Raw genomic sequence first — 144,179 nt, forward strand, 5'->3', positions numbered from 1 at the left:
CTCCACATCCTCGCCAGCATCTGCTGTCACCTGAATTTTTGATCTTAGCCATTCTGACTGTTGTGAGGTGGAATCTCAGGGTTGTTTTGATTTGCATTTCCCTAATGATTAAGGATGTTGAACATTTTTTCAGGTGCTTCTCAGCCATTGCATATTCCGCAGGTGAGAATTCTTTGTTCAGTTCTGAGCCCCACTTTTTAATGGGGTTATTTGATTTTCTGGAGTCCACCTCCTTGAGTTCTTTATATATATTGGATATTAGTCCCCTATCTGATTTAGGATAGGTAAAGATCCTTTCCCAATCTGTTGGTGGTCTTTTTGTCTTATTGACGGTGTCTTTTGCCTTGCAGAATCTTTGCAGTTTCATGAGGTCCCATTTGTCAATTCTTGATCTTACCGTGCAAGCCATTGCTGCTCTGTTCAGGAATTTTTCCCCTGTGCCCATATCTTCAAGGCTTTTCCCCACTTTCTCCTCTATAAGTTTGGGTGTCTCTGATTTTATGTGAAGTTCCTTGATCCACTTAGATTTGGCCTTAGTACAAGGAGATAGAAATGGATCAATTCGCATTCTTCTACACGATAACAACCAATTGTGCCAGCACCATTTGTTGAAAATGCTGTCTTTCTTCCACTGGATGTTTTTAGCTCCCTTGTCGAAGATCAAGTGACTGTAGCTGTGTGGGTTCATTTCTGGGTCTTCAATTCTATTCCATTGGTCTACTTGTCTGTCACTGTACCAGTACCATGCATTTTTTATCACAATTGCTCTGTAGTAAAGCTTTAGGTCCGGCATGGTGATTCCACCAGAGGTTCTTTTATCATTGAGAAGAGTTTTTGCTATCCTAGGTTTTTTGTTATTCCAGATGAATTTGCAGATTGCTCTTTCTAATTTGTTGAAGAATTGAATTGGAATTTTGATGGGGATTGCATTGAATCTGTAGATTGCTTTTGGCAAGATAGCCATCTTTCCAATGTTAATCCTGCCAATCCATGAGCATGGGAGATCTTTGGAAATCTTCTGAGATCTTCTTTAATTTCTTTCTTCAGAGACTTGAAGTTTTTATTATACAGATCTTTCACTTCCTTAGTTAGATTCATGCCAAGATATTTTATATTATTTATGACTATTGAGAAGGGTGTTGTTTCCCTAATTTCTTTCTCAGCCTGTTTATTCTTTGTGTAGAGAAAGGCCATTGACTTGTTTCAGTTAATTTTATATCCAGCTACTTCACCGAAGCTGTTTATCAGGTTTAGGAGTTCTCTGGAGGAATTTTTAGGGTCACTTATATATACTATCATATCATCTGCAAAAAGTGATATTTTGACTTCATCTTTTCCAATTTGTATCCCCTTGATCTCCTTTTGTTGTCGTATTGCTCTGGCTAGGACTTCAAGTACAGTGTTGAATAGGTATGGAGAAAGTGGACAGCCTTGTCTAGTCCCTGATTTTAGAGGGATTGCTTCAAGCTTCTCACCATTTACTTTGATGTTGGCTACTTGTTTGTTGTAGATTGCTTTTATCATGGTTAGGTATGGGCCTTGGATTCCTGATCTTTCCAAGACTTTTATCATGAATGGGTGTTGGATTTTGTCGAATGCTTTTTTCGCATCTAACGAGATGATCATGTGGTTTTTGTCTTTGAGTTTGTTTATATAATGGATTATGTTGATGGATTTCCGTATATTAAACCATCCCTGCTTCCCTGGAATAAAACCTACTTGGTCAGGATGGATGATTGCTTTAATGTGTTCTTGGATTCCGTTAGCAAGAATTTTATTGAGGATTTTTGCATCTATATTCATAAGGGAAATTGGTCTGAAGTTCTCTATCTTTGTTGGGTCTTTTTGTGGTTTAGGTAATCAGAGTAATTGTGGCTTCATAGAATGAGTTGGGCAGAGTACCTTCTACTTATATTTTGTGGAATAGTTTGTGCAGAACTGGGATTAGATCTTCTTTGAAGGTCTGATAGAACTCTGCACTAAACCCATCTGGTCATGGGCTTTTTTTTGACTGGGAGACTATTAATGACTGCTTCTATTTCTTTAGGGGATATGGGACTGTTTAGATCGTTAACTTGATCCTGATTTAACTTTGGTACCTGGTGTCTGTCTAGAAATTTGTCCATTTCGTCCAGGTTTTCCAGTTTTGTTGAGTATAGCCTTTTGTAGAAGGATCTGATGGTGTTTTGGATTTCTTCAGGATCTGTTGTTATGTCTCCCTTTTCATTTCTGATTTTGTTAATTAGGATGTTGTCCCTGTGCCCTCTAGTGAGTCTAGCTAAGGGTTTATCTATCTTGTTGATTTTCTCAAAGAACCAACTCCGAGTTTGGTTAATTCTTTGAATAGTTCTTCTTGTTTCCACTTGGTTGATTTCACCCCTGAGTTTGATTATTTCCTGCCATCTACTCCTCTTGGGTGAATTTTCTTCTTTTTTTTTCTAGAGCTTTTAGATGTGTTGTCAAGCTGCTAGTATGTGCTTTCTCCAGTTTCTTTTTGAAGGCACTCAGAGCTATAAGTTTCCCTCTTAGAAATGCTTTCATTGTGTCCCATAGGTTTGGGTATGTTGTGGCTTCATTTTCATTAAACTCTAAAAAGTCTTTAATTTCTTTCTTTATTCCTTCCTTGACCAAGGTATCATTGAGAAGAGTGTTGTTCGGTTTCCATGCGAATGTTGGCTTTCCATTATTTATGTTGTTATTGAAGATCATTCTTAGTCCATGGTGGTCTGATAGGCTGCATGGGACAATTTCAATATTTTTGTATCTGTTGAGGCCTGTTTTGTGACCAATTATATGGTCAATTTTGAAGAAGGTCCCGTGAGGTGCTGAGAAGAAGGTATATCCTTTTGTTTTAGGATAAAATGTTCTGTAGATATCTGTTAAGTCCATTTGTCTCATAACTTCTGTTAGTTTCACTGTGTCCCTGTTTAGTTTCTGTTTCCATGATCTGTCCATTGGTGAAAGTGGTATGTTGAAGTCTCCCACTATTATTGTGTGAGGTGCAATGTGTGCTTTGAGCTTTACTAAAGTGTCTTTAATGAATGTGGCTGCCCTTGCATTTGGTGCATAGATATTCAGAATTGAGAGTTCCTCTTGAAGGATTCTTTCTTTCTTTCTTTCTTTCTTTCTTTCTTTCTTTCTTTCTTTCTTTCTTTCTTTCTTTCTTTCTTCCTTTCGTATATTAGTAACTATCCTACTTCCCTCTTTTTATAGCTGATTGTAGACTTTCAAGGGCTTTTATCTTTTTAATCATATAGTATGTTATATAATATTTATTTTCTATATTTTACATATATATGCATAGTTATATTAAGAGTATGTGTTTATTTGTCTCATGTTATTGAAGTACAAGATCTTTGTAGGAAAGTAGAATTCTTATTGAGCAGCAGCAATGATGGCTCTAAACCAGTGTGAAAACCACCCAGGTGAACTCTTGCAGTTGATTTATTTGGGCATCTCTACAGCAAATGACAGTTTTTCCTGTGGTCAGTGACATCAATTAATTGAAAAAAAAAAGGACCTGTTTTAATAAGTGAATAAAGTATGGCTTGTGATAGATCTTATTTTGCAAACATTATGTACTCTTCAAAGCAACAGAGAGAGCAAGATTACACTTGAAATGAGCAAGAGGTACTGGAACCAAAAGGGAAGTTTTCAGGTGTTCCTTATTCTTATCCTGTCACAGAAGGATATATATGCATATGTATATGGAAATAATCATACATGGATTTAGTTATTTTGCATTTAGTATTATTTTATTCAGCTTTTAAAATAGGCACAGTATGAGTTCTTTTACATTGTCTTATACTGCTAGAAATTAATTTACCACCTATTTACAGAAAAATGTTCAAACATTTGCCAATATTCTTCTGACCTGTCTGCTACATTTCTTGTAAAGGAATTTTATTCCAGCAACACAGCTGCTCTGAGAACTTGCTGGAATGACTCACCTTTAATCCTTCTGCGTGGAATACAGACACACCCTTAGCATACAGCTTCTATCCCAAACCATATAGGTAAGATTAGTTGGTAGAAAGAAGCAGACATGTTTGAAAGTGATAGTTAATTGAGGGGCATACAAAGTGATGAATCAGAGACAGATTTGACAGAATGAGTCAGAGATAGAATATACTCTACTCCCTGGACAACAGACATGCAGGAGAGGCTACTTACAAGAGCAGTGTAAAAAGAGAGAATAAGTACAGTTGAGAGGCAGTTTTCCCAGGACATTCTTACAGAGTCAGGTTGGAAAGAGAAGAATCTAGACACATGTGATGACAGTACAGGCCAGAGAATATGAAGGAGCCAGAACATTAGAACAAATTACCCGAGTTAGTTTGAGGCCAAGGACAGCAATTCAGTGAGAAGCCAAGAGAAACTGGATTAAATCAGTCAGCTTGGAAAGGAGTTTAATCCAGAACAGCTGAGTTGAACCAGACAGTCAAAGATCAGAAAGAGCTAAAAAGGGTGCACTTTTTCAGCAGTAAGCCTCTGAGACGACAATTACATGTCTAGAATAAATGTTACATTTACAATTTCTAACACAGTCTCAATGAATTCCTGTGCTAACTTGAAAGGTACAAATCCCAAATTTATCAAGTTCTATCCCACCAAACCTAAAGTCTTAATACACTTCTTAATTTCTAAATTTCTTAATACATTGACCAACTAGGCAGTGACCTACATGATATGGTTTAGTCATTGTCAACACTGGTACTTTTATCAGTGGTCAACAAATAAATGGACATGTTTGTACTAATGCTTCTAATTTCCTTCAGTCTATCCGGCAGTTTAGTAAATTCTATGTACTCTATTTCCAAATTTAATCTGCTTTCAAGACACTCACTTTTGTTGTTTGCTCTGTCACTGCTTTAATGTAGATCCTCAAATATTCCAGCATGTAAATGTCTGACATCAATGCCATATGCAACATGAAGCACAGATTTAATGGTATTTGTCACTTGGTTAAAAATATATACCAAAAAAGCCAAATTCTGACTTCTGTAGTCTCTTCACAAATACTGGGTGCAACTCGTTGCATTACTCCTGACACATACATTGAGTCTTTCCCTAAGCCGTATTTTGCTACTGTCATCCATGCCACTGTGCATTTGCTCATACCCAGACCTTCAGTCATACAGTTTCTAATGGAAAATGATTCTTCCTTGTATTCTATATTCTGTTCATACTTAGGTTCCAAATTTGAATATCATCCACAGTATCATGCTTTGGTCTAGCTCTCAACTGTCTTAAGCTCTACTGTAATCATTTAGTCATGTATCTGGCCGAAAGACCTAACATGATCTGGGAATACACACACACACACACACACACACACACACACACACACACACACACACATATTCATGACTTAGCCAAAAGAAAAAGAATAGAGTACAATGCAATTAGATGTCTTACAAACTGAAAAGAATGTGAAAAATCTATGTAATATTTTATATGATATGGATTACAATTTCAAGAAAGCAGTTTTACTGGAAAACAGAATTTTGTAATTTTTAAAATTAAAATATGATTAAATTATTTTGCTCTCTCTTTTAACCCTTTCCCCTGCCATGTGCTACCTTGCTCCCAAATTCCCCAGTTATTGTTGTCATGCATGAGTCTATAAATGCAACTTGTTTAGTGTTGCATATATATAATTTCAGTGTTAACCATTTGTCTTTGGATAGCCAATTGGGGGGGGGAGGGGTCATCCTTCAGAGGGAGAGCAAAAGTTTATCTTTTTCTTAGCAGTTATTAGTTACCTAAAAGGAGCTATATGCTGGAGCCCTCTGCTCCCCTTTACTCTTTCCTTGTACTTTGAAGTCCACGAACCAGGACAGTTTGGGCAAGCTGCAGATTTGCTCTTTCATTTTTCTTTCTTTATTCCCTGGAACAGTTTCCCCCAATGGTTTACATATCTTGAGTGAAGCCCCAAGAACTGTCATGCTCAAGATGAAATAATGCTGACCGTGGGAGGAAAGCATGCTAGCCCCCCTCTGGAAAGATTTTATTTACATCCAAGTGCTCTAGGGAGCTGAGTTCCTTCTCCCTTTGCTGTGTGCTCTCTCTTCTTAGAAAAGGTGGAGTTTGAGAAGAGGAAACAGGCTATTTTGCAGTGCACCTCAGGCCCCACTGTGTCAAGCTCTGTTTTGTGCCCACAGTGTCAGCAACACAGGGAGAACATGCTGCATCTGAATTTTAATTATAATGGCAGTAAATACTCCTTGTGAGCCCAGAAGAAGCCACTCTTCAGGTTTGCTCTCTTTTTGTAGAGAAGTCCTTGACACAATTAGAGGGGAATTATCAAAGAGCATAGCTGAGACCAAGTTCCTATCGCAATCTCAATGTACACTTACATCTAAGAAAGTAGTAATTATAAAAATAATGCTATTAGGCGATGCTCCAGCAGAGGGATTTTCCCCACTTTTAATGCTTGCTCTGGTTGGTTGTGACTGAGTTTCACTCTCCAGCTCTGACTGGTCTTGTTCTTGAAGCAATCACCCTGCTTCTAACTCCCAAATATTGTATGACATAGGCATAAGCAACCATTCCTCTGAACTTTTTTTTAAATTTTTAATATTTTTTATTACGTATTTTCCTCAATTACACTTCCAATGCTATCCCAAAAGCCCCCCATACCCCCCACTTCCCTACCTACCCACTTCTTTCAACTCTATTTTATCTTTAAATCATTACTCTTTATTTTACTTGTATATAAGTTGAAATAAGATACCCTGTGTAGCTATATCTGATTCCAACAAATTCTAATTTTGTAGCTAATCTTATTTATTTAAATCTTATTTCTATACCCCCAGATTATTTTTAAACAAAGTGTACTTTTTTATTAATAATTTGTAAAGATGTATATAGGATTTGTATGGGGAGATTCTAATAAAAGTCAAAAAACAGTTTATTTTCATTAATGAAGTTCATCTTCTACTTGGGAGCTATATTTTGTTACTTCAAAATTTAAAGGGCATGTGGAGTTTTCATTGCATATTGAATTTGTTGGAACTGGATATAGCTACACAGGGCGTCTTATTTTAACTTATATACAAGTAAAATAAAGAGTAAAGATTACATGAACATATGATTACACAAGCTAACACTGTCCTTGTGATTAATCTCTTCTGTACACAGTAGCACCTAGAGTTCAGGAACGCCTCTCTTCTGGTCACCTAGTAACTTTTCACTGGTTAACAACAAGCTGAATAAACTCTTAGGTTGCAAGAGAATGCTCGGCTAGCTTACTTGGATCATACTAGAGACTTTAGAAGAAATAACCATTTCAAAGTTTCAATGTGCTAAACCTTTAGGTCTTGCTGACAGGGGAGAAGTACATTATTATTTTTTTTTTTTGAGCTTAGAAATGGATACAGAAGACATGGGGTCAGGTAAATTAGGTCAAATATTGAGGCAGATTTGGAGACAAAACCAAATGTTAAAGAAGGCACTCCTAGGTGATGATCTCTGTGACGGAGCTGGTGGAGCCACATGGACAGCCACAATGATCTTTTTGGGTCAAAGACTCAATGAAGCTCTTTATCAACTTTTGGAACACACTGCAGGGTCCCTTCGGTCTACCTGCCAACAGCTGTATATACTACTTGACAAGGATAATCAATATATCTGGAGACAAGGCAAGTAGTCTCTTTTGTTTGCTTGGACTTACGTTTTGTTTTAAAATACTCATTTTGGCAGCATGTAAGAAGGGCTATGTATAGAATACAGAGGGAATGTAGAATCTCTTTTTACAAGAAGCTAGCATTGTTACAGGGAAAGTAAGGGAAGACAGTATTCCACAGGGTTTAGAGGTTCCTCCTACTGGGGCACAGATGAGTGCTTTAGGCTTCTTAAGTAGCTGGGATCACATTGTAAGGAAGGGAATTTAGAGCTCCGCTAGGAAATAAGTCCAATATAAACTAATACCTAAACAATGAATCAGAGCCAAGCAACAGGAAATTCAGGTGCTCAAAAAGACTGAAGCCTTAGAGGTAGGAAAGTACAAGACTAATTAAAGCACAGCAAGCAGTTTTTCTGTATTGGAATACCATGTTCTAACTCTAGAGTCATTTGAGCCTAGTCCTATTAATTACAAAAACACTGGAAAGACTGGATGAGCTAGGAGAAGAAACTGGATCCCTAATATACTGAAAGCACAATATAGAATATGACCAGATGGAAGTGTGTGTGCTAAAATGTACAAGTATTGAGAATGTAATATCTACAGAATATGGTCTTAGTAGCAATGCTTTCAGAATTTAGGTGGCATCATGAAATCCAGAGCCCAGACATACAGTGTCAAGGGGAGTGTACAGGTCTATCAGGCAGGAATCCAGAGTAGATAGCACGAAGGAGTTCACGATCAGTGAACATCAGAGAAATGTGTCCCAAAGCTGCATGATCCCAGAATTATCAGCAGGAGCTCAGGACCGGTTAGTCTAAGGAGGGGATTGAAAACAGTCTTAGACAACAAGCCAAGGCAAGTACTCAGCTACCAGAAAGGACCAGTTCAAAACAAACATGGGATCTCAGACAAAAGACAAAGAATAATTTGAACTATAGAGCAAAGGCAAGCCCAGACTAGTGAGAAGATGATCTGGTGACACTGAGATGTGTGGATTCTGGATACAGGTTCCTATTCAGAGCTGAGAGTACAGAAAGGTTCAGCCTGGAGGAACCCTGAGAAGAGAGATGCACAGATGGAAGCCTGGGATGAAATGAGGATGGAGTGAGAAATAGGTTGACTCAGATATTGATGATGCTTATAGCCTTAGAGTAGAGCAGTTTGTTTAGTTGTCATTGATTAACCATTTCAGGATCTAGTCAGAATAATATGGCTAAAATTACTCTTTAAGAGATAAATTTGGCAAATTTTAATGATCACATTCTCAGCATGGGGAGGATCAAATTTCCCACCAAAATTCAGTAAGTGTGTCATAAATAAAACAGTTGTAGCTGTTCTGATATTTTCCTGTCCAGGGGTGTTCAGGTAATCTTACATCTGATATTTAAAATGGGTAATTGATACAGTATAGTATCACCCAAGCCAAAGGAAAAACTCTCAAATATAGCAAATGATTGCGCACTTGTTGACTCCATTCTTATTTGGAAGAAGGTATCATCTCCTTTATTCAAAAAGTTTAAAGCATGCTCATGCATAAAAGGCATCAGTTTCACTTCTTGGCTACTATGTTAAAAGTAGAGTTTTCTTTCATCCTAGTTATGTAAGTGCTAAACAAGGGCAAATTGAGCAGCCTTTGCCTTCATCTACATAGAAGCATAATCTGACTTAGTTTTTATTTCTTTGTGTGTATATATGTGCAGAAATTATCGCTTTCATAGACTGCCTCATGAAAATGAATGAACATTTGGGGAATACTGCTATGCTTCTAAAGAAAGAAGAAAAGGAAATGTGTAATTTATGCAGCATGCATGAGGACCGTACTCCACAGCAGACAATATCAGCCATTCAGGATACCAAAGCAACAGACATTGCTCCAAGAAGGGAACTAAATGTCATGGAAACAGCTACTGTTGCTTCTACAAATGCAGGGGAGAGCCATTCTACCAACCAGGTCCAGTTAACAGAAAATAAAACACAGATAAATTCTGATTTAGGGAAAAAAGAAAACAATGGCCCATTGAGTGGAAATGTAATAGGGCAAGAAGAGTCACAGAGCACAGTGTTCCCAGATAATGCAGAAAATGAAGATGAAAAACAAATAGAACACGTGACTGCTGAGAACATAAATGGTAACAAGAAAGATATTCATGATGCAATCCAGACAACAGCAAGGGAAATTCAAGAGACCTCAGAAAGCCAAAGAGAAAAGATTACCACATCCCCAACAGCATGGGATGTCTCCAGTAAGGACATGAATAATCTTTATGAGTCAGAGAGTCTAAAACAAAAGAGTAACATAATGGAAAAGGAGTAAGTAAAGGAGCTTATATATGCCTACTTATTCGTGCATTCTCTGTAGTCACTAAATGTCTTAATCCTGCTCTTATGATAAACCACCATAAACTGGTTTGTTTTGAATGAAAAAACTTTGATTTCTCACAGTTCTGGAGGCAGAGACAAACAAGGCATAGGAGAGTCAGTGGCTACTGAATGCTTAGTGATACATAGATGGCAGCCCCTTTCCTGCATTCTCAAATGGTATAAGGGTCAAACTAGCTTCAAAGTAGATGTAAATCAGTGATTCAGGTTAAAGTGTCACCAACAGAAATGCTTGTGGTTGCTACTGCAAAAATTATTCTGTTCTTCATAATTTTAGGAAACATGGATATTAAGGAGTACTTTAAAGGAAAAATAGTTAGTAATGAAAGTATTTACAAAAATTGTTCATAAACACTTATATATAGTAAAATTAAATTTTTCATGAAAAATGATTTTAGAATTTTAAAAAAATTAAGAAATTGCTAACAAGACTATATAAATAATAAATTTATATGTAATATATATATAAAGATAATTTTCATCAATCTTTAAATTTTGTCTTCAGAACTCCAGGACACATATGGGTAGGCTTTTTACCGCTTTTAAAGATAAATGTGCTTGTTCACACCTATTTAACTCATAAAATTGTCAGGAATTTTTGTTTTGTTTTTGTTTGTTTTTGTTTATTTGTGTTTTTCAGATTCTCTAAAACACTATGAAATAAAAATAGGGAGAAATACTGATATATTATATGAGCTATATTCCCTCTACAAGGTAGCAATAATTCCTGATTTATATAGCTTGGTATAATCAAACCTTATTTCTCCAGATAAATGCAACATTTTCTTTAGCAATGTGATACAGTAGGAAAATATTTGGGGAACAGGGCAAAATTCATTTTTATTTGCTCTCTTATTATTAACTAATTTATTGACAGTGGGCAACATGCTTCATGCTTTCTGCTTTCTTTTTATTTGTGTGTTTGTTTGGGTATCAGTTATTCTTATTCTATACTTACTCTTATTTTTATTCTTATTCTTTTATTCTTATTCTCTCACTTATTCTTTCAAGTATTTGGTGGCAAATGAGACAGTAACAGAAAGTCCTGGTGTTGGGCTTTTCTGCGAGTGATGACACACAGCTAAATGATAGGGACTTTAACTCTCCTATCTCTCTTCACTGCTGTTCTTCACCGGTATCCATCTCTGCCTAGCAGGTTGATGCTCTACTGTGGAGACACACAATGCAGTTCCTGGGAAAACATCAACAAGTGTTTGTTTTTTACCAAGTATTTTTGCAAGTGCTTTTACTTACATTGATCATGGGACTTCATAAAAATGAAACAAAAAAAGTGATATACCCACAGCAAAGAGAACTTAATGTATTCTATAGAAGAATGTCTCAATGCTTGGAAGACCTCCACGGTTTGAAAGAATTACTGCTCCTGACAAACAACTTCTAAAGGAGCCAAGATGTGGCTTCCTATTTCATTTGAGAAAAACATTGACACTTCATATCTTCCCATTCAGAAATGACTCAAAGAACCAACTAGTGAGTCATTTCGGCACCACTCCCTCTAACACCTCCTCTAGGTGTTCCCTGGTTAGCGACTTCCTCTTTGTGGCATTGAACCAGTTGTGCTTGGCTTGCATATTTACAAAGATGACTCTCCATTGCAGTCCCCCAGGCTAGGAAACCATCAAACCACACAAAAGTATATGTAATAAACAAAACCTTACTTAGAAATTGTTGTGGATCCTCAACCTTAATTTTCCAAAAGGCTCATCTTTTGGGGTTGCTGTACTAGTATGTACACAAAGGGGTAAAATTTAAACTAGTGTGCTCTACTTAATAACAAGACAAGTAATATTTAACTAGTACTATGGAGAGCAGATATATTTACAAATCTCCTGTCTACTTTATTTATCATTTGGGAACCACACCTTGTAGTAGTGGGTACATTGATATGTTTTCCAGGAAACAGAAGAGAGCATTCCTGAAGTTATTTGAATCCAGTTCTCTGAATCACCTGTTCAATAATTTTATCCTTTTTCTGAAAAATCATTATCTCTATAAATAAAAAGTTAAACAGGTCAGCATGTTGAATAACTTTTTAAAGTTCAGAGTTGTATATATAAATAAATGGTCTTTATGAGTTAAACACTTTAATACATTTCTTTATGAAATTATACTTAAAATCTTTTCAACAATAAATGAAAAAGTGCTAGAAGTTAATTAACATATGCAAAAATAGTGCTGTTACACATAGATTACCCTCATTGATCGTCAACATTGCCTTTGTTAAAATTATTTCTCTGCTGTGAAATGAATAGCATCGAAGGGGAATTCCAAGTTATTGGTTTTAACATAGGCATCAAATCATTACTGAACATACAGTTGATTCAGATCCATTACTATTAGAGAGGCTTAACTATTTTATCTCATTCAAACTTCCCATGATCATAGATTAAATCTCAGTTTCAAGTAATAATAGATGGAATGGACATTATTTACAGAAGATTCGAGAAAGGTGTGACAATATTTGAGAACTTTTGCTTCCACACTAAAGGTGCATCAAGTCAACTATTAGTTCTAAAATTGAACATCTATGAGTATCTATGAACATCTTTGTAGCAAGGTAAAATCTCAGACTCAATTTCCCTATCTGTAAAATAGTAGAGACAGCAGGACTTGACACAAAAGCTATTAAAATTCAGCAAAACTCTATAGCCTAAAATCTGACCCACCGAAAGCATTAGCCTATTAACTGGTCTGAGGGGTTATGATACTCATTTAGAAACAAACAGATAGGAAATGCCTGGCTTCAAATTTGAATTCAAATTTATAAGGCTCTAAAAATCTTTGCAAAAATTGTGTTGAAGAGAAATAAAATATTTAAAATAAGAATTTCAGATGATGGTCTCAGGATTAGAAATAGTCTATTCCTATTTAGTAGAATTAGCGCGCGCGCACACACACACACACACACACACACACACACACCCTTCAATAAACATCACAACTTGACCTAGTGTACAATTTCTGTACCTCATATTCATCACTTCCCCTTGAGGGAATAGGCGTCATACAGATCCCTGGCAGGTAGGCAGACAGGCAGGCAAATAAGAGGCTTTAGGTAGATTAATGTACTTCATACCTAAACATTTAAGACAAGCAACTTCCTCATTCTTCTTCCTCTCCAAGTCAAGGGCATGCTGACCTTTTTCTCTCTAGAAGGAAGTGTTCAGAATTTTCAAGTTTTACAAGACAGGTGGAAGGTGGAAACTGAGCTCCTGTGAAAGGGATGAATGAGCATTTCTTCTTTGTAAGAGCAGTCAGTGGCCTGCAATGACCCAAACAAGACATTTCTGAGGGAGAAAAGGAATCCTCTCTACCTCTAACCATATGAAGAGTATGATTACCATTTACTCCTTTTTTTTTCTTTTTCTTTTTCTTTTTCTTTTTTTCTTTCTTTTTTTTTTTTTTTTTTTTTCTTTTTGCTTTTTCAAGACAGGGTTTCTCTGTGTAGCACTGGCTATCCTGGAACTCACTCTGCATACCAGGCTGGCCTCTGAACTCAGAAATCTGCCTGCCTCTGCTAAGATTCTATCTCTTCGTTCTCTCCCTGTATCTCCTCCCACCCTCTGTCTTTTTGGGGAGAGGAGCGCATACGTGTGTGATTTTGCTTTCAAGAAAGATTAATTGAGCCTTTCTTTCCCCTGACATTTCATTTTTAAATCATCACAAAAAAGAATTCATCCTGGTAACCCTAAAGGACCTACCTCACCATTAAACACACCACTCTCCTCACAGTTAAACTATTTAGTTGATTAAAAAAAACATGAATAATCTCTGAATTTTATTATAGGCTGAATAAAAGTGAGGAATAAATGAATCACTTTGATAATGAAGGTAGAAACTACAATTATAGCTCATGTACTTAGCTGACATAACTAACACAGTATAGGTAACCTCCCTATAATGTGAAGGCATAGATGTTTTTAATTATGGTAGAGTTGAACATTTAACTCAAAGCTTTCCTGTGACGTAGATATAATTTTCACCTATAATACAGGAAACTGTGGCATATAGAGATTGAGCATCTTTTTGATTACAGAGTTAATTAATGGGAGAAGTAAAATTCATATCAAAGCAATGTTCCTCATACTTTGTGTCCTTTTGGGTTTGGCTGTACAGTACATGCATACAATAGTTGGAAAATGAGGTTGAGACTCTTTTTCTTTTTCTTTCTTTTTTTTTCTGTAGGTATCTTGCTGTTCTGAGTGATGGGACTGATCCTCAAGTCTCTTGTTACATTACAGCACCATTACACATCCTACAGTGGTTTGACTGCCAGATAACTAATGACATGAGCTCCTTTATAGTGAGTGATAATGAAGAGTTGGTCAGCAATGTCATCACTGTTGAATGCTCAGATAAGGAAAAGAAAATTCCATTCCCAATATGCATTACAATTCCATTCAAGGCATGCTACAAGGGAAATTACAGAGACATCATGGTGAAAATGTCTGACAGAAACTTTCAGTCAAGTTACCTTATCCCAAATTTACTGGAAAGAATGAGAGGAAGTTGTAAGGTTAGTAAAGTCTGGGCTATAACTCTATATGGTGTTTGTCTTTTCTTATATTTTAGAATATGGTGTTGTAGTGTAATAATAATTGTTCTGTTGTACACGTGTGGACCCATTTGTGTTAGCAACTTTTTTGTGGGAGAATATATAAAAGTTGAATACTTCATTTTTGCATGCTTTGATAAATTTCTCAATTGAATTTAGTCTAAATATTGAAAATTCACCTTGTACCTAAATATTATTATCTATACTGAATTATGTTAGCTAAATGCTTTAGCTATAATTTTATGATTTTTTAAAAAATACCATCTATAAAGTTCAAACAGTAGAAATTATCTGCCAAACTTATTATTAGAGAACTTGGGCCTGGGACTCAGCAAATATTACTTTTTTTTTTTTTACTTAAAAAAAGAAAAAACAACATAATAGCTAAATTAACCTCATGGTATAGAATAACTTCATAATAACATGTCTAATATGTCAGACTGCGGCCCACACTGAAGCATTAGAATCTTCAGATGCTATAGTTTTAGTTTTTATTGTTCATAGGGTGGGAGAATTTTACAAATTAAAAACAATATGCATTCACATTCTTTGATAAAATTATCAATTAAATCTAGTCTAAGCATTGTTACCTATCCAGCATTAGTTAGGTTAGCTAAGCTCATAAGCTGTAATTGTTTTTGACTAACTTTATTACCAAAGTGATTGATTTATTCATCACTTTTATTCAGACTAAAATAAAATAAAGTGATTAATCGTATTTTTTTTAAAGTAAAATAAACAGTTGGCTTAACTTTGAGGAAAGTGGTGCCTTTATGGAGAGATCCTTTAGGACTGTGAGGATAGATTCTTTTTCCAGATGACTTAAATATAGAAAGTCAGGAAAAGGAGCGTTTTGGCTAATCTTTGTTGAAAGGGAAAGCACACATGCATGAGCTTGTGCATGTGCCTCTCATCTCAAAGAGAGAGGGACAGGGGAAAGAGAGGGAGAGAACAAAGAGACAGAATCTCTCAATATAGAGTGTAATCAGAATTGTACATTTGGTAGTGAGGCGCTGGACAGTACAGAAAAATACCTCTGGTTCCCATATCTGTATATAGTGTGAAATTAGATGAATCAAAGCACCCCTTTGTGATTTAAAATTTTGATTTAAAAATAATATAATAATGTCTGCCTAATAAGATCACAAAAATTAAGTAAACATACCATTTAAGAACATGGGGGCAAAGCTTTTATATAAGCAAGCTGTTGATAAGTTATCACTATATGAAACAGACTTTATTGTCAAAATATTAAGGATTTCTATGTCACAAGATCAAATGTTCCTGATACAGAATCTAGAATTACAAAATTTAGTATTGTAAAGTTGATGAGGACTCGAGTTAAGGGTTTTCTGTGGGCTACTTCACTTAATTCTAACCAATTAAAATATTTATCTTTTTATATGCAAATATTGCTTATTTGATTAGGACAGAGAAAATTACATGTTGAAATCTTTCTTTGATGACATGCTCTGTCCTTTTGGTTAGGCTACAAATAAAACCGAGGTTATATAGTTGAACAATAAAGCTAAGTCTGTTCTTATTATCCTTATTCATTAATATGGTTTAGAATAGTTCCTATGAATATGAATGTCTGATCAGCATTGCTCTAGAGTAGGCTCCTTAATCTTGGCAAGTCTGCGTGTCCTTTATAACAAGTGCTTTAGAAACTGCTCACAGTACAAGTGCCTTTCCCAGATGAGCTTGACAACGTTTTGTGACAGAATTAGTTGAGACACAAATAAAATTAAGAGGACCATTGTCTACTTAAAAAAACTGTACTTTTCTTTACATTGTAGGCTAGTGATAGTTATCACTGGTTTTAGCTCAAGAACATTTGAGTTCTGGCTACCTTCCAACGTTTTATGTGGGTTCTATGACATTTAAACATTCTAGTTCTCAAAAGCCTTTTTATTTTCCTCCAGTATCCGCCAAGTGTGGTCTCAGTGCCCAGCAACCACTGCTTGTTCCCAGGAGACCTTTTTCTTCTCACTACTTCCCTCTGGCCACTGAAGAGGGATGATTGTGCTCAGAATTTTCCCAATTGTGATATTGTGAAATGTTTCCCTTAGTCAGCTTTCAAATGATAGATTATTTTCCATTGTGAATAGCCCTGAGATGTTTGTGTGTGTGTGTGTGCATGTGCTGTTATCCACTCATGCTGGGTACAGTCTAGCGGCATCTGGGGAAGTGAGAATGGAACACATCGCTTCTTAGACTGCCTCTTGGTTGAAAGTGTTGGTGATTATACACATGGATCATCTTGCTTTCACTTTTGGACTCAGTTCCATTTTGCAAGATTAAAAATTTGAGTATGTGGCTGAATATATGATTATTTATATGAACATAAGTAGATAAGGAAGAAACAGTGTATCACTCTGCAGTTTTCTGTTTCCACCGCAAAAAAATGAAATAGACAATAATTTTTATTATGGCATCTGAAGATGTGATTTGTTAGAAAGAAGAATTTGTCTGACAGTACATATGTACAATGTTAGAGCAAAATGTCCAACTGGTAAGATTCAATTCCTTTAAATTCTGTAAAATAGCACAGAAACTTCTAGATAAGATCAATATATAAAATTCATTCTAGCCAAAAAAAAAAAAAAATTCTACCCAAAGATGGCTAGGAGTGCAGCCAGAAGCAATTAAAATTGTGAAGATAGTATGACTATTTATTATACATGTGTGATGATTTAATTTACGTTACACCATAAATTTACTTCTCACTTCTTTGTTGGGAAGTCCAAGCTTGAGAAACTCTTAACTATCAACTTATCCTTTGTTTCAACCAAGGGCCACCTATGCTCCTTGGATGTGATCTCTCCACACCATAGGTGATTATGGATAGTAGGTCCTTTCTGTTGGTGTTTTGGTTTTGTTTGTTTTGTTTTTGTTTTTGTTTTTTTTTGACAGCCCACAGAGTATGCATGTCATATGTACTTCTCCAAAACAATGCTATTGTTTGCTTCAGCAAATTGTCTTTTACTCCATGCAGGGGACTTGTGCTTCAGTCTATGTTTACAAGTTGGGAATGTTTTCTGTAGTGTCATGTTTAAAAAAACAGTCTTTCACAGTTACAAAGAAGGGGCTCACTTGGAAGTCCAGCATGGATGCCAGGATATCCTTCAGTTATCCTGCAGGAGTTTTCAGTTCGCCAGTGCTTGTACAATTAAAGGTAAAAATTCAAAAGGGAAATTGACTTGATGTTGTGATTCAGAGGATGCAAGCCTTCCATATAGCCATAATGCTAGTCCTCTCTTGGACTTGGAGTAACCTACTGTGAGTTCAGTGATGCAGCAAGCATTTTGTGCACATTCTGAAATATATTATCTGCTTTTTATTTGTAAGACTTTCCTAAATAATCGTTTGCATTACTTGTTTATTTTATTGGAAAAAATGCTGATATCTAGAAGACAATGGATGACAAATTTGGAGTCATTTATATAAATCCAGATTTCCATACAAATTGTTAGAAAGATAAGAAGCTACTGGTCCATTCAATTATTGATTGGCATGACATTTGGATTCTATTTGCTAAAGAAAATTAACCTTCATGTGATAGATATTTAGTGTATAAAAACACTATTTACATAATTTACATCTCAGAAGATTTATTTTCTCCAATAATATTCCTTGTCATCCCAGCCTTGTCTTTCCCATTCTTTCTTTTCTATTTCTTTTTCCATTAAATACATTTTATTCACTTTACAACCCAATATTTGCCATTCTCATTCTCCCAGTACCATCTCATACAATTTTCCCCCATTCCACCTTCTTCTCTTTTGAGAAAGGAAACCCCCTCTAGGTGCCAAACAACAACCCCCACACTCCCTCACACCCCATCCCCACCACCTGACCCCACCCCATCCCACCATACCCCACCTTACCCCACCTTCACACATCAAGTTGTTGCAGAACTAGGCATCCTTTCCCACTGAAGTCAGACAAGGCTGTCCATTTAGAGTGGAGAGATCCACAGGCAGGGAACAGGCTCAAGAACCTGGAACCTCTGTTCCAGTTGTTGGGGAATCTGCATGCAGTAAAGCTGCTCATCTGCTACTTATTTGTAGAGGGGCTTAGGTCCAGCCTGAGCTTTCTCTTTGGTTGGTGATTCAATCTCTGGGAGCCCTCAAGGATCCAGGATATCTGAATCTATTGGTTTTCCTGTGGTGTCCCTGTACTCTTCAGGTCCCTTAATCCTTCTCTTAACTCTTCCTTGAAACTCCCAGAGCTCCATCTAATGTTTGGGTGTGAGTCTCTGCATCTGGTTCCATTTACTTCTTGGTGGAGCCTCTCAAAGGAGAGTCATAGTAGGTTCCTGTCTGCAAGCATAACAGAGTATCATTAATAGGGTCACAAATTGGTTCTTGCCCATGGGAAGGGTCTTAATTTGAGGCAGTTATTGGTTGGTCATGCCCTCAATCCATCCTCTATCTTTGTACCTGCACATCTTGTAGGCAGGATACATTTTGGGTCAAAGTTTTGTGGGTGGGTTGCTGTCCTTATATTTTCCACTGTGAGTCCTGCCTGATTAAAGGAAGTAGCCAGTTAGGATCTATATCCCACACTACTATGAATATCAGCTAGAGTTACCCCCAGAGGCCCTCTGTTTCCTCTCTCCATCCTAGGTCTTTGGCATGTCCTAAAGATTTCTCTCCCCCAAGCTGATCTCCCTTTTCTCTCCCCTACCAGCCTTACATATAATCTCCTCCACCCCCCAATCCTCAATCCCACCTAGTTCCTTCTTTCCATCGACCTCAGATAGATGTTTATTTTGTTTCCCTTTCTGAGAAAGATTCAACCATCCTCTCTTGGACCCTCCTTGTTATTTGGCTTCTTTGGGTATATTTGTGGCTAATATCCACATATAAGCGAGTACATTCCATGCATGTCATTTTGGGTTGGGGTTTCCTCACTCAGGCATTTCTTTAAAGGTGATTATCAGCTGTAGGAGTTCTCTGTTGTAACTTTTGGGGTCACTTATGTATGCTATCATATCATCTGTGAATAGAGATACTTGACTTCTTTTCCAATTATATTCATTTTTCTTTTTCTTTTTCTTTCTTTCTTTTTTTTTTTTTTTTTGGTTGTTTTACTGTTCCAGCTAGAATTTCAAGTACTATGTTGAAGAGATATGGGGAATGTGGACAGCTTGTCTTGTCACTGATTTTAGTGGAAATGCTTTAAATTTCTCTTCATTTAATTTGGTGTTGGCTATTGGTTTGTTGTATATTGCCTTTATTCAGTTTAGGTATCCATTTTGTATCCTTGACCTCTCCAAGACTTTTATCTTGAAGGGGTATTGGAATTTATCAAATGCTTCTTTGATATCAAGTGAAATGGTTATGTGGTTTTTTTTTCTTTCAGTTTGTTTATATGGTGGTTTATGTTGACAGATTTTCATATATTGAACCACCCCTGCATCCATGTGTTGAAGCCTACTTGATCATGGTGGATGATGTCTTTGATTTGGGTTTGTGAGAATTCTATTGAGTGTTTTTGCATCAATCTTCAAGAGGGAAATTTGTCTGAAATTGGATTTAAGATCTTCTTGTGCTTCAGTTTCATTAAGATGTCCTGGGTTTGTTGTAGCAGGATAGCTGGGCTCTGGTGATACCATATTGCCCTGGATGTTATTATTCTAATGTTGCTGGTTGTTGTTGTGTGTGTGCCTGTGTGAGTATATGTGTTTCTCTTCTATTGTTCTAATGATGCGAAATTATTTATTTCTTGTTTTGTATTAAGTATAGTTAACCTCATTTGTTTGGAGTTTTTCTTCTAGTATCCTCTGTAGGGCTATGTTGGTGGAAAGGTACTGTTTGAATTTGGCTTTATCATGGACTATTTTGGTTTCTCCATCTATGTTGATTGAATGTTTTGCTTACTATAGTAGTCTGGACTGACTTTTATGGTATTTTAGAATCTGCAAGATCTCTTCCCAGGCCCTTTTAGCTTTTAGAGTCCCAGATGAGAAACCAAGTATAATTCTGATAGGTATACATTATATGTTACTTAAACTCTTTCCCTTGCTCCTTTTAAAATTCTTTCTCTCTTATGCATAGTGTTTTCATTATTATATCACAGAAGGATTCTCTTTTCTGGTCTAATCTTTTTCATGTTCTGTATGCATCTTGCATGTTTTCAGACACCTAGTATTCCTTTTTTAAGTTAGAGAAATTTTCTTCTAATTTTTGTTGAAAATTTGTTCTTGGCCTTTGAGCTGGGACTCTTCCTCCTCTTCCTCCTCTTCCTCCTCCTCTTTCTTCAGCTATTCCTATTCTTAGGCATGGTCTTTTCATAGTGTTCCAAATTTTCTGGATGTTTTTGTCATGAACTTTTTAGATTTTGCATTTTATTTGACGAATATATTGATTTCTGCTATTGTGTCTGTCTTAGTCAGGGTTTCTATTCCAGCACAAACATCATGACCAAGAAGCAAATTGGGGAGGAAAGGGTTTACTTAGCTTATACTTCCATACTGCTGTTCATCACAAAAGGAAGTCAGGACTGGAACTCAAGCAGGTCAGAAAGCAGGAGCTGATGCAGAGGCCATGGAAGGATGTTCTTTACTGGCTTGCTTCCCCTGGCTTGCTCAGCCTGCTCTCTTATAGAACCCAAGACTACTAGCCCAGAGATGGTCCCACCCACAAGGGGCCTTTCCCCCTTGATTACTAATTGAAAAAATGCCTTACAGTTGGATCTCATGGAGGCATTTCCTCAACTGAAGCGCCTTTCTCTGTGATAACTCCAGCTGTGTCAAGTTGACACAAACCTATCTAGTACAGTATCTTTTACACCTGAGACTCTCTCTTCTATCTTCTGTATTCTGTTGGTGGTGTTTAGGTCTGTAGTTTTTTTGTTCTCTTTCCTAGTTTTTCTTTCTCCAGGATTGCTTCAACTTGTGTTTTCTTTGTTGACTCTATTTCCCTTTTCAGGTCTTGGACAGTTTTATTCATATCCTACACCTGTTTGATTGCATTTTCCTGTATTTGTTTGTATTTATTTCCTTCCCCTTTTAATGTCTCTACCTGTTTGAAAGTATTCTGTTGTATTTCTTCAAGGGATTTACTCATGTCCTATTTAAATCTCTCTGTCATCTTTATAAGAGTGGATTTAAGATCATCTTCTTGTGCTTCAGTTTCATTAAGATATCCAGGGTTTATTGTAGCAGGATATCTGGGCTCTGGTGATGCCATATTGCCCTGGATCTTGTTGAGTGTGTTAATATGCTGTCCTTTAGGCACCTGTTTTTCCCTGGTGTTGGTTGGATGATTCTGATGGCAGTAGGACCTCTCAGGAAGGGGGGGTAGGGGGGACGCCTCTCAGAAAGTTTGTGTGTGTGTGTGTGTGTCGGGAGGGTGCTGTGAGCCAGACAATGGAAGTGAGAGTGCACTACTATCTTGGCTGTGCCTCAGGCAGACCCCATTCTGAAGTCTGTGTCACAGGCATACCCTACTCTGCAGGCTGTGTCTTGGTCATACCCAGCTTTGGTGTCATGCAGATGATCCAAATAGTATGGTGGTCAGGCAGGGTTCCACGCTGCTTAGTTTTGGGGCCTCTGAAGGTTTCCATGAGTAGACAAGGTACTGTTGGCATCTCACAAGGCTCCTCTGGACCAAGGAGCCAGGCCAGAGTTAGACAACTTTTCCCTGTTTTAACTCAAAAGAGAACAGAAAAGAAGCATAATTGTAATAGCTCACTCACAAACATTTTATATAAACTTTGAATTATGTCAGCTTTTTTATTATTTCCATTGTTATGTGAGAAGAACTAAAGTAAATATAATCTTGTTTTTTACCTTAGTGCTTATAATATGATCTAAGAATAATTACATGGTAATTCATGTTTTTTACTATTTTGTTGTTTATACTTTAGATTATTTCTAAAATAAACATGTGCGCACACACACATACACACACACACACAAACACACACACACACAGATGTGTATCTTAAAATATTTTGTTCAGTTATGTACTTTTACATAAACTATTTTCTTTCCAGTCAAGAATGTACAGAGAAACAAAGATATGTTCTCTAAAATTATTTTAGGGGCATATCAATACTTGCAACTTCTGACTGTATTGTGCCTATGTGTGTTTGGGTGTCTATAGATGGACATGGAGATATTTTTCTTTCTTCTTCGTTTAGATCCAGCCAGTTGACCCTTCTCTAGTGTCATATTTAAAAGCACATCAAGATCCTTCCTATTCAGTAATGTCCACCAGTCCACTGATCTGCATCCAGCATCCATCAACTCATCCCTTTCAGAAGCCAGTCACTGTGTTTCTCCCTTGTTCTCCTCTCCCTGAAAAGAAGAACCCTGAGTCTGAGAAAGATCACAGGAGACCAGAGAGTGCAACAGTGCACAGGAGCCTGCCAATACCCTCCTACTTCAACAGGTGAGTTGGAGACATTACTATTGCTAACTGACTTGGTGAGAGAAAAGGAACCTTCTATGATTAACCACAATCAGGTGGTTTGAATTTAAACATCACTAATAGTATGAAGTATGCTTGTATTGTTGACCCACAATAGGAAAGAGTTTGGTTCTAATGGACCCGAAAATGTGCCATGTGAAAAATGGTGATTTCTAGTAATATAGATATAAGAGTAATGCTTTCAGCCAGGCAGTGGTGGCGCATGCCTTTAATCACAGCACTTGGGAGGCAGAGGCAGAGGCAGGCAGATTTCTGAGTTCGAGAACAGCATGGTCCACAGCGTGAGTTCCAGGACAGCCAGGACTACACAGAGAAACCCTGTCTCAAAATAAATAAATAAATAAATAAATAAATAAATAAATAAATAAATAAATAACAAAAAATAATAATGCTTTACAGAATATATGATATTGTTAATTATGAGGATGCAAAATAGTACTTACAATTTCTTCACTCAATGTAAGAAAAGGATTAATTTGATTTTTAAAAATAAAAATAATTCTCATTTACCTATATGTGGATCCCTTCTCTTTGTTTTGAGAAATAAGGCTTGAGTCCTACATACTGTTAGCTGAGAGGTTATTCTGCAGCAGGGTTATTTTGTATATATTTGCTTGTTCTGTCATTTTATCCATGTGAAGACTTGAGCACAGTGCCATTAAGAACCTCTATATGTCTCCTAACATGTGAATGATGCAGTACTGACCTGAGCTCAGACATTTCCTCTCCATTGAGTAGCTAACATTTGTCGGGGTAAAGGGTGAAATCCTCTTTCCTAACATGCTTGCAATGTAAGAAACTTGGAGCAACACTATGCAGATTTGTGGCTGGGGAAAGAAATCAAGATTCTTTACTACAAAATTAATGATAGAGATTCTGGACATAGACATGATCTGGGTGTGCACAACTTTGCTACTTGATGTCACCACCTTAGCCAGTTTCTAACCCATTTTCACACTTCTTCTTTACATATTTCCATCATCATATGTCTATTCCAATCTGCCATATAATTTCTTCACATTCCAGCTCAAAATACCTCAAATGATAAAAAATACTATGACCTCTAAAATTATACTTTAAGACAATATTTGAATCATTGTTTTTAATTTTTTCTCCTCAATGTTCGTGTTTGCGTTTGTCACTTATTAAAAGTTCCTAGATTCCTGATAGTCTCTTGCTGCCTATTAATTTTTGTATCACTGTCTTTGCTTTTTAAAAAATTTTACACATATTTATTTTCATTTTTTGTTTACCAATTCTAATATTCTTAGTCTCAAGAGTTCCTGCTTGTAGCTATTGCTTCTGTTAGGTGTGATTCATGGCTCTATTTCTATATTTGGGAACTTTAAATGCCTGCATGTGTACTATATGATTTCTGATGGCATGAAATGGAGCTGATTTCCTCAGATGATGTTTAGTTCTGTCTCTGTTGAGATCCAGCTGCTACTTCCAAGGGACTGCTCTCAACGGTCTCAATATGCTAAGCCTTCATTTTCACTTTTCCAGGATGACTGTGATTCTAAGGATGGTCAGCTTCATAGACTACTTGATTATGACTTACTTCTTCTAGCTCCTGTTTCTTGGTTATTGGACAGGCATATTTACCCACATGGAAACTCCATTCTGATTGTTCCTTCTGCTGTAACTCTGACCTTACCTTTTTATTTTTATTTTTATTTTTATTTTTATTTTTTTTAATGAAAGCTTTGGAAAATTCTTTTCAGATTCCCATGCTTATGCAAGCCAAAATATTATATAAAATCATATTTATTATCATCTAACTGTTTTACTTTGTGGAGAAAAGGCCCTCAGGTTATTCATTTCCAACTTATTTACCATTCTGTGTTTTATATATTAAATATATACTGTTTTTAGAGAATCAACTGAAGAAAGAGATACGAATGTTATAGATGGTAACATCACACATGATGTATTGTTCCTAGATGCTAGTACTGTCTGGTCCATACAGGAAAGACCAATATATATCAGCATAATAACAGTTTCAATAAAACACTGGTTCAGAGAACTATACAACAAATAAAATATTTCCCATTTGTCAAACTTGACGCTTTCCCTTTGAGAAGTCTTAAAATGTATTATATACTTCTGTATTCAAGAATGTTAAGTTGCTGACGTGTTATAAGTCCTGTTTTAGAAAAGCAAGAGGAAGCCCTCTTGAATATTTCCCAGCAATATATCTTTCTACCCATGGACAAAAGTATTTAAGTGCCAAAAGCGATTTTTTTTCTTCCTTCCTTCCTTCCTTCCTTCCTTCCTTCCTTCCTTCCTTCCTTCCATTTTTCTTTCTTTTATTTTTCATTTATTATCACGGAAAATTCCTTGAATTCCTTTTATGTGGCATTAAGGGAATTATGGACAGGTAGCAAAGGCACAACTATTGGTTGCTGTTAGATCTGTCAATGCAGCCTGGATGGATATTTATCATCCTTTCTCCCTGGAAGATTATCTGAGGGGAGTTAATGTACAGTTCTTAAGATCATCTTTTCTGTCCAGTCGGACTCAGTAGGAGATTTCCATGTTTGTCAGTGGAACTTCTCTAAGGAAACTTTAACCTAAGTGGAATAACTCTATCTCCCGAATACATGGCTGTTTGACATTAGAAGAGATTTGGACTCTAGAAATAGAAGAGCAATTTGTTGGTTTGTTCACATTTTAATATATACAGTAATTTTTTTTTGTGCTTAGAAATAGGTGCTCACTAGTAATATAGAAAAAGAAAGTAATGATGCCAGGAAAATTGTTATGTACACATAATATTTGTCTTCCATATATAGGTCTTCCTCTTTTACTATTTGCTCCATTAACAAACATGCATTATTAAATGTTTCATTTTATACTTGGGAAGGTGAATTTATGTATCTCTTACTTTCCCCAAAAGAGTCTTAATAAATGTTATCTCATTTGTATATTCCCTGGCATTGGACTTTGTTGCCTTCAGAATGGATAGAGATATATTCAAAATAGAAACCAGAGCCTTCTGAATGGAAATTGATTGGACTCGTCACCCTTCTTTTTCTATGAAGTACATTATGTACTTCATAAATAAGAAACATTTTCTTCCTTCCTTCCTTCCTTCCTTCCTTCCTTCCTTCCTTCCTTCCTTCCTTCCTTCCTCCCCTCCTTTCTGAATTTGACAATCTAAACCTGCTGAATGGGCGAAACAAACAAAACAAAACCAGACACAAAGAAGGAAATTTGAACATGTGTGACCTATGCTGATCAGTAACACCATATAGACGGAAATACATGGCAATTCTAGCACTGTTTGTATTTCCACATTTGAAAAAAAATTTTTGTTAGTGCTTAAGGTGCAGTGTCTCTGTGAGCACAATCTCAAGATACAGAAACTGACTTAAATATGAGCTTAACATTGAAGAGTATGCCGATATTTTCAGCAATTACTTTTGGAACAGTGGCATGAGCTGTTGGATGTGCTAATATTGACAGTTTATGTAAGACCCTCAGCTGTCACAAGTAGACACACATCCAAGACACACAGTAGATTAGGTAATGGAGTCTGTGATGAGTGTAATTGGGACTAAGAACAATGTCATTTAAGCAAGACTTCTAAAAGTTTATGACTTGATAATTTTAGCAAGATAGTTGAACCAAGAAAAATACTTTTCTCTGAATGGTTCAGCAGATAAGGACAGTGACTCTTCTTCCTGAGGGCCCAGGTTCAATTCTAATTCTCAGCTCCCACTTGGCATCTCACAACTGTCTGTAACTCCTAGGTCTGACATTTTCACACAGTAACACATACATGCAAAAAACCACTGCATATAAAATAGGAAAAAAAATCATTTGAGTTGAAACCCCAAGGTGATTATATTGGTAACAAACATTATACTTGTACAAACATTATACATTGTACAAAATTTGACCCAGTAAAGAGTCACCAATTTAAAAAAACAAAAACAAACAAAAAAAAACTATGTAGAGAACAGACTACTGGAAATCAGTATGCTATATAGCCTAGCTAGTATGACTATGTATATCTTCCCTGTCCATTAACTTTCTGTCTTAGGGTTTTTATTGTTGAGATGTCCACTGTGAACAAATCAACTAGGGAAGGAAAGGGTATATCTGGCTTATACTTCTACATCACTGTTCATCATTAATGAAGGAAGTCTGGGCAGGAGCTGAAATAGAGACCATGTAGGAATGCCTGATCAGCCTGATTTTTATACAACCCAGGACCATGTACAGAAGGGTGGCACCACTCAAAGTGGCCTGTCCCACATGAACCATGATTCAAGAAAATGCTTTACAGACTTTCCTACAGACAATATGATGAAGCAAATTTCACAACTGAATGAACCATTCTCTTCCTGGGTAACTGTGACATGTATTAAGCTGACAAAAAGCAGGGAGGGAGCACTTCTGTTTGAAACCAGGTCCATCGTCAGCATACATAATTTATAAGCTGAATTGGCTTTGAGTGAAGAAATGCTATGTAAAAACGAGTACTTTAATATAAATTAGTTTTCTGAGAAAAGCTTAATCCTAAGATGTTAAAGACATTCACATTTAAAGTCCTATGTATTATGTATATCACAAAAGGAATGTTCTGAAAGTAAAATGTGCTATGAGAATTTGATGATGTAATTGCTTGAAGCACATTTTTTTTCCTTAGAGATCAATAGCATATTTATTTTAGTGAGCATCATCAAAGAATCTGGTGCTATTTGGGGAGGAAATGAACATTTTTTTAAATAAACAATTTCTATAAAGAAGTACTATATTGCCTTCTGGTTTCCGTCTGATCCCATTCCACCATGCTCTATACCCAAATACTGCCAGGAGAGAGCTGGTCTCCCAGGAGTGTGGACATGCCTGTGAGCACAGGTAAGGCCACTACTTCTGCTCCAAAGGACCCTCCCAGAACCCTCAGGAAACAGGAGCAGCCTGGGACAGGATCCTTCTGATTTCCATCTGCACTCTGGAGCTGACCCTGTGCCACAGCTCTCCATACCCCAAATTCCTCCTGGAGAGAACAGGTCTCCCAGGAGTACTCAGGTGCAGAAGATATCATAGAAAACATTGACACAACAGTCAAAGAAAATACAAAAGGCAAAAGCTCCTAACCCAAAACATCCAGGAAATCCAGGACACAATGAGCAGACCAAACCTAAGGATAATAGGAATAGAAGAGGATGAAGATTCCCAACTTAACAGTGTCAGCAAAAATCTTTACCAGAATTACAAAAGAAAACTCCTTAACCTAAAGAAAGAGATGCCTCTAAACATACAAGTAGCCTACAGAACTCCAAATAGATTGGACCAGAAAAAAAAAATTCTTCCTATCACATAATAATTAAGACACCAAATGCACAAAGCAAAGAAAGAATATTAAAAGCAGTAAGGGAAAATGGTCAAGTAACATATAAATCAGACCTATGAGAATTACACCAGATCTCACCAGAGCCTATGAAAACTAGAAGATTCTGGGTAGATCTCATACAGATCCTAAGAGAACACAAATGCCAGCCCAGGCAAAACTCTCAATTACCATAGGTGGAGAAACAATGAAATCCCATGACAAAAACAAATTTACACAACATCTCTCCAAAAATCCAGCCCTACAAAGGATAACAGATGGAAAATGCCAACACAAGGAGGGAAACTACACCATAGAAAAAACAAGAAAATAATCTTCTTTCAACAAACCCAAAAGCAAGTAGCCACACAAACATAAAAATAACAGGAAGCAACAATCACCATTCCTAAATATCTCTTAACATCAATGGACTCAATTCTCCAATACAAAGACGTAAACTAACAGATTGGATGCTTAAACGGGACCCAGCATTTTGCTGCATACAGGAAATGCACCTTAGTGTCAAAGACAGATACTATCTCAGAGTAAAGGGCTGGAAAACAATTTTCCAAGCAAATAGTCCCAAGAAACAAGCTGGAGTAGCCATTATAAGAACTAATAAAATCAATTTTCAACCGAAGGTTATCAGAAAGGATAAGGAAGGTTACTTCATACTCATCAAAGGAAAAATCTACCAAGAAGAACTCTCAATTCTGATCATCTATACTCCAAATGCAAGGGTACCCACATATATAAAAGGAATTTTACCAAAGCTCCAAGCACACATTGCACCTCACACAATAAGAGTGGGAGACTTCAACAGCCCACTTTAATTAGCGGACAGATCATGGGAACACAAACTAAATACAGACACAGTGAAACTAACAGAAGTTATGGACCAAATGGTTTCAATAGATATGTATAGAACACTTCATTCAAAAACAATATAACTCCTTCACAACACCTTATGAAATTGATCCATTCTTATCTCTCTGTACAAAGCTCAAGACCAAGTGGATGAAGGACTTCCACATAAAACCAGATACGCTGAATTTAATAGAAGAGAAAGTGGGCAAAGCCTCAAACACATGTGCACAGGGGAAATTTTCCTAAACAGAACACCAATGTCTTATGTTCTAAGATAAAAAAAATCAACAAATGGGACTTCATAAAATTGCAAAGTTTCTGTAAAGAAAAGGACACTGTCAGCAGAAAAAACAAACATTAACATCAGATTTGGAAAATATCTTTACCAATCCGAAAGAGGGCTAATACCCAATATATACAAAGAACTCAAGAAGTTAGACTCCAGAGAACCAAATAACCCTATTAAAATATGAGGAACACACTTCTTTGGTGTTCGTTCTTCTTGAGTTTCATGTGTTTTGCAACTTGTATCTTGGGTATTCTAAGTTTCTGGGCTAATATCCACTTATCAGTGAGTACATATTGTGTGAGTTCCTTTGTGATTGGGTTACCTCACTCAGAATGATACGCTCCAGGTCCATCCATTTGCCTAGGAATTTCATAAATTCATTCTTTTTAAGAGCTAAATAGTACTCCATTGTGTAAATGTACCACATTTTCTGTATCCATTCCTCTGTTGAGGGGCATCTGGGTTCTTTCCAGCTTCTAGTTATTATAAATAAGGTTGATATGAACATAGTGGAGCATGTGTCCTTACTTTGCCCCTTCTTAGAATTGGGAACAAAACACCCATGGAAGGAGTTACAGAGACAAAGTTTGGAGCTGAGACAAAAGGATGGACCATCTAGAGACTGCCCCACCAGGGGATCCATCCCATAATCAGCCTCCAAATGCAGACACCATTGCATATGCCAGCAAGATTTTGCTGAAAGGACCCTGATATAGCTGTCTCTTGTGAGGCTATGCCGGTGCCTGGCAAACACAGAAGTGGATGCTCATAGTCAGCTATTGGATGGAACACAAGGCCCCCAATGAAGGACCTAGAGAAAGTACACAAGGAGCTAAAGGGATCTGCAACCCTATTGGAGGAACAACAATATGAACTAACCAGTACACCCAGAGCTCTGTCTCTAGCTGCATATGTAGCAGAAGATGGCCTAGTCCGCCATCATTGGGAAGAGAGACCCCTTGGTCTTGCAAACTTTACATGCCTCAGTACAGGGGAACACCAGGGCCAAGAAGTGGGAGTGGGTGGGTAGGGGAGTTGGGCGGGGAGGGTATGGGGGACTTTTGGGATAGCATTTGAAATGTAAAATAAGAAAATACCTAATTAAAAAAATGAAAGAAAAAATGCAAAAAAAAAAAAGAACTCAAAAAACAAAAACAAACCAAACCAACCAACCAAACAAACAAACAAAAAAAACGAGGAACAGAAATAAACCGAGAATTCTCAACTGAGGAAACTTGAATGGCTGAAGAGCACCTAAAGAAATATGGAACATCCTTAGTTATCAGGGAAATGCAAAACAAAACAACACTGAAATTCCACCTCACACCAGTCAGAATGGCTAAGATCAAAAACTTCGGTGACAGCAGATGCTAGTGAGGATGCAGAGAAAGAGGAACACTCCTCCATTGCTGGTGAGATTGCAAGCTGGTACAATTACTTTAGAAATCAGTCTGGTGGTTTCTCAGAAAACTGGATATAGTACTACCTGAGGATCCAGCTATACCACTCCTGGACATAGACCCAGAAGATGCTCCAACATATAATAAGGATACATGCTCCTTTATGTTCATAGTAGTCATATTTATAATAGCCAGAGGCTGGAAACAACCCAGATGTACCTTATCAGAGGAATGGATACAGAAAATGTAGTACATTTACATAATGAAATACTACTCAGCTATTAAAAACAATGACTTCATGAACTTCACAGCCACATGAATGGAACTTGAAAATATCATGCTGAATGAGGTAACTCAGTCACAAAAGAACACACGTGGTGTGTACTCACTGGTAATTGGATATTAGTCCAAAAATTCAGAATACCCAAGATCCAATTCACAGATCATATGAAGCATAAGAAAAGAAACACCGAAGTGTGGATGCTTCAATGCTTCTTAGAAGAGGGAACAAAATACTCACAGGAGGAAATATGGAGACAATGTTCGGAGCAGAGATCGAAGAAAAGGCCATCCAGAGATTTCCGCACCTTGGGATCCATCCCATATACAGTCATCAAGCCTACTTGGAAGCTATTGTGGATGCTGGGAAATGTTTGCTGACAGGATCCTGACATGGCTGTCTCATGAAAGGCTCTTCCAGAACCTGACAAATACAGAGAGGATGCTTGCAGCCAACCATTGGACTGAGCGTGGGGTCCCAGATGGAAGAGTTGGAGAAGGGACTGAAGGAGCTGAGGGGATTTGCAGACCCATGGAGGGAGCAAAAGTGTCAAACAGTCAGACTCCCTGGAGCTCCCTGGGACTGGATCACCAACCAAAGCGTACACATGGAGGGACCCATGGCTCTGCCTGCAAGTGTGACAGAGGTTGGCCTTGTTGGACATCAGTGGGAGGAGGCCCTTGGGCCTGATAGTGTTCGATGCCCCAGGAGAGGAGAATGCCAGGGCAGGAAGATGGGTTTGGGTGGCTGAGTTCAAAAGCACTCTCATAGAGGCAGGGGGCATACGATAGGAGGTTTCAGAAGGGGAGACCTAGAAAGGGGAAACATTTGAACTGTACATAAAGAAAATATCCAATAAAAATGAAAAATTAAAAATAACACAAGCTATTAATTACATGTAAATAATTATCCTTTAAAGTATGCATTGGAATTCAAACTGTGAGCAATAGTACTTAGTAAAGCTTCAAAAAAATCAAATAAAAAAAGATGTACTATATTTCTTTTATTTTAATTGTTTGTGTGTGCATGTGTGAGAGCCTGCATGCATGTAATCATGTGTGTGGAATAGGGTTTATGTGGAATATCTTCTTCAATCGTGCTTCACCTTATTAAAGTGACAAGGTCTCTCCTGAATGCAGATCAGATGAGTTCAACTCGTCTGCCTACATTTGTTTCAAGGATTTCTCATGTCCATATCCTAACCAGTGGGGTTACAAAAGGGCAGGCACACCTACCCACCTGGCATTTCAATCGTGCTAAGGGTTTGAACTCCTTTTCTCATGCTCCTCCATATCATATTAGATGAAGAGATTCCCAGCCTTGGTCTATCTTACTTTGTATAATTGTCATAACATCAAGATGTTGTCATTTTTAGATATTGACCAGCTACTACTCATTGCTGGGCAACATTATTTGTCAAAGTTCACTAATAGTGCATAAGCATGGCAAAGTCCAGTTAGAGTGCTCTTATTTCCAGGAGATATGGATATCTCATGAGATGATTGGACTTAAAGATAAGTTGTGTCAATTACTGTACATTCTGTTCGATAGTTCAGAACTTTTCTTCTTGTGTTTTGAGATGAACTCTTTATATAGTTCTTCTGGCACCTGCTCAGCCCATGCTGGCCTCACATTCTCAATTCTCCTCCTGTCTCAGTTTCACGTGTGCTAAAATTACAGGCACATGCCTTGATTATTAAGGATAATTTTTAGGTGACAGAAAAGCAAACAAAACCTCTTTAAGCAAAAAGTGCTGTAACTGTGTGTATGTATGTATGTATGTATGTATGTATGTATGTTTTATTTTCTTGAACTAGGAATAAAGCCTAGGGTGGGTTTATGTCTCTGATTTGTGTTCTTCCTTGCATCAATTATATTTGCTGGCATATTTTACCTAATCCAGATGCTATCCACTATGTCTTCATAAATCCGATTTTTAGAGGAAAGTAGGAATACTCCCTTCATTTATACACATAGATGCCTAGAACTGAACTTCCATTCCAAATCTGTCAGAAACTCATAACAGGACCCAGAAGGAATAACAGGACAGATCAGCCTATGTTAAATGAAAAGATAACAAACTCTCAAAACCAAAAGGGTTTATAACAAATTCTTCTACCTTACTTCATGACTATCAAAGGCTACTTCTCACTTCTTGTGTGTGTAGTTAGGAAACAAAACATTTTCTGGTTGCCATCATAGCTGTAGAGCAACTTCAGGTAGACCCAATAGCAATGGCTTTCATGACTTCAAAGTGACAAATCTCTCTTTCATTTCCAATTAATCATGGTCCCACTCAACTACAGTGGGAGAGACATGCAACCTCATTTTATACTCAGAACAAAGGGTTAGCCACTGTTTTAGGTGCCACTGCTCATGGATGCCAGATGCATATTTGGCTGAGTTAAATTATTGTCTGTCTTGAGTTGTGGAGTATGGGTTTCCCTGACATGTCACAACCTCACAGAAAACATTGGCAGAAAAAAGTGAATAGTTACTACCATGGATGGGGTCAGGGAGGATCAACATTATATTTAGAGAAGTTGAATTTTAGTAAATGACCAATATTATGATTCAGTGTGAGTATATCTTCCTGTCTAAATTGCTTTCTAACTTCAGGATTAAAATTTTTACCACATCTGTAACTATAACTTAACATTTAAAAGCTAATTTTCTTAAATCATGCTTTTATTCTCCCCGATTCCATGAAATACCAATAGAAGTTTTCCAAAATAATACTTTAGGTTTAGATAAACTCTATCTAACCCTTCTCCCATCACTCACAAAACATAACACAAATGCATGGATATGAAAAGAAAATGAGAGTGAGACAGACAGAGAGACAGAGAGACAGAGATAGAGAGAGACAGAGAAAGAGACAGAGCTAGATCTTGATTCCCTAGTAGGTAGATCATTTCTGTACCCTAGCAAGTCGCAGGATGTTTTTCCCAAAAGATGTTCAGTATCAAAGGCATTTTGCTCTTGGTTGTGAAGAACAGATGCTACTTAAATGAATCCAAGAAGAAAGCTCACTGAAATACCTCAAATTTAGTCTCCGAAGACTTCATTATCTCTTTCACATTGATTTTTTTCTTTCCCACTTTAAATCTAGATTTTCCTCTTAACTAAGCACACCCTTAATTAATTTCCATAGTCTAAAGCTTTACAAGCAAACAAAAGAGATAAGTCAGTCTTTGAACTCCTACATAACCAAATTCCAAAGAAAATTCCAAAGAATGGAGACCATACTGGTGGGTTCTTAGAAACTCTTCTGTGGAATGAGCTTTAGTAGGCAAACAGCAGTATCACATGGTATATACAGCTCCCAGACTTTGGATTGGACATATAAGCAGGAAAACACAGCATATTTGTTATCTTTTGCCATAAGAATTGGTATGGAAATACTGATACTACTCACACTCTCAATGAATCCTCACACTGTTAACAGACTTAATTCTATAATAAAGGTAATATTATTTTAATGTGATAATCAGTGAAATTGAGATATATAGTAATAAAACACCTAATGCATGGTCACTTGTTTATAAGAGGCAGAAACAGTAAGGAGATAAGATGGTGTTGGTTATAGCTCTACCTAACATTCTGCACCATCTTTCAGGAGTATCCTTAAGGCATCTTTGTATTCATTATGCTTCTGAGTGTTCATTTAAACTTCTTTTTGTCAGGAGTAAAATGTACTTAATTCTTGAAATCTATCCTATTGGTGTTTTTGCTCTGTAAATATCCTTGAGTACTGTTATTGCTTCTAAATCACCTGTTCCATTTAGTACCACCCAGACCACCCCATGCTATAAACAGATATTACTATGATAGTTTGTAGATATTTCTAGAAGCAAAGGCTATAGTAATTTCATCTTTCTATTCTTGATATCAGGGATAATTAGTAATACATTATATAGATATTTATTAGCTTATATATATGATAGCTTATATATATATGATAAATTATTATTGGGTTAGTTATTTCATGAAAAGTTAAATGTGATATTTGCTATGCAAATTTTATCCACTTCTGTTTGATTTTATAGGTCCAAAAGTACATCTCTCAGAAAACCTGGTAACAATGCATGTGAAACTTTAAAATTACTAGGATTCAGGAGCAGAGACAGTTGTTGGTTTGGGATTGATGATGTTGTGGTGAGAACTGTCCAGAATGGCTTGGTATCATTTGAATTATGTGAACACTTAGAGAGGTAAGACCATAGGAAACAATCAGTGGTGATGTCTCTCTTTTACAGCAATGTAATTAATGTGTAGGAACAGAATCATAAGATTATATTTTTATTACTCAGATAGAAATATAAGCTGTTTTAAGGGTGTACTTAGAAATGCAAACCACAATTGACATGGTTCCTCTGATTGCAGGATTGCTCAGGATAGCTTAAGTAGGGCTTTCAAAACACCTTGCAACATCAGTTTATTTTTATAGGTTTCTCTTAACCCCAAAATAGTTTCAGAACAGCACCTTCATTTCTTAAATACTACAGGAGTGTAATTAACTGTTCTTATTATGCTCATCTCATAACTATTTGGATATAAACTGAATTTGTTATTTCAATTCCTTCACTTAATGTCCTCATTTCCATGTTCTCTAGACAGCCCATTAAAGGAGCATGTTGGACAGTTTAAGGGACATGAGATGTAGATACTCGTGAAGAAAGACAATCCCGTGTCTAAAGATAGGCTTCATTTCATAATGACAACCTTCACTCTATGATTTTCCTGAGTCAAATTCTGCACAAACACAGTGTGAGATGAGATGAGAGTGTGAATGAGGGAGGGAGGCCTCTTAGCAAAAAATCCCTTGAGCAAATTAAAGAAGCAGAAGGATCTAGGGAAGACAGTGGAAAAGCTGGTTTCTCTTGGATTTTCCCCAGCCTGGTGCCTCAGGGAAGCTATGGTATACCACAGTAGATGGCTTTGATGGTTCAACCTGGCAGTCCTTGTTTGTAGGAAGACTGCTCTGGATAAGCGAGTCTATTCACTGGAGAATGATCAAGGGTTAACTTGCCCAGTTCTGCAATCTAAGTCTGTATCAGTTTTGTGGAGTGTTGTAACAAAATGTCACAAATTGAGCTATTATCTTACAGTTCTAGAACACTCCTCATACAATGCATGTGCTCCTTTTTATTCCAAATACTCTTTGGAATAACACTAGTGATATTGAATTTGGGTCATCTAGTGACCTAAATTTATATACCTCTGTAGGGACATAAAAGGTAGTATGGGAGGATGGTGTTTAGGGTTGAACAAAATTTAACCCCAAACAAGATCCACTGTAAAATCTCTCATGTCACAGAATGGAGATGAATATTTCATTCCCACTTGTGTTTCATGAATGGATTTTTTGAGCATAGTTTGCTTGTGTTTTATTTTTTTCTCTTATTGTAAATTTTTTTTAATTAGGTATTTTCCTCATTTAAATTTCCAATGCTATCCCAAAAGTACCCCCTACCCTCCCCCCCGACTCCCCTACCCACCCACTCCCACTTTTGGGCCCTGGCGTTCCCCTGTACTGGGGCATATAAAGTTTGCAAGTCCAATGGGCCTCTCTTTCCAGTGATGGCCAACTAGGCCATCTTTTGATACATATGCAGCTAGAGTCAAGAGCTCCAGGGTACTGGTTAGTTCATAATGTTGTTCCACCTATAGGGTTGCAGATCCCTTTAGCTCCTTGGGTACTTTCTCTAGCTCCTCCATTGGGGGCCCTGTGATCCATCCACTAGCTGACTGTGAGCATCCACTTCTGTGTTTGCTAGGCTACGGCCTAGTCTCACAAGAGACAGCTATATCTGGATCCTTTCAGCAAAATCTTGCTAGTGTATGCAATGGTGTCAGCATTTGGAAGCTGATTATGGGATGAATCCCGGGATATGGCAGTCTCTAGATGGTATTTTGAAGCAACACTATTCTACAGCCATACTCTGTTCAATGCTGGAATCACGAAAATTATGAATCTTTGTAAGTGCATAGTCAAGCAAGGAGCATTCCCACACAAACCATTGGGGCATTCCCTGAAAACACCCAAGAGGGTCTGGTTGAAACTTATGGATCTAGGTTCATTTTCAGCAAACTTTTAGCATATGAAACAAACACCATATGAAATTATAACCAGTGTATATAAGCATACAGAAGCTGGTAAACAAAAATATATACCAGCATAGCAAAAATATAGCATCAAATATGTTTTTAAAATATATATCCATAGTGTTCATTTACCAGGAATTGAGTTTGCAGGTTATGGGTAAATTATTGACCGCTGATTCTGAAAGCTTAGGATGTTGCAGTAGATCTCTGTGTAAGCTTTATAAATACCATGTCATTGGTGAGGATGAATTTATTACATCTCCTTCAATCATAAACAACATTGCTTACTATTAGAGTTTCATAAGTCTAAAAATTTTAAATTTTGTAACATTTGTAGCAAAAATTAAAACAGATTTGTTTGGCTATATCAAACTGTTTCCCTTTTCTTTTCTTCTCTATTCTTTTCCTTTTTTTTTCTTTTCTTTCCTTTTCTAAGAATGGAGGGACCTATGAAGTTTAGAAGAGGGTGTGCGATTTCTTAGGGCTGAGGGTATTGGTGGTTTTGAGCAGCCTGACATTGGTGCTAAGGACCTAATTTGGGTCCTCAGCAAAGGAATCCTAACTATAGGAATATTTCAATGCACCCACATTTACATTTATTCTCTGAACATTTTCATTTAAAATTTGTATTAATTTATGTATTTCATATTGTTTGAGACAGGAACTTACAAGATAGCACTGGATATCCTGGAACTTTCTATTTAGACAAGGCTGGCCTGAAGTTCATGGCAATCTTCCTACCACTACCTCCTGAGTCCTAGAGTTATAGATTAAAACTAACCCATGTGAATTAATTTAATTTAATTTTGTAGTTGTTGTTAAAGTCCGAGACCCAAAGCACATTATTCTATGTTCACACACACCAGAATCACAATAATACTTTTACCTTCATACCCACAAGAAGTTCTTTAAGACCAACAACATAGCAGGAACAGTCCTCTTCTATGATTGCAGTGCCTTCTTCTAGATCCCTTCTGCATGGCACACTTATGTTGATGGAGTATTCCCTAAATTAATGATAAAAATACATTGTACTAAATACAAAAGACAGTAACACAGCTGTTTATTGTTATCATCAAGTATCATATAGTGAATATGTGCCATAATTTCATACAGTTGGCAGGGCAGTAGATTTCTCATACCAACATCACTTTAAATGTGTGGATTATATGCTTGTCCTGTGGTGAAGACTACAGCATTATATTCTTATAGGACCACCCACATATATGCTTTCAGTCACTCATTGAAATGCTATGGGGTGCATGATTCTATAATTAAAATATATGGGGCACATTCAGAGTTCAGCTGAGACAGGATGATTACTTTAAGGATATGTTTTAGAAGGAGATTTGGTAGTGCACACTTGTAAGCTCAGGTAGAAGGCTGAGGAAGGACTGTTGTGAGTTCAGGGGAGGCTGGGCTACACAGCAAGGAGAAACCACAAAACAATCACCAAAAGCACGTTTTGGAATTTAACTTGAGACTTAGGGAGAGATCTCAGTCAGTAAAGTCCCTGCCATACAAACAGAGGATCTCAGTTTAGTTCCCCAACATTCAAGAGCCTAAGCATGATGGTTAACATATGCAAGTCCAGTACTGAGAAAAGAGACAGGCAGATCTCTGGAACTCATTGTCCAGCTAGCCTAGGGAACACGATGAACTCTCTAGGTTCATTGAGACATTCTGTCTCAAATAATAAGGAGGAGGAGGATGGAGAGAGCTAACATCTAACATTGATCTCTTTTTTCCCCATGCATGCACACACATGTGCCCACACATTCAAACTTACAGATGTATACACCCACAGAAACATATGCATATAAAACACACAGACAAAAAGACAGATAAAGATAACAAAGGACTTAACTGATCTGAACTGCTTTCTTGACTGCCAAGGTTTTACTAAAGTACTTTATTAATGTAACTAGTTGGCCATCAGAAAGTTTGCTTTAAGTTAAAGTTAATAAAAATACCTTTTTCCTTGGGGCTGTGGTGTTTCAATGCTTTATTCCCTTCCTCTTTCCCTTTGCACAGATTTATAGTACTCCACCTGTCTTCCCCAGTGGACAATAGCCACTTGGTTTCTTTTGTCAAGTCGTTAGAGGAAGCCTCTCTCAGTACCACTGCCTGCATTGTACTGTCACACCAGAAGGACAATCCACATCGGGTGGTTATTTTAGTGGTGCCTTCTAAGGAGTTAAGTCTGGTGTTGAAGAGCTTGCGCTCAGAAGGGTTTGGAGGACTTCCAGAATCATCTAGACAATTCCAAGTAAGAGAAGGAGAACAACTTCTTTTGAGGTTTACTGGAAACATATTTGGTTCAAGTGAGTATGAGGAAATATTCTTACCTATTCTACAGACTTTAAGCCACACATTTTAGTTGCAACACCCCAAACTTGTATTAGTAAAAAAAAATGACTTCCTTAGAATTTAGAGAAACATTCAGAGACTAATCCTTTTAGGCACTTTTCTCTGCACAGGGCTGTGTGTGTTTTTATGCAATGATTTCAGGTGATATTAGTTTGGGACTAGTCTTCTCTATGATTGCTTCCTGAGTTCAGGCTAACATCTCCTCTTCTTCATGACAACCTCTTAGCTTTCCACTCAGTAATATGAATGTGTTTCCACACAATAATAGTAATCACTGGATAAATATATCATGTGACAGATGGCTCCTCACTTATGATGACTTGATATAGAATCGTTGGATTTATGGTATACAAAAGTGGTACACATTCAAGGAGAAGAGGAACATTCTGAGGTTTGATCTTTATTCAGCTTAGTGGTTTCAGGAATGATTCTTTCTGTGATGTCACAGCTCCAAGTTGGCCATCTAGTCTTGAGGGGGAAAGAACCATTATCCTATGGTACATTGGGTTGCTAGGTCATGCTGTTAAGTATGTGAAGTACATTGTGTGTTTCTGACATATTTTTAAAGTTTTATGTTTTTATGAAAGTGATCCCACCCAGTAGCAACTGTTTGTTACTCTTATGATTGAATTATATTACCCTCCATTGTACCTAATACTGACTTCACAGAGTATATCATGGGTCATTGAACTTTCAAGAGATATAATTCGAAGTTTGGCATGTAATTCCTTATTATAAATCACATACACATGCATGTAATTTTACAGTTTTTTTGCTGTTTTGTTCTTTGAGATGGGGATTCTCTGGGTAACAAGTCTGTCCTGAATTGAATTTGTAGACCAGGCTTGCCTTGAACTCACAGAGATCCCCCTGCCTCTGCCTCCTGGGTACTGGGATTAAAGGAGTGGGCCACCATGCTTGGCCTTATTTTACATATCTTTAAGTATATTCTGCATTTGGAAAGTGGTTTGTGGTAAAGAAGAAGCTTAAGGACATTTGTTGTGGGTGATACACCCTGTAGACTTTCCATTCCCACATTTACCCAGTGTTACTTTTGTTCCATTTTAAATGGCATTAAAATGAGAAATTATTGACTTCTAGATTTGAGTTTCAGTCATAATCTCAGGAGAAAGTCTCCACAACAATGAAATTTGATGTGACAATGAGCATGTCTTCATTGCCTGATGTTCTCTGAGCCTGAGAGCTTACAGCTTCCAATGACTGCAGAGTAAATGAATGAGGAATTGGCATGCTGAAGAACAAGGATAGATGGTAGACCTGGAAAGGGTTAGGGATGAGGGAGTAATGAGAGGTAGGGAGTGAAAAAGGTGCATGAGAGTGAAGAAATAGATGAAAAGAATAAAAAAGAAGAGTAAGAGATAGTGAGAGAGTGAGAAAGAACTAAAATTCTTTGGTGGAATTGTTATCTGGACATTCTTTTTCACCAATGACTTCCTACTTCTATTTCCTTCTTCAAGTAAAGTAGAATGTCAAAAGTGTACATATAATGGTGAGGTAAGAGGGAGAATTAAGGGTAGATTTTATGGGGATTTCTGGATCAGGAATATTGCTATGCACTTGACTTGATGTAATACTCTCTGTCTATTTATAAATCAATATGCATATCATTTAATTGCTCATTTAGAAAATGACTCCAAGATTTATATGGTCTTTGTAGTTTCCATATTAAAGGAGATTTGAAGTCAGTCCTGGCCCTTAAAGGGATAAGTGAGATCAATTATTATCCAATATCTTTCAATCTAAAGTGTTTCTTCTACTTTTACATACAGCATCTCAGTCACTGGAGGAGAAGAGAAAGTAAGGGTGGGAAAGTTGTCTTCCTACTTATGTTTTGAAACAGAAACCACAGTGTAAACCCAAGGAAAGCTCTCTCTAGAGAGATAGTCAGAATCTAGATATACTCCTCCCAAATAAATACTACAAATGATTTTCTCATAATACCAAAGTGACAGGTATGCTTACCTACTGTTGTAAACAGGGCTGAGCTGCTGTCCTAATAGGAGGTAGACCTGTTGTCCTTACTGGAGCCCAGTATCATTCGGTAACTTAAGACAGCCTAAAGACTGGCATCATATATGCTGTGTTGTCTATGAGGACTGGAGATGATCTCATCTTTACTCCAGGAAACTGAGACAGGCCAGAGACAAGTGTCAGGATACTACTGGAAGTTTCTAGATCTAGAAGGAATATGAGTCTTACACAAAAGTTTATACATATCACTTCATCAGAACCTAAGCACTTCATAGAAGTAAGTTCAGATATTCTCTGCCTGCTGGACTTATCCCCATCTCGTCCCCATGTTTAATGTCTACTTCTTTATTTCCTTAATGATCACGTTCAAGGAAGTATTCCTCCTCCTCCTCCTCCTCCTCCTCCTCCTCCTCCTCCTCCTCCTCCTTCTTCTTCTTCTTCTCCTCCTCCTCCTCCTCCTCCTCCTCCTTCTTTTTAATGCCAGTCTTTATTTTTATTACCGTCTTATTTTATTTTCACAGATCTTCACCTTTTCTTTTGTATCCCTTGCCACAGATGAAACTTTCTATTTACTGACTTCATGCCTGTTTCTCTATCAAGATTCTCAGTGGAAGTGAGTAGTCTTGTTAGGTGAACCATGCAACAATGTACATAGGATGGTACAGGACAGAGAGCAGAAATTCCATGAGTAGAAATGAAAAGAAAAACCCTAGCACTGTACTAGTAATTGGGATAATTAAATGAATTAATGCTGAATAAATTCATTCATTAATTGTTGAATTTAGACAACTGTCCTTAAAAAATCCCAAAGTCCTTTGACCTAGAGATATGTCACACAAATGACTCTTCTGATAAAGGTTTATAATTCATAATCATTGGTGCTCATCCTGAGATGAAATCAAAGGAATGTTGGTTTATCTTGATCTTTATCATTTATTTGTCATTCTTCAGGACAGAGATAGGATGTGGTTTCATTATAATGCTGTTAGAGATGTCAATACAGCACTTATATATTTTGTTGCATGACCCTTTAGAACCTCTTTTAGGGCAAAGAAAATGCAGAAAGTGCTAACAATTTCTTAAAAATGGTTTTATGTAAATGATACCTTTGTCTTACTCCTCATGTTTAGAAACGCTCTGTTTAAGCCTGTGTGCGTTTAATAGGTTCTCAGTGTCTTATGTCCTCTGGCCTGAGGTAATGATTCTGCTTTGTCCATGGGTAGCATATTAAATTAATTATCCTTTTATCTACTCAGGAAAATATATCCACTATCATGCTTATTGTCATCTAGACACAAGGTAGAATAAGTTACTAAGGGAATATAATGCTTGCTAAAAAGGACACTGCAGAAAGCCAAATCAGGAAACATAAAGATGGGGAAGTGTTATAGTTTTAAACAATAATCACAGAATAGATATTAAGTAGAAGATTCCCTATCCATCTCAGGAAGTATGTCATAGGCATAGGCATTATGAGTTCATGGAAATTTTCTGTTGAGGATCATCAAAAGCTAAGAAAGCAAGACCACAAGGCACATCGAAAGATAGTGTGAGATGAATGGATCAGTCGAGCCATTGCAAAGACTGTGCTTGAGATTTCATTAAAGATGGGTGGTTCATACAGGTGTAACAAGAGTTAAGCTACACTATAACTCAGTAGGGAATAAACTGCAAGGAGAGGGTTGAAGTGAAGAGACCAGGTAAGGAGCTAGTTCGGGAAACTGAGCCATTTCTGTAAGGCCTTGACAGACCTTTGAGGTACAAGTTGCGGATAGCGGGTTAAAGTCCTAGAAATATGCAGAGCCACTGTTTCTCTCAGGATCCTTTGGTTCCTCATAGCTAGTACTTTTGCTTCCTCTTTGCTTTTTCTAGTGAAAGCACTCATTCATGTATGTGTACTTCCTTCCTATGATGTCAATAAAAGAGGCTTAACAATCATTTCTGAGAAAATATGTATTACTGTAAGAAACCTCTGGTTACTCACAAAATATAAATACTTTTTAAAAAGAAATGGCTAGTATTTGTGGAATAGCGATTGTCTTAATTCTCTTCTAGGTACTATGTGTCTTATATTTGAGACTGGGCAAACTTCTCCAAAGGTCAGCAAGCCAATGCTGTCCTTCTCACAGTTAGAAATAAGTCACTTTCAACTTCTCCTTTATATGTGTCAGAGAAGGAAGAAAAAAACAGTGTTATTTCTTTATACTTTTTAATCATTTGTTTCTTTTTATTGTAAAATGGTGACCCTCAAACTATAGTGTTCTATATTAGCAACAATATAAGGCCAACTTTAAAACATAGCATACCAAGCTATAGTTGAGACCATTGATATGTTACTGGTAAATCCTCAAGAATTGTATCCCTATTTTATTTACAGATGTAGCATTAGGGTTCCATTAGTTCCATTACATATACTACTAATGTTTAAAAGGAGTTGCTTGACAATGATAGGTTTACAAATTCTAGATCTGAATTTAACCAATGTAGGGTTATCTCCACAGCTTTGTATCCTGCATATTAATCATCACTTTTCAGTAACTGTAAATATGAAAGGGGAAATAATGTGTTTTAAGGGACAAAAAGGGATTTCTTCAGTGAAAGTCTACTGAGAGCAAAGTTGTGCCATTTCTTCTGATAGTTTTTGGGGTGCAAAACAGAGACCTAAAATGATGTTACTCAAAGGATCTGAAAACTTGAATTTAAAATTTAGGTGACATTTTAATCACTCAATAACATATTAAATAGCTAGTATAAACCCCTTTTAAGAACCCTCCCCAAATAAGTCATTCTTTCTTTAGAAATCTGCTTTGCTCAAGTAGCCAGATTGCCAAGATGCAATCTTACACAACGGAGTCTACTTGAGTCCTTTCTGCAACTGAGAACCATTCTCCTCCTGATTTTAACTGCAGTTTAGAAATTTACCAAAATACCTTTTAGCAGTCACAGAAGAGAAACAGCAATCTCTTCTACATCTTTCACTGAATCCTTCCCTCTGGGTGAAACAGAAAGTATTCATTGTGTGAGAGATAGCTAACTGTCTTCAGCTTTGTGAATTCCTGGAGAGTAGAACTTCAGTTTGAAGTTTCACTGCAAACCTAACTATTTTTGTTTGCATATAGATGCAGTATAGCAATAGAATCCAATTATTTCTTTTCCTTTGCTATTGCACTGTCATTTATTCAGCGTTTGATATATACCATGTCTGTGAACAATTATTTTATTCATATTATATCAGGTCTTTTAAAATGTAATTATGGCAAGCAAGTGATAAATCCCCGGCTTTAAACATGAGGAATAGCAGGGCCTCAAAAAATTTCAAGTGTGAACACTGGAGAGACATCCACCATACTGACAAATGGTGGAGGGTGAAGATGACTCTCGACTTTTACAGTCCAAACATACAAGCTCAGCTGCTCCATCAGAGCTTCCTAAGGCTCTGCTACTGGAAAACAGGCATACAGTGTCAGAGGAAGCAGTAATATCCTTTCTACTATTCAATAGGAGGCTCTACAAACCTACAGAGGTGAAATTCTTGTTCACAGAATTTTGTTATTTTCAACAAGGCTTATCTATGCCTTTGTTTTAAGAGCATCTACCACATTTCCTTAATAATTTCAACAAATCCAGTAACTGTTTCACTTGGAAGTTCTACAATAACACTGTCTTTTTCTATAATTGTGGGAATCTTTTATTTCTGTGCTTTTGACTAAGAAAACCATTAACCAGGCAGTGGTGATATACATCTTTAATAACACATTTAGGAGGCAGAGACAGGGGGATCCCTGTGAGTTCTAGGCAAACCTGGTCTACAGAGTAATTTCCAGGATGTCCAAGGCTACACAGGAAAACCTTGCCTCAAACAAACAAACAAGAAACAAAAAAGAAACTAAGAAAATCATGAGACTTATGTGGGGACTTATGTGCACATCAAGTATGTGCAGAGTGACTGAGATGTTGATTTATTAAACTACATTTAAACCATTTATTGTGTGTGTGTGTGTGTGTGTGTGTGTGTGTGTGTTTGTGCCAGTGAGTTTATGTGGAGATCAGAAGACAACTTGTAGGCATTTGTTCTCTCCTTCTACCATGTGAAATCTGGGGATTAAACTAAAATATTCAGGCTTGGTGGCTAATACCTTTACCTGCTCAGCCATCTAGGAGGCCCAGAAGTTGAATTTTTTTTAATGGTCTTGAATTTAATTTTAATTTCTACTTAAACAACCACATGTCACAGGAGAATGGAGCACTAGAATATCCTCTGTGAGGCCATGGCAGTGCACACTGTGGTAGGAACAGCACAGAGGAAGGGGAAAGATCATTCTTGGAGAGTGAAGCTAACTTTCTAAATACTGGAAAAATGAATATTTTCAAATGTTTTGTGTTAGAAAACCATGAACAGGAAGAATAAAAGGGAAAACTATTAGATGTGGAAGCTTGCAGAAAAAAACTTGGCCCCATGACAGAAGAGGAGTTCTAGTAATATATGGTAACTTGCTAAGGCTGTTAGGTTGTTATATGTTATATGTTCACAAGCAATGATAACACACAAGACACTTTAGCAATATTTGATAAATGATATGTCACGGAGATTTTAGAAAATTAAAGCAAACTAATTATCTTACTGGTGATAAGTGTATCTTCATTTTAGGCAATGGGAAGGATTATGAGAAAGACTACAAGCTCATTTTTCACCTGCAAAGAAAACCCAGGCTGGAACTCCACATCAAAGAGGTGGATGAATTTGGGAATTATAGCTGCCCTCATTATAAAGGTAGCATTACAGTTTACAAAGTACCCAGAGAGAAGATTGTCCCCAACTTGGATCAAACACTTCATGAAACTTTTTATCAGTTTCCAGTTTGCAAATTACCACTGAAATTGCCAAAGGTAAGTTAGTAGACTTTTTATGTAACAGCTTTTGTTGCCTCTTTGTAATTTCCAATTAACAATGAACTCTGCAAATAAATGAATGTAGGATAGAAAACACATTAATAAATTTGATAAAGAAGGGGTAGGTAGGATCAATTCTAGAGTGATAGAATATGTATCAGGGTTTCTGCTATTGTCAATGTTAGATTCTCTAACTAGAGCAATGTGCTTTGAGTTGTTCTTTATAGCATTTTGTTAAAGAATGTGTGCACAATGCCATTCATCTTTGGAGTCATGATCTGAGTTACTGAGACATCATTTATGAAAACACTGAATGCATTTCAGACTGCACTTGAAGGCCCAATCATTCTGAACATGGCAATAGCATCAAAATAATATCAGTAAAACAGTTTCCAGCATGTTTATCTTACAAGTTATTCATATCTACTAATCTGCCTCATGTCAGAAAATCACATTAAATTATTTTCTAGAAAAATCAAACACATAAAATATATACAATTTTTTATTATATAAGTAACTTTTTTCCATGTATGAGTATAGTTAACATATATTAATGATGGAAAATAATGCTGAAATATCATTATTACTGTCTTGCAAGAAAACATTTTTTACTTTTTTTTTTTTTTTTTTTTTTTTTTTTTTTTGGTTTTTCGAGACAGGGTTTCTCTGTATAGCCCTGGCTGTCCTGGAACTCACTTTGTAGACCAGGCTAGCCTCGAACTCAGAAATCCGCCTGCCTCTGCCTCCCGAGTGCTGGGATTAAAGGCGTGCGCCACCACGCCCGGCTCTCATTTTTTACTTTTAAAGAAAGCTAATTTTTTTTCTGTTTTTACCTTTTCTGTTTTCAACTTCAGCAACATGTTTTCCATATACAGATTTTGTATTTTTTTTTATGTGTCTCATGTAGTCTTCATAAATTCCTAGGTAACTGAGGATGACCTTGAACTACAAACCCCTTTGCTTAAATGCCAACTGTTAGGAGTTCAGGTGTGAACCATCGCAACTGCTTTTTGTACTGTCCATAATTAACAAACATAAATTGTACTTCTGAAAAGGAGTGTGATCTGTTGTGTGTTATTCTAAACCCTGAACTGCTGAAATAAAATGTAGTCAGAAACTATGTTGTCAAGAGTAGTGTCTACTATACACACATGGCTAGCTATAAAAGGGAAATCTTACATCACTAAAGATGTATTAATGAATCATAATTTGTTTATGATGATGAAATGATGCATTTGTAATATCTTTTTTGTTTGATCAGTTTAAATAATGTTATACAAATCAATTCTAATATGTATCTGAAATTCTATTTCTGTGGAATAACACTTTCCTAGATGCATGTAACCTAATGGAGTATGTAAAACACACACATAAAACTGCATTATAAGGTTAGACCTGATTAGATAGATAATGGTGAAATAATGCATTAATAGTTGTTCAGAGGTTGAAAATAGCATCTCCGGAAGCTAAAACCAGTAGATATTTCGTGTTGATTACATTACTCTCTTTTTCTGTTCATGGGAATGTAACCATTAGACTTGAAGAGAAATCCGACCTACAGCAAGAAAATGGAATGCATTTTATTGGGGTGAGAGATTTAAATACCTTAGCAGAAATTCACATTTCAATTAAGGCCATTAACATAACGTCCAAAACACAAAAATCTTGTTAAGTGCTTTTACATGCATTGTGTCATTAAATCCTCATAGAAGCCCGTGATGCAATGCCATTGTTCTTATGTTCCCGGGAGTGAAGACAGAGCAGGTCCAGTCATGTTGTCGAGGATTGTAGGGCTAAGTGCAGATGAGGGAATCCCACACAGAGAATTTGTTCCCAGGGTGGATGTTCAGCAACCTCTGCATGGTTGCCTCCTAAGCAGATAAAACTTCGATTCTTAGCCCAGTAAACAGAAGAGATGTGCAGGTATCTAGATTCTCTCTAGAAGTTGTAAATATGGGGAAAAAAAAAAACTTAGAGAAATGACTGGAAAAAGTTAGCGAACAGCACACCCATGGACACCAGCCAAATGAAAGCAGCCTCAGTGCAGAGGAGCAAGCGCTGAGCCTTGGGAGCCTTTGCCTGATGGTTTGAAGGAGGTACTGGGGTTCTGAGTGGGGTTCTGAGCACATGCTGTTCAACAATGGATGGCAAAAATCTGAGCTATGTTCAGGACAGTACAGTCATCTAAAGGAGCATCCACTCCCATTTGTGCATCTGCACTCTTTTCTCTATATTTATTCATGATTTCCTTTCACCCACTATATGTGTGTGTGTGTGTGTCTGTGTGTGTGTGTCTGTGTGTGTGGGTCTCTGGGTGTGTATCTTATGAAAAGCTTCAGAAGTTGGTTCTCCTCATTCTCTACCAAGCAGCAACTCTAGCTCTTATTTTGATGTTAATGGACACCATAATTGTACTTATGTTGTCTGGGATGTAACTGAGTGATAGAGCACGTGTTTATCATGTGTGAGGTTCTGGGTTCACTCACCAACTGCAGTAACCAAGATATACGTATATTTATTAGGTAAATTTTTTATATCTATATAACATGGAATGTTCGAGCTGTTATAATTAGCATAGGCATCACCTCACACATTAACTATTTCAATTGCCTTAAAGGAAAAATTTGAATGGGCTTCTGTAGATGCTTCTCTGACATTCAAGTCTCTGCTCACATGTTATTTGCTCTTCTTATCCCTCCATGTACTAGCCATTGTTTAGCCTATAACCCTCTTTGGGTTTATTTTGTTGTATTTAGATCTAGTCTGTCCTAGCCATGTCCTACCTTAAATGATGAGCCTAGTGCAGACTAGGCACTAAGTATGTCTGACTACATGTGGAGGGTGCTTCATATCCACCTCCAATCAGCTTCCCTGAGACTCACCACTCTGGGCTGAATGGGGCACTGGGATGTTCTCAGACTAATATTTTAGCCTGCAAGTCCTTTCCTGTCAGGCTGAGGAGTTGATCAGGTAAATATATAACGACTTGGATACTCTCTAGGCTGCTTAGTTGAGCACATTTTTTTCCCCCAGAAAGCCGAGTTGCTGTTCTACAGCTTTGGTGTGATTAGGAGGCAAATCAGAGTGCAGTAGATCTTCCTAGCAGAAAGGCCTGAGAGTTTATTTCCATGGTATCAGACAATTGGAAGAGAGATCTTATACACAGGGAAAGGAACTTCATGTTAAAAAAGCACATGACATAGACTCAACCTTCCTTTATCTGTATTTCCTCTGTGGCCTGTATGGTTCATGAAATAAGTAGGTAAATTAGCCAAGCTAGCTAACTTAGGAGTTTATACAGATTTCCTCTGTGAAAGTTTATATCTGATCACCATAATCATGTCCTGAGCTATTTTTCTGCTTTAACTCGGACACACACTCTTCACTAATCTGCCTGTGCCTGTTTGCCACTTCTTGTGTTTCTGCCTCAGTGTGACATCTCCCAGGAAGCTGTCCCAACTTTCCTCTCTATTTCAACCTCAGTGTTCCTGACATGCACAGCCACGGATTGTGCACTTCATCTGCTGTTGTAGCTACCACACTCCATTACAATGCCTTGCTTACTGTTTCTCAACAGATGATTTTAAATACTTTTCAACCCCACTGTTTTTATTACCTTCTGTGGAAATTATTTTGACAATTTATTGAGGGATTACCAATCCCTAAGAAATACTAATACAGATATATTGCATATCTGCTTATGTATTTTGTATGTATGTGTGTGTTTAAATAGGTGAACATTAAAATCTTTTCTAAAATGCTTATATATATATACATATATATATCCATATTACACACACACACACACACACACACACACACACACACACATATATATATATATATATATATATATATATATATATATATACTACACACACACATACATTCACATAACATTTATACCATTTATAATTCTTTCTTTCATTCTTCCTATTATCCTGGTCTACCTCCTTCTTCTTCCTCAAGTGTCTTTTTCTTCTTTCCACATAGTTCTCTGGTGCTTACACCATTAGAGAAAATGATACGGACTCTACTCTAGCAGCTGTTAACAGTATTAGCTCTTTGGGAAGGGACTGGGCCTCATGGGTATCATACCCCTGTATCCATCGTAGAAAGCCAGATAACCCATTCTCAAGCAGGTATTCATAGCTTTTGCTCATGCCTATGACAGTAATGTCAAATCTGTACGGCAGAATCAAATCTGTACTCTTTCCCATCCTCTGTCTCTTAAGTTTTTTTTTTTTTTTTTGACTTCTCACAATTGACAATAGAGATGAACATGTTTTTCTCCTCAACATTGCCGTAAAGTGCCTGATAGAAACACAATTTCAGAAAGTGTTTTATGAATAACTAGATTAATGAGGTCATTTCCGCAAGTCTTAAAAGTATTCAACCTTGAAACTTATCATCTTGAAACTACACCATCACTTTAAAGATAGAACATCTTAAATGTCTGCTGCTTTTTGTAGACAAATTGACTATCAATATGCCATCTGTACTTTCCTTTCTTCCCAGATGGGTTTGTACAGGACTTTCCAGATTCACACTCTTGGCCATAACTTTTACACAAAACTTTTGCAAGTAAGTTCACAGGGCTGAGAAAGAATTTGTGGCTGCGGAAGTGTTTTTCCTCTTTTACAACCAGTGAATACCTAAATGGGAATTGAAACCATGACCTTTGTTTTGTGAGAACAGACTTCTCCACAAAGTTTAGAATTAAAAGCACCAGAGCTCAGCTAAGCAGAATTAAAATGTTTCACTTGCCAGGAAATAGAAGTACCCACAGAAAGCAAATAGTAAATACTTTTCACAAAATAAATGTTGTGGCTTAATTTTCATAAGTACAAGAAGTTAAAAATGTTAAGCACCACTTAGAACAGTTTGAACACCTTCTCCTCTGACATGATCCTAGTTTAAAACATATTAACATTTAACTTTTACAACAAACAAATCTACCCAAGTATGTTGGGAAGGTCTAGAGAGCTAGGTGATCATTACAGGGTTACAGATTGAATATATTTTTAAACCATGAGTTCAATACTTTGAGAATATTTGAATAAGCATCTCAAAGACACAGAGTATCATTAAGCAGTCACTATATGCTCTGTGTGTGTATAGTCACATACATTTGCATACAAGCAATCACAAGGTAAAATGCTAATGTACAGTGTGGTTCCTTAAAAAGTGAAGGTCATCTATAACTTGTACTTGTTTGCTTCCTGTTCGTGAGAATACCTTGCACCCTCCAACCTCCATATTTTGCTCATTCATATATTAACTCTTTAAAAAACTATGTTTGGTATGTCAAGGGCCTAATGTACAATAATGTTCCTATATAAAGTGCATAATATGTACTTTTCTCATCACTGTGAACTTATGAGAAACAAGCTAAGGAAGGAAGAACTTATTCTGGTTCAGACAGAGGTGAGAGTCTGTCAGGACAGGAAGGCTTGGTGACAAGGGTGGCTCATTGGTATAGCACTGGGGTGTTCTCCTATTGATATATTTCAGAAATCTGTGATAAACTAATATTAGGTCCAGCATATTTTTACTTTTTACATTTTAATTCAGTCTGGACTCTATCCCATGGGATTTTGCAGCCCACATTCAGAGTGAGTCTTTCATTCTCAGTCTAATTTCAATGTACAGACACCAGAGGTGTGTTTCTCAACAATCACAAATCCATCTAAGATGTCGGCAAAGAATAACAATCACAGTCTGAAGCTTGTCTTGCTCTTCTATGCTCATCCTTCATTAAAGCAACAGTTCTCAACCTGTCAGTCATGATACCTTTGAGAGCTGAACAACCTTTTCACAGGGGTCACATATTCATGACAGTATCAAAATTATAGTTATGAAGTAGCAGCAAAAATGGAAAATAATTTTATGGTTTGGGGTCACCACAACATGAAGAAATGTATTCAAAGGTTGCAGCATTAGGAAGATTGAGAACCACTGATTTAGAGGGCAAAGTATCTTTCAAAACATCATTCAGGTCACATGTCTACTCCATACACTTCAATGATTCTCTCAGAGCAAGGGCTCCATTCTGAGCAGGAAATATATTCCGAGTGTGATGGCTATATCCTGGTTGTCAATTTGACTGTACATAGAATGAACTATAATTCAGAAATGAAGGGCACACCTGTGATCCAGATCTTGAAGATGGAAGACTCAGGCTTCTGACCCAGATCTTAACATGAAGAACTTGAGACACAGTGTCTATGAAAAGTTTAGGCCAAAGCAAGGTGGTACATGGCTTCAATCCCAGGAGACAAAGACAAGAAGATCTCTGAATTCGAGGCCAGCCTGAGACCAAGCAAGTCCCAAATCTAGGCATGGTGGTACACACCTCTAATCTAGGGCACACCTTCTGCTGGGGGTCTACATAATGACACTGGAAGAAAGAAGGATCACTCTTCTTCATCTGCTTGCACTAAATTGCCAGCACATCTGTTGGGACCTACTTCTTCAGGATTCAAGCTTATACAAAAGACCATTTCAAACACCCAGTCCTGAGGGACTGAGCAGCTACTAGATTCTTGGACTTCCCATTTACAGCTGGGCCTTGTTGGGTTAGTTGGACTACAGACTATATAAGTCATTACAATAAATTCCCTTAACATATAGAACCATTCCATAAGTTCTGTGACTCCAGAGAACCCCGACTAATACAATCATGAAAGCCAAAAATTACTTTGTAGCTATTTCCCTAAGTTAGAAATTGGATTACATGTATTCACAGCTAGCAAATTCCTATATTCATTTTGAATCTATAAAGTGAAGGCTGCTAAGAGAAGACTAGCTCTCACTTGGTTAGGAGGCTGGTCTCATTGTCCATCCCCACAGTGACACACTTCCACCAACAAGGCCTTACCTCCTAATAGTGTGGGCTGAGCATGTTCAAACCACCACACCATGATTCCCAGTGCATGCTAGAAGTTATTGAAACCTAAGTGAATAACATTTTTAATGTATATACAGCTATGATAAAGTTTAGTTTATAAATTAGACAGGTTAATGTGTAAATAAGCACAACTAACAATAAAATGGAACAATTGATAATTTACTATTAAAAAGTTCTATAAGATTTATCAATTTTTTATCTCTGGTATTCCTAATAAATAATTGTATCCACAATTGACCATGATACCATGGAGGCTGAAGGATACTGAGTTCAGAAAATACACAGCAATCATAAGGGACAGCTACTGTAAATTCTATACATGGCCTTCTTGGCTATTGATTCCAAGCTTTTGTATCCCATCTCCTTCCCTTGTTCACCTGCAATCCCACAGTTAGCCTGTCCCTACTTCTAGGTTACTCTACCCTGTCTTCTGATTTAAATATGTGTTAATGATTTCTCTGTCCTGAATGGTCCTCCTAATATCTACCTATATGTCAATGCGTCAATAGTCATCTCATGGTCAAGTTTCACATTCTTTCTAAAGCCTTCTCTGAATCTATTTAATAGCAAATATATTTCTGGATTCATAACCCAACACTCTAGAGCCTTCTTACTTGATTTAACTGTGTTTCTCTCTAAAGCACTTGAGCCTCATGTGTTAGCTATATTGAAGAAAGATTGACATAGCAAGGATTTAAGTAAGCCCTATGACTTCAGGGGAACTTTGTTCTGTTCCTTTATTATTCATTGTTCAACAAGGATAAAGAACAATGCTTGGCACAGTTAGATGTAACCAATGCTTGCTGCATAAATGCCTTAATGAATACAGCTTATACTATAGGTGGTAAAATAAGAGAAAATGAGACATGTTAAGGAAAGAAACAAATAAGCATCAAAGAATAAACAAAATTGGTAAAATGTGTTAAAATAGGACAGTTACAGAAGACCAATAGTGAGTTACCTTCTGGGCAGAGAAGAAACACAAGACAAGAAGCCTCTTTGCCTACAGTCTTGGGAAAGCATCAGCCAGAGTAAGGAAAATTGTAAATATCTAGCCTCCATGATGTCTTCAAGGAAAAACGTCATGGATACTATTCATATGGTGGCTAAGAAGTTGAGCTGAGGTCTGAAAAATGATCTAACTGGTCTTAGTGGTCCTCGGTAATCAAGATGCCCTTATGAAATTGACCATGTCAGCAATACAAGTGAAAATTTGAGGCCTCATAATACAATCATTTCCAGTAAATCATTTCTAAGTTGTGCCTGAAGCAACTCATTTCAGAAATGTTCCAGAACATTTTGTTGACATTACATGCCATTGTACACTGGAAGAAGGAAAGCACCTTTAAAAAATGGAGTTAAAAAATTAAGTGGAAGGAAGTGGTTAGACTGTTTGGTGCCGGAACACACACTTCTGAAGTCACCCAGATGGCTGTCTATATGACATTTGCTTGTTTTTCATCAGCTTGGGTTGTGACAACCTTGTACTTCTCCCACCTGTTTGGTGGTTTTGCTTTGAATAGAGTCGGGCAGGGCTCCAGACACAAAGCTGGAGTCTACCTGAGGCTGGAGCTCTGAGTAATACCTTGGTGGCAGCCTTACATAAGCAATCCGGACCTAACTTCTGCTGAGACTGAACTTCCCTTAGAAAAACAAACAAAATGACCCTGTGAACTCATGACATATTGTCATGCCATTGCTAGTTTAAAAAAAAAAAAAAAAGGTGTCACAACATTTGCTCTTCCACCACATTAAATAGGTTAAAGGAAGGAACTGTGAATGTGCTATTGCAAGAGCTTGCAATCAAAAGCATCACTTTCTCTCGGTTTCAGACTTTCATTGCCCACTCCCTACCATGCTGAAAATGATTTTCAAAACGTAATTTGTTTCTAAGAACCCGAACTGCTAAAAGAATCTTCACTAAGTAAATTAGAAGATTCTGAGATGGGAGAAATTTTATCATGGTCACAAGAACCTTAGCATTGCTTACAGTTTTCAGGTGTAGTTATTTTATGTAATTATATTAAGATTAAAAATGAAACTGTCACTATCACATGTGGGTAGCACTAGATGTACTCAGTGGGTTGTAAATAGAAAATTAATTGGAAGGAAAATGTGTTGGGAGAACAAGGAGAAGTTAGAGTGTGTGTATGGGGGGGGGGTGAAAGATACAGATATGATTTAGATATATTCTATACTATGTGTAAAATTTTCAGAATAAATATAATTACTATTTTAAAAAGCACAATTCATTACCCTGTTGATGGATAGTAAAAAACAATTTCAGAAAAATATATACATATAGTACATATGAATTATATATATATATATATATATTTAATACACACATATACATATATGTGTGTATGTATGTATGTATGTATTAAACCCTATCAGAAAAAAAAACAGAGTAATTTGAGTTTTTTTTTTCAGAAACATTGAACTTAACAACAGTTTTAGAGTTTGTTAGAACTTAGTTCCATGCTTTCTATATTAAAGTCAATTTTAGCAACATCTGTATTGCTTTATGGTCCATCCTCTGTCAGTCAGATAATGAGTTCAACTAAGAAATATTATGTTAAATTATGCAGAGACTGAGAGACCTTGGGACACTCAGTCCTTCTTAAATGAGATGTCTCCAACAAATCCCTCCCCTCACAACTTGGGGGAACCCCAGGAAGAGGAGGCAGAGAGAATTTAAGAATCAGAAGGGATGAAGGACACCAAGAAAAGAATGCTCTGTAAATCTATGTGAGCATAGCTTATATGAGCTCACTGAGACTGAAGTAGCATGCACATTGCTTCAATGGGTCCACACCAGGTCCACAGTGAGTATAATATGGCTTCCAGTTTAGTGTTTTCATGGGACTCTTGAGTGTGTGATTGAGTGGATGTTTATTCAAGTGTCTTCTCTTGGTCTTTTTTTCCTTCTGTTGGCTTGACTTGATCAACTTCAGTGTGATAGTTTTTATTTTATCTTATTATATTTATTTCATTGTTCTTTTTTATAAAGAAATGAATGGAAATCTAGACATTAAGCTAAATGTCTAAATACCTTCTGGAAGAGTGAAAATCAGTTTTCTCCAGTAGACTGACACTGGGTATATCAACCACTCCAGGACAGGTCTTGTGTTCAGGAATAGTTGACCAATATACAATTAGACTGCACAGTTTGTTTGTGTGTGCATTTATTTGGTACTTTGTGGGATTTTTCCCCCCTCTTTTTCGATGTAGTCTAATGGTTTCTTATTTTGGGAGAGTTTTGCTATATTGTATATTTGTTTCCTTTTTAAGAAAGAACTTAAAATTGAGAGGGAGAAATAGAGGATCTGGAGGGATTTGTGGAAGAGAGAAAATCTGATGTTTTGGTTTTAATAATGAAAATATAATAATAAAAAATAAAATGTTTTATTATAATGTTAAATATTCTGATAATAAAGATCAGTAACTTGTCTTTTAAGAAAATTCAATTTTTTAAAAGTCACGGCATGAATTTTTATTTGCAGGATTATTCAAAAGTAGAAGCATTTTCCCAAAGAAACATGATAGCAAAAAAATTGTACTTTCTCTTAACAACCAACCATGAAATTGTATTTGAATGACAAAAATTACTTATGTCTTTAGGAACCTACAGGAACATTGAAACACTTTAACATAACAAGGAAGTACAAGGTTTACAAGCAGAATATAATTCAGACAAATAATCACTAATTATAGGTTTACTAATTGCATTATTGTTGGAACCAAATTTTAAAGAGTTGCAAAACCATTATATAAGAAATATATAAGATATGTCTTGTACTCATGTTATAAATTTTTGCATTAACATCTATGTTTTGTTTTTTTATTTTGTTTTTGTTTTTTGCTTTTTTGTTTTGTTTTTTTTGTGTTTTGTTTTGTTTTGATTTTCAAGACAGGGTTTCTCTGTGTAGCCCTGGCTATCCTGGAACTCACTTTGTAGTCCACACTGGCCTCGAACTCAGAAATCTGCCTGCCTCTACCTCCCAAGTGCTGGGATTAAAGGAGTGCACCACCATGCCCAGCCCATCTTCTATGTTTATATGACAGATACTAGTGAAACAAAATAAAATCAGCCAATTTCTCAGATTTCAGGTAAAATTATAGACAATAAAGAATATTTAATATTTTCTGAAGAGTTGGTTAAAAATTAGAGTTAAACTCAATGCAGATATTGAGAAACTAATGGGTAAGGTTTGTCAGAGTGACATGATGCAGAAGTAAGATCATCAGGCAAAATAAAGGATGATAGAGTTGGTCACATGAAATAGAGTTTATAAAAATTATACCCATAATTAAGGTTAAAAAAATAAGACTCACCCCCCCAAATTCCCATACAGAATATACATATACATTTGATTAGCTTTAAATTTAGTTTTATATAGAAAAATATAATATCCCATGAAAATGTAAAACAATAAATTAAACCACCCATTTACCATAATGTTTTGGAATATAAATTAATGGTAACCCTTATTCTAAACGTTCTTAAGCAAACAGTTTTTGAACAAGCTAGTCTTAGTGAGTAATGGTTCCAATGGTTCCCAACACTGAAGAATAAGGAGGATAGATCCAAGACCCCAGAGACTATAACTTTTGTTGGTACCAATTGGAGCACCAGATGCATTCATGCATTATGACAAATGCTTGAAGCTAAGTAATGTGAGCAACTAGTTTCACCCTGAGTGTGAAACATGAGTCTCAAACACTGTAGCATAATCAGACTTTACAGAGAATAATATTTTGATATTGTTTCTCAGCCTTGTGTATTTTCAGAAGTAAAGCAAAATAAAATATTCTGAAAAGAAACAAATTCTTTCCAATCTAGGCTTCTAGGTTACTTCACAAATGCCAAGATTCTTGACAAAAAAATGAGGGGTTCCTGTAGTTGTCTGGCACCTTGGGTGAGCACAGGTTTAAAAACGACTTGGTGTTCTTTAATGAGGATAATCATTTAAATACACATAGTATTTGAGAAATTAACTGAAAGGTTTAAAAAATCATAGAAGGAAATATCTACACAGAAAACTATATCTGAGGTAAGTTAAAATTTGACAAGAGTGACAGATATAAAGGGACAGAGACTCCAAAACATCTAGACAAGATAGAAGGCTATATGGGGCATGAAAGAGATGGTAAACATTAGATGGAAAAATAGAGAGAATAGTGTTATCATTTTTTAAATTAATTTTCCATATGGAAGGAGTCCAGGAGATTTTAGGAAAGAAGTACTAATCAAACATCAAATCTCTGAAGTTTTACTGATAAATGAAGGAATACCAAAGAAAAGAAAAAGTTCATTAAAATCATGTAGGACACATTCAAGGAGAGAACAATTAGGCTGATAGCTGAGTAATTTCCGTATATATCAAGATCCACACAGAGGGCAGTACTGTAATGACTTAATCTCCTGTGGGAAAACAGTCATCAACAAAATTAAGATTCAAATCAATATTGAGCTTTAAATATCCTGGTATCTAAAACTAAATGTTTATCATCAACATTTCTTCATTAACAGAAATTATGAAAGATGTAGTTTATAAAAAGGAAAAGGTAATTATCCCAGAATGCAGTTTAAAAAGTTTCAAACAATTTTTTTCTTTAAAAAAGTCAAATAGATTTGTTTTTCATTCAATATATTCTAGTTATAGTTTAACCCCTTCATCTCCTACAAGGTCCTCCCCACCTCCCCATTGACCTAAATCGACTCCATTCTGGCTTGCTCCTATTAGAAAACAAAGAGACATTTAGAAATATTAAATAAAATAAAACAAAAATGAACCAGAAGAGAACAAAACAAACAGGAAAAACAAGACCAAAGAGAAAGCACAAGAAACACACATAAAGACACACAATTTTATGAACAGAAACGCCATAAAAGCAAAACTGAAAACCATAATATAAGTAAATGATATATAGGAAAAAGAAAAGCCCAAAGAATTATGAGAAAAAAATAAACACACACACACACAAACAAACAAACAAAAAATCAAAGCCCTCCAAATATATGATTGAGCTCATTTTGTGTTGCCCATAACCTGCTGGATATTGAGCCTGTCCTTAAGTGTGGCTTATGTACCCAGTGAGATTTTTTTCCCTTCACATGCAGTAATCAACTGAAGATAACTTCTGGGTTAGTTCTAAGTGCTGTGTCCACATCCCCTCTCAAAACTTAGGTTTGGCTTAGATGTACGCAGATCCTGTTCAGGTTGCCAGAGCCTCTGTAAGTTCCTATGTGCATCAGTCCTGCTGTATCTACAAGGCCTTCTTTCCTTGTTGCCCTGCATACACACAGGCTATTTCAATCTTTCACCGACTTCTCTAGGCCCTGAGGGGAGGGATTTGATGAATATACCCTATTTAGAAATGAGTGTTCCAAGATTTCTCACTCTTTGTACATTATCCTATTGTGGTTTTCTATATTTGTTCCCATCTACTGAAGAAGGAAGTTTCCATGATGAATGAGACACCGATTTATGAGTACAACAGACATTATATTGTTATGTTTCTTTATTAGAACATAACATTTTGTTTTTTCTGGGTCACTGGCCTATATAGTCTCAGATTCTGGGACATCTGAACAGTGTCCTCTATGAATTCCATCTCATGGCAGGGGTCTTAAATCCAATTCAATAGTGGCTGGTTATTCCTACAGCTTTTGTGCCACTTTTGTATCAGTCTATCTTGTAGGCAGGCTTCCATTTTAAATATCAGTTTTGTAGTTGGGTATGTGTTTACCTTTCTCCTTTGGTAGAATTCTGAGGGCTCTGTAGGGCCACGAACACTAGCTAATAGAGATGAAGTTTCTAGATAGGCAGAAGGTTAGCTTCTCTGTGTTAAATGAGGTGTGTAGATGTTATCTTCAGCAATAGGGACTTACTATCAATTTGTGGGGAGCAAACAATAGCTTTAGCAGTAGCCTGGATTGTAAGGGGGTTCCATGAAGTCCCTTTTGCCAACAAGTAAATTGTATATAACCCATTCCCTGGCAATGGAGTTTTATTTGGTGGTGAGAGATGTCTCATTGGAGCTTTATCTCCCTAATTATTTGGTGATTCTGTTTAGATTCTTTTCATTCACACACACACACACACACACACACACACACCTTCTATTGCTTTCATTTTCTTTAAAATTCTTTCAGTGGCCTTTAGTTTTAACTATGCCTTTTTGCTTCAAACTCCCTTCTAGTCCACTGATTAAAGGTAGGGGAAAAATGATTAATAGGACGTGGGGGTTGGATGTGAACCTGTTTAGAAGTAGTTCTTTGGGGAGATACAAATCTTCATTGTCAAGATATCAGTAGTCTAGTCAAAAACATCAAACAAGAATCAGCAGCAGTGACTCAATAGAGAAGAAACTGCCAGGCTCTGCCTAATTGGCACAAGTCTGTGGACAGGGCAAGAAGCAGCTGGAATACCACAAGAAATTCTTTGTTGCATTTCTCTCTACAAAGTAATTTCAAGACAAAATCAGGAAAGACCAGTGAAAAGCTGCAAGGCAACCAATGCAAGAACATCCGCTCACTCTCTGTGAGGTTTTATTTATATTCTCTTTAAACATCACATATTCTCTTAAGCATCCACACTGGCATTATGCCCTTTCTCAAGACAGCTTCCAGAAACATACCACATATCTGTTCTCAGCAAAATATCCTTTCATGGGGTTGGCTTCAGCAAATCATCATTTCATAAGACACTTTCAAGAAATGTATCACATGACACAACTGAGTCTCCAAAGAAACCAGAAATTGCCACTTCAAAGTCTCCTCTATTTCCTCCTTCCTAATGTTTTTCCCTCCCCTTCCCATTTGGTTGTACTATTCCTGGTTTTTCTCCATCTATCCATCCATCCAAACTATCTATTCTATTTCTGCTTCCTTGAGATTTCTCTACTCCCCAGTTCCTTAATTACATCTAGCCTTTATGGTTAGACAGATTATAGTCTGCTTATTGAAGAGTTAACTATATCCACATATAAGCAAATGCATATCATATTTGTCTTTTTGAGTATTACCTGTATTACCTGCTTCAGGATTATTTTTTTTCTAGCTCCATCTATTTGAATTTTATGCTGTGAATCTTATGATTTTATTTTTGCTTGTTGTTTGTTTGTTTTAAACAGTCCAGTAATAGCCTTTGTGAAGATGTACAGTTTCTTTATCCACTGAGAGGCTGTTTCCCATTTCTGACTATTTGAATGAAGTAGTAATGAACATGGTTAAACAAGTGTCTCTGTAATAGGAGGAGTTGTCTTTTGGGTATATGCCTACTTGGGTGTCTAACTGAATCTGAAGTTACCTCTGCTCACAATTTCATTACTACTTCCCACCAATTTTCATAGTGGATGTAGAGGTTTGCATTCCTATCAGCAATGGATTAATGTCCCACTTACCCTACAGACTTGTCAGCAAGAATTTTTCCTTTTTTTAAAATTGACCTTGGCCATTCTGGCTGGAATAAGTTTGAACCAGCTGAGGCAACTGGAAAAGACACTTCACCCTGTTGAGCTGCCTGCAGGCTATGAAGTGTGCTCCAGACTCTCAGATTTGCTATTTGTCTCATGCTTTGGTAGGCTTTGGTGATGCAGCTATCTTTGAGTCATTCTGCTCTTGTAAGTCATCCTTGAATTTCTGTATGTAACCCAGTAAAATGCATTGGTTCACCAAGTTGGACATTGATAGCATCTGCACTTTGTTCTTGAATGGGTTTCCTGTCTTGTGACTACTCATGCACATTGCATCTCCCCACGTATGCTAAAGAAGTATCAGAATGTCCCCTTTCCCACACAGAAGCCTCCCTCCCTCCCCCGTGTGATTGCTTTCTTCTTCCTCCCATGTGGGATTGAGGCACCCTCACTTGGGCCATTTGGCTTGTTAACCTTTTTGAGTTCTGTGGATTGTATCCTGGGTATTCTGTACTCTTTTTTGGCTAATATACACTTATTAGTGAGTACATACCATGCATGTATTTTCCGATCTGAGTTACCTCCCTCAGGATGATATTTTCTAGTACCAGCCATTTGCTTCAGGATGCCCTTGCTCTTAATAGCTGAGTAGTATTCCATTGTGTAAATGAACCACATTTTCTGATTCCATTCTTCTGTTGGGGGAAATCTAGGTTATTTCCAGCTTCTGGCTATCACAAATAAGGCCACTATGAACAGAGTAGAACATGTGCCCCTGTGGCATGGTGGGGCATCCTTTAGGTATATGCCCAAGAGTGGTATTGCTGGGTCTTCAGGTAGATCTATTTCCAGTTTTTTTAATTAGGTAATTTCCTCAATTACATTTCCAATGCTAGCCAAGAAGTCCCCAATAGACTCCCCCCCCCAGTCCCCCACCCACCCACCCCCACCCCTTGGCCCTGGCATTCCCCTGTACTGGGGCATATAAAGTTGGGAAGTCCAATGGGCCTCTCTTTCAAGTGATGGCCTACTAGGCCATCTTTTGATACAAATGCAGCTAGAGACAAGAGCTCTGGGGTACTGGTTAGTTCATAATAATGATCCACCTATGGGGTTGCAGTTCCCTTTAGCTCCTTGGGTACTTTTTCTAGCTCCTCCATTGGGGGCCCTGTGATCCATCCAATAGCTGACTGTGAGCATCCACTTCTGTGTTTGCTAGGCCCCGGCATTGTCTCACAAGGGACAGCTCTATCTGGGTCCTTTCAGCAAAATCTTGCTAGTGTATGCAATGGTGTCAGCTTTTGGAAGCTGATTATTGGATGGATCCCTGGATATGGCAGTCTTTAGATAGTCCATCCTTTCTTCACAGCTCCAAATTTTATCTCTGTAACTCTTTCCATGGGTGTTTTGTTCCCAATTCCAAGAAGGGGGACAGTGTCCACACATTGGTCTTCGTTCTTCTTGAGTTTCATGCCTTTAACAAATTGTATCTTATATCTTGGGTATCCTAAGTTTTGGGGCTAATATCCACTTATCAGTGAGTACATATTGTGTGAGTTCCTTTGTGAATATGTTACCTCACTCAGAATGATGCCCTCCAGATCCATCCATTTGCCTAGGAATTTCATAAATTCATTCCTTTTAATAGCTGAGTAGTACTCCATTGTGTAAATGTACCACATTTTCTGTATCCATTCCTCTGTTGAGGGGCATCTGAATTCTTTCCAGCTTCTGGCTATTATAAATAAGGCTGCTATGAACATAGTGGAGCATGTGTCCTTCTTACCGGTTGGAACATCTTCTGGATATATGCCCAGGAGAGGTATTGCTGGATCCTCTGGTAGTATTATGTCCAATTTTCTGAGGAAACACCAAACTGATTTCCAGAGTGGTTGTACAAGCTTGCAATCCCACCAACAATGGAGGAGTGTTCCTCTTTCTCCACATCCTCGCCAGCATCTGCTGTCACCCGAATTTTTGATCTTAGCCATTCTGACTGGTGTGAGGTGGAATCTCAGGGTTGTTTTGATTTGCATTTCCCTGATGCTTAAGGATGTTGAACATTTTTTCAGGTGTTTCTCTGCCATTCGGTATTCCTCAGGTGAGAATTCTTTGTTCAGTTCTGAGCCCCATTTTTTAATGGGGTTATTTGATTTTCTGGAGTCCACCTTCTTGAGTTCCTTATATATATTGGATATTAGTCCCCTATCTGATTTAGGATAGGTAAAGATCCTTTCCCAATCTGTTGGTGGTCTTTTTTGTCTTATTGATGGTGTCTTTTGCCTTGCAGAAGCTTTGCAACTTTATGAGGTCCCATTTATCGATTCTCGATCTTACAGCACAAGCCTTTGCTGTTCTATTCAGGAATATTTCCCCTGTACCCATATCTTCGAGGCTTTTCCCCACTTTCTCCTCTATAAGTTTCAGTGTCTCTGGTTTTATGTGGAGTTCCTTAATCCACTTAGATTTGACCTTGGTACAAGGAGATAGGAGTGGATCAATTCGCATTCTTCTACATGATAACCGCCAGTTGTGCCAGCACCATTTGTTGAAAATGCTGTTTTTTTTTTTTGCCACTGGATGGTTTTGCTCCCTTGTCAAAGATCAAGTGACCATAGGTATATGGGTTGATCTCAGGGTCTTCAATTTTGTTCCATTGGTCTACTTGTCTGTCGTTATACCAGTACAATGCAGTTTTTATCACAATTGCTCTGTAGTACAGCTTTAGGTTAGGCATGGTGATTCCTCCAGAGGTTCTTTTATCCTTGAGAAGAGTTTTTGCTATCCTAGGTTTTTTGTTGTTCCAGATGAATTTGCAGATTGCCCTTTCCAATTCGTTGAAGAATTGAGTTGGAATTTTGATGGGGATTGCATTGAATCTGTAGATTGCTTTTGGCAAGATAGCCATTTTTACAATGTTGATCCTGCCAATCCATGAGCATGGGAGGTTTTTCAATCTTCTGAGATCTTCTTTAATTTCTTTCTTCAGGGACTTGAAGTTCTTATCATACAGATCTTTCACTTCCTTAGTTAGAGTCACGCCAAGGTATTTTATATTATTTGTGACTATTGAGAAGGGTGTTGTTTCCCTAATTTCCTTCTCTGCTTGTTTATCCTTTGTGTACAGAAAGGCCATTGACTTGCTTGAGTTAATTTTATATCCAGCTACTTCACCGAAGCTATTTATCAGGCTAAGGAGTTCTCTGGTGGAATTTTTAGGGTCACTTATGTATACTATCATATCATCTGCAAAGAGCGATATTTTGACTTCTTCTTTTCCGATTTGTATCCCCTTGATCTCCTTTTGTTGTCTAATTGCTATGGCTAGGACTTCAAGTACAATGTTGAATAGGTAGGGAGAGAGTGGGCAGCCTTGTCTAGTCCCTGATTTTAGTGGGATTTCTTCCAGCTTCTCACCATTTACTTTGATGTTGGCTACTGGTTTGCTGTATATTGCTTTTATCATGGTTAGGTACGGGCCTTGAATTCCTGATCTTTCCAAGACTTTTATCATGAATGGGTGTTGGATTTTGTCAAATGCTTTTTCAGTATCTAACGAGATGATCATGTGGTTTTTGTCTTTGAGTTTGTTTATATAATGGATTACATTGATGGATTTTCATATATTGAACCATCCTTGCATCTCTGGGATAAATCCTACTTGGTCAGGATGGATGATTGTTTTGATGTGTTCTTGAATTCGGTTAGCTAGAACTTTATTGAGGATTTTTGCATCAATATTCATAAGGGAAATTGTTCTGAAGTTCTCTATTTTTGTTGGGTCTTTATGTGGTTTAGGTATCAGAGTAATTGTGGCTTCATAGAATGAGTTGGGTAGAGTACCTTCTGATTCTATTTTGTGGAATAGTTTGTGAAGAACTGGGATTAGTTCTTCTTTGAAGGTTTGAGAGAACTCTGCACTAAACCCATCTGGTCCTGGGCTTTTCTTGGTTGGGAGACTATTAATGACTGCTTCTATTTCTTTAGGGGATATGGGACTGTTTAGATCATTAACCTGATCTTGATTTAACTTTGGTACCTGGTATCTGTCTAGAAAATTGTCCATTTCATCCAGGTTCTCCAGTTTTGTTGAGTATAGCCTTTGGTAGAAGGATCTGATGGTGTTTTGGATTTCTTCAGGGTCTGTTGTTATGTCTCCCTTTTCATTTCTGATTTTGTTAATTAGAGTACTTTCCCTATGCCCTCTAGTGAGTCTGGCTAAGGGTTTATCTATCTTGTTGATTTTCTCAAAGAACCAGCTCCTCGATTAGTTGATTCTTTGAATTGTTCTTCTTGTTTCCACTTGGTTGATTTCACCCCTGAGTTTAATTATTTGTCTACTCCTCTTGGGTGAATTTGCTTCCTTTCGTTCTAGAGCTTTTAGGTGTGTTGTCAAGCTGCTAATGTGTGCTCTCTCTAGTTTCCTTTTGGAGGCACTCAGAGCTATGAATTTTCCTCTTAGAAATGCTTTCAGTGTGTCCCATAAGTTTGGGTATGTTGTGGCTTCATTTTCATTAAACTCCAGAAAGTCCTTAATTTCTTTCTTTATTCCTTCCTTGACCAAGGTATCATTGCGAAGAGTGTTGTTTAGTTTCCACGTGTGTTGGCTTTCTATTAGTTATTTTGTTATTGAAGATCAGTCTTAGTCCATGGTGATCTGATAGGGTGCATGGAACAATTTCAATATTTTTGTATATATTGAGGCTTGTTTTGTGACCAATTATGTGGTCAATTTTGGAGAAGGTACCGTGAGGTGCTGAGAAGAAGGTATATCCTTTTGTTTTAGGATAAAATGTTCTGTAAATATCTGTCAGATCCATTTGTTTCATAACCTCTGTTAGTTTCACTGTGTCCCTGTTTAGTTTCTGTTTCCATGATCTGTCCATTGGTGAAAGTGGTGTGTTGAAGTCTCCCATTATTATTGTGTGAGGTGCAATGTGTGCTTTGAGCTTTACTAAAGTATCTTTAATGAATGAGGCTGCCCTTGTATTTGGCGCATAGATATTCAGAATTGATAGTTCCTCTTGGAGGATTTTACCTTTCATGAGAATGAAGTGCCCTTCCTTGTCTTTTTTGATGACTTTGGGTTGGAAGTCAATCTTATCAGATATTATAATGGCTACTCCAGCTTGTTTCTTCCTACCATTTGCTTGGAAAATTGTTTTCCAGCCTTTCATTCTGAGGTAGTGTCTATCGTTTTCTCTGAGATGAGTTTCTTGTAAGCAGCAAAATGTTGGGTCCTGTTTCTGTAGCCAGCCTGTTAGTCTATGTCTTTTTATTGAGGAGTTGAGTCCATTGATATTAAGAGATATTAGGGAGAAGTAATTGTTGCTTCCTTTTATTTTTGTTGTTAGAGTTGGTGTTCTGTTTTTGTGGCTGTCTTCTTTTTTTTTTTTTTTTTTTTTTTTTTTTTTTTTATTTATTATATGTAAGTACACTGTAGCTGTCTTCAGACACTCCAGAAGAGGGCGCCAGATCTCATTGCGGATGGTTGTGAGCCACCATGTGGTTGCTGGGATTTGAACTCTGGACCTTCAGAAGAGCAGTCGGGTGCTCTTACCCACTGAGCCATCTCACCAGCCCTGTGGCTGTCTTCTTTTAGGTTTGTTGAGGGATTACCTTCTTGCTTTTTCTATGACGTGGTTTCCATCCTTGTATTGGTTTTTTTCTGTTATTATCCTTTGAAGTGCTGGATTCGTGGAAAGATAATGTGTGAATTTGGTTTTATCTTGGAATACTTTGGTTTCTCCATCTATGGTAATTGAGAGTTTGGCTGGGTATAGTAGCCTGGGCTGGAAATTGTGTTCTCTTATTTTCTGTGTCCAGGCCCTTCTGGCTTTCATAGTCTCTGGTAAAAAAATCCGGTGTAATTCTGATAGTCTTGCCTTTATATGTTACTTGACCTTTTTCCCTTACTGCTTTTAGTATTCTATCTTTATTTAGTGCATTTGTTGTTCTGATTATTATGTGTCGGAAGGAATTTCTTTTCTGGTCCAGTCTATTTGGAGTTCTGTAAGCTTCTTGTATGATCATGGTCATCTCTTTCTTTAGGTTTGGGAAGTTTTCTTCTATAATTTTGTTGAATATATTTGCTGATCCTTTGAGTTGAAAATCTTCATTCTCCTTTACTCCTATTATCCGTAGGTTTGGTCTTCTCATTTTGTCCTGGATTTCCTGGATATTTTGAGTTAGGATCTTTTTGGATTTTGTATTTTCTTTGATTGTCGTGCCAATGTTCTCTATGGAGTCTTATGCACCTGAGATTTTCTCTTCCATCTCTTGTATTCTGTTGCTGATGCTCGTATCTATGGTTCCAGATTTCTTTCCTAGTGTTTCTATCTCCAGTGTTGCCTCAATTTGGGTTTTCTTCATTGTTTCTACTTCCCTTTTTAGGTCTTGGATGGTTTTATTCAATTCCATCACCTGTTTGGTCTGGTTTTCCTGCAATTCTTTAATGGATTTTTGTGCTTCCTCTTTAATGTCTTCTACCTGTTTAGCAGTGTTCTCCTGCAATTCTTTAAGGGATTTTTGTGCTTCCTCTTTAATGTCTTCTACCTGTTTAGCAGTGTTCTCCTGCAATTCTTTAAGGGATTTTTGTACTTCCTCTTTAATGTCTTCTACCTGTTTAGCAGTGTTCTCCTGCAATTCTTTAAGGGATTTTTGTGATTCCTCTTTAATGTCTTCTACCTGTTTACCAGTGTTCTTTTGTATTTCTTTAAGTGTGTTATTAAAGTCCTTCTTGATGTCCTCTATCATCATCAGGAGATATGCTTTTAGACCCGGGTGTAGCTTTTCCGGTGTGTTGGGGTGCCCTGGACTGGGTGAAGTTGGAGTGCTGGGTTCTGATGATGGTGAGTGGTCTTGGTTTCTGTTAGTAAGATTTTTACATTTACCTTTCGCCATCTGGTAATCTCTGGGATTAGTTGTTATTGTTGTCACTGTTTAAAGATTGGAGCAGACTCTGTGTTCCACTCACCAGAAGTCTTAAGATCCTGTGGTGGGTGTTGTGGGTAGCTGGTGAGTGTCAACAGACCCTGCTCCCTAGCTACCCCGGTGCTGGTCTGACTGGAAGAGGCTTGTGGCCCTACTCAGGCTGGATTTCTGCCTCCCCAACCAAAGCAGTCTCAGGTCCTGTGCGATTGGACTGGAGCAGAAGCTGTGTACCACTCACCAGAAGTCTCAAAATCCTGTGGCGGGTGTCGTGGGTAGCTGGCGGTTGTCAGCAGACCCTGCACTCTAGCTACCCAGGTGCTGGTCAGACCAGAAGAGGCTTGTGGCCCTACTCAGGCCGGTTTTCTGCTTCCCTAACTAATGCAGTCTCAGGTCCTGCGCGCAAAATAGGATTGGAGCAGAAGCTGTGTTCCACTCACCAGAAGTCTTAAGATCCTGTGGCGGGTGTTGTGGGTAGCTGGCGAGTGTCAGCGGACCCTGTGCCCTAGCTCCCCTGGTGCTGTTCAGACCGGAAGAGGCTTGTGGCCTTACTCAGGCCGGATTTCTGCCTCCCCAACCAAAGCAGTCTCAGGTCCCGCGTGATTGGACTGGAGCAGAAGCTGTGTTCCACTCACCAGAAGTCTCAAAATCCTGTGGCGAGTGTCCTGGGTAGCTGGCGGGTGTCAGCAGACCCTGCGCTCTATCTACCCAGGTGCTGTTCAGACCGGAAGAGGCTTGTGGCCCTTCTCAGGCCGGATTTCTGCCTCCCCAACCAAAGCAGTCTCAGGTCCCTTGTGATTGAACTGGAGCAGAAGCTGTGTTCCACTCACCAGAAGTCTCAAAATCCTGTGGCCGGTGTCGTGGGTAGCTGGTGGGTGTCAGCAGACCCTGTGCTCTAGCTACCCAGGTGCTGGTCAGACCCAAAGAGGCTTGTGGCCCTACTCAGGCCGGTTTTCTGCTTCCCTAACTAATGCAGTCTCAGGTCCCGCACGCAATTGGATTGGAGCAGAAGCTGTGTTCCACTCACCAGAAGTCTTAAGATCCTGTGGCAGGTGTTGTGGGTAGCTGGCGAGTGTCAACAGACCCTGCACCCTAGCTACCCTGGTGCTGGTCTTATTTCCAGTTTTCTGAGGAACTTCCAGATTGATTTCCAGAGTGGTTGTACAAGTTTCAATCCTCTCAGCAATGCCCTTTTCTACTCCAGACCAGAATCTATATAACTGAGAGCATGATATTTCTCTAAAATCAATGACCTTTATAATTTTTTCTAAGATTCTTATGTGGGATCCCATCCTTTTACTCCTACAGACTTTCTAAGATTCCTCGCCCTGAAGAAACATCATTTTTTCCATTTTGCTTACTCATTACAATCATGGCCACTTCAGAGTCACTTAACCTAAGTTATTATATCAGTAATGACTCTTGCCTTTGGATCTGTTGTCACTTCTTTAGGGAAACTTTTACATTTACAAAACAAAATTAAGGAAATTTGGTTATAGACTCTGAACAGTAACTATAACTAAATTATTTACATATACACTAACATGTTTCATTGCAGTTTTTAATAAATAGAGTAATTAATTTTTTCTTATTGTCAAAACCATAATCAGATTAATGCCTCAGAAATAATGAAATTCATTTTACAATTTCAAACCTTGGTAAAGAAATGAAGAAGCAATATTAAAATCTGCTGCATAGAAATAAACATAGGCTTAAAAAGAATAATTCAAGCTAAGCAGAAGCAAGGATTCAAGGTACTTCCACATTGGTAGCTAGTACACTGTTTTCATCTCTAAACTTAATTTCTCAATATCTACTTTTGAAGTCTACCTTGATTTAAAAAGAAAAGAAAAGAAAAGAAAAGAAAAGAGAAGAGAAGAGAAGGGAAGGGAAGGGAAGGGAAGGGAAGGGAAGGGAAAGGAAGGGAAGGGAAGGGAAGGGAAGGGAAGGGAAGGGAAGGGAAGGGAAGGGAAGGGAAGGAAAGGAAAGAAAAGAAAAGAAAAGAAAAGAAAAGAAAAGAAAAGAAAAGAAAAGAAAAGAAAAGAAAAGAAAAGAAAAAGCATTCTGAACTCTGTTGACATTTTGTTCCCTAGAGAACATACTTGACTGTAGGTTCTTGCTGGCCTTGAGGCCCCTGCATGTAGTGGTACTTCCTTTCATTGTAAGTGCACAACCTCTTCTCTTAGCCTGTCAGGAAGTACTATGCTGATTATAGCATCATCAGAGTATCTATATCACAAAAGCAACAGGATATTAGGTCATGCTAGTGTCTTTTAATGTCTTTATTTAAAAATCCTTGTGTGTACTTGGGCATAAACACATAAATGTGCAACAAAATACAGAAAATAAAATATATGAAATAAACTTTTGTGGGCATTTCTCCCATCATTTTATGCCTTGGTTTGATGGTATTATTTCTTCATGCTGAAAATTTTAAAGCAAACAAAATATATCATATAATTTTATCTACAAATAAATACTTCCAAGCACATTTCTAAAGGTTGAGGACAAAAACTGGCCTCAGTGCCATTGCTTCTCCAGAATGAGTTCCAGCTAGCTTCTATTTTATGTTCAATGATTGATTCCTTTTTCTTTATCTTTTGACTTGTAAAGACAGGATCCTAATAGGATTGAATCAGTGTGTTTGGCTTCTGCCACTATCTTTTGAATCCAGCCCATTCTATCCCTTCCAGGAGGGAATGAGCAATTTTACTTCTTCAGTCTTTTAAATTAAAAATAGAATTCATATTCTCTCGTATAATACATCCTGATTACAGTTTCGCCTCCCTCCATTCTTCTCAGCTCCCTCTTACCTCCCCTCTCTGCCAAATCCATTTACCTTCCATTTTCCTTCAGAGAAGAGCAGGCATCCCAGAGACAACAGCTAAACAAGACAAAACAAGATACAAAAAGACAAGGCATAGGCCCTCATATTGAAGCTGTGTGAGACAACCCAATAGGAGAAAAAGTCTCCAGTAGAGGCACAAAGGGTAAGGGACACACCTACTCCCTCTGTTATGAGTTCCATAAAACACCAACGTAACAACCATAATATATACAGAGTTTTAATCTGTCCGTAAGCCCATTGTGAAAGTAGGATGTATCATAATTGCTTCCCAGTTGGAACTCAAGAAAAGACTTCTTTAGATATTGTACCTGAGTAACACAATGTTACAGAAGCCATGGCAACTAGGAAAGAATTCTTCTTTACCATCTCTACCTGTGCCTTGAACAAGTTTGGTCTTTGTGTACTTTCTGCCTGCCACTTCCACCACAATGACAAGTTGTCTCTCAAATCCCTTGTTCCATTGCGGATATTTGATATATCTAGAGCAGGCTGGGACGCTTGGGTAGATGCTTTTGTTGGAACTCAGCTTTAGTCTGAGTCTTAGATGGTAGTTAATCTTTTTACCTGAAAATTTTCAGCTCCTACAGCAGGAAAAAACCTTCCATATTCTTGTTGGTATTTAAGGCTTAGTCATTTGTTATGCTGATAACATTTTCTGTTCTATTCAGAGAGTGACAAATTTCATACATTTGCTAAGCAGACACTGTAGCCATCCCTTTAATAGGCTAGATCTGACTTCCTCTGATTTAGAAGAGTAGAATTCTCTTAATGACTGATCACTCCCATGCCATTAAATTTTTCTCTAGAGCTCAAAACACACAAACACTGTCCATACATGTTTACACTGAATGATGTTAGTCCCCAAAATAAAAAGGATGTTTATTTTACCCAATGCTTGACCTCAACCTTTGGAGTTACTGGTAGTGTTTTCATTTACTTCTCGTTAATCTATAAATTATCTTCAAATAATAAATATATAAATTCACATAGTGAGTCTGTTGTTCTCCTTTTAGTTCCTTTCTCTGATCTTGTGGTTGGTGTGAATGTCTCCAACACTTGCAAAACTCCCTTCTTAGCTGAGAATTGCTCTCAGGTTCAGAAATCTTGGCTAGTAGCAGAATTTAGCAATGCTGTTTTATTTTAATTGCACTTATTTTTAGATACTTTCTTTTTGTTTATATAAGTGAACTTCCTTTTAAATAGGCAAGAAGCAGTAATTAAATTCATAATTAATTACTGGTAATATTTTGAGCATTTCGTTGTACACTATGCATTGCTTTAAGGGAACATTGACTCCTTATAATGTCACATGGAAACAGATGTTATTATCCCTGCTTGTTAAGTGAGAAAAGAAAAAAAGATGGACTACTTGATTTAGGGCCATAAGTGAATGAGTACTAGCCAGAACCTGGCTTCCTTGCTCCATCTAACACTGCCTTGAGGTCAAGAGAAGCAAGGTTGGCATGTATGAGTGATGGATGCAGTGTAGGAGGTGCTAGAATAAAGCAGTTAAGAGCACTGACTGCTCTCCCACAGGTCCTGAGTTCAATTCCCAGCAACCACCTGGTGGCTTACAACCATCTCTAATGGGACCCAATGTCCTCTTCTGGTGTGTTTGAAGAATCACATTAATTTATATGCAAAATTTATCTTACAGTTATAAGTATGGGATCTGACTTTCTATTTTGATACTAGCTTGAATGGTATATTTATTATTACAAATGGGTATTTTGGGCAAATTTGTTTTCTTTTTTTCAATATGTTCTCTTCATTTGTCAAGTTTACATAATAATAAGCTCATGAGATACACACAGAGCTGGATTTTGCTGCATAGATTAAGATTTAAATTCTTAGAGTAGCTCCTAGCACATGGTTACTAATCAAAATTATTGACTATTGTCATGATAAGGGAACATTATTATCTCCTAAATTGGAGTTTTAAAGAGACTGGAGTTTTAAGTCTAGTTTTGCACTATTCTCACCATGTGGCCTTGGTGAATTTACATTTGTGAAATAGGCAAGGCAATTATTCACACTATTGTTTTATCTTTGGAATGAAATAATGAGACAATACTGATAAGCTGTGTAATTGACAGTTATGATGAGCCTTCAAATACAGTAGAACTTATGTTAGCATTAGTTTTATAACAGATTAATATTTAATTAGTATTTTTTGATAAATATTCTCTCTAACTTGCCTGTAATGTAAAGGCATTAAGAAATCAACGTGGACCATGTGTTATAAAATAAGATAGTTTATAGCGATGCAACAATAAATGCACTCAAATGCAAATGATACCTATTATTAAAGAATCTTCTCCACAAACTAAATATTATAAACAGTTGTATTAGTTACTTATCTACCGGTGTGATAAAGCACTATGAGCAACTTAACTTATAAAGTAAAATGTTTAACTGAGCTTGAAATGTCAGAGGGTTACAGTGTACCTGAGGGCAGAGGGGAGACATGAAGGGGCACAGCTAAAGCAGCAGCCAAGAGCTCCAATCTCATTCCCTAAGCACGAGGAAGACAGAGCACACTGTGTGTAAAGCATTTGAAGCTGTGTAGCTAACTGCCTGTTTCTAGTGATGTTTCCACCAACTAGTCCACATCTCTTATTCCTCCCAAAATAGCCCCAAAATGGAGACCAAGTGTTCAAACATATAAGCTTATGGAGACTATGCTCATTCAAACCCCCACAACAATAAATGACAAAACTGGATTATAGTGTTTTAATTGATTTTTATAAATTCCCATGCTAAAGATATCTTGACAAATACTAATTAGATACATTTTTGGTCTATTGCTAATCAGATACTCAAAGGAGGAGAAAATCTCAGCATGCCATTCTAATAAAAACATATTCTTCTCTAGTGACTTCTATACTGTGCTGTAGTAGAAACTAAATAAGATAAATGTAGAATTTTTAGTTGTACATTTACTAAATTCCACCAATATTGCCAGAGATGTGTTTGACATTAATTTACCACCCAAAGTATAATTTGAAATAGATTATTTCTCCAGGACTCCTGTTGTTTCTACATAACCATTTAAAGTTTTTATGTATGGGATGATGAATTAGCATCCCCGAAATTTTCTGTTTTAAAGCTTTCTATTAGGTTTTAGTAATAATTGTGGTAAATGCTGGACTTGGTTCACCCTGATCATCTTTTCTGTGTTCTCGGCTATTACCCATGTTTAATCATTTAGGAAGGATGCAAGGACAGCATGATGTCACCAAGCATGATGTCACTAAAGTCAGCCCACACTGGGCTCTTGCTTTCTCTGCATTGCTTTTCCCTGTGTTCTCACCCATATGTTTCTCTGCTGATAATGACTTGGCTAGTACACATGCCATCATAAACTCCTCTATAGCACAGTACAAGTCCTGCCTGACATTGAAATGCTGAGGGTTTTTTTTTTTCCCAGACCAAAGTACATTCAGAAATTACATGTTCTCCAATACATCATGGCTGTCCTGAGCCACAGTGTAGGGTAACTATTTGTGACGCTACTGTGCAATAGTGACATTGACTGAAATGGTATTTCTCTCTACCTAAGCCTTTGCTTGCATTGTAACTAGAGACAGAATTTTGAATACTCAATTTTATATTATAATGTTAGTGCTGTAAAAACCCATTATGCATGCAAAAATGACAGCCATTTCTCCAAAACTGTGATTTCTACTGAGTATACATTATCTGCCAAGAATGGCCTTGAGACATGTCACTTAAAATGCATTACAGTTTCTCTCTGTCTTCATTTCATTGCTATAAAAGAGTAACAATTAGGAGGAATTAGTTCTAAGATCTATAAAATAGTGGAATAACTGTTATCTATGTATCTATGTATTTATGTTTGTCTCTTTCTTTCTTTCTTTCTTTCTTTCTTTCTTTCTTTCTTTCTTTCTTTCTTTCTACCTACCTATATATCATATATTTATAAATATATCCTTATTTTACAATAAGTAATATAGTTTGTGATTGCCAACGTACAAAGATAATTAGCATAAACAGAAAAGTCAAGATGGCTCTGGGCTCTATCTTGCACAGTGAAACGACCTACAAGGAGCAAAACAGGAGGTGCTAAGGGACATAATGCTGGAGAGTTTAGCAGATGCAACCTCTATGTTACCTCTATGTCAGTTTGTTGAAAATTGTAAAAAAAAAAAAAAAGCAACTCAATTCACAGATTAAATTTTAAGTAGCTTTAAGGATTCAGTAAGAGGATTATACTTATGCAGGATGGAAAGAATAGTCAGCAATGGTTGGAATCCTGACAATAGAGTGGGTGGGTTGGGGAGCAGGGCAGGGGGAGGGTATAGGGGACTGAAATCGTCAAACTCAGCAATCAATTCCCTCTAACATAAGGGGCTGATTTTGGTTTCAGTTCTTTTAAACTATTTTTTGTGAGGGGGGCTTTATAAATAGCAGTATAAATATGTCACACCTGTACATATCCAAATTACTTATATTTTATTTTGATGTAATTAAGAGGATTATAGGGAGGTAAAATCTTCCATACAATTCTTCCTATTCTCTTTTGTGATAGAATAGAGTAATAAAGAAAGTTTTGAAAACTTAGAGCTGGGTTTTGATTTATTCAGAAATTGGCATGTGCCATGAAAGTTGAAAGTGATGAAGAAGTTTTATTCAACATGCCAAAATGTACTATGTTAACATGCAGAAAGGTTACTAATAACAATAATAAGTCTTCCCTGAGCAGAGGGCTGAGGTAACAGAATGGCACCATTTGAGTAGGAAAAGGAGCCAACATAAAGTAGGGAAATAGAGCTGGCTCTGGCAAAAAGAAGGTGTGGGCAACCTTCTAAGGAAATTAGAAAGAAAGATTGCATACAAACATGCAGAGTCCATCTTGGCTTGGGTGTAATTCTGGACTCCAGAAAACTTTAAAGGCAATGCTCCAAGCAAAGTAGCACTGTGTGCACCAGGGGAAACCATGCAGGGAGTGGATGGGACGGTAAACATAGGCAAGAGAGAACATGGCAAGGAAGGTAGCATTAAAAATCTCTTACAATTTCAGGACTGAGCAGTTGATATATATGCAGGTTATATTATAAATAGTGAGAAAGGTATATTTAGAGAATATGTATGTATATCAACATACGAATGCAATAACTATTAATAAAACAAAAGGTCACAAATTTGGAGAAGAGTGGAAAGGAGTATACAGAAGGGGTTGTTGGGTGGTCAGAGAAGAGAGAAATTTAGCCATAATCTCAAAAATGAAAAGAAATTAAAAGATAGTCCTTCATGAGAAGGGTGTGTGACATATATGCGCAAAGAACTCTCTGTATTTAAGCATTAGAAATGTTGTTGTAACGCATAAATATACTATGAGACATCTCTAAGCAAAGAAAAATTGGAAGTAGAAAAAAAATTTACTGATGTTTAGCAAAAGTAATTTGATCCCAACATCTTGACATGGCCTCATCCATGCAATACCCTTTGATGGGGGCGGGGAGCGGATTCTATTGTATTATTTATGGACCTGACATGATGGCTCAGCGTTTAAGGACATTTACTGCTTAATCAAGCAGAACCGAGTTTAGATCCCAGCACCTACATAGTTTGCTTCACAGCCACCTGTAACTCTGACGCCATGGCATCTAACACCAAAGCCTCAAAGAGCACCTGAACATGTTTGTGTGCATACATTCTCACAAGCACACACAACACTAGCCTACACATAAGCTAAATTAAAAAGATAAATAAATGGACATTTATATTTCGGTTTTCCAGAGTCTGCCACATAGCTAATACTCCCAAATTGATTTTGGTTGTAGTGTTACAGTAGAGTACACTTCAACATATACTCGCTTCTTAATTTCCTCCTCTTGAAACTTCTTGCTATAAGTTTTATATTCTTCCATAGAACTTCTATGAAAGCCATGCCTTCAAAATAAGTTTTCAGATTCAGTGACCATGTTGTATTAAGTACCTAGGATGTGTCACAGTAACACATAATATTTTATCATTTTTGTATCATTGCTGTAAGGTAGTGGTTTTGTTTGTGTTTTAATTTGGGTGCTGCAGTCTAAATCTACCTTGGTGTTAGAGCACAAAGAAAAAGGAAAGGAAAACTTTTTAGCTGTGTATGAAATTGGAAAGTTAATACAGACATATGCTTTCTTTGACTTTCCTCAAGAGTCATGCCATACACGACTACACTATACTGCTACAGCCAGGAACGTGACATCATCCATACCTGGGTGTGGCTCTGTGCCATTTAGTCGCTTGATGAGTAACATACCCATCACACAATCAAGGTATGGGACTGGTTTATTACAACAAAGATCTCGTTACAGTAATGTTTGTAGCAATCACTAATAATATTTTCCATTTTGAAAATAAAAGTCTGTCATTTCATGTATGTGTCATAAGAGAAAGCAGAATATGTAGTTAGCACAACACCCTATAGCACTTCTATTTAGAAGCTGTTGAAGGTTTTAATTTTATCCATTTTTTAATCCTTCAATTATTTTTTATTTATATTTTAGTAAGCATTTTTTCATAATCTCAATCTGGTTTTCACTTGTTTAAGAACATCTTGGTCAGTTAAAGTTTTGTCACTACAAATGAAATTGCAATGAACTTCTGTGATCAAGATTTTGTGATATGGGTTTTAATAAATTATATTCACAGAGACTGAGGTGACAAAACCTCCACAGGAACCCTGTGTCTCTTCCTATAACTAGTTGTTCAAACAAGGATATTTTTGCTTCATGCCCTGTGCTGTTTTTCACTCTTCCATATTAACTGTGTACAAACTGTTCTTCAGGTAGTTTCACAATGTAATGACTAACTACGTGATTAATTCTGGGAAAATACTTGTTTTAAACATACATAATAATTTAACTGGTTTTGTGTAGCCTTTATATCCACCATTCATTCATTCATTCATTCATTCATTCATTTTCTCATTCACTGAAACCGTGGTTTGATTCTCTGCTAGGTACCAAGTCATGACTTGAATATTATGGTCCAGTGCCTAGCCAATGTAGATTCCATGAATATTCATGTATTTATATGAACTTTAATTTTAATGATCTTCAGTTTTAAATTTGTTTGGAGTCCATGTGGTTTCTATAGAAATACTTAAATGTGTAATACTAAGTGTGAATTTCCTGAAACATTTGGGCAGCTGTCCATTGCCCTATCACAGGAGACAACTGCTGAACGTTCACATACACACTAAGTCTATGTTTGCAGGATATGCAAATGGCATCTTGTAAACATGGTGAGTTTTGGGTGGAGACTGTATCTTGTTCATCAGCAGGTAATTTTTTCCTCTTATTCTTCTTCCCTTTCTCTGAACAGCATGAAAAAGTGATTAACCGTCCACAGAGCACCAAAAGAGTTTCTACAGACCCTCTAGGTAAGGACTGTTGGCTCTGTCCTTGTCATACTGCTTTTTATTTTTTTTATGGTTTACATATGTCATAGTTCTTTTATATAAAACGAAATTAGAAAGTGACACTATCATTGCTTGAAAGTCTACTAATGCACTTCTTTGGGAATTGATGTATGTATAATCTGAAATTGCATTTGCAAATGTACATATAGTACATACATTGAAACTCATAGAGATGTGACCTTAAGAAAGTATTTTGCTCAAATGGCAAGAAATTTCTCAAGTTGGTAAATATTGTTTTGTACTACTGTAAAACTGTTGAACTCCAACTCTAACTTTCAGTTGGCAGTATCTAGTGTCATTAGTGAAGGCCAACTTTAGATATCTGTAGATGTGAAATTGAGGTGTGTATTCATTTGAAACAAAACAGTAGGTTCCATTGTGTAATGCTGGGCACTTTGGACTCTGAAAACTGGGGGAAAATATTTGGTTGTGATTATTCATAATTAGTTAGGTTGCATATAAACAAATAGGTAGCTACCTAACAAAGATGCAGATTTCCAGATAGAATTTGACACTTTCATTGTATTTTAGCTTTTAACTATGTTATTTGATGATGTTAAATCTATTAATCCTATAATTTATAGTCTTCAAAGACGTCAGATTATTCTCTATACTTTATTGGGTCCACCATGAATGGAACAGAATCCTGATTAACAGTCCTTATGAGTTATTGCAGAAAACAGGCACTTCTGAACTGCATTGGGTAGAGTATAGAAGAAGAATTCACTACTATATACTTTATCAAAAAGCTTCTTTTGAAAAAGAGAGCAAGTGAAGTTCATACAAGTGGAGTTGGTGAAATTGCAGAAAATTAACTTTTAAAGAATTAGATGTTCAAATAAAAGCATAACCGCTGCTATTGTCAGTGACCATCAGATTGTCCACTCCTCCTCCTTGATGTGTGTTAGGAAGTTCCAGGTACCACCAAAGCTTCAAATGGAAGCATGATCATAGATGGGATTAGACTTGACTTGTTGATCTGTCCCATGACCAGCAAGACTAAGTCTGGAAGACTGATGGATACATTCCAAAGATCTGAGTGGGATCATACTGGGGACTTCTAGACTTCTGTGCACAGGACTAGTACAAACAGAACAGTTTTAATTTTTATCATTAAGTAAACAAAACATGGGGTGATGTTTATAGGTAGCTTAAGCAAATACAAGTGCAGTGAGAGACTACCTTATATAAGTGCTATATATTATCATCTTTGGTCATGTAAAAAGAACCAAGAACATTCCTCCCAGGCCTTTGACTTCCCCACAGAGACTCATGGACATACCAGTGTATTCCCTCTGTGTTCTTACTCTCACTTATCAGAGTTTATGCAATTCTTTCTAGAAGGCTACCTTCTGGGAGCAACATTCTGCACTCTGCTCCAGTAAGTTCACAGCATTCCTACACAGGCTCCCCTAGTGAGTGACAATAAAAATGATTAAGTGTTTAAAATGTAAAATTAGGAAGCCTAAATGAGAGAAGTAGTCTTCAATATGATTATAAAAAGGAATTAATAAGATCAAACACAAAACTTTCATTAGTTGTGTCTAATATAAAAATGAGCCAAAGTGGACAGCAAAAACATAAATGAGAATCCTAATTCTGCCAACACTTCAGGAAGAAGATAGAGCATTGTAGTAGTCAGTTTTCTAACACTGACAAAATCACTGAGGAAATCAATTTAAAAGTTCCAGAAGGAACCTGGAGAATGGTTCAGTGGTAAAGAGCATTTTTTACTCATGCAAAAGAGCTTGGTTTGGCCTCCAACACCCACATTATGGTAACACTAGTTACAGGGAATCTGATGCCTTCTTTTTTGCTTCTGTGGGCACTGTGTGTACATAGTACTTATACATTCACACAGGTAAAATACCAGTACACATAAAACAAAATAAATACATGTAAAAATATTTAAAATAAGAAAAAATATTTTGCCTCAGTTTGACAAGACTTTCTGGCAGGAGAGTAACAACATGGTGGGAGGAATTGGCAAAGGAGTCCTGCTCAACTTATCCCTTCAGGAAAAGACAGAGAAGGAAAATGGGAAGACCTCAAAGTTATACTGCTTCCCCCAAAAGAAAGGCCCAGTGACCTAACTTTTTCTCACGAGGCTCTACATCCTAAACATTCTACTATCTCCAAATATCATGATAGGCCAAGAGTTGTGGACATTTTGGGGACAATATTCAAGATTCAAACTATAGCAAAAATGAGTAATAGTAAGTCAACAAGTCTGGAAAACAGAAAAAAATATGGAGATCTATAAACTTGAGGTAGTTAGGCACAACATTTGTGAAATAGGCTTTGAGAAATTTAAGTAACAGCCAGTGTTTTAGCTTACTCAACCAAAGTACCATGTAAAATCACAAATAGATGGAAGACTGAGCAGTTGGAAAGAAGGAAAAGCCAAAGGTGATGGCTTTAATTTTATAAATATAATACCTCAGTTGTCTGTTCTATAGCTATATAGATAAATTTATCTATATAAAGAGCTGAATATTTCAGATACTACAGCAGAACTCAGAAAAACAAAGCTAAAGATGAAATTATGGCAAATGTGGTATGTGCTACATTTAGAATAGAAGTGAGCATGAACATATGAATTCATTGGAGGGAGACAGAAGAAATGGAAAATTTTGAGTTGGCAAGATGGTTTAGCAAGTAAAAGAGCTTTCTATACAAGTCCAAAGTTCAACCCCTGAGCCCCACAGTGGGAGAGAATTGGCTCCCAATCACACGACTTTCCAACCTAAAATACACAATATGGCATATGTACAACCACATTCTCACCCATACCCTCCACCCCTCTCTCTCACACACACACACACAAACACACACATGAGAGAGAGAGAGAGAGAGAGAGAGAGAGAGAGAGAGAGAGAGAGAGAGAGAGAGAGAGAGATTAAACAAAAGGTATATTGTAAGGGTCTATAATTCGCTAATTCGCTAAAGAATGATATCCTGGATTCAAATTGTTTGTAAATTTAAAGAGTGTTTTATTCTGCAGAAGTCCAGCATGCTGGGGTCTCCCATTACCAAGATAAAGAGACAACCAAGTGAGCTCAGAGGCCTAATTTAAAGCACATTAGGGGACTCCGGGTAGTTGACCTTTATCTTACTCCATGTCAAGGGACATTCCATTACCAAGTCACTGGAGATTGAAACTGTTGCTGAGGAAGTCTGGAAACTGCTGCTGACTGATTGTGCTTGCCCCAGGCCAGGTATCAGGGCATCTTTTGAGGGCAGGACTTACCTGGACTTTTGCAGTTCTTATGAACAGAGATTTAGACCTCTACTCTTGAACTCCAAATTTGAAGCCTTCCATGGAATCAGCCTAGTCAATATTTAGAAAAAGAATAATAATTTTTAAAAGTTCAAGAGATTTGACTCAGCAAGCCTCCACTATGTCACACTAGGGAGATGAGTTAACAAAGGGAAGAAAGGAAAGAAGAAAACCATGGAAACCATGAAATACGACTCCTGTCAATAATAAAAATCAATGACAGGATCCTTGTGTGTCAGAGAAGCTATAGACTAAGAACCAGTAGCTATAAGTAGTAATCAAAATTTCTCTAAGATGGTTTGAGTAATTGTTTACCTGAATGTTAAACAGAGCCCCAAAGGAAAGATGCAATACTATATATTTGTTAAGAAAAAATTATGAAGGAAATAAGCACTGTAGCTTGACATAGCATAGTAATCAAGAAAGACCAGGGCCAGATGTCAAAAGGACAGTGCATGGCAGCATAACAGGGATGCAGTCCAACAAATTGAAGAGGATGGACAAATTGAAGAAGCAAGTGACTTCTAAATGTAAAGGCCGTGACAAGAACCCACAAAACAGCTTTGGGTTAAGTAGGGAAGTAAACATGGCTGAGTGAAAGGGAATGGATGAAATTGTGTGTTAAAGGAAGAAAAAAGGATTCTCTGGTCATTGGTATAGATCATTTTAAATTGAATTTAGAAAAAGAGGAGGCTTCTATGTGAACTTGCCAGTACTTCAAATAGTATGAGTGACAGAAAATAGCATAGCTGGTTGTATTCAATACATTTTTCATAAATCCAGGATTAAAATTGGAAAACTAGAATTAGCAAAGCTGAAGAGGAAGCACATTTTAAGTTGGTTCTAAGATCATCATGATCTTATACGCTTAAGAGCATTTTAGGCTGTACTAGTACAGAAGCAGATAGAACTCTACAGGGTTGTGTGACAGGAGGAATAGCTGTTAGAGATGGGTCAATGTGTATACCACTGAGAGCAAAGGAACTAGAAGTTTAGGATGTGGAGAAAAATAGTGATGTTGAGAAGTTTAGGCCACAGAGGAGAAATCAATCTGGTTGACTAAGGACCACATTTTCTTGGCTGTGGGTGGATTTAGTTTAGTGATAGAGTGTTGTCTACAATGTGGTAGAGTGACTGCTGACCAGGGGTCTGGATCTGCTCTTAATCTTCAGCAATGCAAAGAAAGAAAAACAAAACAAACAATAAAGGAAGGAAGGAAGGAAGGAAGGAAGGAAGGAAGGAAGGAAGGAAGGAAGGAAGAAAGGAAGGAAGGAAGGGAGAGAGGGAGGATGGAAGGAGGGACAAAGAAAAGGATAGAATAGAAAATAAAATAAAATAAAATAGTAAAAAAGAAAAAGAAAAAAAAAGAAATGTGACGAGTGCTTCCAACCTGTTTGAGAAACATGAGACAGGCCAATGAGATTGTGGACAGAGTGAATATTTACCAGCAAGGTTCCTGATGAAGTCAGCAAGGCTTCTGCTGATTTCAGGAGGACAAAGGGCATGGTGAGAGGAAGAATTATGAAGTGCAATGGGTTACAACATGAGCACATTGCCTGATGCTAGGAAAACACTGGAAAAACACAAGGATATATCAGCCCCCTTTCCTAAGTAATCCTCATAAGAAACAGGCTTCAGAGTGCTGTTTATGAACGTAGTACATGTGGGAATGATCACAAAATGGGAAAAGTGGGCTGTGATGAAAGAGAGTAGGGCAAAGGGACTTTATCAGAATGATGGTCTGAATCACACTCCAAAACCAGAAACTGTAAGAAAATGGATCCAGAAGTATAAGAGATAGTCAGGTGGTTCCCAGGCTTGGTGAGGGCTATGTTGCACATACTGCACACAGTCAAGGTGCTTGATGATCTAACCGGTGCAGAGGTTAGTGGAATTGTTAGTGCAAAGGATCTTCTGTAGAATGGACATTGGGTACTATGTTTTTTGTGAATATCTGTATGATTATATTCCGGTGAAAATTGACAAGATTTTGTATTTATCTGTTGCATTAATGTTAATAAAGAGAAATATATTTTTGTACCTATACTACATCCTGTAACATAGTGCCATTCAAGAGTAGTCAGGACTCCAACATCAGCTCATTAAAAATACCGGGTGCCCTCCTTACACTACTATCTCGCTGTGTGAATGGGGCTTTAACATCATTTTAAGAAGCCCTCTGGTTCTTAAGGTCATTCACATCACTAAGCCTCCGAAGAAGCTGGTACCCTCAGATGATCTTTGGTCTTTGGTCTTGGCAGAGTTTCAGCAGCCTATGGGTGGTCTCATAGCTTTCTTTCTCATAGGCTAAACCTGACAGCAGGTAGATTTTAAGTGAGCTAGTGAGAGTTAGATCAGCACGTGCCTAAGCAAGAGTCCCGACTTTACTGTAACTACCTAATCTTATGTGTGCCCTGACAGTGGCACTTTGGGATAACTTGCTCCACTGGCTGGCTGAGGAGCTCACTGAAGAAGGTGCTGAGGTCCTCGCTGCATCCCTCCCACTGCGCCGCAGCACAGTCCAGCTCATCAAACTTAAGCATCCTGATGATCCAACAGAGCAGATCCACGAACTCCTTTGCTTCTGGAAAAGATCACTCCCAACTTCCACTGACAAAATTCGTCTCCTGGCTCGCCATCTCCGCAAAATGGGCCGCGGTGAGCTCGCAGAAGAGCTCAAATTCAAATGGGAGCATAAGGTGTTCACAGAACCGCAATCCTGGTTTGATGTGGCTACTGAATAAAGGTCGGCTCACACTTCCTTTACCCTATAAAAAAGGGCTCATGGATTTTAAAGATTCAGTGTCATCGTTTCCCAGTTATTGAGTAAGATATTTGTTTGAAGTGAGTCTGTTTGATAGACTTGCTACTGGGAAATCAATGGAAACAAAAGAGAAGCTTGTATCGCAAGTTCAGCTATGTTGCTTTGGCTTCCAGCGGGTTGTGATGTTAGCCCTTTGGATTCGCGAATGAAACACACACACACACCAGTTAATTTTAAATGTCTTGACTAGCTCAAAGTCTGGGCAGTTCTAATCTTCCCTGCAGCTAGCAAACATTTCCCTCCTGTAATCCTGACTTAATGCCCTCTACTTCTATATTTTATCTTTGTTGTCTTGGCTCCTTTTTTGTCTTAGTTCCCTAGTCTTTGCTGTCCAAGGTGCTTCTGGGTATTCCTTCTCACCTATATTTTGAGTGATTTTCCTTCTTCAGTTCTAAATCTGATCCATCTTCCTCTGAGTCATAGCAATTCTCCACTGCTTTCTTCCAGTTCCTTTCCCATGCATATCCAAAGTCCTGCCTTAATCTACCTGTCCAACCATTGGCCATTGGCTCTTTATTGATCAATCAAAAACCAATTGGGGTCAAGGACCTTCAGCTTTTGGACATGCAGAATCCCAATTTGGGGGGCTGGGGGGCTGGATTAATCCAAAGCATTAGAACCAATTACCAACAGAAGCTTAATCAGACAACTGAAGACACCCCTGGGTGTTAGCAACATAAACAATGACTGGTGTGTTTTTCTGGGGCCAATAGCATCATGGGTTCAGCTAAGTTTAATGGCATTTGCAATTGAATTTGCTCAGTTTACATTTGCATAGCTAAAATTGCTTTATAAATGCAAAGTGAAGATACAATATAGAGAATGACTTTTAAACAGTTTTTATGTAAAATTAAGCTAGTTTTTTTGTGGTTCCAGGCAACCAATTCTAGGTACATAGAAGCCAGATGCCCACATGTGACAAAGTGAAGTAAAGGGAGCCATGAGAGGCAATAACAAGTCAATTTTAGAAAACTGAAACCCTTAGAATAAATTAGAAGTATAAACATACTTCAACCAGTTACTGTCAAGAGGACACTGGAATTGATGATTTTTTATATTTATTATTAATGAAATGAAGCAATACAGAAAAAATGAAGTTGTATAAAGTAATCCAAGGCCTCTTTCCTAGCTGGGTTTTTTTTTTTTTCTTAGTTAAGAGAAATCTTATTGCATAAGCTTCAGGGTGGGGGCAAGGAAGGGATGTATAACACTTCTGTAGTCCTTCACAGCCTGAGATGTTCCCTGTGTTAGGGACCTGGACATAGGTCAAACTTGAGTCCATGGCTTCAACATATGGAAGAATTTCATGACTAGTCACTGTTAAATAGAGGCTTGATTAAAGATACTTGAGAATTGGTATCAGCATGAGGATTAAGACAGAAGAAAAATGCAAAGAAGGAAAGCTACCCACACATGGTAAGGGTTTCTCCAAGATAGTCACAATTTGCTGCCTTATATTTTATTAGTTGAGAAATAACTTATTAAGTAAGATTTTTATTTTGCACCACACACAAAAAGAACAATTAGTATTTTGTGTTCTTAGGGTGAATAGAACAAAATAAAATATTTATTGCTTTTCTGACTGCAAAGAGATTTCATGCTTCTTTTATTCTGCCACTAGAGATCACAATTTCAGATATTAATTGGTTCTTTCTGGTGTCCATCTCTCATCCAAGAAAAACATTTCATTCCTATTTGTATGGATTTATGTTTAAAATATACACCCTCGAACATACATACATACATACACAGAAACACACACACACACACACACACACACACACACACACACACCCCTTTACCTGTACACTTATGTTTTCATACACTCTTCCTATTACAAAGGCCTGGACCCTCGAGATCTCTCATACACTGAGCCACCAACCAGGCAGCATACACCAGCTGATCTGAGGCTCCTGACACACATACAGCAGAGGACTGCTGGGTCTGGCCTCAGTGAGAAAAGATGAACCTAACTCTTGAGAGATTTGAGGCCCCTGGGAATGGGGAGAGCTGGTGGGATGGAGACCTCTTGGAGACAGGGAGCAGGAGTTATGGACTGGGGAGTGGTTGGGGCCAGACCACCAGGAGGGGGATGAAGTCTGGACAGTAAATAAAGATTAAAGAATAAAATAAAACAAAACAAAAAAACAAAACTACTCTTGCCCTACAACTTTTTCTCTCATTTATATTTAAACTCATACTCTGAAAAGGGAAATTCATACATATATCCCTTCATACACATTGACATAGTTTTCCAATTATTAAAAGATTTCTCATATTATTGCAATATTAAAGGAATAAAGAGACAGAGCCTCTGAGGCAGCGCCATTTTCGGCTCCACACAAACAGCCACCTTCCTGATCCGCCCAGCCTGAGAGGCTTCTGCCTCAGGTTCCGTGGGAGCCAGCTTGGTTCCAAGACTCCGTGGAGGGCAGTCTGCACAGGCCAAAGCAACATAGCTTCTGGTAAAGAGCCTGTTTTGGGCCTTCATCTTCAGCCAGAAGGGGGTCCAAACACCAGATAACTGTGCACCTTCCCTGAAAGAGGAGATGTTGCCTGCAGAGACTGCTCTGACCACTGAAACTCAGAGGAGAGAGCTAGTCTCTCAGGTCTGCTCATACAGGGTAACAAAATCACCAGAGGAACAATCTCTAAACAGAGACAACTATAACAACTAACTCCAGAGATTACCAGATGGCGAAAGAAAAACCTAAGAATCTTACTAACAGAAACCAGGACCACTCACCATTATCAGAACCCAGCACTCCCACTTTGCCCAGTCCAGGGCACCCCAACACACCCGAAAAGCTAGACCTGGATTTAAAAGCATATCTCATGATGATGGTAGAGGACATCAAGAAGGACTTTAATAACTCACTTAAAGAAATACAGGAGAACACTGCTAAACAAGTAGAAGACATTAAAGAGGAAACACAAAAATCTCTTAAAGAATTACAGGAAAACACAACCAAACAGGTGATGGATAAAACCATCCAAGACCTAAAAAGGGAAGTAGACACAATAAAGAAAACCCAAAGTGAGGCAACTTTGGAGATAGAAACCCTAGGAAAGAAATCAGGAACCATAAATGCGAGCATCAGCAACAGAATACAAGAGATGGAAGAGAGAATCTCAGGTGCAGAAGATTCCATAGAGAATATCAGCACAACAATCAAAGAAAATGGAAAATGCAAAAAGATCCTAACTCAAAACATCCAGGAAATCCAGGACACAATGAGAAGACCAAACCTACAGATAATAGGAGTGGATGAGAATGAAGATTTTCAACTCAAAGGACCAGCAAACATCTTCAACAAAATTATTGAAGAAAACTTCTCAAATCTAAAGAAAGACATGCCCATGAACATACAAGAAGCCTACAGAACTCCAAATAGACTGGACTAGAAAAGAAATTCCTCCCGACACATAATAATCAGAACAACAAATGCACTAAATAAAGATAGACTACTAAAAGCAGTAAGGGAAAAAGGTCAAGTAACATATAAAGGCAAGCCTATCAGAATTACACCAGATTTTTCACCAGAGACTATGAAAGCCAGAAGAGCCTGGACAGATTTTATACAAACACTAAGAGAACACAAATTCCAGCCCAGGCTACTATACCCAGCCAAACTCTCAATTACCATAGATGGAGAAACCAAAGTATTCCACGACAAAACCAAATTCACACATTATCTTTACAGGAATCCAGCCCTTCAAAGGATAATAACAGAAAAAAACAATACAAGGACGGGAACCACGCCCTAGAAAAAACAAGAAGATAATCCCTCAACAAACCTAAAAGAAGACAGCCACAAGAACAGAATGCCAACTTTAACAACAAAAATAACAGGAAGCAACAATTACTTTTCCTTAATATCTCTTAATATCAATGGACTCAACTCCCCAATAAAAAGACATAGACTAACAAACTGGCTAAACAAACAAGACCCAACATTTTGCTGCTTACAGGAAACTCATCTCAGAGAAAAAGATAGACACTACCTCAGAATGAAAGGCTGGAAAACAATTTTCCAAGCAAATGGTATGAAGAAACAAGCTGGAGTAGCCATTTTAATATCTAACAAAATCGACTTCCAACCCAAAATAATCAAAAAAGACAAGGAGGGGCACTTCATACTCATCAAAGGTAAAATCCTCCAAGAAGAACTCTCAATTCTGAATATATATGCTCCAAATACAAGGGCAGCCACATTCATTAAAGAAATTTTAGTAAATCTCAAAGCACACATTGCACCTCACACAATAATAGTGGGAGACTTCAACACACCACTTTCACCAATGGACAGATCATGGAAACAGAAAATAAACAGGGACACAGTGAAACTAACAGAAGTGATGAAACAAATGGACTTAACAGATATGTACAGAACATTTTATCCTAAAACAAAAGGATATATCTTCTTCTCAGCACCCCATGGTACCTTCTCAAAAATTGACCACATAATTGGTAACAAAACAAGCCTCAACATATACAAAAATATTGAAATTGTCCCATGCATCCTATCAGATCACCATGGACTAAGGCTGATCTTCAATAACAAAATAACTAAGAGAAAGCCAACATTCACCTGGAAACTGAACAACATTCTTCTCAATGATAACTTGGTCAAGGAAGGAATAAAGAAAGAAATTAAGGACTTTTTGGAGTTTAATGAAAATGAAGCCACAACATACCCAAACTTATGGGACACAATGAAAGCATTCCTAAGAGGAAAACTCATAGCTCTGAGTGCCTCCAAAAAGAAACTAGAGAGCGCACACATTAGCAGCTTGACAACACACCTCAAAGCTCTAGAACAAAAGGAAGCAAATTCACCCAAGAGGGTTAGAAGGCAGGAAATAATCAAACTCAGGGGTGAAATCAACCAAGTGGAAACAAGAAGAACTATTCAAAGAAGCAACCAATCAAGGAGCTGGTTCTTTGAGAAAATCAACAAGATAGATTAACCCTTAGCCAGACTCACTAGAGGGCACAGGGAAAGCATCCTAATTAACAAAATCAGAAATGAAAAGGGAAACATAACAACAGATCCTGAAGAAATCCAAAACACCATCAGATCCTTCTACAAAAGGCTATACTCATGAAAAATGGAAAAACAGAATGAAATGGACAAGTTTCTTGACAGATACCAGGTACCAAAGCTAAATCAAGATCAGGTTAATGATCTAAACAGTCCTATATCCCCTAAAGAAATAGAAGCAATCATTAATAGTCTTCCAACCAAAAAAAAAGCCCAGGAACAGATGAGTTTAGTGCAGAGTTCTATCAGACCTTCAAAGAAGACCTAATTCCAGTTCTTCACAAACTATTCCACAAAATAAAAACAGAAGGTACTCTACCCAACTCATTCTATGAAGCCACAATTACTCTGATACCTAAACCACAAAAAGACCCAACAAAGATAGAGAACTTCAGACCAATTTCCCTTATGAATATCAATGCAAAAATCCTCAATAAAGTTCTTGCTAACAGAATCCAAGAACACATCAAAACAATCATCCACCCTGACCAAGTAGGTTTCATCCCAGGGATGCAAGGATGGTTCAATATGCGGAAATCCATCAACATAATCCAGTATATAAACAAACTCAAAGACAAAAACCACATGATCAGCCGGGCTTGGTGGCACACGCCTTTAATCCCAGCACTCGGGAGGCAGAGGCAGGCAGATTTCTGAGTTCGAGGCCAGCCTGGTCTACAAAGTGAGTGCCAGGACAGCCAGGGCTACACAGAAAAACCCTGTCTCGAAAAACCAAAAAACAAAACAAAACAAAACAAAACAAAACAAAACAAAACAAAACAAAACAAAACAAAAAAACACATGATCATCTCGTTAGATGCTGAGAAAGCATTTGACAAAATCCAACACCCATTCATGATAAAAGTCTTGGAAAGATCAGGAATTCAAGGCCCATACCTAAACATGATAAAAGCAATCTACACCAAACCAGTAGCCAACATCAAAGTAAATGGTGAGAAGCTTGAAGCAATCCCACTAAAATCAGGGACTAGACAAGGCTGTCCACTCTCTCCCTACCTATTCAACATTGTACTTAAATTCCTAGCCATAGCAATTAGACAACAAAAGGAGATCAAGGGGATACAAATTGGAAAGGAAGAAGTCAAAATATCACTTTTTGCAGATGATATGATAGTATATATAAGTGACCCTAAAAATTCCACCAGAGAACTCCTAAGCCTGATAAACAGCTTCAATGAAGTAGCTGGATATAAAATTAACTCAAACAAGTCAATGGCCTTTCTCTATTCAAAGGATAAACAAGCTGAGAAAGAAATTAGGGAAACAACACCCTTCTCAATAGTCACAAATAATATAAAATATCTTGGCGTGACTCTAACTAAGGAAGTGAAAGATCTGTATGATAAGAACTTCAAGTCTCTGAAGAAAGAAATTAAAGAAGATCTCAGATGATGGAAAGATCTCCCATGCTCATGGATTAGCAGGATCAACATTGTAAAAATGGCTATCTTGCAAAAGCAATCTACAGATTCAATGCAATCCCCATCAAAATTCCAACTCAATTCTTCAACGAACTAGAAAGGGCAATCAGCAGATTCATCTGGAATAACAAAAAACCTAGGATAGCAAAAACTCTTCTCAAGGATAAAAGAACCTCTGGTGGAATCACCATGCTGGACCTAAAGCTGTACTACAGAGCAATTGTGATAAAAAGTGCATGGTATTGTTATAGTGACAGACAAGTAGACCAATGGAACAAAATTGAAGACCCAGAGTTGAACCCACACACCTATGGTCACTTGATCTTTGACAAGGGAGCTAAAACCATCCAATGGAAAAAAGACAGCATTTTCAACAAATGGTGCTGGCACAACTGGCGGTTATCATGTAGAAAAATGCGAATTGATCCATTTCTATCTCGTTGTACTAAGGTCAAATCTAAGTGGATTAAGGAACTCCACATAAAACCAGAGACACTGAAACTTATAGAGGAGAGAGTAGGGAAAAGCCTTGAAGATATGGGTACAGGGGAAAAATTCCTTAATAGAATAGCAATGGCTTGTGCTGTAAGATCGAGAATCAATAAATGGGACCTCATAAAATTACAAAGCTTCTGCAAGGCAAAAGACACTGTCAATAAGACAAAAAGGCCACCAACAGATTGGGAAAGGATCTTTACCTATCCCAAATCAGATAGGGTACTAATATCCAATATATATAAAGAACTCAAGAAGGTGGACTCCAGAAAATCAAATAACCCCATTAAAAAATGGGGCTCAGAGCTGAATAAAGAATTCTCACCTGAGCAATACTGAATGGCTGAGAAGCACCTGAAAAAATGTTCAACATCCTTAATCATCAGGGAAATGCAAATCAAAACAACCCTGAGATTCCACTTCACTCCATTCAGAATGGCTAAGATCAAAAATTCAGGTGACAGCAGATGCTGGCAAGGATGTGGAGAAAGAGGAACACTCCTCCATTGTTGGTGGGATTGCAAGCTTGTACAACCACTCTGGAAATCAGTCTGGCGGTTCCTCAGAAAATTGGACATATTACTACTGGAGGATCCTGCGATACCTCTCCTGGGCATATATCCAGAATATATCCCAACTGGTAAGAAGGACACATGCTATGTTCATAGCAGCCTTATTCATAATAGCCAGAAGCTGGAAAGAACCCAGATGCCCCTCAACAGAGGAATGGATACAGAAAATGTGGTACATTTACACAATGGAGTACTACTCAGCTATTAAAAAGAATGAATTTATGAAATTCCTAGCAAATGGATGGACCTGGAGGGCATCATCCTGAGTGAGGTAACCCAATCACAAAGGAACTTGCACAATATGTACTCACTGATAAGTGGATATTAGCCCAGAACCTTAGAATACCCAAGATATAAGATACAATTTGCTAAACGCATGAAATTCAAGAAGAACGAAGACCAAAGTGTGGACACTTTGCCCCTTCTTAGAAATGGGAACAAAACACCCATGGAAGAAGTTACAGAGACAAAATTTGGAGCTGTTACGAAAGGATGGACCATGTAGTGATTGCCATATGCAGGGATCCATCCCATAATCAGCTCCCAAACGCTGACACCATTGCATACACTAGCATGATTTTGCTGAAAGGACCCAGATATAGCTGTCTCTTATGAGACTATACCGGGGCCTAGCAAACACAGAAGTGGATGCTCACAGTCAGCTATTGGATGGATCACAAGGCCCCCAATGGAGGAGCTAGAGAAAATACCCAAGGAGCTAAAGGGAACTGCAACCCTATAGGTGGAACAACAATATGAATTAACCAGTACCCCAGAGATCTTGTCTCTAGCTGCATATGTATCAAAAGATGGCCTAGTCGGCCGTCACTGCAAAGAGAGGCCCATTGAACTTGCAACTTTATATGCCCCAGTACAGGGGAACCCCAGGGCCAAAGAGGGGGAGTGGGTGGGTAGGGGATTGGGAGGGTGGGTATGGGGGACTTTTGGGATAGCATTGAAAATGTAAATGAGGAAAATACCTAATAAAAAAATAAATTATATAAAAAACAAAAACAAAAAGAATAAAGAGGCATATAAAAAATGAAAAAAAAAAAAAAAGCCCAGCATCTTTCAGTACTACCTCTTCTTTAGATAATATGGGGAAATTGGCCTAATGTGAGGTATTTTTTCCCCTGCTCCAGAATTCCCAACAGCCACACCCCAGCCTCATGTAACTGCATTTTGTCTGATGCATTGACTTGCATCGATCACATTAGTAGTACCTCTGGCTTCCAGCTGGATTTGCTTAATGGCAAGACCTAGCAAGTGACTGGAAGGCAGGAGAGAAGTGAATTGCATCACACCATACTTTTCCTTCCTAGGGCCATGATTCTAAAGCTGTAGCCCTCATCTAAACTCCTGCCAGCAGGGCTTACCTACTGGGGTTTGGTAACTGTCTTTTCTCCTTTCCTCAGTACTGGAGCTTACACCAGCATCCTTTCAGGAGAAGCTGCACTATTCCTTTGCTTCCCATGAGTTCCTTCTATTAAGACAAGCATTCTTTAATTATTGCTAATTTATCACCCCATCTGTTTCTTATTGAAATCCCAGCCAATTCATCTCTATACCCTCACCTCACACTCATGAAACTTGTTTTACAAGAAGGGGAGTGATGTATTTATATGTAATTTATAGTTTTAAAAAAGAATGTCTTACTTATGTGCATTTTCAGTGTCTTTAAGTGCTTCACATGAAAGTTCCTATCATATCATAATTAATCATAGAAAATGTTTGAATTGAAAAATATAACATGTATTCTCTGATGTTTGTTTTGTTTTGTTGAAATGCACTAATGTTGCCATGTATGGCCATAATTTGTTCATTTGCATTATTGCTCAATAATTCATTATGGGAAAAATAAAATTACACATTTTTTTTTGCTTGTTTTTCTAGCCAGGATTTCTTTGTGTAGCTCTGTCTGACCTAGACCTTACTCTGTGGATAGGACTGCTCTTTAACTCACAGAAATCCTCCTGCCTCTGCCTCCGAAGTGCTGAGATTAAAGGTGTGTACCACCACAGCATTATTCATTATAGTCTATTGTAGACTGACACAGATATAAGTTCTCCTTTCAGATAGTTATATACACTGTTATTGTGAAAATTCTTTGCATACTCTTTAGTATATATATGCTAATTTAGTCTTGCTGCTTGTTTGATACCAAACAGAATTAAGGATGATCTATCATTTACATTAATCACCAACTTCACCGGTGAAAAAGCCTATTATCAATTTTATCCTGCTCATTATTAAGCACATTGTTTTACAAATTAAATAAAATTAACATTTATTATTCAAACTACCAAAATCTACTGTGCTTAATCAGTGTCACCTTGATTAAATGGGTGTGTCTGGAGTATAAAATTCCAAAGTATTTCAGAGAAAAATAGAAAAGTCTTTATTAAATAAGCAATGTATGCCTTGAGAACATCATAATTCAGTCTTCAAAGGAGTTAACCTCTGTGCGAAAGATCTGTTTTTCTAAACTAGTACTTCTTAGAAGGTTGTTATGATATTTTAAGTGCAATATTGCTTTAAAAGAATCTAACCTGAACTGGCTCATGAAATTCACGCATTTAAACAGCTCTCCACAGTGTTCTGCTCACACGGAGAGGGATAGGTGGTTGAGAAGGTAAATGTGGTAAGAATGAGTCACTTGAATCAACCCTTGGCTTGATGTGGAGAGTGAATAGAGAAATGGGAATCTAAATATTTAGATATTCCTCTTTCTCAGTGAGGAGACAGGAACTGTGCGATGGAGTGAGATGCTTATTGATGGCGAGAGTCATCCTCCTTAAAGTTAAAAGGCCAACAGTATGGGGGGAGAAGGAAACAGAGCATAAGGTCAATGTACGGATTCATGTAGGCTGGGGGATTCCCAGTTGCTTAGCCATGCATTCCTTCTGTAATCTAACTTCTCAGAAAGCCACAGCAGGCTGTGCACATTTGCAGAGATGTCATGTCAGTCCTTTGATCCCTGACTCACAACCTCTTCCAGTCCTCCCCAGTTTATCATCTAATGTATTAAGTAGTCTCTTTGCTTGTTACCCTTGCTTGCATCTTGGGAGTCAGCACCCTCTTCTGTGCACACACTCATAAAGGTCAGGCTCTTGTTTCTTGCTCACTGACATATTCCTATTACGCAGAACTTTGGCTCCTTGACTGCGTGCTCAACTGTAAACCTTTCTTTCTTGGTTACTCATACAAGAAGGGAAAAAAATGCAACTTGATTTGATACTTAGAGGTTCAGCTGGTCAGGGTAGCACCTGGGTTGGATACTACTAATCTGGAAGCTGTGACACCAAGAGTGACTAGTTCAAGTCCAGCCTGAGCAACACAATAAGACCCTGACTCAAAAATCCAAAACAAACAGAACAACAGATAAGACCTTAGACGATAATGTTTTCAGAGTCCTTTCTCTTCTACCCTGGGCTTCTTCTACCCTGGGCTGCATCCCTAACTCCCCACCAGTCTTTTAGAGCTTATAAATTTGACAATGTTTTTTCATTTTCTGCATTCCAAGGATAAGATAAATATCAACCTATCAACTTGTCTGTACATAATCACTACTGTCTGTTGATGTGTATTTTTTTCCCAGTCACCTTGGAGGATTCTTGCACACAATTCCTTGGTTTTCATCCATCAGTGCAGTCCCAGAGCTTTGTAAAGGAAAATGGCATATAGTAGGCATTCAAGGCTTCTTTATCCAATTAATGAATGAAAAAGTAACTCGAACATACTGTCAGGCCATCTGGACTCATTTGTTCTCTCTCTCTCCTCAAGACAACCTTGTGAGGCAAATGTCCTGTTTGCAAAGATAAAAAAAAAAAATGTGCTCAGATTCTAAAGTCAGCTCCACCATTCAGCAAGGCACAGGCAAAGCTGGCCACAAATTTCACAGGAATCAACCCAGCCCCACACATCACAGCTGTAAAGTGTCTCCTGCAGGGCAGGTGACTGCTGCTTCCTTACACACTGAGAAACTTTGTTCTCCAAATCATCCAATAAAAGAAAAACTTGCCACTTGAAATTGTATCAGTCAGGAAGAAATCCCTTTCTTGCCTGGAAGGTTGAAACAATTTTCACACAGAAAAGCATTCTCTATTTACAGCTGAGGTGCCTGTCTTTGTCCAGATAAAAGATCTGTAGATATAGGGATGCACACCCACCTTAGGTTTAAGGTGCACTTTGCAAGGCAGACCTGATGCTGACCTCTGCACATGTGGCTCTGTTTTGTGTTTATTGAAATAATAAACCTTCTCCTGTGTACTAAAATAACTCCTTTATTTTGTATAACAAGACACAGACCATCCCTTAGATATATCCTCCTTAATTCAAATGAATCAGTAAACCTGATTTTGTTGTATTCCACGAGTGCTCCTGTGGTCCTTCCCCATTTGTTCTACCTTTATGATGCCCCTGTATTCTACACAGTAGTTTTCAGACTAGCTGTGTATTAAAACAGCAGTTATCTGGGGGCAGATTCTGGTAAATCTTGCTTAATTTGGCTTGGAGTGAGCCCTAGGAAGTACAGTCATAAAGTTACTCGCATAGATTTCTTTTCTGATCAAATAGATTCAGACGAATGTAGAGTGGGTGTATTTCAGTCACACAAAATAAAACTTTCCTTCTCTAAACCAGTTTTGGACTATGCATAATGTCAATTTCCTCAGGTCATGTATATGCCCATAGAAGTTGAAGGGCATTGTCCACTGTATTCTAGTTCATGCCCAGAACACTCTTTCAATTTTTGATATTTGTGCTTAGCACTGGGCCAAGAGGAATAGGAGCGGAGAAACTAAACAGAGAAAGCTCTGTGTGTGCTGAGGACAAAGGCTTTTTCCTTTGGAGAGGTCATTTGAGAAGATGTATCTGTCCACAAGGCGGGGCACTGTGGAGCCCAGAGCTGAGATAAGGGAGTGAAGCTGAGGAACTCTTCACCCTCTGGCTTCTCAGGAAGTGCTTATTGAATAGCTAACATGGACTGACATTTCAATAGTTTCATTTTCAACTATACATTTAATAAAAGTGTGCTCCAAAGTTTTTGTGCACACTAAAAGATTTAAAATACAACACATTAATTTTACACTGATGCTTAGATTCATTTGGGGTCATTTGTACAGATACTGCAGACCTCCACCATGAAAAGGCCTTGCTTCACTGTTGCTACCACATCCAGATACTTTCCTTTCTAAGCAGTGAATGCAAGTGAGTCCATATAACCACAAGGGGGAACCCATGTCCCACACAAGGATAAACTAAGGACTACAAAAATATTCCTTTACACACTGAAAAACATTTTACATTATTTTTAAACAATAACATATTAGAATATAGGAAGGAATGTGACATATGGTCAAAGCATGTGAGTGTAATTATTTTTAGCTAAATTCAAACTCTAACACTCATTGTGAAATTACAAAACAAAATATGCCAAAATTGTTGTACTGGGCTTTAAGGTTATAATAAATCCAGTGTTTCTTTAAGCAAAGTGATTTAAATGAAAATGCAATGTAGTATTGATTATTGGAGCAATATGTAACTTTTTCAAATTTCAAAGAAGAGTAAATATAAGCAAAATTAATGGTATACTCTGAATTCCATTCTGTTTCCAGTAATTGTTTACTAACCGACTTGACTCTTTGGAGTCAGGAATTAATTTCTAATTTTGAAATATTTTGAACCATATTTTGTTATTATGGTTTGGTAACAAGTAAAACTACCTAACATATATGCATTAAAATGTATTTCGGAGTGTACAGTTATTTTTAATTGATCGTGTGATTTTTTTTAGCATATTGTTTTCAGCTGTGAGTTCATATTTCCTGAGATAAATTCTACTCAGAGTTGAGTACTAGCATTTTTTTTCACAGTGTGTCTCACAACTGTAAACCAACGTTAGGATGGCAGATGCACCCAAAAAGAAAAGAAGGCAAACCCAAATAGCACAAGTACAAGTAGATGGCTAAGGACTGCTGGACTATGGTGTGTGTGTCAGCGTGTTTGCTGTTCCTTGCTGTGGGATGGTAACATATTCCTGTCGATTGATGCCCTGCTTTAATATGGGTTTCAAAGTGCACCACAACATACAAGATCATATTTGAGTGAGAATGGTTTTTGCCAATTCCTTTTCTTCCTGATTTGACAACAACATTATGTCTGTAAGAGATGTTTCCCTGGCCTCTGTGTTGGAGGGTGGATTACATAGGTATAATACATAAGAAATATGCAAGAAATTTTGTGGAAACACTAGCCTGTCATTATCCCAATGGAATTAGTTGGATGCATTTATCAAACTCAAGGGACAAAACTGTACATTCGCTGCTAAGGCTATGAGATTTTTGAGAAATGTTGAAAAGAGTAGTAAGCACATAGGCTTTAGAAGGAAGACAGATAAATGGAACATACACAGAGTTAAATTTTTCTCAAGGCTAGAAACAGTTTGCAGCTGGGGTTCTACGCCCATATATTTCTACTATAAAATATTAGTAGTAAGTATCAATTAATTGAGTGCCAGTTACATATCATAGGCTTTTAGTATATTATCTTATTTCATTCTCTTAGATAGCCTTCAATTTGGTGTTATTATTTATTTCTCCATGACAAAATAGGTTTGCAAATGGTCAGCTATTTTTTATTTGCCTTTTCCCTTGCTTTTCAGCCATTTACTAGCTTGCTGATAGTTACATAAATAAATATTCATCAAACTGATATTTTAAGTCAAATTGCAAAATTCTATTTTTAAACTTCTGTCCTTAATTCTGAAGCTTGCTTTCTCTCTATTCCATCAAATTCTGTGGTAGGCAGATTTCTAAAGTGATGTCCAGAACCACTCAATTTCTTGTCATCAATGATGTGTACTTTCTACTCTAAGAATATACTGGACTTCACTAATGCTATATGGCAGAGCTGACTCTAAACGAAGGCAATGCTAATGGCCATGACTTGTTACCTTTATTTGTTTTTCTCAGTAGGGGAAGAGAAAGAAAGTAGGAGCATGGAGATTCCAATAGAGGAACTGTCTCCTTTACCTAGACAGAGGATACTGTATGTCCCAAGTCTAAATGTAACTTCTGGGAAATGACAACTAAAACATCAATTAGAAACCAGCCATCTAACCACCAAGACACATGTTTGGGCAACAGCTTTCTGTTTTTTCACCATGACTTTATTCTGCCATCATGGAACCTAGTCCTCACCTTGGTCATTGTGGTTGATCTCAACAAGTCCACTAAACAGGCTGGAAACAAAACCTTGTGCTAGAAATTTAGCCAGCTTCCCAGGGCTAGTGAATTCATGGGCCAAGAGTAGAAATCTAGTGTTCCGAGCTATCGTTCTCGCCAGCAAGAACACACTTGGACAACTGGAATCTTCTGCAACAAAAGCTTTATTGCTTCTTCAGGAGGGAAGACCCAGACCCCAGAAAATGGCGTTGCTTATATAGCCCTCAGCCATGGCGTTTCAGCACCTGATGTGGCGTGTCAGCTCCTGATTCGTTGCTCGCCCATCACCCCATTACTACGTCCTGAGATGGGCAGTGACTAGGCATGAGTTCACTCTCGCACCTGTGTACAAGGCTTGTTTACTAGTTAGGCACAGCGGAGGCCAGTGCCATCTTATAATGGTGATTGCTCACGGCATGGCTCTCCATAATCTAGTACTGTGAGTTTGCTAGACCGAATTCCTAACATTCTAAATCTTATCATTATACTCATGGATAAGAGGAGCTACCACCCCTCATCCAAAAAGCTTTTCTGTACAGCAAGTGAGAACGATCATAGAAAACAACTGGATGTAACACAGAAATCAATGGACCACTAGGAACTAAGCACCAATAGATTCATTTACCTAAAAGCTCCATCTATGACTCAGGGAACACTGAAGAAGAGAGAGCATAAAGCTTGTAAGAGCCAGAATACCAAGAAGTCCATTATGAAACAATCCAACCTAGAAATAGCTGCATAAAAAAGATTGGAACAAAGACCAGTATCAATGGACATACTAACATTAAAATGAGAAAAATTCATGGTGTCCCAACCACAGACAAAGGACTACAGGCAACTAATAACTGTTAGAAGAAGAATTGGCTTTTTCCAGGGATAAACCTCCTTATTGGTTATCTAGTAGAGAGGGGTCAGACTTGGAAACAAACATGCTCAAGCAACAAAAATAGATTGAGCAGGCTGAGCTTATGTAAAATATATGTATGTATGTATATGTATGTGTGTGTGTGTGTGTGTGTGTGTGTGTGTAACAATAATAACAGGAGAAAGAGGCTATCAACTTCAAAACTGGGAGGCATGTTTTGTTAGAGTAAGGATAGCTTGGAGGGAGGGTAAAAAGTGATGCAATTCTATTTCAATTAAAATATTCTTTAGAAAAGAGAACCAGTTAATACAGGCAGAAACAATTTCCTGTGAAATAAAAATTCCACTTCCTATTAATAATTTTGGGAATCTAATTTGATGGGTGCTATTTAGAGAAAGCTTGTGTTTTCAATCTGTGTTATCCCAGTTAGCAGCTGATTCTATACTTTGCCAAGAGCCCTGATAAATTGTTGAATTAATGTACTCTTCATCCAGTGAAGCCCAGGCACTCTGCAGGGCTTCCAACACCATTTCCCAACCAAGAGCATTTCGTATGATTGATCAAGCCCCAATTTGCTCCCAGAAAAATTGGTATCTCTGGGTTTTAATTTCAACATTCCATTATATAAAGTGGAGGCATACAGTTAAAAGCCTGTGAAAATACATCCTTTCCTAACATAATTATGAACTCTTACTTAAGAAAATGATGGGGAGTCTTGAGAAAATAAGGGCGTATAATATCTCCCTTTTGCAGATAAAGTTCAGAGTGTTGGGGTAACATTCTGTATACTGAACTTACTGGGGGAAAAATCAAGTTCATTTCCCCCAGTAAGGCTAGTATTTAGAATTCTCATAATAAACTTAGGGATACTATGTGGAAAAGGAGGTTTATTAAATCATTATTATGCATCCCCTTAAATATTAACTGGAAGTTTTGGTTTCTGCTTAGGGATAAAGAGCTGGAAAAAAGTATTGCCTACATTGGAATAGCCAGAAGAAAATTATAAATCTTCTTGTATCTAATATATACTTTAGGTCACAAACTAGGCTGAACTTAAAGAAAGATAGTTATTTATAAGGGAAAAGATACAGTCCATACCAAATGATATGCATAAAAGGTCACAGATTGGACATAGAGCTGGCAAGTTTGTGGGAAGAGCTAAGGCCAAAATTTTAAAGAAAAAATTTGATGTCAGTATACAAGTAAGGCAGAAATCACAGAAGTCCCATGATACATCATTATCAAGTCACTTTAGGAACCTTACCTCTGTCTATCACTACCAGTTAGTTAGCATCACATAGCAGGAACCAAGGTATTTGTCTGAGGAGAAGTTGGCAGACCTAGGAAAGTAATATACAAAGCTTCACTTGTGTATGATCAGGAAACTGGAAGCAGCAAAGAGCGTTTGCTTGGTGATGTGGTAAAGCTTTGTAGGAAAAGTTGGATGTTGTGGGTAGAAACATGGAGAATTTCAGCAAAGATGGAGACTATAGAAAGAAGTCATATACAAGTCGAAGGACAGTAATGCAGATGAAGAATAACATTCACTGACTTCCCAGTGGACTTGAAGGGACCAAGGCAAGAAGAAGTCAAGCTGAGGCTAGCTCAGCACGTATTGGCCACACTGAATCTAACAGGGAAGGAGAATGAAAACATACCACTTAGCAACAGTCTACCAAAAGCATGCTATTTAAGAGAAAAATAAACATTAATTATAAAAGAAATACTCCATCTTGATCAAGTGCACAATGATATAATGTTATGAAAGGGATTATTTGGTATTTTCCTTGAAAACTCCAGAACTCTGCCTACTAATGAGAAAACATTAATCAAATCTCAATTAGGAGGCATTGTGTGAATTACATTAAGAAACTCTTTGACATCTGTTACCTGACAAGGCCATCAAAAATTAAACTGAGAAGTAATCTTAGAAAAAATGTCTAGAGTTGCTGATGAATAAACATTATATGGTCTGTCTGAGTAGTAGAATTCTAAGGAATTAGACTATTACACTATGTCAGTCTTGGCTCATATATGATAATAAAATACACTTCATCAATTTAAACTTTTAGCAAAAGGGTAATTCGAGACACCCTACAATTCTCAATATTGATTATAAAAAGTGGGGCAGGAAGGAGTACCCTCTCATGGTATAGATGAGAGGGGGCGAGTTGAAGAAATTTGTGAGGGGAGACTGGGAGAGAGGGCAACATTTGGAATGTAAAGAAATAAAGTAATTAATTAAAAATGTTAAACGAATTGTTCTAGAGACTTTTTCTGTGACCATAGGTATTATCTAGGAGATCACTGTGGTGATCTTTACCAGCTCTGAGTAAATCTTTATAGAGCTAGAAAAGAAACTGAGGATCATTTAGGGCCAATTCAACTGTTTTACTGATTGCTGCCTGATTCTGATGCCCAAATGATATGTTTTTCCTAGTGAAAGGAGAGTGGTGGCATTAGAAAACCACATCATGGTTTGAATATGTGACGCTCTCTATACGCTCACGCCAAGAAATTTAGTCCCCAAACAGAGGTACTATTTTGTGAGGTTCTAAAACTGAGATGGTACTTTGCTTTTAGAACTAGGTCATGTTAAAAGGGTCCTTAGGGATGCTATCCCTATCTTGTTTTTCTCTGCTTTCTGTTTGAGTAACAAGTAAATGGTTGTTCTCTATCACATATTTTTACTGCCATTATATTTTGTCAAAATCAGAGGAACGAAGTCATACAGATTAACCCTTTGAAATCTCATAGTAAAATAAATAATTTTTCCCCTTAAATTGTTCTGTTAGCTGTTTTCTCACAGCAACAGGAAAAACCATACAGAAACTGAATACTGAGGAGTAGAGTCCTTGCTTTTAAAAACCTAATCCCAGCATTTTTACAGTTACTTTTATGAAGAAAAACTTGCAAGATTTTGGAGGTGCAGGCTAAATAATTCTAGAATGTTTTACGTTGAGATTGCTTAACTCCACCAGTGAGAGTTCAGAATGCTGAGACAAATTCAGACATTAAATAGAATTGTGAACCCTCTAGGCATTTGATATAGAACACTCCCTCTGTGAGATTATTGTTTTAGATCATTTGGCATCTCTAGAAAAGCTGGCCCTAAGATTTAAATTTAGCTATATTTTATAACACCTGAAAATAAAAGATAAAGGTTTTTTTTTTTAAAGAAAGTAGATAAATACAAATGTTTTTAATTAAACCACAAAAGAATGGAACCCATGTGTAAATGTTTGTTTACTTTCCTCAGAGGAATGGATAAGAGCCACACCCAAACTATATGAATCCATGGGTTAGGCTGAGCGCAGAGCATTTTTACCTAACTATGCCTAGACGCAGGCATGGAAGTTTCTAGGTTCCATTCAATCTAATCATTTGCAAGCTGGACCTTAAAGGCTTCAGCTTCCAGCTTCCATCTGCTAACCTAGTCCTAGAATGTACCAGCCTCTGAGACTTACTGCTGAATAACTTATTCTTCCTAGCTCTTTCTGAATTCTGGCTGGCTGGTTCAATTCATTTGTTTTGGCTCAAACTCCTTTCCAAGATGACTGATTCAGATTGTCGTCTTTCAGCTTCTAACCGAATTGTTCTGCTTGGAAAAGCTACCTCTGACCTTCAGGAACTGAAATAACTGCTCTGACTTTACTAACGGCACAGACTGACTGAAGTAACCTAACTGAACTCAACTGCATTAAACTGAACTCCATCAAATTCAAGCCATTCAACTCCACTCTTCTCTCTCCTTGTAGTGCTCTTAAGCAACCTCTCTTCTGTCTGTTCTTGAAAGAATTTGGCTTATCCTCTCTCTGACTCATTCTGTCAAATGATTTGTCACTTTGTCAACCCCTCAATTAGACCTCACTGTTGGGAATTAAAGGTGTACACTAAAGGTTTATCTGTATTCCAATCAGAGGGATTAAATGTCTGTGGCAAGTTCGCTTTCCAGGAGGATATCTGAGACAGAGAAGGTCTTTGGATGTGATCCCTTGCCAGAGCAGCCATGTTGCTGGATTAAAGTGACAATGAAATAATAATTTATACAAAACTTCTCTGCTTGTAAAACTCTTTTTAAAAAAAATTTTTGAAATAAGAAAAGCTAGTGAAATAAGAAAACCCTAATTAGTCAAGGATCTCTAGAGTAATGGAACATATAGAATGAATATAGTTTTTAATAAAGGGAATATAGATATGTAATAAAGTGGGTTTAGTAAGATGACTTAAAAGCTGATCGTGGTCTGACTAACCTAACAATCACTGCCTATGAATAAGAAGTCCAGGAATTTAGCAGTTGTTTAGTCCACAGGCTGGATGTCTCAGCTGGTCTTCAGTAAGATATTAGAATCCTGAAGAAGAAGTCTTTAATACCAGTGAAGGAAGGAACTTGTTAGCAAGGTGAGAGCAAGCAGGCAAAGAACAATAGCTTCTCTTCCATGTGTCCAATATGGGCTTCCATCAGAAGGTGTAGTCTAGGTTAGAGGTGTGTTTGCTTTCCCTAATAAAATAATCTGGACTAAAGGTGTGTGTTTTTCCAGGTTAATGGATCTAGATTAAAGGCAAATCTTCCTACCTCAAAAAAAATCCAGATTTAAAAGTGGATCTTCCTGCTTTAAATTATGAAAAAGTCCATCACATGTATGCCCTCTGTTTTGAGGTTTTAGTTAATCCCAGATGTCACCAGTCATGGTGACAACCAAGAATACCCATCACAGCTAGAAAGTTAGGTTTTGATGAATGAAGTGAAATTCAGTATTCCACATTAGAAGGAGAAAACTTTGGATAAGGGGAAGATGAGCCAATAGTTCCTTCTATCCTCAAACAAAACTCCGTGCAGTGTTGGCCTGCTGCAATTGCATAGTCACTTATCTATTCTAGAACATACTCTTCCCTTCAAGCCTCTAGACAGTCAACACATAATTTACATCTTTATCCTTCATGGATTTTCCAGCTCCCAAACATTTCCTCAGATTTCATTTTACACTTTGGTCTTGTCTATTTGTAGTTAGTCTTTTGTCCCTTCATCCTTTGCAAGAGATCCATTGGTTATATGCATTTTCCATGTGTATCTATTTCATTCTATCTCCATATTTCAGTCTCAGGCTTTTAGGGATTGTCTCTGCCTCTCTGTATACTTCTGGACCCTTTATGTCAAGTACTCAGAGAGTCCACCTCCATGGTTTCATGAACTTAGGTGACTAAGGAATTATTCCATATACTTGCAATAATTGAATTTAGGAGACAGTAAGAGCAGTAAGCAAATTCATAGATCCTGGGGTCGGGTGTGTGCTTATATATCCTTTGTCTACAGTTCACTTTTATAATTTATTTCTGGATCAGAATACACACTAGTGAACAATTAATTAGTGATAAGTGTGTTTTATCTTATTTGGCAATGTTGTAGTTCCAAGAGCAGGAAGTATTTTGTGTACTTATGATGGGAAAATGTTTGAAACCTTTCATTTGGTTAGAGGATTTCAGAGGGACATGTTCAATACAAAAGTGGGCCTGACTTGGGCTTTGTTGAAGATAAAATTCCCTGTCAGCATCCTATTGAACTTAGAAGAACCTTCTACCTGGCTCCTTCCTCCTTCTTTATTCTTCATTTGTGTTCTTATTGATCAGAATAAATTCCTAACATGAGTTACTATTTTTTTCTTTCATCCAAAGCCACTTTGCTATTTAATTTTACGTACCTTTTCTATATCAGAAATTGATATTGTACTCACTAGAAAAGTCCCTCGTTCAGCACAGAGGGAATTGGCTAGCTTGGTATACATGCAACAGTAAAACAGCAGGTTGATTGCATCTACTTTTGACGTTTCAGATAGCCTGTGATCTTGCTGTAAATGCACATTATAATAATTATTGTGAACAGTAAGCACAGGTACCTTAGAGAAAAAAAATATAAACCTTGTGCTCCCTAATTACTTGATCACTATTTGTATATGGATTTACTGCTTAGCTTAATTGTATGAATGAACATTTGTTCTTTTAATATCAAACATAAAAGTGTTTAAAAAGATAATAAGTATGAAAACTGTGGCAAACATGTATTGACTTTGTATATTTTATAATTACATGTATTATCTCTGCTCTCAATTCTTTATTATAATTAGATATTTTCTTTATTAACATTTCAAATGTTATCCCCTTTCCTAGTTTCCCCTCTGAAAATCCCCCTCCCCCTCCCCCTCCCCCTGCTCCCAACCTATCCACTCCTGCTTCTTGGCCTTGTTATTCCCCTATACTTGGGCATAGAACCTTCACAGGACCAAGGGCCTCTCCTCCCATTGATGACCAACTAGGCCATCCTCTGCTACATATGCAGCTAGATCCATGAGTCCCACTATGTGTTTTCTTTCGTTGGTGGTTTAGTCGCCGAGAGCTCTGGGGTACTGGTTAGTTCATATTGTTGTTCCTCCTAGGGGGCTGTAAACACCTTCAGCTCCTTGGCTACTTTCTCTAGCTGCTCTCAATTCTTATTGAAAGGAAATCCATATTAGACTGTCAAAAACTTGTACCTATATTATTTTATCTGTGAAAGGGGACTTTAAAGATATGTTGAAAGGAAAGGACATTGAGCTAGGTAAAATGTCCTGACTTACAGCCAAACTCCTTCTAATCAATGAGCTCTTAGCAGTGGAGACTCTTTCCTACCTACAAGAAGAGAAAGGAGTGTCAAAATAGGAGTAGTAAGATACAGTCCAAGCAGAAAGCGTTACCCTACAAACAATCTCACAGTGAATGAACCCAATGGCAGAATTTATACATAAAATCAGTAAATGTCATAAATGAGGCTTTTTTTAATCCTACTGGATACCATTTAGTATATTCCACCATTTAATTATAATATTAAATTTTGCTATTGTAATAGCAAAATTTTCTAAGACAAATTATAAGGAAATAGAAATATGGAGAAGTTCAAAACTTAACAGAAAGAACCAAATGAAATTCAGTTGTTTCATTAAAATATTTGTGGTAATTAATATGCATGAATTTTAAAAAATGTTAATTTATTTCTTTATTCTGTGATTTTATTATTTATTTATTTAGTCAGCTTAACTTAGCTCGGGACTCTGGGGAAGAGGAAATTTCAATGGAGAAAATGCTTCCATCAGGTTGACCTGAAGGCAAGGCTGTAGCGTGCTTTCTAGATTAGTGATAAAACCAAGAGCACACAGCATGGGTGTTGCCACTCTTGTGCAGTTGGCCTTGGGAGATATAATAAAGGTAATTGAATACAAGCCATCAAGTAAGCCAGTAAACAGCTTTTCTCTATTTCTTAGTTTCTCCCTCCAGGGTCCCACCTTTAGTTATTGCCCTGACTTCCCTTAATGAACAATCACAAAATGTAAGTTAAATAAGCCCTTTCATCTCAGAGTCACTTTGGTCATCATGTACATCCCAGAAATAGAAATTCAAACTGGACAATTTTTTTGCAACATATTTGATGCTCACCTTCTGAAGTACAGCATATCTCTTCCCTTAATCTATTCTGAGATTCTTTTAGTATATAACACAATATTTCTGAAAAATAATCAAAGTAAGAATAAGTGATATGAAGATGATTTAAATAGAATACCTAGTGCCTATCTATTCATCCATCTATCAATCCATAAATCAATTAAACCATTGACCTAATCACTTGTTAAGCTGTTAACTTCAAATAAAAATTCAGACACATTTTCAATTTGCATAGCTATTAAGTAGTGATTGTACTCTAAGTTCTAGCTATTTGAATATTGATGGACCAAACAGGCAAATAGTAATTATAAAACAAAGCAGTCATACTTTTAGAAAGCCAAATTTAATAAAAACAAAACAAAACAAAACAACATCCAACCTCCCTTACCAAGACAAATACTATAATTTTGAAGGTTTCCTGCATCTAAGTGTGTCTCTTTGAGAAAGTCCTTGTTTACTTAAGACACATGTCATCCAGCCTGGCAGCTTTCTAGCCCTTTACTGCTCATCCTTTTCATGCCATCCCTTTCATGTTTTTCCCTGTATATAAACAGTCTCATCTCTAGAAAGATATCCTCAAAAGTCTTGTCAAGTAAACAGGTCTAAGTGAAGATTTGTTTTAGAAGCCATTTTTCTGAGTCATAGAAAAACTTTACCACCGAAAAAGGACTGCTGTTGTACTTAGAAAATAGCAAAGAATTCCTCTACAGAGAAGGAAATTCTAGTTCTAGAGAGAGGAAGTTCTAGACCTAGACAGAGGAAGTTCTAGAGCAGAAGGAAGTGTTAGGCCTAGAATTTCAATAGGAATTTTAGCCATGAAGAACACTTGGCTCCTTTGAGAGACAGCATTGAGCAGGATAGACATGAACAAGACCAACACAGTATCTCAATCTTCCAGTCACCTGCTTCCTATATTGCTTCCTATTGGGCATTCCAATTTGAAAGCAGTCTATAAGAGAACCTGGGTTTCCCAGGTTAACTTTGGAGTCAGAGGAAAGCAGAGGACAACTCTAGATAGGGGACATATAGGAGTTTTCAACATGAAACATACTCAAATAATGTTCCCAATATATATACTTTAATATTTCAATATTTAATGTAAATAAAGGGAGCTGTCTAAATTAATACATAATCTTATAATTTAAATTTTAAGGAAATATTAGGATATATTTTTGGCTGATGAAGTTTTCCTCTAATTGACTAAGGACTTTTACAAACTGTTAACCTTAGCACTGACCTTTCATGTTATTAAAATTTACTTCTGCTTTTAGTCAATCAACAATTTTCCAGCCTTTCCCATTGCATGCTGTACCTAGGTTTGGAGGCATACTTCAGAGCTCCAAGGCTAATTAGATACCGGACAGGAGAAGGTTCAAATATCTCAAGTTGACTATCATCACTTCTAAAATTTGTTCGTGCTTACTTATGCAGAATGAAATCTTGTTGAAAGAATGGGTTCTTTGGGACTCTTTGAGTAAAAGTAGGGTTTGGAGGAATTGCCCTCACACAGGTGAACTTGGGGAAGCTATTTTTATATATTTGAAGAAAAGAAAAATGAGCCTTTGTACCATGCACACGATTAACCACCAGATGTCATGTGAAGTCCAATTCATGGATTCTTTCTCTGCGTATTGTTCTTGGTAGAGCCGTGGATGAAATGCAGGGGGAAATTCTCACAGGATCTTTACATCAAAAAACCAGCTTTATCATTGCAAATAAATCACAAGCCTAACAAAAGTTAGTTTATAATTTAATACAGGGGACAACTAAGTAGACATGGCCAAGTTTGTATCTTATTCATAAATTTAATAATCTCTGATTTTTCCCCAGTGTAGCCACTCATTGTTTAGTATTCATGCTGTTTCCAATTGCACAGGGTAGGGTACATTTAGAGCCTCTTTTATTGACACTAGTTTGGTCATTTGATAAATGAATGTTTAGAGCATTTATTAAATTAATTTGTAAAGATTCATCACTCAATGCCTTAGACAGAGCTCTCCACACCCCAATCTCACACAGACAAAGCTTGTCCACCAGGAGTGCTGACACAACTAAGCTTGCAGGTGAGACCACCACTACTGCTGCCATAACTGGCCTAAGTGGGACCCACCTGGGGCCCAGGGACCCAGGAACCACGGCACATCAGGGGACATGAACCTTCTGTTTTCCATCTGTTCCCAGGAGCTGAAGCTGTGCCAGAGCTTTTGGCACCCCAATCCTGCTCAGAGATAGCTTTTCCCCCAGGAGTACTGACACACGTTAGCTCACAGTGAAAAAAATCTTTATTATTCACCACTAAAATTGTTTGTTGATGAATTGCTTCTTCAATTGCACAGGAAACCACAATCTCAACCTGGCCTGGTGCTGTTCACATCTACTTTACTGGATAATGTTCATTATGCTATATTAAGATAAGTATTTTCTGCATTTAACACAGTTTGTTCACTCTATATAAGTAATACACTCTCTTGCCCTTTGATGCCAACTCCATCCCACTCAATTTTTATGTCATCCATATATCATATCAGTGCTGTCACATGTCTTTTGGAGGTCTCAAACATTTTACTAGACATCACCAGACTCAACACTGGGATTTTGTGATGCTCACCTATAGCCACTGAGTGTCTGCACACAGCACGGTGCATCATTTTCATCTAATACTTGTCAGTGGCTTTTTAATAAATCTATTGAAAAACATGTAGTTTATATGTGATTTGAACCACACAGTTGTTGAGTAAAGAATTATGGAAGTACAAATGAGCTTTGCTCAGCAGACAGAGGTTGTGATGTCAAATGTTTAGGATATTAAGATATTAAGATTTACTGTTTTCTGACATTTATTGAGAACTTTATAATTAGAGAGCAACAGTCACTTTATTGCATTACAAAGTGAGGGCTTATTTTAGGTCTGAGATTTTCTACCAGATGATCTCTAGAATAAACAAAAGACCCTAAAAACACCTATGCATGGTACTCCCCTAAGACTTAGAGTCTTTTTTTCTCAAGGAGCCCATGAATCAAGAGATTCTTATGTAGTATTTTGCCTATTAATTACTGAGATTTTCGTATTTATGTTTTCTTGTTGTTCTCTTGCTTTGTTGAATTGCTTTGAGGAGAATTCACCAGATGGAGACAGAAAATAGATGGAGTAAAAAAGGCCCTTCCCCATTCTACTTTTCCTTTCTGTTGGCATCACTTTATAGATGATCCTTTCACTCTGGAAGACATGATGTTAGCTTTCAGCTTTTGTTAGTAGTTCTGATTTAATGGTGTTCTCCCTCTGAATTTTATGCCTACAAACTCCTCACTTGATTTCTCAGGGTACTGATGGATAGGGAACTTAATAAATAGCTCTGGATGTCCTACTAGAACACAACAGGTTAGATGACTTGCAATAATTGTGGAAGCTAGAAGTTCAAAACCAAGGAATATTTGGAGGACCATCTCTGTGGCAGCTTGCCATAGCCATCGTCTTACCATTGCTACTTCAGAGCTGTGGCTCTGCTACTTATCAGTCATCTTGCAGGACAGACCCACCCACATGGTTTATGTAATTTATTCCTAGTTGCCTTTTCAGCTCTCCCATCTTGAAATAGGGTCGCATTAGGAGTTCTGATCTGTGAATTTTGAGAGACAATGGTTTCATAACATAGACTTCTTCTGGCTGTGACAACAAGACTTGTGGTGCATTTATTTCTCGGTTCCCCAAATTCTACTACCAGGTGGGCAGGGCTCAGACTTAGATGTCTGAGTTACAGTTTTTTCTGTTGTTTCTACCCATTGGAAAGATGGAAGCTGCTTTTCACATTTATTATTTCATGTTCATCTTTATGCTTCCTAGAACTGTAACCATCTTTCAACACCTCCTGTCAACATCCTTCAACAGCCAGTTTCACATCAAATCTTGTTCTGTGAAATGGCTAATGTGGCTTCTATTTTCAGACTGTTGACAGCCCATAGGAAATCTGTGAACTAGCCTTATGAGTCTAGATGTAGGGTCGTCTAGGTAGCAGGAGGGCAGAATGATGGAACAATGTGTCCACCATGTGTGGTGCAAAGTTGAAGAAGAAACACATATTTGGAGATGATATGGAAATGGTAAAAGAACCAGGAAAAATAGAAAATATATCTTTGCCTATATTTCAACTTCAAAGGAAAACTAATGAGAAATTGGAGATGTAGGACGATAATTTTCTTTTTGATTGTTTATGATAACCATGGGCTTTGGAGTACTAAAATCTCCTCTCCTACCTCCCCCTTCCCTCCTCTCTCTCCCTTCTCTTCTTATATAGTTGCTCAGTGCACAAGGTTGTATGTCACAGCAGTTTGGAACTGGTACTAAAAGCCTAAGGGCGGGGGAGGGTAAGGGGAGAGTGGAGAGTTGTTGGTTTTCAGTCTCTGATGGAAGCCCAAAGAAGATAGTAAATATCTGTGAAGGAGTGGAGCAGTGGTAGAAACAGGATGGCTAAACTTTGCAGGAGGAGCTACTGGAAGGTACTACCCACGTTTATGGGTGGGCTTTCTCACACCAACTAGTCGGATTAGAAAAAAACAAAACAAAACAAAAACAAAAAACAAAACAAAAAAAAACTCTTTTAGCAGTTACAAGACTTACAGTTGATTTTTAGATCACGTAAAGTTGAAATATAAGATAAACCATCAAAAGTAGTATGAAAAATCTCTAAATATAATAGAGGAGCAGCATCATATTATTGTGCCCTGAGTTCACAGGAAACCCAGACAAGGCCAAGAACTGCAAAGTCCACTGAAACTTGCAAGAGAGTCTTTTATTGTTTCAAGTTCAAATCCTGTTAGCCCACCTACCACTCACTGCTTGAATGCTGGCAAGTGACCCTGAGTCCAGAAAACATTGCGTTTCTATACAGTATAGGAATAGTGTGAATATTTACAGAAAAGAGGAGTAGACAGTGGAATAGTACTGAAGCAGGAAGAGGGGTTAATGGGTGTCTGTTCAAGGACTAATTTTATGGCCAATTGTAACAGTCTGTGACCTGATCTCTGACCTTTTTCTTTGTCCATGGTCTCCCTTGAGCTTGTTATTTCTCTAAGGTCTCAAAGACAGGCATCTGGAGAATTATCAAGAGGAGTATTGGTTTTTGGAGATACAGAGGTGGTGCCATTCTAATGCTAGGGGAGGGGGAGGGGCTGCTGCAGGAGGACTGGGCACAGAAACCAGCAGTCTGCCTATCATGCTTGCTGCTGGGGAGGGAGGATGGGAGCCTCTGGTGGGGGGGGGAACGCAGAGGCAAACTGTACACACACTGAAGTAGTATTAGTAATTTGGGGGGAGGGTTACAACAATATTTGTATGTTTTTTGAGGGGGAACTAAGAAAACTGTGATGAGTTAAAGTAATTTTTATTTACTTGATGTAATTGTCATCTTTGAGGCTTACTGCCTCAATCTACTAACCTAGTCCTGGAAACTTCTAGTTTCCCTACAATCTTATCTAGGTCAGGAATGTTTTCAACCTCTGAGTCTTATAAGATTACCCTTTTTTATTCTTTCTGAACTCTGGCTGGCTGGTTCAGTTCAGCTATTCTGGTTCAAATTCCTCTCCAATTTGAATGATTCAATCTGGCTTCTCTCTCAGCCTCTGACTGAATTGCTTTGCTTGACCTCAAACTAACTCTGGCTTCTTATGTCTTCACCTGTGTCTAGTTTATTCTCTCTTCAATCTGTCTCTGTAAAACTCTCCTGGTAAAAGTGCCCTCTCTCTCTCCGCTTTTCTCTCAGGGCTGCTATATCTTAGGTGGCTTCTCTTTTCTTCTGAGAGTTAGACATATCCTATTCTGTCAAATCTTTCTCTGATTTGTCTGTTTGTCTACCCTCAATTATACATCACTTTCAAACATGGGTGCTTTTTTCTACAAACTAATTTTACCTTCATTGTTTGGAATTAGAGGTGTGTACTAAAGACTTGTCTGTATTTCTACTAGAGGGATTAAAGGTGTGTGCTAAGGCTGAGCCACAACACAACTAGAAACAGATTTTCTCCCCACTAAACAATACAATATCAGTGCTCTCAGAGTGATCAAACATCCTGCAACAGTGATGATTTAGAAATCAAAGGGAAGCAGCAAAAGTGAAAGCCTTGGGTAGGACAGATGAAATGACTGACTTATCACCTTCACTAGTAGCACAGATGAAATGACTGACTGACCTATCACCTTCACTAATAGTCAGAGAATGCTTTGAGTTTTTTTTTTAGTTAGCAAACATAATTTAGTCCTTGATGGAAACTTGTGGAATTTCCTCATTCATTTATAAAACAAAACTATGGTGAAACATGCACAGTTTTTATATTTTCTGTCTTCAAGGAGGAGACTAGAGTGCACTTCACCCTGCCTTTTGACCTACTTTTTCCTAGGGCTCTTCCTATGGTATTAACTGCAGCACTGTGAGGTTTGAATATAGTCAACATTTGTGGGTATTTGTGTTTTCTTTGGTTTTGTTTCATTTAAAACATTTGAACACTGACCTTTAACTAGCATGTTATTCTATTGATTTCTTTCTGTCTTCTTTATTCTCTTATTTAAATATTTGTTCTAATTGGTTTGTCAAAAATTTCTTTTCTGAAATGGCTTTTGCCATTATAGATGTATCAGTGAAGAAGAATAAGAATAAGAAGAATAAGAAGAAGAAGAAGAAGAAGAAGAAGAAGAAGAAGAAGAAGAAGAAGAACAAGAACAAGAAGAAGAACAAGAACAAGAAGAACAAGAAGAACAAGAACAAGAAGAAGAACAAGAACAAGAAGAACAAGAAGAAGAACAAGAAGAAGAACAAGAAGAAGAACAAGAAGAAGAACAACAACAACAACAAGATGCCATTATTTCCCCAATGTTATGCAACTAATAATAATTATCCAATTATATATATATATATATATATATATATATATATATATATATATATCCTAATCATTGAGTTCTAGGATATATTTCATGAAAAGAAAGAGAATTATAGTACAGAAAAGGAAAAGTGAATGATAAAATTTCTATCTCTCACATGTTGGACATACTCATCATTAATTTGAGTTCTCTGACTAGAGAACATATCTTTTACAGTTTCTGACCTTTTATCTTATTTTAAGGACTTGATTCTATATTTGATGTGAAGTCTTTTTTTTTCTTATTCTTTACTCTCATCACATGCTCTTAGCTACAGAAATTAATATATTTAACAATCCAATCTTTGCAAAGACAAACTCATCTCACACAATAGATCCTCTTATTTGATTAAATAGTAAAATAAAATTCTCAACAGCTTGGTCTGAGGTTTGTGCATTTTCATTTGTTCAATCTCTTATGTCAATATGGCAAACAGGGTCACCACAAATGAGAAATGAGGAGAGGTGTGGACATTCACCCTAGAATTTAGAGATGACTTAGCCTTTAACAGAACACATTTTACATCCCCACTTGATATGCAAGATACTAGGAAAGTTGCATGAAACAACAGTGGCATTTGCTACTCTAGAAGCTAAAAGAAAAAAATAAGACACAAATGACATATGCCTTTTAGTGTTTCAAAGTAATTCTGGAAAATTACAGCATTTTGTTATGTGTAGTTATGGTACAGTGCCCAAGGCCAGAAATAAAAGCCAAAAGAAATCACTAAAAACCTTTAAGTAAACATTCACTGGGAAGAATTCGGCAAAAAGTGCTGTTGAGAAAAGAGCATCTTAGAGACAACTGGTTCCTAAGGCTCTCCTCAAGCTGTTGAGAATTCTAGACTATTGGAAAGTCAACATCAAATTTATCTTCCGAAAATATTTTGATGGTAGGGTATATTGGGGTAATCGATAGAACTGACAAATAACTGAATGTAATAGTATCTGTTATGAATATCATACAGGGCAAATTTTTATTCTAATATATATTTATCAATTATATATATATATATATATATATATATATATATATATATATACCACCCAATCAATTACCTTTCAGTACATTAATTAATCATTTAATTTGTTTGAAAGATTAGGTTAAGTATAGTAGATAACAATCAAGCTTTCTTTTCTTGTGTCCTTATTGTTGTGTGAAGAAAAGGTATGGAAAAATTTAACAGTAGTAGAAGAATTTTCAGACTATGTAGATATTTATTGGCTGTCTCCAAGAACCATTAGCAGGTGCAGAAAAGTACAAATAAATATTGACCTATAGGTGAAAAAAAACCTATTGTCCTGAAGTTTTCAAAAAATTCTAAGTTCAGGGCCCATATTAACATTCAGTTGTCAAAGTCTAAGCATGAATATTGGTTGTGTATATGTCCAATTACTTGTCCTAGTGAATTTTATATGTGCTTCATGTAAGAACCAAATGCTTTATTGTTTTAAACAGTAACATCAAGTAATTACTGCTAAATTATGTACTTGAACTATTAATTGAAAATTATGTCTCATTTTGCTATACTCTCATTATTTCTTTGTAGTCACTATTATTACAAAATAAAATATTTATCTTCACATCTTCTCTTAAATGGGTTCATTTGTAAACATTTATTTTACTAATAATGATTATTTTATGTAACCTTTTCTGATTTTAGAGCATATCACACTTCATTAATTTTTCTCATTAGCTTTCTTTATTGAAAAAAAAAAGTATTTTAAGCTGCCGGCCGTGGTCCCGGACTGGTGTGTGTGTGTGGGGGGGGATCTTACACATTGCAATCAGCACACAGGTAAGACACCTACTCCAACTTCCTGCCTGTCTGCAGCTCCTGCTGGCAAACCCAGCAGCTACCCTGTCCTCTTTGCACTCCATTCCACAGGCCACAGCTCTACCTGCATCCCTAGAGGCCTGTTGCCACTCTGGATTTCCAGCTGTACTTGCAATCCCAGATGCCTGCTGCCACGAATGATGACCAGGCCTGCCAACACAAGGGACAACCAGATGGCTAAAACCCAATTTAAGAACATGATCAGTAAAGCCAGGGCAATAGTGGACAACAAGAACTCAGCTTTCCTACTACAGAAAGCCCAGGCTATCCTAACACACTTGAAGCACAAGAAAATGACCATAAGCCTAATCTTATGAAGATGATAGCAGCCCTTAAAGAGGAAACAAATAAATGTCGTAAAGAAATGCAGAAAAATAGAATCAAACTAGTAGAAGTTTTTAAAGAAGAAACAAATAAATATAAAGATAAACTGAAAAATACAGGTTAACAAGGTGAAAGGGATGAGCAAAACTGTTCAAGATCTGAAAAGGGAAATAGAAGCAACAATGAAAAGAAACAAAGGCAGTCTTGGCGATGGAAAACCTATGAAAGGGAATAGGAGCTATAGATAAGAACATCACCAACAGAATACAAGAGATGAAAGAGATAAACTCAGGCATATGAGATACAATAAAAGAAATTGATATATAAGTTAAAATGCTAAATCTAAAAAGTTTTTTGAGCCTGGCGTGGTGGCACATGCCTTTAATCCTAGCACTCAGGAGGCAGAGGCAGGCAGATTTCTGAGTTCGAGGCCAGCCTGGTCTACAAAGTAAGGTCCAGGACAGCCAGGGCTATACAGAGAAACCCTGTCTTGAAAAAACAAAACAAAACAAAAAACAAAAAAAAGTTTTTGATACAAAACATCCAGGAAATCTGGGACAGTATGAAAAGACCAAGCCTAGGAATCATTGGAATAGGTGGAGAATAGTCGCAATGCAAAGTCGCAGAAAATATCTTTAACAATAGCATAGAAGAAAATTTTCCTAACCAAAAGAAACAGAAAATAAAGAAGATATCAGAAGATGGAAAGTTTTGCCAAGCTCATGGTTCAATAAGATTAACATGGTAAATATGTCCTTTTTATCAAAAGAAATCAATGCAATCCCCTCAAAATTTCTACTCTATTCTTTACAGACTTTGAAAAAGCAATTCTCACCTTCATATGGAAAAATAAAAAACCCAGGATAGTTAAAACAATACCGTAAGTTAAAAGAAGTTCTGGGATCTTCTGCCTGAACCCAGTGGAGGCTGCAAAGGGCTCCAGAATACTCTCCACACCGCAGGACCTCGGGATCACCTCAGGATCACCTCGGGATCACAGGTGAGTGGATCGCAACATCAGCTCCAAAGAATCTAGGAGGGTCTTGTGCAAGCAGGAACAGGGACAAAGGATCCCCACCCAACAAGAGGCTGGGATCTGTTCAGGTCAGGGCCAGCCCGGACATATTCTGCCTGAACCCACCAAAGGCCACGAGGGACCCTAGAGTACTCTCCTTCCCACCATAGGACCTGGGAGTCACCTTGGGATCACGGGTGAGTGGAACTCAACATCAGCTCCAAAGAATCAAGGAGGGTCTGTGCCAGCAGAAACAGGGAGAGAATAACCCCACCTGACCAGAGGCTGGGATCTATTCAGGTCGGGGCCAGCCCCACCTTCTTCTGCATGAACCTGGCTGATGGCATCTAGGGCCCCAGAGGACTCTTCACTCTGCAGGACCCCAGCACACCCAGGATCTCTTGATCACCTGAGAGCACATGGGCGACAGAAGAAACAGAGCTTCTAGGACAGGGTCCCTTTGGGCCTTCAGCTTCAACCAGGAGACCCAGACCCTTCCTTGCCAGAGGAGAGTCAGTCTACAGGGAGGGGTCTGACCCCAGGACTCAGGAGGTAGTTCAGAGCTCCAGACTTTTGGACACCTGTCCTGTAAGAGAAGAGCTTGCCTGTAGAGAGTGCTCTGACCACTGGAACTCAGATGAGAGTTGGACTCCCAGGAGTGCTGACAGAGGCTAACAGAAGCACAGGAGGATCAAGCTCCAGCCAGAGACAGCTTGAACATTAACACCAGAGATTACCAGATGGCGAAAGGCAAATGTAAGAATCTTACTAACAGAAACCAAGACCACTGGGCTTGTACCACCCAGTACACCCACCACAGCGAGTACTGGATACTGCAACACACCCTAAAAGCAAGACGCAGATTTAAAATCACATCTCATTATGGTGGTAGAAGATTTTAAGAAGGGAATTAATAACTCACTTAAAGAAACACAGGAGAACACTGGAAAACAGGTAGAAGCCCTTAAAGAGGAAACACAAAAATCCCTCAAGAAATTACAGGAGAACACTGCTAAACAGGTAGAAGTACTTAAAGAAACACAAAATCCCCTAAAAGAATTACAGGAAAACACAACCAAACAGGGGATGGAATTGAACAAAACCATCCAAGATCTAAAAATGGAAGTAGAAACAATGAAGAAAACTCAAAGGGAGACAACTCTGGAGATAGAAACCCTAGGAAAGAAATCAGGAACCATAGATGTGTGCATCAGAAACAGAATACAAGAGATGGAAGGGAGACTCTCAGGTGCAGAAGACTCCATAAGGAACATGGACACAACAATCAAAGAAAATGCAAAATGCAAAAAGATCCTAACTCAAAACATCCAGGACACAATGAGAAGACCAAACCTATGGATAATAGGAGTAGATGAGAATGAAGATTTTCAACTTAAAGGGCCAGCAAATATCTTCAACAAGATTATAGAAGAAAACTTCCCATACCTAAAGAAAGAGATGCACGCCAAGGGTTTTTGTTGTTCCAGATGAATTTGCAGATTGCCCTTTCTAATTCCTTGAAGAATTGAGTTGGAATTTTGATGGGGATTGCATTGAATCTGTAGATTGCTTTTGGTAAGATAGCCATTTTTACAATGTTGATCCTGTCAATCCATGAGCATGGAGATCTTTCCATCTTCTGAGATCTTCAATTTCTTTCTTCAGAGACTTGAAGTTCTTGTCATACAGATCTTTCACTTCCTTAGTTAGAGTCACACCAAGGCATTTTATATTATTTGTGACTATTGTGAAGGGTGTTGTTTCCCTAATTTCTTTCTCAGCCTGTTTATCTTTTGTGTAGAGAAAGGCCACTGATTTGTTTGAGTTAATTTTATATCCAGCTACTGTGCTGAAGCTGTTTATTGCTATGCCCCAGTCGAGTCAACTGGACAAGGAGAGAGGCTTAAAAGTCACTCATGAGGCAAAAGAGTTTCAAGGAAGCTCTCCTCCTAGAGTCTAGCGTTCCCAACCCATACAGTAATTTTTCATTCCCGAGTTCAATTCCCGCATTAGTCTAGTGTATGGATCCATGTGCTCTCTTTCAGTATTTTCCTATTATAAGTGCTTTTTAAAATTGAATTCTGACATGACTTAAGCCTTCCACCAGTGTTCCAACAGTCCTAGAAATGTCCTTGAGCAAAATCATGGGCTTAGAATTTAAAAAGATTGTAAAAGCTAAGTCACTCCCTTACACAGGAATTTACCATCACTAAGGAAGAAGGAAGTTTCAGACCAAAGGAGAAACCAGAATAGATACTATAGCAGAGTTACACCCATACACACACACACACACACACACACACACACACACACACACACACACACACACACGTATTTACAATGGCCTAAGGGGAAGGTGGACTATACAAGAGACTAAAATAGAAACTATGGCAAGGACGCGAAGCCCTTGACCCTGGCTTCTAAGATTAGTGGAGCTTGTAATCTTAGGTGGAGCCCTTGTTGATCCCAGCTGTTATCAATGAATTCTATCCCAGGTGGTTCCCGTTAGACCTTTTGTGTTTGCATTCCTCTGTTTTATGTAAGATTCTGGTTACCTCAATTGTACCTTGCGAATATGTCACCCAACTTTCTTATTGTCCTCTGCATAAAAACTCTGATGCTCGAGTTGCAAAATTACACTCAGATTCCACACGAACTCTCCTGTGTGTGTCTGTTTGTCGTTCATCCACGCTTTGCCCACCCACGTCGAAAGACCCCGTTCCACACAGACACAGGGACCCAGAGGGTCTACGGCAGTTTATCAGGTTTAGGAGTTCTCTAGTGGAATTTTTAGGGTCACTTATATATACTATCATATCATCTGCAAATAGTGATGTATTTTACTTCCAATTTGTATCCCCTTGATCTCCTTTTGTTGTCAAATTGCTCTGGCTAGGCCTTCAAGTACTATACTGAATAGGCAGTGAAAGAGGAAAATTACTGGACACCTGAACTCTTCAACTCAGAGTCCTCCTACCCCTCCCATCTAGAGATTGTTCCCGGAACACACCTGAACTCTTCACCCCAGAGTACATTCCTGAACTCTTCACCCCAGAGTCCGACCCCCTCCCAATTGAAAACTGTTCCAAGAACATTTTTTAGATAAGGGTCTCCTGGTACTACCCCAGAATGTTCCAATAGATCGGGTACATTGCCAAAATATAGGACACGACTCCTTGGTGACGTAAAACTTGTACTTTTCCCCTGGCTTTTTCCTATAAATGCCTGTGAAAAATTTGGGCCGGGCGTCGATTCTCCTCTACACCATGCTGGGTGTATGAGTTTCGACCCCAGAGCTCTGGTTTATGTGCTTTTTATGTGCTTTCTTGTTGTTGCTTTATTAAATCTTACTCTCTACATCTTAAGTTCGGTCTCAGTGTCTTCTTGGGTGCGTGGCTGTCCCGAGGCTTGAGTGAGTGTCTGCCCTCTGGGGGTCTTTCAGCAGGAAGAAAGTGGGCAGCTTTGTCTAGTCCCTGATTTTAGTGGGATTGCTTCCAGCTTCTCTACATTTATTTTGATGCTGGCTACTGGTTTGCTGTATATCGCTTTTATTATTTACATATTGGGCCTTGAATTCCTGATCTTTCCAAGGCTTATCATGAAGGGGGGTTGGATTTTGGCAAATGCTTTCTCAGCATCTAACAAGATGATCATGTGATTTTTGTCTTTGATATTGTTTATATAGTGAATTACATTGATGTATTTCTGTATATTAAACCATCCCTGTATCCCTGGGATGAAGCCTATTTGGTCATGATGGATGATCGTTTTGATGTGTTCTTGGATTCTGTTAGCGAGGATTTTATTGAGTATTTTTGCATCAATATTCATAAGGGAAATTGGTCTGAAGTTCTCTTTCTTTGTTGGATCTTTGTGCGGTTTAGGTATCAGAGTAATTGTGGTTTTATAGAATGAATTGGGTAGAGTACCTTCTGTTTCTATTTTGTGAAATAGTTTGAGGAGAGTTGGAATTAGGTCTTTGAAGGTCTGATAGAACTCTGCACTAAACCCATCTAGTCCTGGACATTTTTTGGTTGGGAGACTATGAATGACTGCTTCTATGTCTTTAGCGGAAATGGGACTGTTAAGATTGTTAATCTGATCCTGATTTAATTTGGTACCTGGTATCTGTCTAGGAAGTTGTCCATGTCATCTAGGTTTTCCAGTTTTGTTGAGTATAGCCTTTTGTAGTAGGATCTAATGAGGTTTTGGATTATCTCAGGATCTGTTGATACTGTCCCTGTGCACTCTAGTTAGTCTTGTTAAGGGTTTATCTATCTTGTGATTTTCTCAAAAAACCTATTCTCAAACAATAAAAGAACTTCTGGGGGAATCACCATGCATGACCTCAAGCTGTAGTACAGAGCAATTGTGATAAAAAAAAAAAAAAAAAACTTCATGGTACTGGTACAGTGACAGACAACTAGATCAATGGAATAGAATTGAAGACCCATAAATGAACCCACACACCTATGGTCATCTGATCTTTGACAAGGGAGCTAAAACCATCGAGTGGAAAAAAGATAGCATTTTCAACAAATGGTGCTGGCACAACTGGCAGTTATCATGTAGGGGAATGTGAATTGATCCATTCTTATGTCCTTGTACAAAGCTCAAGTCTAAGTGAATCAAAGAACACCACATAAAACCAGACACTGAAATTTATAGAGAGGAAAGTGGGGAAAACCCTCTAAGATATGGGCACAAATGAAAAATTCCTAAACAGAACAACAATGGCCTATGCTGTAAGATCAAGAATTGACAAATGGGACCTCATAAAACTGCAAAGCTTCCATTGGGCAAAATATACTGTCAATAAGACAAAGAGACCACCAACAGATTGGGAAAGATTTTTTACCAATCCTAAATCTTATAGGCTACTAATATCCAACATATACAAAGAGCTCAAGAAGCTGAACTCCAGAAATTCCAATAAACCCATTAAAAATGGGGAACAGAGCTAAACAAAGAATTCTCAACCGAGGAATGCTGAATGCCTGAGAAGCACTTGAAAAAATGTTCAACATCCTTAATCGTCAGGGAAATGCAAATCAAAACAACCCTGAGATTCCACCTCACACCAGTCAGAATGACTAGGATCAAAAATTCAGGTGACAGCAGATGCTGGTGAGGATGCAGAGAAAGAGCAACTCTCCTCCATTGCTGGTGGGATTGCAAGCTTGTACAACCACTCTGGAAATCAGTCTGGGGGTTCCTTAGAAAACTGGACATAGTACTATAGGTACATCCAGCAATACCTCTCCTAGACATATATCCAGAAGATGTTCCAACTGGTAATAAGGACACATGCTCCACTATGTTCATAGCAGCCCTATTTGTAATAACCAGAAGCTGGAAAGAACCCAGATGTTCCTCAACAGAGGAATGGGTACAGAAAATGTGGTATATTTACACAATGGAGTACTACTCAGCTATTAAAAACTGAATTTATGAATACTTAGGCAAATGGATGTATCTTGAGGATATCATCCTCAGTGAGGTAACCAAATCACAAAAGAAGTCATTTGATATGCACTCTCTGATAAGTGGATATTAGCCCAGAAACCTAGAATACCCAAGAAACAACTTCTAAAACACAAAAAATCAAGAAAAAAGACCAACTCGTGGATACTACATTCCTCCCTATAATAGGAAATAAATTATCCATGGAAGGAGTTCCAGAGACAAAGTTTGGAGCTAAGATGAAATGATGGAACATCCAGAGAATACCTCACCCGGTGGTCCATCCCATAATCAGCCACAAAACACAGACACTATTGCATAAGCCAGCAAGATTTTACTGAAAGGACCCTGATTTTAGCTGTCTCCTGTGAAGCTTTTCCAGTGCCTGGCACATACAGAAGAGGATGCTCACAGTCATCTATAGGATGGAACACAGGGCCCCCAAATATATGAGCTAGAGAAAGTACCCAAGAGCTGAAGGGGTCTGCAACCCTATAGGTGGAAAACAATATGAACTAATCAGTACTCCAAGAACTCATGTCTCTAGCTGCATATGTAGCAGAAGATGGCCTAGTTGGCCATCATTGGGAAGAGAGGCCCCTTGGTCTAGCAAACTTTATATGCCCCAGTACAGGGGAAAGCCAGGGCCAAGATGTGGGAGTGAGTGGGTAGGGGAGCAGGGTGGTGGTGGGTTATAGGGGACTTTTGGGATAGGATTTGAAATGTAAATGAAGAAAATATCTAATAAAAAATTTAAAAAAAAGTTCTGGAGGTATCACCATCTTTAATTTCATACTATTCTACAGAGCAATAGTAATAAAAACTCCATGGTATTGGTGTAACAACAAACAGGTTGATCAGTGAAACAGAACTGAAGACCCAGAAATAAACCCACATACCTATGGACCTTTGATTTTGATTAAGATATCAAAACTATACAATGGAAAAAAGAAAGACTCTTTCCAACAAATGCTACTGGTCTAACTGTATGTCTGTATATAGAAGAATGTGAATAGATACATTTTTATCAGCCTGTACAAAACTCAAGGCCAAGTGGATCACAAACATCAACATTAATCAGAATACACTAAATATAATAGAAGAGAGAGTGAGGGAACTGCCTTGAACAAGTTGGCACAGGAAACAACATCAGAGGTGAACAAAGGGAGGGCGGAACTCAGTGCAGATTGGGTTTGGAGTGAAAGTGGGTTGTGAATGAGGAGTGGGGAGAGCTGGGGAGTGGAAGACAACTAGCAGAGAGAATGTAAATAAAATGTTTTGGGGGTGCATCTCAGGGACAAGCCAGAAACTTGGGACAAGGAAGACTCTAAGGATTCTGTAGGGGAGGTAACCTAGACACATGTGATGTATACTTGCTTATAAGTGGATATTAGACAGAAAGTACAGGATAACCATGCTACAGTCTATAGACCCAAGGAAAGTAACAGTGTGGGCCCAAGGGAGAATGCTTGAATCTCACTCATAAGGGGACATAAAATAGACATCCAGAGGTAGCTAGATGGAGGAAGGAGGGGGATGGATCATGTATAGGGAAATTGGGGTTAAGGGAGGCAGAAGAGGGCTGGAGAACAAATAGAAATTCATGGTGGGAAGGTGGCAATCTGTGGAACAAACCAGAAAACTGGAATCTGGGAAGCTTCTGGGAGTCTTGGGGGTAGCTCTAGCTGAGACTACCAGCAGCTGTGAAGACCGAAATGCTCACCTTCTGTTGCCAGGCAGGACTTCCAGTGGAGGGAGAAGAGACCAACCCACAGGAAAAAAATCTTTGACCCCAATTTTGACCTGCTGCAAGATGTTCTGAGATAAAGATGGAGGAGAGATTGAGGGAATGGCCAACTAACGACTTGTCCAACTTGAGATCCATCCCAAGGGGCAGAGACATCTCTGACACTATTAATGATTCTCTGGTATCCTTGCAAACAGGACCTTAGCAAAACTGTCTTCTGAGGGGCTTCATCCAGCAGCTGATAATGACTTCCAGGCTGTGGTCCAGCTAGGCCAACAACTGTTGGCTATGATGAAAAGTCCAAGCATCTAGTAGTTGCTCTATCCATGAGGCAGAGTTTCTCAGCTAGTCTACAGTACATGCTGAAATCTCAAATAAATAGACTGCAATGTTAGTGAAGAAATTGACATGCTAATGAGTTAAGAGCAACCTGGCAAACACCAAAAGCTTCCTTCTTCGATGTTCTTAATATAGACTTTGAGCAGAAGGTGTAGCCCAAATTAGAGGTGGGATTTTCCAGCTCAAATGATCAGGAGTAAAGACAAGTCTTCCTACCTCTGACATATAGATTAAAAGTGGATCTTCCTACTTAAAATTAAGCAAAAATTCCTCACAGATTAGACCTCAATTTTCAAGTTTTAGATAATTCTAGATGAAGCCAGGTTGACAACCAAGGTCGACAATCACACCTACTGATATATGCCAGACATGACTTGGAAATTTCATTTCTCAAATGTTTTTGCAGGCCATCTACATTGGCTTCAGTTGATTTAAGATATGGTAGTCTGACATGTCCAAGTGGAGGAATGACAGGGTAACTCAGTGTCAGACCCTCAGATAACTTTTATTTTGCATTTAACACAGAAAATAAAATCTAGTGATAAAATTTTGATGCATTACATTTTCAATCATTACTGTAGAACATAAAATATTGCTCAATTAAAATTAATGAAGCACAAGTTGTTTACTTAGTTGTGTAGGATAATATGTCAAAGATAGTCTTCTAGAAAATGTCCTCATTGTGGTTTCAAAAAGATAAAAATATACATTCAGCTTCACCAAACACCAAGATTTAAATAAGTTATTTATGATCATATTATTTTTATTTAATGAACACATTAACTTTTATGAGCATGTAGGGATTTTAACAAAGTGCATTTCACATAAAAATATACTTAAATTTGAAATGGTCTGTCTTAGACATTTTAAATATATGATTCATGTGCAGCTCACATTTTTAAAAATATGTTAAAGTAAACTCATTATTATAAACTAGATTTATATTTGCATAAAAGTTGATAAGATAAAACAGAGAATTTCCATGTATTCCATGCCTAGTGTTTCCATTACTTATGTATTGTATTAGCATGACACATTAATCAATATTGTCATATTATTAGCCGTATCTTGTACTTTACTGAGACTTAACCACATTTAACCTAACTTATTTTATTCTTAAATTCTAGTTAGAACAAAATATTGTTTTATATTTTCTATGACCACATCGCCTTAGGGCTCCACTAGTTCCCCGAACTTCTCTTCATTTTCATGACTTGACAGTTGTGGGAAATACTGATCAAGTGTTTTGTAAAATGTTCTTCACCTGTGATTTCTCTGGTACTTTTCTCCTAACAAATCTTGTGTAGTGGCATTTGTGAGGTCAACCTGTTGCATGACCTTTTTTTAAAGGCAAATGTCTAATCATCCCAGATAAAACATTGACAACAGACCAAAGAAACAATTCCTTCAATCTCTGGCTATCTAGTGGGTCTGTTGGGGTTACTTACAGAACCATGGGGTAGGATGCATAAGACATTATTTACATGAATATGAGGGAGGAGATACATGAATATGTATGAGGGAGCACTAACAAGAACATGACTGAATTAAAGAAAGCTATATCACTGACAGGCCTACCTTCTCGTGAAGAGGTCCCTCAAACGTAGTAAACCTGGAGCTCTCTGTGGAACTTAAATTCAGCTTAATGGGGGTATCTCCTCTTTTCAGCAATGATTAATATTTACAGATATTTTGGGAAAGGGCTTATGAATCTTGTGATCTCAAAAGCTTCCCTAGTCTGTAAATTTCATTAGCTTTAGGAACTTTCTAAGCCTCTTACCTACCTTGAGTTGGAAACATCTATAGAAGACTGCAGTTGAACTCGTCTGTCACCACATCGTATAAAGAGCACACACTTTATGCTAGCCACATCCCTATTGCAATTACCCTGATAGCCTGGTTGAGAAGTGTTTGCCAGGTGTCTTAGGAAATATTCTATTGCTATAAAGAGCCACCATGGTCATAGCAATTACTGCAAATTAAAGCATTTAATTCATTTAATTATGGCTCATTTATAGTTTCAGAGGTTTAGCCCATTGGATTTATGACTGGAAGCATGGTAACATGCAGTCAGAATGATGCTGGAGAGATAACTGAGAGTTTGCCATCAGTATCTGTAGGTAGCAGGAAGAGAGAGTGACACTGGGCAGCTTAGGCTTTAGAATTGTCAAAGTGGACTTCCAGTGACATTGTTTCTCTAACAAGGTCACATCTCCGAATCCTTTCAAACAGTGACACTCCCTGGAGACATTTATTCAAATATGTGACCCTAGAGGGACAATTCTTTTTCAAACCATGACACCAGTTTTCTCTACTGTGTCTGTGTATGTGTGTGTGTGTCTATATTCTTACTGGAAATTTTGAATTTTGAAAGGGAATGTATTAGTTAGCTAGAGCTAATATAAGAAATTACCATATGATATATGGCTTGCAAAGATGTATTGTCTTCTCTTTGGGGGATATTATTCAAATTCCAAGCATTGTGACAAAGTACCTGACATTGTTATTTATTCCTTTATTGTGAGAACCACTGAAGTAGGCTTGGCCTGGTATCCTACAAGTATAATAGGAAAGTCCTGAGCTCTGGCTGGAGGCATCTCCATTCTCTTTCAATCCTATAATATTTATTGATGCTGCTTTGAGTCCTGTATTCTACCATATTATCATTAAAGAAACATGATTATTTGTTCTCCATTAATGTTTAAATCTTAATGTTTATTTTTACTATTCTTTTCTTTGAAAGTACTATAGCTAATTGTGTTTTCTTAATTTAAGTGCTGGATAGCAAATGGCAGTGTACCATTTGTAAATCTCTGGACCTACTAGGAGAAGGAGAAATAAAATAAAAAGAAAATTAAAAAAAAGCCATTTTATTCATGCCTTAATCTGCTTTGGGTACTATTTAATAAAGAATAAGTATATTAAAGTAACCATATTATAAATAATAAAATACATCTCATAATCTAGGGTCGGGGCTATAGAAGACCAAGGCATTTGGATTAATGTCTGAAGACATGTTATGGTTTGAATAACACAAGATGCTGGTGCACTGAATGCTTGGTTCCCATAACAGCAGCAGTATACAGAGGGAAGAGACCACTGAGAGGTCACTGAAACATAAAATTTATGACTTTAACAATTCATGATCCACTGAAGAGTTCTTAGGTTGTTGAGCAGGCAGAGCAGGGGCCTTGGTGGAGAAAAACCAATTCCAACAGCATGGCCTTAAAGAATGTGTTTGGCTGTTGCTAATTCCTTTCTCTTTCAGCTTCCAATCCCAAGCCATCTGCCTTAAAAATGTACATTATTATCTTTCTGAAATGAAGCATTGTGATGTATAATTTGAGATACAATTTCATCCATATAAAGATGTATAATATTCAAAGTCAGAAATGTAGCTAAATGCTCCAGGGCATTGGAGTCAAATTTTAAAATCTTCAGTCACTATAAAATCATGAGCAGTCATAGTACCAAAATAATCATGACTAAGCATTTAAGTGGTAAAATGAAGCAAGGGGAAGATTTGTAGACTGTAAGAAGTTGCATAAACATCTTGGTTAACCTCACCCATCCTGAGAATTGTCAGTTTATAGACAAAGAAAAATATAGTGACCTCTTGGTGACTCTAGCAAGCATATCATCACTCTCTTTCAGAGACAGGAAATTCCTCCCACTGCTTTCAAACACAGAAGACAAACACTCCAATTGAGTACATACAGTGTCCTCCCACAGCTACTCTGAGGTCAAGTAGGTCAATGAATGTCCATTTAAACCAGTGATTCTTAGGAACCAAATTTTACACAGTGAAAATTTTCCATTTAATTTTTGTCAATAATGATAAAGAAAAATATAATACAGGAAAAGCCTGAAATGTTGAGAGTAGAAGAAAATGTTTCCTGTTTAATAATTACTGAATAAAAAGAAGTGTCCTTTATCTTACTTGCTGTGTAGGATTTCCCGCCTGATTTTAAATTATTTATTCATTTAAATATGGTTTGTTTCTATTATATTTTGACAGCTTTCTATACAGGATGATTAAACTAGGAGACTGGCATATTTTCCTTTTAAAAAATAATTTAGATAAATTGGTTTTCAGAGCACATGTGACTTTCTTTGGTTCTTTATTGAAAAGAAGTCACCCTAGTTTGTTTCCAGGGACACTGAAAATTGCTGGTTGAATAGGTAGTCATTTCTTTTATAATGAAAAGAGACAGAACAGAGATTTCCTGGAAAAAATGAGTCACTGTGAATAGGGAAAGTGGTTTAAAATCTTTCTGTTGAACTATTTGGAACATGACAGAGACCAGACAAGATTACAAAGCAAAATGAATTGATATAAAATACGTTAAAGGGACTTCACATTTTTGCATTTAACACAATTGATCTACTATGGAAATATTCTCTTCTAGCCAAAAGACTTGTACTATCATGCTGTGTAGAACTGGGCTATCCCTATACTGTTCTGGGCATGAAGGTAGAGAGAGCATCCCTTTAATTATTTTAAATGTGTTTTTATATTATTGATCAGTCAGGACACACTTTTTATTCACCCAAATATTAGAATTCAGGCTGATTACTTTGATGTATAAAAGAAGATAAAACTCCTGAGACTTCAAAGGAAATATTCTGAAAGTGCAACCTATCATTTTAGAAAAAGACAATATTTGAAAAATATATCAGTTCCACACATGGTATACACATGGTATAAGTGGATATTAGCCCAAAAGTTCAGAATACCCAAGATACAATTCACAGACCACATAAAGCTCAAGAATAAGGAAGACCACAGTGTCCTTCTTTGGTCCACTTCAGTCCTTAAAAGGGTGATCAAAATACCCATGAGAGGAAATACAGAGGCAAAGTTTGGGGCAGAAACTGAAGGAAAGGCCATCCAGTGACTGTCCCTCCTCGGGATCCATCCCATATACAGTTACCAAACCCAGACACTATTGACAAATATAGAAGTGGATGTTCACAGTCATCCATTGGACTGAGCACATGGTCCCCAATGGAGGAGCTAGAGAAAGGACTCAAGGAGCTGAAAGGGTTTGCAGCCCCATAGGAGAAGCAACAATATGATCCAACCAGTACCCCCAGAGCTCCCAGGGACTAAACCACCAACCAAAAGGTACACACGTAGGGATCCATGTCTCAGGCCATGAATATGTAGCAGAGGATGGCCTTGTGGGACATCAATGAGAGGAGAGGCCCTTGGTCTTGTGAAGGCTCAATTCCCTAGGCTAAATATCAGGACAGGGAAGCAGGAGTGGGTGGGTTAGTGAGTAAGGGGAGGGGTATTGGAGGGGGGGTCCGAGGGGAAATGAGGGAAAAGGGATAATATTTGCAATGTAGACAAAGAAAACATCTAATAAAAAAGTTGGAAGACTTAGTTGCAAATAAAGACCACTCTGCAAAAAAAGAAAAGTAGATCAGGTCCAACTTCTCCCCAAGAGCAGTTATGTGTACTACACTACAGTCTTTAAAAGTTTAAGCATGTAGTGAATGAACCAAATGTGAATGAAGGCTATTAGGGAAGGGCAATAAATCAGATTATAGTCTAGAAAAATGTACCATAGCATTGTATACTGTGGTGTCGGCTCAAACTTTAAAGCTTTTTATGGGCTAGTCTACTGATACATGAGCTTGACTAGGTTACAAATATAAATGTAGATGCTGCTTTACAGATACTTTGCAGATGCCATTGCTGTCATAATTAATTGAATTCATGTAATCTAGAGAGTTTCGACGATGTGAGCAGGCCCAATTCAACCGGCTGAGAGGCATTAGAAAACAGGATAAAGAAGATATAGCAACAGGCCTCATCCGGCTGGATCAGCGCCGGGGTAGCGGGAGCGCAGGGTTGCCTGACACCCACCAGCTACTCACGACCCCCTCCGCAGGATTTTGGGACTGCTGGTGAGTGGAACACAGCTTCAGCTCCAATCCAATTGCGCGGGACCTGAGACTGCATTAGTTAGGGAAGCAGAAACCTGCCTGAGTAGGGCCACAGGCCTCATCCGGCTGGATCAGCGCCGGGGTAGCAGGAGCGCAGGGTTGCCTGACACCCGCCAGCTACCCACGACCCCCGCCGCAGGATTTTGGGACTGCTGGTGAGTGGAACACAGCTTCTGCTCCAATCCAATTGCGCTGGACCTGAGACTGCATTAGTTAGGGAAGCAGAAACCGGCCTGAGTAGGGCCACAGGCCTCATCCGGCCGGATCAGCGCCAGGGTAGCAGGAGCGCAGGGTTGCCTGACACCCGCCAGCTACCCACGACCCCCGCCTCAGGATTTTGGGACTGCTGGTGAGTGGAACACAGCTTCTGCTCCAGTCCAATCACGCGGGACCTGAGACTGCTCTGGTTGGGGAGAGAGAAATCCCGCCTACATAGGGCCACAACCCTCTTCCGGTCAGAAAAGCACCTGGGCAGCTGGGGCGCAGGGTCTGCTGACACTCGCCAGCTACCCACAACACCCGCCACAGGATCTTAAGACTTCTGGTGAGTGGAGCACAGCTTCTGCTCCAATCCAATTGCACGGGACCTGAGACTGCATTAGTTAGGGAAGCAGAAATCGGCCTGAGTAGGACCACAGGCCTCATCCGGCCAGATCAGCGCCAGGGTAGCAGGAGCGCAGGGTTGCCTGACACCCGCCAGCTACCCACGACCCCCGCCGCAGGATTTTGGGACTGCTGGTGAGTGGAACACAGCTTCTGCTCCAGTCCAATCACGCGGGACCTGAGACTGCTCTGGTTGGGGAGAGAGAAATCCGGCCTACATAGGGCCACAACCCTCTTCCGGTCAGAAAAGCACCGGGGCAGCTGGGGCGCAGGGTCGGCTGACACTCACCAGCTACCCACAACACCCACCACAGGATCTTAAGACTTCTGGAGAGTGGAACACAGCTTCTGCTCCAATCCAATTGCACACAGGACCAGAGACTGCATTAGTTAGGGAAGCAGAAAAACGGCCTGAGTAGGACCACAGGCCTCTTCCGGCTGGACCAGCACCAGGGTACCGTCAGCTACCCCCGACCCCCGCCGCAGGATTTAGAGACTGCTGGTGAGTGGAACACAGCTTCTGCTCCAATCTTTAAACAGTGACAACGATAACAACTAACCCCAGAGATTACCAGATGGCGAAAGGTAAACGTAATAATCTTACTAACAGAAACCAAGACCACTCACCATCATCAGAACCCAGCACCCCCACTTCGCCCAGTCCAGGGCACCCCAACACACCAGAAAAGCTAGACACGGATTTAAAAGCATATCTCCTGATGATGATAGAGGACTTCAAGAAGGACTTTAATAACACACTTAAAGAAATGCAGGAGAACACTGCTAAACAGGCAGAAGACAATAAAGAGGAAGCACAAAAATCCCTTAAAGAATTGCAGGAGAACACTGCTAAAGAGTTACAAATCCTTAAAGAAAAACACGATAACATAATCAAACAGGTAGAAGTCCTTACAGAAAAACAGGAAAACACATCCAAACAGATGATGGTAATGAACAAAACCATACTAGACCTAAAAAGGGAAGTAGACACAATAAAGAAAACCCAAAATGAGGCAACACTGGAGATAGAAACCCTAGGAAAGAAATCTGGAACCATAGATACGAGCATCAGCAACAGAATACAAGAGATGGAAGAGAGAATCTCAGGTGCAGAAGATTCCATAGAGAAGATCGGCACAACAATCAAGGAAAATGTAAAATGCAAAAAGATCCTAACTCAAAACATCCAAGAAATACAGGACACAATGAGAAGACCAAACCTACGGATAATAGGAGTGGATGAGAATGAAGATTTTCAACTCAAAGGACCAGCAAACATCTTCAACAAAATTATAGAAGAAAACTTCCCAAATCTAAAGAAAGAGATGCCCATGAACATACAAGAAGCGTACAGAACTCCAAATAGACTGGACCAGAAAAGAAATACCTCCCGACACATAATAATCAGAGCAACAAATGCTCTAAATAAAGATAGAATACTAAAAGCAGTAAGAGAAAAAGGCCAAGTAACATATAAAGGCAAGCCTATCAGAATTACACCAGATTTTTCACCAGAGACTGTGAAAGCCAGAAGATCCTGGACGGATGTTATACAGACACTAAAAGAACACAAATTCCAGCCCAGGCTACTATACCCAGCCAAACTCTCAATTAACATAGATGGAGAAACCAAAGTATTCCACGACAAAACCAAATTCACAAATTATCTCTCCACGAATCCAGCCCTTCAAAGGATAATAACAGAAAAAAACCAATACAAGGACAGGAACCACGCCCTAGAAACAACAAGAAGGTAATCCCTCAACAAACCTAAAAGAAGACAGCCACAAGAACAAAATGCCAACTTTAACAACAAAAAGAACAGGAAACAACAATTACTTTTCCTTAATATCTCTTAATATCAATGGACTCAACTCCCCAATAAAAAGACATAGACTAACAAACTGGCTACACAAACAAGACCCAACATTTTGCTGCTTACAGGAAACTCATCTCAGAGAAAAGGATAGACACTACCTCAGAATGAAAGGCTGGAAAACAATTTTCCAAGCAAATGGCATGAAGAAACAAGCTGGAGTAGCCATTCTAATATCTGATAAGATTTACTTCCAACCCAAAGTCATTAAAAAAGACAGGGAGGGACACTTCATACTCATCAAAGGTAAAATCCTCCAAGAGGAACTATCAATCCTGAATATCTATGCTCCAAATACAAAGGCAGCCACATTCATTAAAGAAACTTTAGTAAAGCTCAAAGCACACATTGCACCTCATACAATAATAGTGGGAGACTTCAACACACCACTTTCACCAATGGACAGATCATGGAAACAGAAACTAAACAGGGACACAGTGAAACTAAGAGAAATTATGAATCAAATGGATCTGGCAGATATCTACAGAACATTCTATCCTAAAACAAAAGGATATACCTTCTTCTCAGCACCTCATGGTACCTTCTCCAAAATTGACCACATAATTGGTCACAAAGCAGGCCTCAACAGATATAAAAATATTGAAATTGTCCCATGCATCCTATCAGATCACCATGGACTAAGGCTGATCTTCAATAACAAAATAAATAATAGAAAGCCAACCTTCACGTGGAAACTGAACAACACTCTTCTCAATGATACCTTGGTCAAGGAAGGAATAAAGAAAGAAATTAAGGACTTTTTAGAGTTCAATGAAAATGAAGCCACAACATACCCAAACTTATGGGACGCAATGAAAGCATTTCTAAGAGGAAAACTCATAGCTCTGAGTGCCTCCAAAAGGAAACTAGAGAGAGCACACATTAGCAGCTTGACAACACACCTAAAAGCACTAGAACAAAAGGAAGCAAATTCACCCAAGAGGAGTAGAAGGCAGGAAATAATCAAACTCAGGGGTGAAATCAACCAAGTGGAAACAAGAAAAACTATTCAAAGAATCAACCAATCAAGCAGCTGGTTCTTTGAGAAAATCAACAAGATAGATAAACCCTTAGCCAGACTCACTAGAGGGCACAGGGAAAGCATCCTAATTAACAAAATCAGAAATGAAGAAGGAGACATAACAACAGATCCTGAAGACATCCAAAACACCATCAGATCCTTCTACCAAAGGCTATACTCAACAAAACTGGAGAACCTGGATGAAATGGAGAAGTTCCTAGACAGATACCAGGTACCAAAGCTGAATCAAGATCAGGTTAATGATCTAAACAGCCCTATATCCCCCAAAGAAATAGAAGCAGTCATTAATAGTCTCCCAACTAAAAAAAGCCCAGGACCAGATGGGTTTAGTGCAGAGTTCTATCAGACCTTCAAAGAAGATCTAATCCCAGTTCTTCACAAACTATTCCACAAAATAGAAACAGAAGGTACTCTACCCAACTCATTCTATGAAGCCACAATTACTCTGATACCTAAACCACAAAAAGACCCAACAAAGATAGAAAACTTCAGACCAATATCCCTTATGAATATTGATGCAAAAATCCTCAATAAAGTTCTTGCTAACCGAATCCAAGAACACATCAAAACAATCATCCATCCTGACCAAGTAGGTTTCATCCCAGGGATGCAGGGATGGTTCAATATACAGAAATCCATCAAAGTAATCCAGTATATAAACAAACTCAAAGACAAAAACCACATGGTCATCTCGTTAGATGCGGAAAAAGCATTTGACAAGATCCAACACCCATTCATGATAAAAGTCTTGGAAAGATCAGGAATTCAAGGCCCATACCTAAACATGATAAAAGCAATCTACAGCAAACCAGTAGCCAACATCAAAGTAAATGGTGAGAAGCTTGAAGCAATCCCTCTAAAATCAGGGACTAGACAAGGCTGTCCACTTTCTCCATACCTATTCAACATTGTACTTGAAGTCCTAGCCAGAGCAATTCGACAACAAAAGGAGATCAAAGGGATACAAATTGGAAAAGATGAAGTCAAAATATCACTTTTTGCAGATGATATGATAGTATATATAAGTGACCCTAAAAATTCCACCAGAGAACTCCTAAGCCTGATAAACAGCTTCGGTGAAGTAGCTGGATATAAAATTAACTCAAACAAATCAATGGCCTTTCTCTACACAAAGAATAAACAGGCTGAGAAAGAAATTAGGGAAACAACACCCTTCTCAATAGTCACAAATAATATAAAATATCTTGGCGTGACTCTAACTAAGGAAGTGAAAGATCTGTATAATAAAAACTTCAAGTCTCTGAAGAAAGAAATTATAGAAGATCTCAGAAGATGGAAAGATCTCCCATGCTCATGGATTGGCAGGATCAACATTGTAAAAATGGCTATCTTGCCAAAAGCAATCTACAGATTCAATGCAATGCCCATCAAAATTCCAAATCAATTCTTCAACGAATTAGAAAGTGCAATCTGCAAATTCATCTGGAATAACAAAAAACCTAGGATAGCAAAAACTCTTCTCAAGGATAAAAGAACCTCTGGTGGAATCACCATGCCGGACCTAAAGCTCTACTACAGAGCAATTGTGATAAAAACTGCATGGTACTGGTATAGTGACAGACAAATAGACCAATGGAATAGAATTGAAGACCCAGAAATGAACCCACACACCTATGGTCACTTGATCTTTGACAAGGGAGCTAAAAACATCCAGTGGAAGAAAGACAGCATTTTCAACAAATGGTGCTGGCACAACTGGTTGTTAACATGTAGAAGAATGCGAATCGATCCATTCCTATCTCCTTGTACTAAGGTCAAGTCTAAGTGGATCAAGGAACTTCACATAAAATCAGAGACACTGAAACTTATAGAGGAGAAAGTGGGGAAAAGCCTTGAAGATATGGGCACAGGGGAAAAATTCCTGAATAGAACAGTAATGGTTTGTGCTGTAAGATCGAGAATTGACAAGTGGGACCTCATGAAACTACAAAGCTTCTGCAAGGCTAAAGACACCATCAATAAGACAAAAAAACCACCAACAGATTGGGAAAGGATCTTCACCTATCCTAAATCAGATAAGGGACTAATATCCAATATATATAAAGAACTCAAGAAGGTGGACTCCAGAAAGTCAAATAACCCCATTAAAAAATGGGGCTCAGAACTGAACAAAGAATTCTCACCTGAGGAATAACGAATGGCAGAGAAGCACCTGAAAAAATGTTCAACATCCTTAATCATCAGGGAAATGCAAATCAAAACAACCCTGAGATTCCACCTCACACCAGTCAGAATGGCTAAGATCAAAAATTCAGGTGACAGCAGATGCTGTCGAGGATGTGGAGAAAGAGGAACACTCCTCCATTGTTGGTGGGATTGCAAGCTTGTACAACCACTCTGGAAATCAGTCTGGCGGTTCCTCAGAAAATTGGACATAGTACTACCGGAGGATCCAGCAATACCTCTCCTGGGCATATATCCAGAAGATGTCCCAACCGGTAAAAAGGACACATGCTCCACTATGTTCATAGCAGCCCTATTTATAATAGCCAGAAGCTGGAAAGAACCCAGATGTCCCTCAACAGAGGAATGGATACAGAAATTATGGTACATTTACACAATGGAGTACTACTCAGCTATTAAAAAGAATGAATTTATGAAATTCCTAGCCAAATGGATGGACCTGGAGGGCATCATCATGAGTGAAGTAACACAATCACAAAAGAACTCACACAATATGTATTCATTGATAAGTGGATATTAGCCCAAAACTTAGGATACCCAAGATATAAGATACAATTTGATAAACGCATGAAACTCAAGAAGAATGAAGACCAAAGTGTGGACACTGTGCACCTTCTTAGAATTGGGAACAAAACACCCAGGGAAGGAGTTACAGAGACAAAGTTCGTAGCTGTGATGAAAGGATGGACCATTTAGAGACTGCTGTATCCAGGGATCCGTCCCATAATCAGCTTCTAAACGCTGACACCATTGCATACACTAGCAAGATTTTGCTGAAAGGACCCAAATATAGCTGTCTCTTGTGAGACGATTCCGGGGCCTAGCAAACACAGGAGTGGATGTTCACAGTCAGCTATTGGATGTATCACAGGGATGGAGAAGCTAGAGAAAGTACCCAAGGAGCTAAAGGGATCTGCAACCCTATTGTTGGAACAACATGATGTACTAACCAGAACCCTGGAGCTCTTGTCTCTAGCTGCATATGTATCGAAAGATGGCCTAGTCGGCCATCAATGGAAAGAGAGGCCCATTGGACTTGCAAACTTTATATGCCCCAATATAGGGGAATGCCAGGGCCAAAAGAATGGGAATGGGTGGGTAGGGAAGTGGGGGGCGCTATGGGGGACTTTTGGGATAGTATTGGAAATGTAATTGAGGAAAATATGTAATAAAAATATAAAAAAAAAAAAAAGAAGATATAGCAGTAGACAGTAATTTAGGCATGAACCAATGGTTTCTTGGCTGCCCCTTCTGGTAACCTGGCCAACAAAATTTAATCTGTCTCATTTGACCCTGATGGTGACATAAACCAATTCTTTGAAATATATCATACACAGTGTTTCCTGCTTCTAAGAATAACAGAACCATTCATACTACAGAAGGATGTAAAATACCAGATGCTCACACTAATCAAAGATCAACTTGGGACAGTGCTTTTAGGTTCATGGTAGTGTGCAAATAAAAATCAACATGAAGATTGTGTTGGGAATAAAGTGAGAGAAGACTTTACTGAAAAGTTTTATAGAGGATATGGGATTAGGGGATCATGACTTTCTCCCCAATGCCCCCATAATGAGTAAATTTCCCCTTTCTGCTTTCACTATTAACTTACTTGTTTTGATTGTCTTACAAATGATGCATGCTTGGACCTGGCTTATAGAGATGTAGGTTATCATCCTAGTCCTGAAACAATCATGATGACCAGAACAGGACTAAAGATCACATTTTGTAGGATGCGTCACCTGCAGGAATGTGATGCCAGAAAAAGAAGAAAAACTGGAAGGTCTCAGTAGCTTCTGGTGTCATTTCTGTCCATGTGCATTTTCCTATCTTCCAACTTCCTCCAGCATCAATGGCTTGTTATCTCTAGCAGAAAAATGAACATTGAGTTTTCATTTTCACTCCTGATACAATCTCACTCTGGTCATCTGTGAAGTATGACATCAGAAGTTCAGAAGCAAAAGGATGCTGAGAGTTGATTGCTCATTTCTTGCCTCTTGAAACATAAAGTGGGTAGAAGTGGATGGTTATTTCTACACTTTGTACAGTATTTGCCTGTTGGCAACTGGGAGAAGATCTAAGACTGTCTGTTTTTATAAATAACTGCACTCTGTCTTTTGAAAGTTGAAACTCGAGGAAGGACATTGTTATTCTCTTCATAATATTTTATAACTAAGACAAGATTTTATGTTTTGTTATGAGAAAATGTTTGATACTTTCTGCCGTTTACATTCAAAATTGGGCTAGAAAAAATTACCTTAACATAGTCCATGTTTCTTTATGTATCTGTTTGTGTTAATATCTTTTAAATATAGTTAAAAATACTTTTAGAAACTATTTTAAAGTCATACCATATACATCAATGAATATATCTTTGTTTCTAAACTTTATATATCATAAAAATATTTATTAATTTAGAGGCATATAAGGTTAATACCTGGAAAATCCCTGGTAGCTGCTGCTATTTATCTCAAGTCCTTCTGAACAGCATCCTGACTAAGGAAGGATCAATAATGGTGGCTATAGCCAGAGCCTGATCAATTGGTACATCAGACCACAGTGCAATCCTAATTACTCTTAGTTCAATGGCTATCTTGAGCTAACCCCTACTAATGTAGAGAAGTGTAAAGCAGCCCAGCGGCAGCACCATTGATCAGGCGGGAGGACTCTTGGGAAGTTATTAGGGACTAACAGGAGACACTTCACACTCACAGAGTTGTGTCTTCAGCATGAGACCTGACTTTGGTTTTTAAAGGTATAATTGAGACAAGTGATGAAATCTGTCTATGTTATATTAAACCTTGCAAACATTCTTCTGTAGTTTCCTTAGCTATTGACTCTTGAAACCATGGGACTTCAGAGATGCTACCAACCCTATTTAGGAAGGTTTATTATATGTATGATAAAATGCTGAACTCTTAGTATCTTCCAGACATATAGTACCTGAGAAAAAGTCTGACAATATGAAAGAGATGCTAAAACTTTTGAGTTTTGTGAATGCTATAGTCCTATTAAAGATTCTTCTGACAGAGAATCAGTCTGCCCCAGGGATGGGCACTCTAATTGCATATTCAATACCAAGTAGCCAGCACTAAAAGAACATGCAAATAATAAGAAATGGGCTCAATAGATTTTATTTATGTATAGAAACACACACACACACACACACATACACACACACCGTATATGTTATGCATTTGTGAAGGAGCACAGGTGGGGACAAGGGGATAGGATGAAAGCATGTGACCTAAAAATGATATAACTATGGTGCTCATGTATGAAGTTCCCCCAACAACTTTTAAAATGATTTGAAATATTTTAAAATTTTAAGAAGATTCTAAAGTTTTCTTCAATAATTGAAGCTTATTAAGCTCAGGCAAATTTGCATAATTCACCTATACACTGAGGTTAATTATTGCTGGCTCTTTTGTGATGTGTATTATATGATCTTTGTATTACATAAAACTTATAAAACACTGTACAGACACCGAAGCTTCTAACTTACAAGTATTTGTGTTGCTAACCTTCTCCAGCTATTATGTTTTTATATTCCTAGTGGACTTGTGATTGTTCTTACCACTAGATGGGACCTAGTCTCATCTAGGGACCTTAAGCGCGACCTTGTGATAATTAAATGGTATTGAACGTTGGTACCTCTGAAAGCAATACTTAATTGTTAAATGAGTTTTAAGTGAAAAAAGTCTTCTAAAAGAAAATAGAACAGGCCCATATCTATTAATAGCACAAGTCTCCCAGACTTTCACATAAGACCTACAACTAATCTTAAATTATTAAGGAAGGAAGAAAGGAAGGAAGGAAGGAAGGAAAGAAGGAAGAAAGAAGAAAAGAAAGAAAGAAAAATAGGAAGAAAGAAAGAAAGAAAGAAAGAAAGAAAGAAAGAAAGAAAGAAAGAAAGAAAGAAAGAAAGAGGGAAGGAAGGAAGGAAGGAAGGAAGGAAGGAAGCAAGGAAGGAAGGAAGGAAGGAAGGAAGGAAGCAAGGAAGGAAGGAAGGAAGGAAGGAAGGAAGGAAGGGGAAGAACATTTTTCAAACTCCTCAGATTTTCTTACTTTTTAATCTCTTTGCAAAATGGCCATTAATCATTAATATTCTGCACAGATACAGATCTTTGCAAAGGAACCAGAACAACATTTTTCAAAGAACATTAGAGGACAAATAAAATGGACCCCAGGTATGCCTTATCTAGGAGCCATTCATTCTATTCCTTCTATACTTCTTAGCTGCTTACATTTGTCCGTAAAGGGTTTATTGAAACATATCCTTGATACTTGTCACCCATATACATTCAAATTACACAAAATGATAAATTTTATCCTTATAATTAGGGACAATAAAAAAAACAGACAACTGGATAATCAATGTTTTTTATAAACAAGTTTAAAGTTGCCAGAAGTGTGTTGAAATCATGCAGAATCATACTTGCCTGTATGCCTAGAATTTACTTGGTATGTTGAAGCAAGAGGATCTTACAGCTGATACTAGCTTATCTCAAACCAAGATGGAATTGTTTGTGCCAGCCTTTTCAAAAGTAATTAAAGAAAATCCAAGGGGTTGTAAAAAAATGGTTCTATAACATTGATATCTAACAGGACATGTTCTAACCTTGGTTTTTTCTAACAATATTTCTTTCAGTATTTCCAACTCAAGCCTGAGAGACTGAAACAGAAAACAGGGAAATGGAGCCTTTTTAGAAATGGATGTGAATATTTTGAGGAGACATTTTGCCTTTCGTTTTTGTCTATGAGACTCCTGAAACAATGGATGCCAATTAATCAGAATCCTCTTAAGGATATCATGAGGGGAGAAGAGAAAGTCTAAAGTCTGGGCCAGCCAGAGTGGGGGCTTCTCTAGTAAAGAGATTTACAACCTGTTAGATCACCTGCTGGAGACACAATGATGAAGCTTGCATGGATGTGCAGCACAGGGTGCTGGCAAGGACTGGTTTGATATTCATTACTCCTGACCTCAACATTTCACACTAACACCCCAAAAGATGGTCTTGAACTGTCATTGAATTTCTTTCTCTCTTCCTCAAAATATGACCACATTAAATATATAGCCATTTTTTTTTCTTTTCATTATCAACAACGACAACATAAATTGTTATTACAGAAATGTGAGAAACTGGGGAAAGTTGAGTTAGTAAAGAAAAACAAGAGAAACTCCCAAAAGCTACCAGCAGGAATCCCTTATTTCATGTCATTCCTTGCCTCTCAGAAGTGGTAAGATTCCTACATGCATAAGTTAAAGACAAAAAAAATGGTTTTTTTATACATATAATCTAATTTTGTATCCAGAATCAGTCTTCATGTGCGAGTATGAAGAAACCTATTTCAATCTGGAAATAACGGAGTCACCAAACATGCACATGTGAGCTAATTCCATGTAATTATTCTAGAAGGCTCAGCTATGCTGGTTATTAATATGGTTTTCAAAACTGCTTATTTTTTGGTTGGTGGTTTAGTTTCTGGGAGCTTCCAGGTGACTGGGAGCAGAAGAAACATTTGGAATGTTAATAAATAAAATATTTAGTTTAAAAAAACAACAAGGAAAAATTACATATTTTTCACAGACAGAAGAGTTTCAAATTATCTTGTATTAAATAAAATATGAAATTAAAACACCCATTTCTAATCCTCAAATGACCTGATTTTATAATTATCCAGAAGCCTTCATAGAAGCACCAGTCACGGTTGACATTTAAAAGATAGTTTTGTTTCAATGAATCTGGGCCTAGAATTAGGAAAGGCAGCATCAAAAAACATTTAAATTAATTAGAAGCCCAATGAATTTTTGGTTGGCTTTTTTATATGCTACTTAAAAACAATGGTCAAAGGTTAGCATAACACACACTAAAAATTCTAGATCTTTTTGAATTCTTGATGCTTTATTTTTAAAAAAAAAGCAAAACAAGCAAACAAACAAATAAAAAAACCCTAAAAGATCAGTAAAAAGGAGAATGAATGCACTGTCAGACTCTTACCAAACAAGTTCTCTTAGGAATAAGGACAAAATGTGCTTTCATTCCCTGAGTGCAATATGGAGAGTTAAACACAAGTCCTTTTTTTTTTCTTATAGTTACAAAATTTTCCTATAATCATACAACTATTATATAATAATTTTCATTTTTATATAATTCCTCATTTCTGTTTTAATGAACACTTTTTCTTTTACTTCTGATATGGTTTAATAACCTTGAAACACATGCTACAATTAAGAAGTAAAAGATCCAAACAGGAAAGCAAGGGGTTACATTATTCCTAGTTAGAGGACACAATCAATTCCATAAAAGTCCACAAAAAAAAAATTACCACTAGAAAAGTCTTACATCTGCTAAATACTTTTGGTATAGTAGCAGGATATATAATTAACATCCAAAAAATCAATAGCCATCCCATAGAATAAGAAACTTGGCAAGAAAAAAAATGTTAAAATATCTCATCCATAAAAGCGATAAAGCTAACAAAATACCTAGGAATAAACATTACCGAGGAAATAAAACGGTTGTGTAC

At 37.7% G+C, this 144,179-nt stretch overlaps 1 protein-coding gene across 1 annotated transcript; it reads left to right on the plus strand.

The window, feature by feature from the left end:
- Positions 1-7,245: 7,245 nt before the first annotated feature.
- Positions 7,246-86,795, plus strand: Dthd1 (death domain containing 1). Its single transcript, XM_021163991.3, has 10 exons — positions 7,246-7,643; positions 9,331-9,940; positions 14,216-14,546; positions 17,584-17,763; positions 22,740-22,990; positions 35,256-35,420; positions 39,349-39,638; positions 46,325-46,563; positions 79,020-79,077; positions 84,818-86,795. The coding sequence occupies exons 1-10, from the start codon at positions 7,373-7,375 to the stop codon at positions 85,138-85,140; spliced, it is 2,718 nt and encodes a 905-aa protein (XP_021019650.2). The 5' UTR covers positions 7,246-7,372; the 3' UTR covers positions 85,141-86,795.
- Positions 86,796-144,179: the final 57,384 nt, after the last annotated feature.

The sequence above is a fragment of the Mus caroli genome, unplaced genomic scaffold, assembly GCF_978045245.1.
Source record: "Mus caroli unplaced genomic scaffold, Mus_caroli_1 scaffold_4, whole genome shotgun sequence".
In the NCBI taxonomy this organism is placed as follows: Eukaryota; Metazoa; Chordata; class Mammalia; order Rodentia; family Muridae; genus Mus; species Mus caroli.

Excerpts from the sequence above, each read along its gene's own strand:
- Dthd1 (XM_021163991.3), top strand. The coding sequence starts at position 7,373 with ATGGATACAGAAGACATGGGGTCAGGTAAATTAGGTCAAATATTGAGG. Across the intron at positions 17,764-22,739 it reads CAGTGCTTGTACAATTAAAG|ATCCAGCCAGTTGACCCTTC; the intron begins GTAAAAATTCAA and ends TTCTTCGTTTAG. Across the intron at positions 22,991-35,255 it reads ATACCCTCCTACTTCAACAG|GTCCAAAAGTACATCTCTCA; the intron begins GTGAGTTGGAGA and ends TTGATTTTATAG.